General features: G+C 41.7%; 3 protein-coding genes across 6 annotated transcripts; 2 read left to right on the top strand and 1 right to left on the bottom strand.

Annotated features, from left to right (window-relative positions):
* Positions 1-31857: 31857 nt before the first annotated feature.
* On the top strand, positions 31858-85823 carry CD47 (CD47 molecule). 4 transcript variants are annotated; one of them, XM_036849991.1, is made up of 12 exons: positions 31858-31978; positions 44995-45342; positions 55489-55578; positions 70312-70419; positions 70806-70826; positions 71605-71697; positions 73169-73261; positions 74618-74710; positions 80026-80057; positions 81430-81454; positions 82081-82113; positions 84028-85823. In XM_036849991.1, exons 2-12 carry the CDS (start codon positions 45084-45086, stop codon positions 84030-84032), a joined length of 852 nt encoding a protein of 283 aa, XP_036705886.1. In that variant the 5' UTR covers positions 31858-31978; positions 44995-45083; the 3' UTR covers positions 84033-85823. The 4 variants fall into 4 exon arrangements, with proteins under 4 accessions (XP_036705886.1, XP_036705882.1, XP_036705883.1 ...); XM_036849987.1 differs by lacking the exons at positions 31858-31978; positions 70806-70826 and adding an exon at positions 32310-32604; XM_036849988.1 differs by lacking the exons at positions 31858-31978; positions 70806-70826; positions 82081-82113 and adding an exon at positions 32406-32604.
* Positions 49913-72863, top strand: LOC118894158 (10 kDa heat shock protein, mitochondrial-like). The gene is made up of 3 exons (XM_036849992.1): positions 49913-49917; positions 54851-54855; positions 72524-72863. Exon 3 carries the CDS (start codon positions 72526-72528, stop codon positions 72832-72834), a length of 309 nt encoding a protein of 102 aa, XP_036705887.1. The 5' UTR covers positions 49913-49917; positions 54851-54855; positions 72524-72525; the 3' UTR covers positions 72835-72863.
* On the bottom strand, positions 51683-52272 carry LOC118894468 (mitochondrial intermembrane space import and assembly protein 40-like). The gene has a single exon (XM_036850749.1). It carries the CDS (start codon positions 52181-52183, stop codon positions 51683-51685), a length of 501 nt encoding a protein of 166 aa, XP_036706644.1. The 5' UTR covers positions 52184-52272.
* Positions 85824-144179: the final 58356 nt, after the last annotated feature.

Consider the following 144179-nt stretch of genomic DNA (forward strand, 5'->3'; position numbering starts at 1 on the left):
CCAGAGTAATGGTGGAGGCCAGAGCCCTGGACATTTATTTCTCAGGCTTCAGAGAACCCTCTGCGGCAGGTGTTTCCATTTGATAGGTGGCTCTGCCACCACCCACCCCACCGCAAGGCAGCCTCTCGCCTGTCACTCCCAGGCTGCAGCTGAAGCTCTAACTTGGCTCCCCATGGCCATGCAGGGCACACGGCGTCCCTAACCCCAAGCGGCTCAGCGAGGTCCTCTGGGAGGAACCGTAGTTACGGCCACACTGAATTGCTCAAGTGCTTTCTTGAATGGTTTGCTGCTGTGGCTTCCCACAAAAGTGTGCCCACTCCCCTGAGGAAAGAAGGAAACAGGAAAAAGGAGAGCCTGTGTTCACTTCCTCTTTGGCCTGAGAACAAGGCAGACTGCTCTAGAATCATTCTATCAGCAGAATTTCCTGGTCCAAAATATGAATGTTTCACCAGACCCAACACTCCGAATTTTAAAAATAGACTTTCTGGGTTTTACCCTAATGTCTGTAGCCTATAGACCAAGGACTACAAAATGGTTTTTTAACCATGTTCTATGATGAGAAATGCAAACATGCAGAATAGGGCCTTGGAAGCATTCAATCCAATGACTTCATGCAGACAGGAGGGCACTGAAGCCCTGAGAGAGGATGGGACTTGCCCAAGGTCACACAGCAGGAAGGAGCAGATTGGGAACTTGAATTCTGCCCTATTCTCCAGGGGTCTTTCTACCAGGTTTCCACGGTATATCCTGCTAAGGAGCATTCTACTGTAAAATCTATACCATGAAAATTAATTTTTAAATTCATGCCTTACTACCTTTCCCTCAAATAGGCATTTAGATGTTGCAAGATCACAAGGGCCTCATAAAATTACCCAGAAGAATTCTAAAAAAAGGCAACTGAAGACAGAAGTCTTTGTTTCAAAATCTCTGTTTTTCATGAACACAACGTTTTTTTTCCTCAGATAAAATTAAATTTCTCTTTTTTCCTTCCTCGTGTTTTTCTAATTGTGCTTAGGCTTTCCTTTTAAAAATTCTCTGAAATAGTTCTTTCTTTCTATATGTTAGTCACCTTACAATGCACCCTTTTTTAGCAAACAAAATTCTAAAACTTTTTTTAACTCTTAGTCCTTTTCCCTTATCCTAATTCGTTTTTCCTACCCTGTTCAATCAATTATATAATTATTTTCTCAGCTTCCAAATAGTTTGCTATTGTATGTATTGTAGTTCTCTTCTGGATGAGAAAACTCTTATTTCACACAATAGTGTTATTGCTTTTATTATTCTTCCTGTCACTGAGGGGGGAAAAGATCAAGACCAAACAATAAGACTTTTATTTCCAGCCACTGGAGAGCTGTCTTGAAAGTTATTACAGGCCTCTCCTATTGTGTGCTTCCATCTTGGACATGCTATCCGAGATGCGTAGAATGGCAGCAGTCTTGGTCTCCTAGACCATGAAGTCTAATCCCTTCATTTCACAAAAGAAGAAACTGAGGCAACCAGGTCTTCCCAGGACCACACAGCTAGCTAGTGGCAGATACTGAACCCAACCTCAGGCCTCTGATTCTCAACACACTGTCTTTTCCACTGTCCAATATGTCTCAGGAATTCCTCCTGATCTCCTCAAGTTCATCCCAAACCAGGATTGTGATCCATTTGTGTTTCTCTCAGCAATATGGAAGAAAGAGGATGTCATGACTCCTGGCTTAACAATAAATTTAAATACTAATTTGCATAATTTGGTTGATTAGTTTCAAACTGCTCCAACTCCAACCTTCAATCTATCTTCAGAAGTTCCATCTATCAGAATCTAGAAGCTGTCATCAGGATCCTGCACATGACCTTGTGTTGTCCAGAAGATGGGCTCTGGCATCAAACCCAAGCAGGTTATTAACCTTCCTCTGCCTCAGTTTCCCCATTTGTTAGATAAGGATGCTGATAGCACCTGCTCATGCTGCTGTTTTTGAGGATTAAATGAGATAATGCATGGAAAGGGCTTAATATTCACAACAACTCAATAAATATTAACAGCTATTATTCTAGCTACCAATGAGGAAACTATTTGACAGTGTTTTAATAAAAATGTATAAACAAATGTAAAAGAAAAATTGAGTGCATCTGTAACAGTTGGGGTGCAGTAGAGATCATTGTGGGAATTGGGAAGTCACAGCACCAGATTCAGCTCTGCCTCTAACTAACTGTGTGGCCAGGGAAAAGCAGGTTCATCTCTCTGAATTTTTTAATCAACAAATCTAATTCTAATCTCTAAATGGGAGAAAAGGACTCCCTGAGAAGTATAATTTAATGGACTCAAAATCTGTCAGAGCAACACCATCTCAAGCCAGAAGAAGGTGAACCTCTGCCAACCAACATCGTCCTCTCTGCAGCAAGGAAGCTGGTTCCTTGGTCCACCTACGTGACAGAAGCAATTGCTGGGGCATTGCTCTGAAGCACCCTGTCCCCAAAGCAACCCAGAAATAATTCCATCCTTGCCTTTGCGTAAGCCACCTGCCTGAGCTCAAGCCAGAGAAGAGAGCAGATGAACAATGAATGTCACAGCAATTAGTTTTGGCAATTAGGCAGGCAATTAGTTCTGCCGCATGGAGAATGGGAAGAGAAAGTAAATCAGTGCTGAGAGGTGACAGGGAAATATGATTAGGACATCAGGTTCCAGTGACACCCAGGTGGAAAGGCGTGCAGCAGGGACCCAACCTCCCCTTTCCCATCGCTCATGACAAAGGAGGATGCTTTCCAGAGGCCGTGGAAACAGCTCTGTGTGGAAGGGGCTTCCAGCCCACAGTTCTCTTCTGTTTCTCAGGGTCACCTCACACCTCCCAGTGTTCACTCCACACCACCAGTGTTCACTCCAAGCTAAAGCTCTTGCTGGTTTCTCACCAGGAATTCTGCCCACAATGTTAAATAAATGGAGCAGTAGATTCCTGGGGGTTGTCTTCTCTTAGTTGAAAATATGTTTGATTTTTGGTTTGTTATTTTTTTGTTTCATGTTTGCTTATTTATTTTAATAGCTTTGATAGCTCTTCTCTAGAACTAATTCCACGTTTTGCTTGGAGTGGGTCAGAGGGAGATATTGCATAATTGTATCATGTGATGAAGGGAAAAAAAACAGCTTTAAAACCAAAGACTTGGGCTTGGATTCCACCTCTGCTTCTTGCCAGACTCTGAACGTTAGTTTCCTCAACTACAAAAGGGGCATAATAATTAGGTTGCCAGTAAAATGTATGACATTTTGGTAGCAGTTCTCCAAGGACAAGTTAATTTCACATTTTGGGGGAAGGGGCATACTTATATTAAAAATTACTTGCTTTTATCTGAAATTTGAATTTAACTGGGCATTCTCTAGCTTATTTACTAAATCTAATAGCCCTGGGTAATAATACCTAACTCAGAGAGTTACTGTGAAGACTAAGTCAACACTGTATTAAAACCCTTCCCAGTGAGCCTAGTAGGAAAGTTGAGGAAGAACTGAGTTACTTCCTTTTCCCTGCTCTCTGCCACTGTCATCTGAAAGGCTGGACTCGTTCTACTGAACCCATGGGAACAGAGCCATACCAGCAGCCACAGGGTTTGACACAAGGCGAGAAAAAAGCCTTAGTAGTGCGTTGCCTCTGGCACAGGCTTGAAGCTCAGGCTGGAATATGCCTTGAAGAAGAGGATGGAGCTGCAGAGCAGTGGCTGAAGTTGACCCTCAGGTAGGGCCCTTCCTACCCTGAGATTCTGAGCTGGTATCTCCAAGCTGCTTTTCCCATTAATAAGAACCGAATTCAGCTTAGGAGGAGACATAGTGGAATCAGAAGCGTGGTGCCCCAAACACAACAGCACTTTGTAAACGGTACTTAGGAAAAGTCAGGGATGGACTCTGGTGGCAGACTTCACACTTGGCGGTCCTCAGGTAACGTTCTGAGGACCCAGCTAATCAAAGGCACCTTAAGGGTTTGTGAAGCATGAAGCTTATACAATTACAAGAGCCCTCTTTAAGGAAAAAAAATGCAGATTTACAAATACAAAATTAGGCATGGAAGTGAATATTTACTTTGAATGAGAAAATAGATCATGACAATTTCAGGAGCACTGGAGAATTAAGTCCCTTTCTTCTGAGATCTCTTCAGGCAATTTACCAGAAATGCTGACATAGAAATTCTTCTGACTGTCAGGCGGCTCTTCTCTCCACCTGGAACGCTCTTCAGAGCTCAGCAACTCAGGTTCTCACTGGGCCCAGGCAAGTGAGGGGAACTGCAGCTTACACTTTACTAGGTTCATGGTGTATCTTCTCCTGCACCCAACTGAATACTTTTATAACTGTACTTATTACACAAGCGATATTGTAAGAGTGCCAATGGAGAACTAAAAAAATCTAGGGGGAACTTTCATAATCCCACCATCTTAACCAACCGTCTTTTTCCTCTGTCCATATTCCTTTTTCAGTCCATGCTCATATATGCACAACGTGTGTATTTGAAATCATGGTACAGATACAATTTCATATTCTTTTTCCCTTAACATGCCATCATTTCCCTATGGTGCTCCATTGTCTTAATCAACGTGATACTTCCAGGATGTGGAATTATCCACTGTCCACCATTGTTAGAAATTCATATTATACAAACAAGAATGATGAAGATGGGAATGGAATTTTACCCTATGAACAGGTCTAAACTCCAAAAAAAATATTTTAAAGGAAGACCCTTGCAACATTGTAATTCACAGAGGCATAAATAATCTGTCATTTTAAAGAGAAAAATCAGTCAAACCAATTATTAGGTGTGGGCAGATAAAGAAACTATCAGCAGGTTGGATTTCCACTTTTCAACTAATTTCTTCAGGTAAGCAATTGAAAAGCCAGTGCAAATGACCCTTCTCAATGTGTTATTGAATAGAATAAACAGAGATTGCCAGGTAATTGGGTGCTACAGGGGACATTTTTTTTCGTAAGGGGTATTTCCTAATGGAAAATGTTTCTACCAAAGTCACACCATGCCAATTCTAGGGAAATAATTTAATTATGCCATTTAGAATAGAAATTATTCCACGAAACACTGTGAGGACCCTCTCTCTGAGAAATTCTGAACAAAACATTTCCATAGGCTCAGTAGTTTTGCCTTCCTGGGTGGAAATTAGGAGCTGAACACAATGATTCATAACTTCATAGAACAGTTGCTGTGGGTGGACTAATGTCACTCACATCCCCCTTTACGCCCATGGCTACACCTTCTAACCTTTTACTTCTCAACTTCTCAGTGGGGTGCAGCAAACAAACCACCCTGTAGGGGTTTGACTTTTTAAAATTCCAATATAAAAAACTTGGGTAATAAAGACGTGGCAGAAGAATCAAAAGCTCCTATTCTAAATTCTCTGAGTGTCACAACAGGTGGCAAGATCAGGTTTTGAAATTGTTGTTTCTGTGGTTTGGAACTGTCTCCACAGCCCATCCGATTCATAAGTAAAGTGATTACATCTCATCACAAGTCACTTACAGCATTATACCAAAGATGGGTCTAAGCTACTAAAATTATGCCTAAGTCATTTTTAGAATGAACCTTCACATTAACTGGCATGATTCACTTTATTTGGGGGCTCCTAATGTATCCAAGTTTGTTACAAAGGTCCCATATGAGAATTTAAATCTGTTATCTCTCATGTTCTCATGTGAAGGGCAGGATAGGGGTCTGAGAGCGTCTGAGGACATCTGAGCAGAGGCCAGGTCTCCATTTCAGCTGAAGGTGTCTTGGATGTTATAACAGTGTTGAGGCTTAGACCCTTCCCAAGCCTCAACCTATAACATCCCCTCAGACTTTATGGCTTTAGTGCCTTGTGATGAAAGGCGAGATTTGGGGGGTAACTACAAAGAAGTGATTTCACAGAGTCTCCTAGTGTATTAATCTCCCTTCTGCATCAGTGACTCACCTGATGTCGCAGGGATGGCGATGATCAAAGGGTTTCTGCCTGGCAAAGACAAAAATGTGTACATTTATTATTTTTTTTAATTTTATAAAAGCCAATGTCTATGTGAACCAAAAACAGGGACTGACATTCTGACCAGCCAATTTTCTCCCTGACACTTTTGTAAAATGAAATTTTCTTTGCTTCCTATTTTTATGCGGTCTTCTAGTGTTGCTGGCACGGGTAACAATCACACTTGGCGCTTCTGTCGGGCTTTTCATCCAAAGATTTCAAAGTGCTCCACAACAGGATTTCATCCTCACTGCAGGGCAGGGAGGAAGGTCAGCTCCATTTTGCGTAGTGAGCAGATGGGATGCTGAGAGGTGACGTGACTTATATGCCTGCCCTGCAAAGTTGCAGGGGCAGAACCAAGTTAGAGCCAGGCTTCCCAATCCCTAACTCCATCTGCTGTTCACTTGTCCAAACTGATGGAGCCTCTTTTTCGAAGGGTTGAACATTAGATCCAGCAAGACACATTATGAACAGCTTGTTAAGTGTTTTCCTGTAAAGCCACCATGCCAAGGTAACCGATGTCAAGGAGAAACTAGAAGCCCAAATCCAAAGAGGTTGGATTTGTTTTGAGAACTAGGTTTCAGACTTTAAGAACTTGGACAAATAAGCCTAAAAAGTGAGTGCAAATCTCCTGAGTGAAAAATGGCTACCAGATTTCAATACTTGAAAATATCAAAGTATTGGCAAGAAAGTCAAGCAACAAGAATCTTATACTCTGCAGTTGGGAATGTAATTAGTACAACCACACAGGAAAACAATTTAGCAATAGCTTATAAAATTGAATATGAACATACACTTCAACCCAGCCATTCGATTACTGTGTATATACCTGTATGTATAGGTATACGTATAATATATATAATTCATGAAATGAAATATTATCCAGGGGTGAAGATGAATGAATCATATACTTGCATAAAAGATGGATAAATCTTATATATAGTACTTAATGGGGAAAAAAACAAGACTGAGAAGATAAGTTAAAAGATGAATCTATTTTTGTAAAGCTCAAAAATATGAAAACTAAACATATGGTTAGAGGTACAAACATATACAGGATCAAATGGTTTTTTTTAAAAAAAAACAAGGGGATGATAAAGGCAAAAGCAGGTGGTAGCTACATCTTGGGAAAGACAGGAATCTGAGATTGGGGAGCGTATTAGTCAGGGTTCTCAGAGAAACAGAACCAATCATATACGTATAGGAAGAGATTTATTATAAGGAATTGGCTCATGATATTATGGAAGCTGGGAAGTCCTGTGATCTGCCATCTGCCATCTGCCAGCTGGAGACCCAGGAAAGTCAGTGGTGTAGTTCCAGCCCAAAGGCCTGAGAACCAGGGGAGCCGATGCGGTAAATCCCAGTCCAAGGGGAGGAGAAGACCAATGTCCCAGCTCCACGGGTGGGCAGGAAGCAAAGGGGACAAATGTTTCCTTCCTCCATTTTTTTGTTTTATTCACGCCCTAAACAGATTGGATAATTCCCACCCACACAGAAGAAGGCAAGCTACTAAGTCCACCAATTCAAATGCTATCTCATCTAGAAACACCTTCACAGACATACTCGGGTATAATGCTTAACCTGGGGCACCCCATGGCACAGTCAAGTTGACACACAAAATTAGCCATCACAGGGAGGAACACTGAGTAGTTAGTATGTTTTAGTTCTTAGGTTGGGTGGTTAATTCATGTGATTTTGTTTTACCATTTTTCTTCAAAACTACATATATATTACACATATTCTTTTCAAATATTACAAAATAATTGAAGTCTGATGTGCTAAGAGTTAAAAAGAATAGACTTTTAAAGGAAAGCGTAAACCTCTCCCAAGTGTTGTATGTGTGCGCGTGCATGTGTGCAGAGTTTGATACACTGTCATTAACATCTAAGGTTTTAAGGGTATTTTTTTAAAATAAATTTATTTATTTATTTTTGGCTGCATTGGGTCTTCATTGCTGCGCCCGGGCTTTCTCTAGCTGCGGCGAGTGGGGGGCTACTCTTTGTTGCGGTGCGCGGGCTTCTCATTGCGGTGGTGTCTCTTGTTGCGGAGCACGGGCTCTAGGCACGCGGGCTTCAGTAGTTGTGACACACAGGCTTAGTTGCTCCGCGGCACATGGGATCTTCCCGGACCAGGGCTCAAACCCCTATCCCTTGCATTGGCAGGAGGATTCTTAACCACTGTGCCACCAGGGAAGTCCAGGTTTTAAGGGTATTTTAAAAATGTCTATCTAACATTTAATCAAGAAAAGTATTTGAAACAAGTATGACATAAAAAGAGTTATTATAGTTAGACTGTAAAGAGTTCATATAAACTGAGAAGCAAAATGTGAAATACAAAATCTGAGAAAGTATATGAAAAAGCAATTTACAGAAAAGTTCCAATGAGAAAGGTATGAAAGAGGTTTAAGCTTTATTAACAAACAAAGAAATGTAGATTGTTTAGGGTAACTGTTTTTAACCTGTAACATTGATGAAGATTGAAAACATCCTCAGTGCTGGCAGGAGTTGAGTGGAGCAGGTGTAAACACTGCTGATGTACAACCTTTTCTGGAAGCATTTTGGAGATAGGATTCAGTAGCATTAACTAAGTCCATAACTTTTCACCCAGTTCGGTCCTGGAAACCTTTGCAAAAGAAATCCTTAGAAACCCAAAGATGTTCAATGCAACATTATCTTTAACAGAAAAAAAATTAGCCTAAATGCTGAACAATAGGAGAATGGTTAAATAAAGTATAGCACATCCTCAGTGGAAATTATACAACCATTAGCAATGACCTTTTCAAAAAGTATTTACTGATATGGTAGAATGCTCATGCTAAGTGAAAATCAGGATACAGAATTATTTGTACTGCACAATTTAGATTTGTAAAATATATGTATACACACACACACACGCACAGACACACAGAAAAATGCATGGAACGTGCCAAAAGGTTTAAGTAGTGATCTCTGCATTATGGACTTGTGTGGTTTTTAGTTTCTCTTTTATTTCCTTCTATGGTTTCTAAATTTTCTAGTTTAATAATAAAATATAAGATTTTTGAGATAATAGAAAGTATCTGCAATAGAGAAGCAGGCATTTCCTGTAGCATAACGGTGTTGGGTCATAAAGTGTCTATTGTGGTGTGACCAACTCACATGTTTCAGCAAAGAAAATATCACATCCTGGGAACCCTCTCAGCCCAGGCAAAAGCAGGACAGTTGGTCATCCTATTTTTGGCCTGAAAAAAATCACTGGAGTGGAAAGATTTCCCAACTGTGAACTGCAAAAGTAGTCTTGATAATTCCTTAAGTCTCCCTATAGATAGAAGTGGCTATTTTGACCTTGCATTATTTATGAAGATTTTTAAATAAGTCACATCTTAAAGAGCTTGTTGAAAGCAGAGCAGATTGCATAAATGCTAAATAGGCTGGTTAAGCTACATTATACAAGCTCTGAATGCGTACCCAAATAGGTCAGGTTAACTACCTCTTGTCTCTGGGAAGAGAAGCTTATTTATCTCTCTTTTCATTTTTTTGTGCTGTGCATATTCTTTCCTTTTGCAAGAGTCGGAGTGGCAGGTGTATCATGTCACCAGAGGAAAACTGAGCTACAGGGAGTCAGCTCAGAGGGTGAAGTGTACTCCCAGTTAGTGCTAAAGCCCTCTGGAAGAACAAGGATTCTGGTTAGACTGCCTTTACCTGCCTTTCTTACATGATCAGGACAAATCCCCTCCCTTGCTAAATCTACAGGAAGTTTTTCTACATCTTTGCTTAGGAAGCATCTCGAAAATATGATAGAACTAGGATACTGTGTGTGCCAACAGCCATCTCTTGTCACAGAGGACAGCCACTTGTGGCAGATCAGGGGGTGGCAGGGCTGTCAGGTGCCTGTGTGTGAGTCATGCCTTTGTACCTTTGGGTAATCAGTTAGCCACTCTCCGTGCCTCAGTGTTCTCACATATAAAATAGGGATGCTAATAGCACCTACCTCATAGTGTTTGAGGATTACATACATTCATAGCTAATAAGAGCTTGGAGCAGTGCTTGGAGATGGGCGAGCATGGGGTTTATTAGGGAATGCTCCTAAAATCCTCAACTGGTGTAGCTAAAGGAAGGAAGCAGGATTGAGCAGAGTGAGACATTGAACTGTGATGAAATCTTGACAGAGCCTCGGTGGGGACCCTCCACATCTGTCCTGAGTTGGGGTGAGAGGGCAGTTTGCCTTGAGATCCCTGCAATCAATCAAATGAGGACCACCCCAAGAAGAGGGCATGACCCTGGTGTGGCAGCCTTGTGTCACGTCTCCGGTCTCCTCCCACAGACCCAGGGCTGGGATCTGAAATCCATCCTTGCTTTTGTGCTGTCAGGGATACTAAAGCAGGTCTCTTCCTGATCTGATGGCTGATTTTGTCTGGAGAAATCCCAATGGCTTTGCTGAAGCTTTCTTAAATTTCACAGGGTCTAGGATGCTTCCACCCAGCTTTCTGTCCCTCTCTCCTGTACTCAGGATCTGATTCCTTAAAATTTGTGGTGAATTCTGTGATATGCAACTCCAATCCCCCTTTAGGAACAAATTTTAAAGTAGCTTTAAAAAAAAATACTCTTTAATTTTATTTTTTAAATACATAAAACTATGTGATTTGAAAGCTAACACTTAAAATACTAAACAAACAAACACAAACAAGAAGCATACTTAGATAATTCAGATGTCCACCCCAAAAATGCAGAAAACAGGGTAGAGGAATTGTTCTAGACTAAAAGAGACTAAAGAAACATGGTGACCAGTTGGTTCAGGGGAAAGAAATCTAGCTATAACTAGATACAAAAAAACCAATGTGGCAAAATGCTAGCAACTAGGTAAAGAACATTGTATTAGCCTTTGAGTCTTTCTGTGGACTTTGATAGTTTTCAAAACTATAAATTCAGGGGAAAAGTAAGAAATCTCTCCGTGCTGAAGTGTCTGGCACTTGGGTTCTTATTTGTTGAGTTGGCCAAAAAGTTCGTTTCGGTTTTTCTGTAACATCTAACTTTTTGGCCAACCCAATATCTGCAAAGATGTTAAAACAGAAGATGAACAACATGGCCTGAAGGGGAACAAATAAGTCAAACACTAAAAACACACCCTAATTTCTTATAAGTCAAGCAGGAATTAATAGAGGGAGATCTCTGGGGTTTAATATAAACACCCTTTAATTCTCAATGAAATTTTAGAGGAATAAAATGCATGACATGTGAGCACTTAGAAAGGACACGACCATTAGGAGATGACATATGTTATGAAGAATAAGTCATGCAAAATACACCTTTCCCAGTGGGGAATATCAAAGATACAATTTAATTGCAACAAAGTATTTGAAAAAGTCAATCATATTGGTATCATGATTAACATGGAAAAATGTAAACTGGGTTATCAGCTGAGCTTTCCTTCCCATTCTTCATTCCTTCATCCCTTCACTCATTCATTCAGTATTAACCATGTGTTCAGCACTGTGGTAGACAACCACCCTATTAGAATGAATGAACACATTACTGTCAACTCAGGCTTAAAGAAATTTCTAAATATGTTTCTAAAGTGTAGCCTAGGACCCAAAGCATCAGAATCACATGTGGTGCTTGTTAGAAATGCACATGTGAAGTCCCATCCCACACTTACTGAATCAAAATTTCCAGAAATGAGACCTGGTAATCTGCATGTTTAACAAATGTCCCAGATAATTCTTTTGTACATTAAAATTTGAGAGCCACTCTAAAGTTCTCTGCCCTCTTTCCTGAAACCCTAAACGTATTTATCAGTAAGTTAGGTGAATTCCAACATAAATTTTGTCTATCAAATTAATAGATGACTGAAAGTGGGAGGAAAAACGGATAAACCATATTAAAGAATCAAACTTGAAAAAGACCTTGACAAAGGAGAAAGGTGGAATGGAATTAACGATATACAATTTAATAGGGTTAAATGTTAAGTTCTGCATCTAAGTTCAAAGAATCAACTACTTAAATACAAGGTAGAAAAGCTCTGGATTGACAGCAGTTCACTTGAAAAAGATTTAAAGTTCAATGAAAGTCAAAAATATGGTATTATTTTTAAAAAATGAATACAAATTTTAGGATGCATTAATAGAAACTGAAATTAATGAAGGGGGGGAGGGTTGCACCCATCATATTTTGCACTGGCAGAGCACATCAATTTCAAAATATTTAAATACTTATTTTTTAAAAAGTCATCGTCAAACTAGAGTTTGTCCAAGGGAAGGTGACTAGGTAGTAAAGTGTCTTAAACCCACATCATATGAAGACTCAATTAAGAAATAGAATATGTTTCACATAGAAAAGGGAAAATTTACTTCTTCATGATAGTTGACTTTGTAGGGTTGAAAGGTTATCAGTTGAGGAAAGAATTGATTTTTTTTTGTATGGTTCTACAGGAAAAACCTGGGAACATTGGGGCAAACTTATAGGAAAGTTATTTTTGGTATAATGTAAGAAAGAATTATCTAAGAGTTGTAGGCCTCTATATATGGTATTAGCTGTTCCCTTTAGAGATAGTGAGTTCCAGAAGTAGGTTAAAATGTCTGTCAGAGACATTGTGGAGAGGATTCCAATTAATCACTAAATCAACAAAGGGAGGCCTTGCTCGGACCAATAGTGATGGTGGGCTGGGAACTGAGTATGGTCAACTCAATGCTCTGTAACTGAGATACAAAAAAAAAAAAAAAAGTAACAAAAAGAAAAATAAATAAGAAAGAATACCTGCATTACCTAGGTGGTCCTTTCAAACAAAGTTTTTGTTCTTTAAATTTCTATATAATTTTATTCAGATTTCTGGTGTAAATGAAAGGGCTTTAGATCTTTATCTTGTTATATCAGCTGTTCCTCCTTCTAAAGGAATCCATTTCTGACATCTTTTAGAGGGGCTGTTTTGGAGAAGGCAAGAGTGAGGGTGCCCATGACACACTTCCACAGTCTACTGCAGAGGAAACCTGACCCAGGTGAATCCTTCAACTGATGTGATTTTAATCCTTAAGCTGTGGTACTCCTCTGACACAACAACAGCCAACCTCCCCAGAAGTGGGAACTGAACTCAAGGGCAAGCAACATGTAGGTTGGCTGGTGCTCTATGAGGCAGCTTGGCACAAAATCTATGTCAAAATAGGGATAATGGTGATTAAATGAAGGAATTACATTCCCTCTTTGGAGAGTTTTACGTGTAATGCGCAAATTGGTTTGAGCATTTGAAAGATGGAGCAGAAGAAAAGATACCCAGAAAGAGAGTAGGCTGGAAAGGATATGAAAGACTACTGGATATACTAAAATTATTAGAAGGCAAATGTAATATGAAAGAAGAAAGCAAAAGATATATAAAGGAATGGAGAGGGTGGTTGGCTGGTGGCAGTAAGAGCTGTCGAAGCAGTCATATAGACCCTAGACAGAGTTATCTTAAGTGCAGAGGATGAAGCATTCACCTGCTGAGGTGATATCAATATAGTTCATTTGCTAGAGCCATCCTGGATTTATTTATTTTTTTTAGCTTGCTCTGTTCTTTGAGCAACATTCCAATCTCCAACATTTTGTTGTGCAGCTCTTGCTATTGTCCTTGTTTCTATGTGAATCCTATACAATACTTCTCTGACCTTTCCACTTAACTAAAGAAAAGAAAATCCTGTGTACTACTAGCAGTCTGGGACACAGCCCAAGCAGCTTATCACAAGTTCAACATTTCTTTGCAGTCTCTTGTTATTTTTATCTTCAAAATTTCATGAGAAATTTGCATTCTCCTCAAGAGATCTGTACTGGTTTTTATACAAAAATAATGTTTAATCCATTAATTTAACTTAAGGAGATGTGCCACATTTTTTTCAGTTGCTTCCCATAAACTCCTGGCCAGTGACTCATGTAGTCCTTGGAGGTGTGGTGACCTCAGTTTGAGAAACATGGTTGTATGATAAACTAACATTACTTGTGGTTATCTGAGTGACTGTTCCCTGAAGATTCTAACAGATGCTTTTAGGGAGCTTTTTTCTTTTTTTTTTTCAGAGTTGACAGTGAAAGGTTACAATTTACTAATTGAGATGTCTTGCTAAGGACATTAGTTTGCATCTGGGTTTGGTTTGGTTTGGTTTTTGTTTTATTTATTTATTTATTTTATTGAAGTATAGTTGATTTACAAGGTTTCAGGTGTACAGCAAAGTGATTCAGTTATATATATATATTCTTTTTCAGATTCTTTTCCATTATAGGTTATTAGAAGATATTGAATATAGTTCCCTGTGCTATAAAGTAGGTCCTTGTTGGTTATCTATTTCATATATAGTTGTGTGTATCTGTTAATCAAATGCTTTTAGAGAGATATTAATGTGTGAATGTGTGTGTGTGTGTGTGTGTGTGTGTGTGTAACCCAAAACCCCAGAACCTCTTCTGAATCACAAAAGCCAGGAAAGGCAGCATTGCAGATGTTTTAAATACTTGTTAATTTATAATAAAATTAACCACAGCCTATAGAAAAATGGAATTTTAAAGTTTAAACCCAAAAATGTTTATTTGTAGACATTTTTATATCTTCTTATATATTAAAAGTAACTATATTTTGTTGTCTTTCTTTAGTCAGTGTTGTTTCCCCCACGTTACTGTAGCCCTGAAGAAAGTCCATCTTCTTTCACATAACCCTTACTGAAGAAATAATAGGAAGAAACAAGGAGAGAAAGCTGTGGAATGAGAAACACAAAGAGAATCAAAGATAAGATTAGACCTAAAACTTGGTCAAGGTGTAGAGTTGCATGCAGAGTCATTTTTCTATTACATTTTCTTTAAAAATTAATTATGTTAAAAATTAAGTGTTTTATATGCTAAAATATCATTGGCAGTTATTACATGTTATTTATTAAAACCCTAATAAGAATTACATTTTTAAATTAAATATTGACTCCCAATAAACTAAACTTAATAAGTAAGCCTAATATTAATGGTGAAGGATTACAGGAGAGAAAGACAATCGTTAAAAGTTTCATACATAAATAATGCGTTCAAAGATTATGAATTTCCAAGCCACTTTTTTTTTTCCCATTGCTAGTGTTTACATTCTCTAGAAACTGGTTTGTTCTTCCCAGGCACTATTATGTCCAGTGACATTTACTGAGAACCCACGAGGGACTGTACACACCAGTTTAGTTCAAAAGCCCTTACTGGACAGTAATATCTGCCCGACACAGTGAGGCAAGAACACTAAGACTGGCCCCGCCTCCGGAAGCTCACAGCCTGGAGAGAGGGAGGGATGTGTAAACACATCATTACAGTGAAGCGTGATGCGTGCAAGAGGGGAATGCGTACAGGGCATCAAGGCAGGAGGCTCAGAAGAATCTCCGCAGATATGAGGGTCCCTGGGTAAGATTTTGACAGAATACTAGGCAGGACTTTGACAGCTGAATATCAGAGAGGAGGATTCCGAGCAGAAGTACGCAGTGTGTGCAGAGGTGTAAAGCAGCATGGGGTGTTAGAGGGACAGCGATTATTTCAGTGTAACTGGGAGAGGTTAAAGGAAATGAATCGCAGCTTGAGTAAGAAAGGAAATGGGGTCAAGGCTAGATTTGTCATTTATTCTCTCTGTGTGACCTTAGGCAAATTACCTGACCTCTATGAGCTTGTTTCCTCATTTACAAAATTTATTCTTAGAGTCATTGTGAAAATCAAATGAGATACAAGGCAATTTAAGATTACGGGCAAGGACTGGTCCTGAGCACTCCAAGAAGACGAGTTGCTCATGGCGTTTGTGGAGTTTGATACAATTAAACACAAGAAGGGGGATGCCAGGCCCTTGACCATACAGGACCACCTCAAACTCCCTGCCATGCCAATGTCTGTAAACTGGCGGCAGCACAAAGACAGAACTCTGGTGTGTGTGTGTGTGTGCGTGCGCGTGTGTGTTGAGACAGAGAGAGAGAGAGAGAGAGAGACAAAGACAGAGACAGAGATCAACTCTGGGAAGCAGGAATTCATTCCACCTGTGTCTTCTACTTTCTGACACCTACCAGATGATTATACTTCATCCACTTTCATAATAAAATAAGTGTGTTAGTACTGCCCCTTTTCTTCTCATCCTACCACCTGGCCTGGACAACCATGGAGCTTGTAGGAATTGTACATGTTCCTCCCCCACTCCTTCAGAAATCCACTAGAATATGGCAAAAGGACACCCGTATGTGTGATGCCCATTAGAGTGAAATACAATACACTTCTTTAAAAGCCACTTGATTGAGTTTTTTTTTAAATTATTATTATAATAATCTTTTTTAAAATTTTATTTATTTTTGGCTGTGCTGGTCTTCTCTGCTGCGCACTGGCTTTCTCTAGTTGCGGTGAGCAGGGGCTACTCTTCGTTGCGGTGCGAGGGCTTCTTATTGCAGTAGCTTCTCTTGTTGCGGAGCTCGGGCTCTAGGCGTGCAGGCTTCAGTAGTTGTGGCACGCAGGCTCAGTAGTTGTGGCGTACGGGCTTAGTTGCTCCACAGCACTTGGGATCTTCCCGGACCAGGGCTCCAACCTGTGTCCCCTGCATTGACAGGCGGATTCTTAACCACCGCGCCACCAGGGAAGTCCTTGATTGAGGTTTGGTTGACATACAAAAAGCTGTAGGTAGTTTGTGTATACCACTTTATGAGTTGGAGATACGTATATATCCATGAAACCATCACCACAATCTATGCCATAGATATATTCATCACCTCTAAAAGTTTCCTCCTGCCCTCTCGCTTATTATTTTTAATTTTTTGTAATAACATGTAGCAGCTACTGTGTTAGCAAATTTTTAAGTATATAATACAGTATTGTAAACTGTAAGCATTTTGTTGTACAGTGGATCTCTAGGACTTGTTTATCTTGTATAACTCAAACTTTGTGCCCTTAGATGACACCTCCCCATTTCTGCCTTCCCTCAGCACCAGCAACCACCATTTCACTCTCTGCTTCTATCAGTTTGACCATTTTAGATTCCTCATATAAATGGTATCATGTATTATTTGTCCTTCTGTGTCTGGCTTATTTCACTTAGCATAATGTCCTCCTTGTCCATCCATATTGTCACAAATGGCAGGATTCTCTTCTTTTTAAAGGCTGAAAAATATTCCATTGTGTGTATATACCACATTTTCTTTATCTTTTCATCTGTTGATGGACATTTAGGTTGTACCCATCCCTTAGCTATTGTGAATAATGCTGCAATGACATGGGAGTGCAGGATCTCTTTGAGATCCTGATCTTAATTCCTTTGAGAATATACCCAGAAGTGGGATTGCTGGATCATATAATATTTTATTTTTAATTTTTTGAGGAACCTCCAAACCTTAATTTCCATAGTGGTTGCACAAATTTACATTCCCACCAACAGTGTACAGGGTTCTTTTTCTCCACAGTATGCTCAATAAAAGTCCTCACATCAAAGCCCAATCGGACATCTTTCTAGTTTTTGATAGGATAGGCGCTGGGAATTCATTTCTCTGAAAATCAATCTCCTTAAACATTGCCCCCAAGCTTATATGCCCTCCTCTGCTCCCAATGCTGGTCAATAATAGCATCATTATACACCTAGAGCTCATGCTAGAAGCTTGCAAGTCATTCTTCATCCTTCCTGTCCTTTACCATCCACATTCAGTCAATCACCAAGTCCCAGTAAATCTAACTGCAAATCCTCAAGCTTGTGTTCTTCCTTCCACTTCTGCTGTGGTTTCCTCAGGTCAGGTCCTTATTATTTCTATGTTCTCATGAGACTTAATTGCAAAAGCCTTCTCACTGGACTTCCTACATCCTGAAGGGCCATCCCACATGGTGGCAGAGATGTAACATTACACCTTTCTGCTTAAAATCCTTTCAGGGCACATTATTGTCTACAAAAGGAAGTCAAAAGAGGGTGGCCATGATCCTCCCTGCTCTGACCCTGCCTCCCTCTTTAAGTTATCTCCCACCATACAACCCTTTGCATTTTGTGCTCTGATTATACCAGGCTCCTGGTAAAACTCTTCCAAGACTTCATACCTTCACACCTGCAATTTCCTCTCCTTTGCTACTCAGAGTGTGGTCCATGGGCCAGCGGCATCAGCCTCACCCAGGAGCTTATTCCTGAATCAGAATCCACATTTTAGCAAAATCTCCAGGCGATTCTTATTCACATTTTAGAGTACTGCCTGGAATGCTTTTTCCACCTACTTTGCCCATCTCACTGGTTCTCACCTTAGAAACCCAATGCCCCTTTTTTATATATTTTTTACAAGTAACCTGCCTTTTACTATCTTGCAACAAATGTCATGGGTAACATATCTACACTCATAATTTTAAAAGATCCAAAATAATACTTTAACTGTAATAGGAAAAAAATGCAAGTAGTACAGAATAAAATACGTGTTTCTGTATGTAAATGCTTGGGCACAACTACACTCAAAGACATAACAAATGTTTGCCTAGAACCACTGGGGATTGAGAGATACAAATGAACCAATTCAGGTGTATTGTATCGGCAAAACAAATACCATGATCAATGAGACAGTCAGTGATGTGACTTTTCAGGATGGTGATTGACTCTTGGCAAAATTCCAAAAAGAACAGAATGCAATCTTTGACTCATAGAGAGTCGGATTCCTGGAAATGCAATTTTTATTAAAACCGTGCAAAGTGTACTTTGTGTTTATATGTGACGCAAGTTGGATTTTAGGCTCAGATAATTATAACCAAATTTTCACCCAGATAAATGTCTGGCAGGACACACTCAAACATCATGTTGGATGCAGGATTGTTCTTCGCGATATAGGACTGAGACATGCATAGCAGGACATCTAGCATCTCTGGTCTTCATCCACTAAATGCCTCCCATCAGTGACCACTAGAAACACCCCCTAAGATTCTCAAACTCCTGGAAGGAGCAATACCTGGCCTGCTGAGAACTGTTGGTCAGCTTAATCCAGTCTAGACCTTCCTTCAAGCCTCCATCAGCCTCACCACCATCCCCCTCTCCAACCCTGGTGCTCCCTGGCTCTTTCCTTCCATGGTCCCTAGCTCTCCTGAAGGTAGTTCTGGTTCAAGCCCTTGTAGTGCAGGAGGGCGGGTGTGTAGGGCAGGAATGTCTATCAGTCACCTTCGTACCTGCCCAAGGAATCACACAATCTGAAACTGAATAAACGTTCAACAACGGTTGATGAATAAATGACTTTAAAACAAACAAACAAACAAAAAATAAATAAATAAAAAGAACAACTCTAAGAGCATGTAGATTGGAGATTAGACAACAACTGAGTGTTTTCTAATTTATCGACTTTACCCTGACATGATAAAAATAATACACTTCTCAAACAGATGATTTGAAATTAATATCATGGGGTTTTTTTTCCCCACTAATGTATGGAGTATAGTACTTGGGCCCTAAGGAAATTTACCACCAAAAAATATACTCCTTTAGTTCAAACAGTAAATAGAATAGGTCTTGAATGTATTTGTACTTTTAGGGTGGGTTGTGGAGATGGTGGTAAAAAATTAAAACGAAAATACTTCTGACAGTTGTAATATTTAAGAATGACAACAACAACCTATACATCTGCCTGGCTCTCTGTCCCAGAGTATGCCACAGCTCCTGGCATGTCTAGGCAGGTAATAAGTGTTTGTCGAACGAATTAATGCACACATACATAAATGAAATGGTCTATATTTCCATTTGTTCTGAGCTTCGGAATTTTTATGAAAATTAGTAAGCTTTAGGGAAGTAAAATATGTTAAGGAAAACAACCAAGAAGGGTTTTCCTTCCCATGCTGGAGTGAATGCAGTCTTTGAGACACCGAGGACGAGCGGTCAGGGAATGCTGTGACCTCCGGAACCTAGCACAAAGGTGGCCTTTTTTGTTTTCCTCCTTCTCTTCACCGGTTTCGTGAGCTGGTGCCAGCTGAGTCTAGATGGCGCTTTACACTTGAATGAAACACTCCCTGCCCTCCGTTCTAGGAGCTCCACTCTGCTGCCTCCATCTGCTGCTCTGATAAATGCTCGTATTTTAAATCTATTACTATCAGCTCACTCCCAAAGTGGTTTGCCAGCTCCCCACACAGTAAACAACCCCGCTGGCACTGAGCCACTTCTGGGGTGGAAAGAATTTGGGCAGACAGAAGACATATCTCCCAGGGAGGAGAGATGAGAAAGAAGAGGAAGGAAATTGCCTGCAGAAGCTGATAGCAAAGACCATGTCTGTGTCCCATGGGTCCCCCCTGGGCCGTCAGGATCAGCGCCCAACTCTGGGGTATCTATGCAGAGGGTGAGTGGGTCTGAAGCGTGGCCGTTTTGAGGGTGGAGCGGAGGTGAAGTCGAAGAAGATGCTTTGCTTTTTCTCTGAAAACAAACTGAACATGCTTAGCCTGGTGGGCTGACAACCCTCCAGTATGAATAACCTCCAGGAAACTAAGATACACGGGAATTTGCCCGGGCACGTACACCATTCCTGCCACTCTTCCAAGTCCCCCCCGGTAGTTTCAGCTGGCATTTGCCTCCCTTTCAGCGCTTCTCCCTTCCAGCAACTGATCTCTAGCTTGCATAATCACCAATTGCATTCGGGAAAGATGGAGTAATGCAGCGTGGAAGGTCTCCCTGAAGAACACAATTACCGCAGAAGCCACTAGGGTAGCTGTTCATTCTCTCACAGTTGTGGAATGATAGAGTATTAGGGCTGGATGGAGAGTTAGGGAACATATGATCCAATTCCTTTATCCTAAATGCATCTTACATTTTCATTTCCCAAACTGACTCCTGATACCCTCCCCTCAATCCCACACCGAACCTCCCCACTAGGTTTTCTCCATTTATTTCCATAGTGGTGACCCCATTTCTCCAGTTGCTCAAGCCAAAAACCTTGGAGTCGCCCTTGGCTTCTCTCCTCGGTTTCCTTGGTTTCTCTCACACCCCACATCTGGTCTGACAGAAAGCCCTGCGGGCTCTACCTTCAAAATGTAGCCAGTATCTGATCCAACTTCACTGCTACAGCCCTGGCCCAAACCACCTTCATCTCTCCGGTGGGTTACTGCAGCAACTCGAGGGTCAGCACAGGCCAGCTCTGGCCTGCCCCCTGTTCTTGTTAATAAAGTTTTGCTGAAACACAGCCACACTCATTAGTCTATCTTGTGCTATGACAGCATCGTCAAGGAGTTGCAACAGAGACCTCGTGACCTACTGAGGACATTTGCCATCTCTGGCCGACCCCAGCAGTAGCCTATTAATTGAAGGTTGTATAATGACACTGCCCCCCAAAACTCTCTCACTCAAAGTTAAGTCTTATAAGGTGCTGCGTGAACTCGACTCCCCATGGTCTTCTGACCTTATCCCCAACTCTTCTCCCCTGTGCTCACTCTCGTCTGACCACACTGTCCACTGCCCTGCCCACAGATCCGCCTACCGCCCGCACCCCTGCTCTTCCTCAAACAAGTCAGCCAGACTCCTGATGCAGGACCTTGCATTTACTCTCCCCTCTGTTGGAAATGATCTCCTCGTGGACATCTGTGTGGCTTCCTTACTCCTTACTCACTTTTTACTCAAATGTCAGCTTCTAGTGAGCCTTCTCTGACCACCTTATTTAAAATGGCACTCCCTCCCCAGCCCCTCTCATTGCTTTCCTCTTCTCCAGAGCCTCTATCACATTTAACTTACCACGCTTCCCTTACGTACTGTGTCTGCTGTCACTGCCCACCCCCTGCAACCCACACTAAAAGGCAAGCTCCTTGAGGGTTGGGTTCTGTCTGTTCTGTTGTTCTGATACATCCACAGTGCCTAGGTATGTACTAGGTGTTCAATAAACATCTTTAAATAACTAAATAAATCCTTGGAAATAGTGATGCCAAAGCAAATGTGAAATTTAGCAGTGCCTCAGTAAGGGTTTCTACAAACACTCCTGCCTAGGAAAGAATCTCTAGGACCTGGCAGAAATGACCTGTGGACTCAAGGAGCCACCTTATTTCCCACTTTCCTATTTCCATCTTACGCCTTACCATGTAACTAGTGTCCTTGTGCTATTCCTTGAGCCTATGGCTATAGTTTCTGTAGTATTTCCAATCTCACTCTTTCTTTTCCACCTGTCGTTATTAAAACATATCTCTCTGGCTTCTATTACCAAAAGACTCTGGCCCGTTCTCTTCTAAGCTGATAAACTCATTAAAACCCAAATATTAATGAATAATAATGTCTCTACCACCTAGAAAATAATTTGCATTTAAACAACTTTCAGTGCCTGAATCCAAAGAGGCCAGTGATGTGGGAATTCCCAACAGGCAAAGGGCCTGGGCCAGCGGGGGTAGTCACCGAGAGGACCCTAGAGCAAAATCAAATCCCAGCCCATGGGCAGCTGTCCACTTTGCCTCTACAGGGTGAATCCAGCCATGTATATCCCCATCAGAGTGTGTGTGTGCACAGATATGCAGGGCATCAATTAGAGGCACTGAGAATATCTTAACTTGCATGGAAATGAGCCTGTCACTTGTGATATATACACACACTTACATATATTACCATTGATTCCTTCCCTTAGTGCTTTGATACCTTTTCATCTAGCTTCTAGTTCCACTGGCACAAAGCCACTTCTTGGGGAGGGAAAGGAAGCAGGATAGGCATAGACTTAGCCCCCCAAAGAGAGGAGACAGTGAAAGGGGAGGTGACTATTGGAGCACAAATCACAAGCATGTTCAATTGGCCTTCTGGGACCATATTTACCATGCTCCAAAACACAGTGAGGGTTCTGAGAGTGGAAAGGAGGAAGAGCTTGAGAAATGCAACCTTTTCACCAAAAAAGGGTAAAAAATAAAATTCCTAGTTCACAAGATTTTATTCTGTGCAAGGAAACCAGTGGACTTTCTTAGGCAATCCAGTACTGCTGACAAAATTAAGAGAATCATCTGAACAACTGAAGGAGAGGAATATATCCATTAGCAAATCTGACTGATTCGTCCATCAGGAGCCCTTCTCTCATCTCCAGAGGAAGGAGCGCTCATGCATTCCCCCTGACAATAATGCCATGTACCTCCCAGCGACAGAGCAGGTTAAGACGAGCCCTTTACCTTAGTTTACCAGAGCCAGCTCCAGGTGGTCTAGCCCCTGTGACTGTTTAAAATGAACACATCATTTTCTTTTAAATTATGATAGAGTACGACTCGTTTCTCCCCTACTTTACGTGCTGCCTCGTGGGTGCCTCTGAATTTGTCATCTGGTGAAATGGGTACTGATCTGCCCTTTCTCCAGGGGATCCCCCAGTGTCATTTAGTTCATTCTCTAGACAAAGAAGCACAATTACATAACCATATGGAAGATTTCTACATTTTATCAAAATGGCAACTTGTAAGTGGAAACTCAAGAGATTAACACAGATTTCAGGTCCTAAGTACTTTGATGGACACACAAGAAAGGCCGTTTGTAAACTACTATAAAACCAGTTCTTAAACTACTGCTAAACTCACTAAATATAGAACTGAAGAGATCCTCAAGCCTCTTTAAAGCACACATCTGTTTCTCTCAGAACGAGGCGGGATATTTGCTCCTTCACCATGAGACGTCAGAGAAGCCCTGCTCCCATGTGAGATGCTTCTCTTGTAGCCGTCATGATTCTGTCTCCAGGTCACCGCCACAGCAGCCCGGGTAGAACCTGTGACCTACAGCAAATACAAAATGCCCAGAGGGCCAGTAGATAAACGGGGTCCCAAGGGATTCTCCACTGTACTACATGTGGGTCTTTCCCAGCAAATCAAAGGGGACAGAGGAGCTGATGATATTTTTACCACAATGGATGACCTCCTAGGCAGGCCACCTGACTTCTGAGATCAAACCCTAAGCTGGTGGCTCTCAAACTTTGGTATACACCAGAATCACCTGGAAGACTCCCTAAAACACAGATTGCTAGGTCCCACTCCAGAATTTCTGGGGTAAGGTCCAAGTTCCCAGGTGCTATGGATGCTGTTGATCCAGATACCATGCTTAGAGAACCATCCCTCTAAGCACAGTGTGAAAATAACTTTTTCTTTTCCTCCTACTATTGGGGTTCATGGGACCTATGGCTGGGAGAAACTGAGTAGAAGTTGCAGCTGCAGCAGCAGTGGCAGTTGGCATGTGGGAGACTTCAAGTCCAGGCTGCCATTCAAGACAGACAGATAAGTGAGGTTAAAGGCACATGGAATCAGGCAACCCTTCTCATGATTCCAAATATGTACATGTGTCTTGTCTGGCAGTTTGATCCTAGTTTATCCACTTCACTTTTAAAGCCCATCTGATGATAGTTTGAGTCTCTGGCCCACACCCATAGCAATTAGACCAGTAAGTATTAGAGAAAAGTCAGTTGACAGATGTACCCAGGGAACTCATGTAGCATCAATAAGCAAACCTCACGAGGCACAGTGTCTTGAGTAATTTTGTGCTGTGGCCATAGTAGGGGACGGGGGGGAGGAGCACACGTAGCCCTGGTTTTGGCGGAGAACAAAGGTTCCTCAGCAGACATTCCCAGCTGCTGCAGGTGGGGAATTCTTCTGAAACTGGAGACGAGACTGTCAGCCTGAAATGTACACAGTTTCTCTGCAGTTAATTTCAAAGAACACCCATGTGCTCTAGCCTTCATTCTTTCTTTTCTAGAAAACGTGCCCATCTAAGGACACAAAAGGCTGTCTTTAAAATCCATTTCTTTCTACACCTTGGCCCCAAAGAGGAATGTTGCCAGTGGAGCTGGAGCTAAGAGGAACAGTGAGCTTGCAGAGTGGTTTTGGTTAACGCCAGTATTCAAGGGTGTTTTTGTATGTAAGGAAGGAAATGGGGAGCTGCATTAGCTGCTGGAAATATCTCTGAAGGGCTGGACTGTGGTCATTAAATACTTCAGATGCTATCCCTTCAGGAGAGATGACACACTTATTTCTATTCTTGTTGCGTTTCCCTTGTAGATCAGCTGGGGCTCCGCTTTGCTCCATCTTCACTCCGGGACCCAGGCTGAGGGAGCAACCACTCTCTGGAGCACTGCTAATTGCCATGGGGGAGGGAAAGAGACAGTAGCAAACCCCATGCCCAGAACTAACACACTTTACTGGCTACAGTGAGTTGAATAGTCTCCCCTCCAAATTCATGTCCGCTCCTGGTACCTCAGAATGTGACCTTATTTGGAAATAAGGCCTTTGCTGATGTATTTATTGATGGTTAAGGATCTGGAGATGATATCATACTAAATTTAGGTTGGACACCTAACCTAATGATTGGTGTCCTCGTAAGAAGAGAGGACATATGGACAGAGCAGAAGGTCATGTGGGGATGGAGGCAGAGCGTGAAGTGTTGCAGCTCACATCAAGGAATTCCAAGGATTGTCAGCATCTACCAGAAGCTAGGAAGAGGCAAGAAACGATTCTCCTCTAGAGCCATCAGAGGGAGCAGGGCTCTGTTGACACCTTGACTTCAGACTTCTAGAATAAACTTTTCTTGTTTTAAGCCCCCCTCATTTATGGTAATTTGTCAGGGCAGCCCTAGGAAACTAATACACTGGGCAAAGTCAGTCTTACCCAGTTTCAAGGGGTTAGGGAGGGATAGTCCTGCTGTGCTGGATATTCTCCCTCAGGTCAACTCTCCACCCTTCCATACTCTCCTGAGCCTGGAAAGCTGAACTTCAAGAACTGCCTAAGCAGAGCTTTTCCCCCCTGGCTTCTAGCTGAGAATTGGCCACAGCAGGAATTCAGAGGGTGGGAGGGAGTGAAGGCTGACTACTTTCTTTGACACCTTCCTCTCCGGCAGGCTGGTGGTGGCCGTGTTCCTCTATCAAAGGCCACAGCTCTTGCCTGGAAGCCCTCCTTCAGTTTCTCCTTTCTCTTTCTGGTGACCACTTCCTCCTCTTGCACCTCCAGACCTAGGCACCCGGGAGCAATAGCTATTGTTAGCTAACAGCTCTTGCCTTTCTTTGTCTGTTTCCTTTAACCCCACCCACATCCTTGTAAACAGTCCCTTAATCCAGGGGTCCCCAACCTTTTTGGCACCAGGGATCAGTTTTGTGGAAGACAATTTTTCCACAGATGGGGTTGGGGGGGACGGTTCAGGCCATAATGCGAGAGATGGGGGGCGATGGGGAGCGGCAGATGAAGCTTCACTCGCTCGCCCACCACTCACCTCCTGCTGTGCTGCCCCGTTCCTAACCAGCCGGACCAATACTAGTCCACAGCTAGGGAGTTGGGGACCACCACCTTAATCTATCTCTTCTGAATCACTTCATTTGAGTGTGCCACCTGTTTTCTGCTGATACCTAGTGGATACACTTATCTGGGACCTAGGAAGAGAACTGGAAATTTGGTGGACACAGTGGTGACTACCGCACTAAATTGAGAAACAGCGCTAGTGAAACAAGAGTGGGAACTGCAACGAGAGCAACAGATCATGCAATTGCTTTGCTCGCACTATTCCTTCCCTCTGGCAGAGGAAGGAGTGTGAGCTCTGAAGCAAGATGCAAACTGCAGCTCCACTATCTCTTACCTGTGATATAAGCCTCTCTGAACCTCAGTTTCTACACATGCACAATGGGTATAATGAGGCTTCCCTTACTGGGCTGTGATGAGGATTGAGGGACATAAATATAAAAGAATCTAACTGTGATAGGCAGAATAATGCCTCCCAAAGATTTCCAAGCCCCTAATCGCTGGGAGTCTGGGAATATGTTACTTTACATGGCAAAGGAGACTTTGTGGATGTGATTGAGGTTACAGACCTTAAAATAGGGAGATTATCCTGGATTACCTGAGGGGCCCAATCTAATCACTTGAGCACTTAAAGGTAGAAGAGGAAGGCGGAGGAGTCAGTCATAGAAATGTGGCAGAATAAGGGGAGACAGAAGAAATATGACAACAAAAGAAGGATTTTGTGTACCATTGCTAGTTCTGACATGTTCTGAGACTACATGCAACTATACACAATGACCCAAAAGAGACCTCTAGGTGATCAGGAGCACCCCTAGATGGCAGCCAGCAAAGAAATGTGGACCTCAGCCCTATAGCTACTGAATTCTGCCAATCACCAGAGTGATCCTGGAAACGAATTCTCCCCTAGAACCTCCAGAAGGGAAAGGAGCCCAGTCGACACCTTGATTTTGGCCTTGTGAGACCAGAAGCAGAGAAACCAGCTGAGCCCACTGGACTTCTGACCTACAGAACTGTGAGATAATAAATGGGTGTTATTTTAAGTCCCTAAATTCGTGCTAATTAGTTCTGGCAGCCATAGAAAATGACACACTAGCATGGTGAGGTCTCGGTACATAGTGTGACCTGCTATATGTATGTTACCTGCCCTCAGAGAGGAGAGTTAGGCAAGATACAAGGGGCCTTTCCAGGACCCCAAATGTTATGTGCTCTTAAAGAAATAAGCCTTCTGCCATTTTACAACCTAAAGTAGAAGCTGCCTTTCTCTAGTGCTTTCCCACGGTCTTGAGTACGGGCCCCCCACAGGGGTAGCTGCCAGCCGCAGCAGCAGGAGGGGCAGGACACGCTGTGCTTCTCCCTGACCCAGGCAACACAAGCCAGTGCGCATCTGACATCCGCAAGGAAATTCACACCAGATCAGGTGGTCACCTCTCTGGTAGGATATCTCTTACCAGAAACCTTCAGTCCTACTTACCATCCTCCTACTGGGAGGCAGTTTCTATTTCGAGTATTTGCCCTTAATTGAAGCATGGCTGAGGAAGAAGATCATTTCCTGCTGCTGGGGCCTTCCTTCCATTTCCCTAAGCCAAATGCATCTCCCCAGTCACACGTCGATATCTTCCAGCTGCCTAACCAACCAAACCCAGTCCTTGCCTGGAGAACACAGACCCTCATTGCTACACGGCTTTATTTAATGACTGGGACTCCTATGCTTTAGTAACTGGGTCAAGTTGAAATAACATCCTAGGACACTGGGCCCTGAGCCAGGCGACAGACATGTGGGTCCCTCAGCATTCAATCACGAACACAGTGTGCAGAAGGGCAAGAGGATTAAGGCCTACCCACTGGGCACAGACATGTGCCTCTAGCTTAAATCAAAACTGTAGATAGTTCACCAACCCACAGTAATTTTGCAGGGCTCCAGATCAGTAATTGGTGATCTTTCTGAAATACTCTTCACTGCCCATCTAGGAGACCCATCTCACTGTAAGAGGATTGTAATCAAAAGAGCTGATATTGATTGTGGGATTACTGTGCACCAGGCACAGCTCTATGTAACTGTAAAAGTGTTAACACTAAATTCTCAAGGCAATTTGAAGAGTTAATTTCTATTATTTTTATCATTTTATCATCTAGCTTTTAAAATGAGGAAAGGAAACTAGGGCTCAGAAAGGTTACATAACTTGTCCAAGGTTAACTGGTAGTATGTGGCTGTAACTCCAACCTAGGCTAAAGCGTTTCTGTATACGACATAGCACACTGATTTCTCTTGATTGATTTAACACACACACAGCCTTAGATCTCAACCAGGCACTGTGCCAGACCCTGGAGATACAAATATACTCAGAACCATTTCACTTTTTTTCTAGCTAACATGATAGAAGAGGAGACAGGTATGTAGAAAGAAATATATATTGACACATTTTATTAGCAGCATGAACAAAGTATAATATAACGGAAGAGGTCATTAGACCTGAAAAGTGGTGGAGAGTTACGTGAAAAAGGAAAAGTAGGGTTGAGAAAGGCTTCTTGGAGGAGGTAAAATTTTGATCTTGGCCTTGAAGGATGAGCTGGAATTCTCTGGGTTGGAGAGAGAAGAAGAAAATGTGGGGAAGGACATGTGAAGCAGAGGGAACAGCATGATTGAAGCACAGAAGTCTACAAGTAGAAAAGTCCCAGCATGGAAAAGTCCATTGTTACGAGTGTAAAGTGCCTGACCAGGGCACGGAAGTTAGCTAGTATCCCACTGGCCAGGAGTGTTAAAAATACAAGAATCTTCATTACAAAAAACAACCCCCCCCCCAAAAAATCATATTCAGAGACGATAAGAAGAGAGATAATATTCATCATGTACTGCAACAAGCTTGATGATTGATAAACCAAAAAATTGGAACTTAGTGGTGATAAAAACCTCTGGTATACCAGATAAGCACCAGGGTTAGCTCAATAGTTCAGTTCACAGAAATTCAGAATGGAACATCCCCTTATGATGGGTAATTTGCCAGACAATCATAGAAGATGGAGTTCCTGGCCTTGAGAGGTTATTTATAATTCTTTCATTCACCCTTTTAACAACCACTTGTTGATTACCTATTATATGCCAGGCAATGGGACTAGCAATGAATAGGACTCACGTGGTCTCTCCCCTCATTGGGCTTACAGTCTAGGAAGGAGTCACTATCGAACTTGAAGACAGCAACACAAACAGGTACTTTCAATATAATAAGGTAACTCATATGCACCAAACATGACTAAAAATACAGAGAAGGGGGACTTAACTTACACTGGGGTTATCCTGGGCTTTGGTCTACTGTGGGATCCTTTGACGTGGGTCCACTTATGTAGAAAGGTTCATCTGGCTCTGCACAAAGCACAGGCTAGGCAGGTACAGTTCTGAGCTAACTCTCAGGAGTATCGGGGACAATGCATGGCACTGCATGGCACACCAACATGGGGCAGAAAAAAAGGTCTAGTTGAATGAAAAATTACAGTAAGGATACAACTGTATCAATATAAATTTTTAGACAATATCATATCAATATGAGCTATGTGGTAGCATGTAGGTTTGGGGAGGAAGATAAAAGTATATGTACTGTTAAGATAGAAAGTGAAAGAAAGGGGACTTGACCATGAATTCAGAAGGGAAGCTTGTGAACATTTTCATTGGCCTTGGAGTCAGACCAACCACCATCCCCTCCCTGAGCTTGTGAGCAAGCTTCACTTTCCTCATCTGTAAGGGTGTTGATAATAGTAAAGGGTAGCAATTATTTGGGGGTTGTAAGTTATTCATCTACAAAGGGGAGAAACTATAAATCTTTGACATTACAGAGTGAAAAGAAAAAGTAGGAAAAAGAGGGCAAGGGAGTTAGATGCAAATGAGAGGTAAGTATCACACAGAACCACAGGCAATGTGCTCATCGTCCCTCTTTCCCTTTGTCATCGCTAAAGTGAAGATCATAATACCCATTCTAAGGCTGTTATGAAGATTAATTTAGGTAATATATCTAATGTGTATTACCTCTGTTCAAAACATTCTATGCACTACTCCCTTGTCTTCCATCCAAGAAAACCCGTCACATAAAGATAAGATGAGCTCAAAATCCAAATAAAAATGCTTGCAAATGTTACAAGGGAAACACAAATGTGAGGTGGTTAGATACTAGGGAAAGGAGCCCAAGGTTATCCCAGAGAGAAGATCATCAAACCTACATAGGTTGCTTTGGATTGTCTCTCCTGGAACAGGCCTCCTCCTGCCCCACCAGCAAAACCTATCCCAGCTAGATTCCTAAGAGCAGAGGTGGTCACCCAGGTGGCCTCTCCTTTACCTGACTTAAGCCTATTCCATTTGCTGCGCAAAGCTACAGTAAGCACATAGCCTCAGCAGCTCCAGAATAAAATAGAGCATCACTGATCTCTACCTCTGAAAGCTGGGGACAGTCCTTCCCAGTCACTCTTCAGCTTTAGGGGGGTTGGTTGACTCTCAGGGACAGCAGAACAACTTTATTTAGCCAACCAGCTGCTCTGTGATACACAATGTCCCGAATGCTCAAAGTCTGATGGATGATTCTTTTGTATCCACATAAGCAGCAGTGGGAGGAGAATCCATCAGTCTCTTTGGTAGCCTCAGGGTGTCAAGGCTGCCATTCAAATCATTACTACCATAATTATTAACCATTGTTTTAATAAGATATCTGCAAGGCAATTCTTTTTCTTTTTCTTTCTTTCTCTTTCTTTCTTTCTTTCTCTTTCTCTCTTTCCTTCTCTCTCTCTCTCTTTTTTTTCTTTAATCATTAAAAAACTATCAAATTTCACTGGAGCAACACTTGCCTCAAGTCACATCAACAAGTTTTATAAAACCCCTTCTGTCTGCCCAGTTCAACAGGAAGTCATGGAGAAGGGAATACTTAAAATACCCTCTTTGATTTTAAAGAATTGATAACGCTGTGGGGAAGAGGTCTACACAAAAAATAATCATAGGGAAGAGTTACACAGTATATTATACAGTACACTGCTACAGAGGGTCAGAGTGGTAATTTTATTTCCTGGATGTTATTACTATGGGGATGCAATGGAGGAAGTGCCATGGGTAGAGGATTTGGAGGAGTGGAATATTGCGGTGGGAAATTGCTTTGTTTTCCGGCGTAAGAGAAAAGGAAACAAGAGAGCGGACAGGATACGCACGCCATCAGAGTAGTCACCAGAGCGTGACTTTTTGACAAGAGTTTTCATCGTTTAGGGTAAATGTTAAAGGTAGTTCTAAAAGGGCTTTTGCTTTAGTATGAATGATGTGGCCTGTGTGATTCGGTGCGCTATTCAAAGGCCTTGTCCATATTGTGGCTTGGAGCCACACTTTGAACCCATTTTTCAAGCAAGCTAAACCCAAACTGCGCAGAGTGCACAGGGCGAGATCACTAACCAGGCCCAGTGACTCTGCAGGAAGGGACATCTTGGTTACTTCTGCTAACGTTTGCGACCATGCCTGATCGCCCCTAGGGTTCCAGAATTAACCACATCTCAAAGTGTTTACCACCGCGAGTGGAACTTGTTTGAGTAATCCCGTTCAAAGGTTGAAAACACTATAGAACAAGGCGAGAAAAAGCTGAGAACCGAGAGCCGCTAAGAAAACAAAAGCAGATGGGGACAGGTGGACCGAGGAGGGCGCCGGAGCCCACGACGGGCGAGCGGAACTTCCCTGCGGACAGGCGCCCGCCACCTGCCCGCCCTCGGCGCGGTGCCCCCGGCTCGCTGCCCGCGGGGGGAAGCGTAGGGACGCCCCCACGCGGTGTGAGCTCCTGCGGCAGGCGGCGGAGCTTCGGGGGAAACGGGCAGAAGTGAGAGGCGTGGAGGCGTCAAGGTCCAAGCGCGCAGGAGGACGTCGGACCCCGGGAGAGGCGAGTGATCATGGGCTCGAGAGGGGCCGGGGCTCCGCGGTCCGGCTGAGCAGCGCCTGGGGGCGGTAGTTCCTGAAGCGTGAGGATGGGAGTGAAAGCAGGAGAGGACGAGTGGAGGGAGGACAGTGGGGCCCACGGCGGTGCGGGAGGCGAAAAGGGAACAGCAGACAGGCACAGGGGCAATGAGGCCCCGGTGAGCGTGGGAATACGCGCTCAGCCTCCAGTGGGGGGTGGGGACACTGACGGGGGTGCTGGGGACTGGGGCGGCAGGGCGTGACCGGGAAGCCCGGCGCGCGCCACCGCCCGGGAGCTGGCGGGAGTGGGAACTCGAAGCCGCGAGTCGGGAAGGCGCCGCGTCAACAGCACTCGCGGCGGGGAGGGGGTGAGGCCGAGCGCGCGTGCGCGGCCCGCGCGGGAGGGGGAGCGGGTGTGGGGCGGCGGGAGCGCGCCTGCGCGCGGCCAAGCCGCCTGGGCACCTGGTCCTGACTGTGACGGGAGGCGGCGGTCGGTCCTCCCTGTAACGGCGGCGGCGCCTGCTCCAGACACCTGCGGCGGCGGCGACCCCGCGTCGGGGGCGGAGATGTGGCCCCTGGTGGTGTTGCTGCTGCTGGGCTCGGCGCGCTGCGGTGAGTGGTCACTCTCTCTTGGCTCTGCGGCTAGTGTCTCGCCGCCCCCGCGGGTGTGTGGGCTGCGCCCCCTCTGGCCCGGCGGCTGCCTGGAGAGGGTGGCCAGGGCGCGGGGCACGCGGGCCCTGCACGAGCGGGGTGCGGACGTAGGAGGGGCCCCGCGGGTAAATCTGCGCCCACTTCTTTGCTTCCTTTCCCTCCTCTTCCTCTTCCCCTGGGTGAGAGCGGGGCTCATCTTCCCCTGTTTTCCACCTCCAGATGCACACACTGAGGAAGACTCCAAACCGTGCACCTCGCGCAAAAATTAGCTGTAGAGAGAAAGGGCGCGATCAGAGGCGAGGGGTTGGCAGCTGTTAGGGTCCCCCCTCTTTCGCACCCTCTGTCTCCTCAGTGCTTTAAACGCATTTGGGGTTGAAGGAGGGAGAGTGGGAGGGCCCGAGCCTCATGCGATGCAAGTGCGCATTTTGGCGAAGTCTGAAAGAAGGGGTTTCTCCTGTTTGCCCTCCCACCTGAACATAGGAGTTAAGGGGACGTAAAGGACACAGTTAAGTTTCATTTCCAACCCAGCGTTTAATCAGAAGATTCTTCTGGCTCCTTTTTTTTTTTTTTTTTTTAATACCCTAGATATAAGCTTCCTGGATGGAAACTCTTTCTCGCTACTCCCACGCCCCATCATCCACTTTAATACAGTCCGAATTGCACGTTCAAGTTTTCCTACTTTTTTTAGGGGAACCGTTTTAAAAGTAATCCAGATTTCGCTTGAAGTATGAAGACAGTAACCTCTAGTCAAAGCATATTTGCGGCAGAGTGGGATTTGGTGTCTTTCGACGCCAAAGGCGTTTTGGCCCCCCAAGCTTTTGGAATCCATTTCGCTTTTTTAAAACGTGTGCTTCGTCTATAACAACTGAGGAAGGAATGGGAATTTTCGTGGCTCTACAGTGCCTGTCACACTTCACGTCTATAGAGCCTCTTGTGAACTTTTTGTAAAATTCAGAATTGAGTTGGAGTAACAGTAACAAGCAGTTGTTACATTTTATTCTAGAATGCTAAGTTAATTAGATTTTAAACGGGTTATTAGGCTCACTGTGCCATTCATAAAGGCTTGTGACTTCAAGCTATTTCCAAAATGCCCTTAAGTCCCGGCTTAGCTCTTTCCTCACTCTGAAGCCACCTGGGATGTTGGAGCTGCTAATAATCAATCTCTGTTATCTGAAGGGTTGATATTAGGTAAGGTAGTGTTTTCTGTTATCCTTAACGGCTTATTGCCCATTACTATCATTATAGCTCAAATAATACTGCTTTCAGAAACCTGTTGTATGATCAGAAAGCCTTATATTGAACCCGATTATGAATTTGTAATAAAATATTACTAATTCAGACCGTTGGTCTCAAAGCTAGTTTGAAGCGTAAAAAGTGTAAATCATGTACTGTTTTAAAAACGGGGTCCTATTTTCAAGTAGATTAGAAAGAAGCGCTAGAATGGTACTTTTGGGGATAGAAATGGTTAGGCCTCTTTTAGTAATAGGTATGATCACATATAATTAGCACTCATTTACGTACAACAGTAGTGTGCTCAAGTCCCTACAGAGTCTTGGAATTCAGAATTTATGGTATTTCATTGTACTTAGTTAATAATAACCTGAAAAAAACCAGAGGCATTATGCATTTAAGTGTTGAATGTAAAACAGGAAGGGATAGTGTTTGTCATAGATATAATGGATTTTTGTGCATGTGTGTTTAATATGTAGTTTTAAAAGAACATGTATGAAGAGATGTTAACAGTCTCAGAACACAAGTAGTTATAAACCAAAGTATTTGGGAGACTGAATTTAGATTCTATAATGAGTAAGGAAGTCATGGATTTGTATGTTTATTTGTACTCAGGTTTGATTTGCTTTCAGTTTCATTTATAAATGATTGTTAATCAAAGGCTCCTTCCTGGTAACCACTACAGTTTCTTTCCATTGATCTTTGTAGTAAAGGAAGTTGTCTAAAATGCCCATTCCTTCTAATTACAGGCAAAATACAACATCCTTTATTGGTTTACAAGATGTAGAATGAGTTACTATTCTCCTTTCCTCCCCCCTCCCCCATATGTCCAATTATACATTGTTTAAAAGCACATCAGCAGTTTCAGTGGTATTCACTAACTGGTAAATAAAACGCTACTCAAATAAGGACAGAGATATGAACTGTCTTATCAGTGGTTGAATGATTTTTCTTTGTTCAAAGTGAGTTTTTAAAATCAAAGGTACACATGATTTAAAAAACATTTTTATTGTGTAAGTCTATTAGTCATTTGGCTTGCTCATACAAAAATGTTTTCTTTTCTCCTAAAGAATATATTACTTTTAACCACAATTTGCCATTTTAAGGAAGTAAATGCCTATTTAAAAGTACTTATTTCCGGGGCTGCCCAGCAGTCTAGAGGCAGTATGCTAAAGCATTACACTAAATGCCTACCATTAGAACATTTGCTCATGCTGTCATCTGTATTTCGGCAGAAGTTTTATCTTTGCCACTGAATTGTTAATGGAGATTTGAAAGGCCAGGTTCTAAAGATGAAAAATAGGTGGTTTTCCCAAAATTGATAAACATTCTAAATCCAAAATGCATTATTAAAACTAAGTTTGCATTCCTTGATGTTAATTCAACTCTAGCTACTATAGGCATTGTTTTTTAATACATTTATGCTCTTTTTGTGGCGTAATTTTCATATAACCATTTTACCCATCTTTTAGGTTTTTGCTGTCATACCTTCTTATACAAGAGAAAAATTTCTATATTTTTATATCTTGTGCCTCAGCCTAATATAATGCACTCTTGGGTTGTGATAAAGCAACTTTCACTTTGTGTACTAGTGCTGATATTTCTTCTATGATAAAAGAACAAGAATGATAGTGTAGCATCAATTTTGCTAAACTCATTGTAGTAATAAAGTAAAAAAAATGTAGAGCACCCAGGAAATTTGATTCTGATATACCTAGACTAAGACAATAGAACCTGAATTTTCCCTCTTTGTGGTTACATGGAGTTGCAACAGGAATTAGAAGTTACACCCTGCTCTGAATATTTTATTCCATCTCCATGGAGCAGTTGTATAAGACTCAGAATCTGGTCAATCCCAGGGTTTAAGATTTAGATTAGGAGAATAAGTGCATATTTGAAAACATGTCACACTTATAGGTTAAAAAGCAAGGCAAGGGATTTGGCAAGTGCAGGGTCTATCAAAATTGCTTTTCCTGTTTCAAGCAAGTATGAGCCCATGTTATGCTCTAAGCATTTTGCAAGGCCCTCTTGGACATACAGACAAATTTCGGACTGTATGCCTCTTAATAACTTAAAGTATAGTTTATGAAGAGAAGGGATTTTTTGTTTTTATACCGCAGTAGTACTTAATATATTTTAAGTGCTTGATAATGCTGTAATTCTGGATGTTACTGACTTTAAACTGCCCCGGGCCTTATAATTCTAGGTTGACCATTTCTGTTCTCATGAGGCCACTTTAAAACCCAGTGGGAGATTAGTTTGAGTCAGAACTAAACAGGTGTGGACATCTCCATTTTACCCCAGACTTTAGTTTCTGTTGAGGAGAGATCTGACTAAATCCTCCTTTTGACCCTAATTCTAACCCAATTCAGTTTGAGACTCCAGTTCTTCATACCAGAGACCAAGCCTGATGGCAAATATTAGTAGGATTCATTTCTCGCAGGTGTCTTTACTCAACGAGCTTTGCCTCATTCACCTTAGTGACTGCTGGGGCTTCTTACCCCAATCCTGAACAGCCATTCCAAGCAAATAATTAACTTCCTACTCTACTGCCAAAAATAGTGATGTGTGGTGTGGACTCTCTCAACTTCCCGCCCACCATTACTAAACTTGTTTATAATATCTTAGGCAATGTTCATCTCATTCTCCTCCTTCACCCAGTGTCAGAAGTGTTCCTATTCACTTTCCAAGGAAAGGATCCCCTGTCTACAGCTCTTTCACTTCCACCATCTTGGAGACCTGCCTAATCACCTTAATCCTTAAGCCTTGTACCTTAGATCTTTCCTTCTTCATTGATTCCTTCATCTTAGCTAGCAGACATGCTCAAGTTTCACCCCATATTAAAAACAAACAAGAAGAACAACCAAAAAAACCTTGGCCTTGTCCCGGCCTCCACGCTCTTTCCATCACTGCCTTCTTTCTCTGCTTTCTTATACTGCCGAGTCCCTAGTCTGCTGGCATTGCTGCAGGTAAAGAAGCTAATGGTGAAATTTTAAATCTCTAGAGGCTGTTTTTACTCATCCTGCTTGACATCTGTTTTGTCCATATTAAGACCCTTCCTTGGTGTCTGCAGTGGCATTCTTTGCTGCCTCACCTACTTCTATCACTTCTTTTTCTCACATCCTTGGTTTGTTCCTCTTTAAATATTTGCTCCATAAATATTGGTATTCCCCAACACTTTATTCTCTAGTACCTGCTCTGTTTGCTTTGCAAGGACTCTCTGGGTGATCTTGTTTATGCTCACAGTTTCAATTACCGCCTATATTCTTGGTAATTCCCAAGTCTTTGTAGCTCAGACTTTTCTTCTTAAATCCAGATTGATATATCCTGGGATCTACTGGACATCTCCATTTCATTGCACCACAGGTACTTTTAATACTCAGCTTATTAAATATTGAAAGAATATTCACCCCTATATCTCTTAAATCTCTTTTCTCTATAGTTAATCCACAGTCTAACTCGTTATGCATACTATTGATATTTTAGCTAACAACTTTATTTTTATTTTATTTTATTTTTTAATTTTTTTAACAACTATATTGGAGTATAATTGCTTTACAGTGGTGTGTTAGTTTCCGCTGTATAACAAAGTGAATCAACTATACATATACATATATCCCCATATCCCCTCCCTCTTGCGTCTCCCTCCCACCCTCCCTATCCCACCCCTCTAGGTGGTCACAAAGCACGGAGCTGATCTCCCTGTGCTATGCAGCTGCTTCCCACTAGCTATCTATTTTACATTTGGTAGTGTATATATGTCCATGCCACTCTCTCACTTTGTCCCAGCTTACCCTTCCCCCTCCCCGTGTCCTCAAGTCCATTCTCTACGTCTGCGTCTTTATTCCTGTCCTGCCCCTAGGTTCTTCAGAACCATTTTTTTTTTTTTTAGAGTCCCTATATATGAGTTAGCATACAGTATTTGTTTTTCTCTTTCTGATTTACTTCACTCTGTATGACAGACTCTAGGTCCATCCAGCTCACTACAAATAACTCAATTTAGTTTCTTTTTATGGCTGAGTAATATTCCATTGTATATATGTGCCACATCTTCTTTATCCATTCATCTGTCAGTGGACACTTAGGTTGCTTCCATGTCCTGGCTATTGTAAATACAGCTGCAATGAACATTTTGGTACATGACTCTTTTTGAATTATGGTTTTCTCAGGGTATATGCCCAGTAGTGGGATTGCTGGGTTGTATGGTAGTTTTTTTAGTTTTTTAAGGAACCTCCACACTGTTCTCCATAGTGGCTGTATCAATTTACATTCCCACCAACAGTGCAAGAGGGTTCCCTTTTCTCCACACCCTCTCCAGCATTTATTGTTTGTAGATTTTTTGATGATGGCCATTCTGACTGGTGTGAGGTGATACCTCATTGTAGTTTTGATTTGCATTTCTGTAATGATTAGTGATGTTGAGCAGCTATTCATGTGTTTGTTGGCAATCTGTATATCTTCTTTGGAGAAATGTCTATTTAGGTCTTCCGCCCATTTTTGGATTGGGTTGTTTGTTTTTTAGTTAACAACTTTACAGTTCTTCTTTCTTCTTCTCCTTTACCTCCCACATCTGACTTACGTCGATTTTACTTTTTTGTTTTTTTACTGTAATTTTTGGCCTTCTCTTCAGTTGTCATTTGCCTGGATTACTGCAGTGATCTCTTAATGTATCTCCTTTCCCATCTCCTTTCCTGCCCGCAATTCACCCTTCATTACTGCTGTATTATTTTTTTAAATGTAAGTAAGTCTGAGTGGTTTGCTACTGCTTATGTTTTCAACTCCAAACTCCTCAGAATGACATTCAAAGAAGCCTTTACAGTACTTCTTAACCATCTTTTCCAGCCCCCTTTCCTAGAGCTCACCTGAATAATCATCAGCCTTCGTTTATTCTCTTTCTTCTTTCCTCTGTACTCATTATGTACTCTGCCTAGAAAGCTCTTCCTTTTCTATGACATTCCTACTTATCCTTCCAGACCCAGTTTAAACACCACCTGGTAGGAAGAGCATTCTTAGACACGACAAGTAATTTTAAAGGAACTGTTCCATCCAATCTGCAACTGACTTGATTTAGATTTTTCATTAAAATATGTAGCTTCACGATACTGTAATCAGGTCTATAGAAGTAAGAAACAGTGGAGGATTCTTTTGAAATATGGAAGAAGAGTGACTCTTCCCTGATACGATGTTTAGATTTTCCTTTCTTGGGATTCATACTTTAAATTTTTACATTCAGAAGAAATGTATTAAGTCCTACTTGCTGGACCCTGGGTTACATCCATAGGATACCAAATGAAGACATTGTCCTTGCATGACTATGTTTTGATCCTAAAGGAGAGATCAGTAAAGTAAAACAGTAGTTACAAGATTTGATAGTAAATGCAGTGACAGCACTTGAAGAGGGGGCAGTGGGAGCAATAAGGAGGGATGAATACAGTTGAGTAGTAGCAACGAAGGGGACAGGATTGAACGTCTCAACCACGCTTTCAGGAAGAGCCAAAGTTAGTGAACTGTAGCTGCCATTTATTGAACATTTGCTGTGTATGTGAAAGGCACTGAAAGAAGAACTCCATGTTCTTTATCTGATTAAATCTTAACAAAATCTCTATGAGGTGTACACTATCACCATGCACATTTTATAGATGAGGAAACTGAGATACAGAAATTAAGTAACTTGCCTAAGGTTATACACTTAGGAAGTGCTAAATCTCCATCCAAGGTCTGATTCCAAAGTTTGTGCTCTTACCTGAACACCCAGTGAAAGGTACAGGCCTCCTTAGGCTGGGGAACAGCTTGTGTGTGGGGGGAAAGGCATGGAGAAGAGAGTTCATTTGCATATCCATGGAATTGCAAGAAGGTCATTATGATTGGAGCTTAGTTTGGAAATGAAGGAGTACAGGAAGTGTAGCTGGACAGGATCTTGAAGGACCTAGTTTGTATTCCATGCTAATACCCTTAGAATTTAGCCTGAAAGTCAGGGGGCGGTGGGTGCTGTTAAAGTATATTAGGCAAAAGAGTGTATATTTGCATTTGGAACAGTTATTTTGGGAACTGTGGAAAATACATGGCTGGGATGGGGAAACATTGAGGCTGAAGGCAGGGAGCTAGTTAGGAGGGTATGGCAATAGTTCAAGGCAGAAATGATGAATGTCTAATTAATTCATACAACAGACATTGGATTTAGGAACTGTTAAATAGGCTGAGCCTAACAAGAACTCTCCATGGCTAAGGAGAGGGCAGAATCCAGCGTGATTCGTAGGTCCAGGTCTGGTTGACTGGTAGATAATACAAAATACTTTAGGGAAGTGAGGATTTGGAATGAAGGTAGGCAGAGGGTAAGTAGATTTTTGGACATGTTGACTCTGAAGTAACTGTAGTGCATCCAAGTGGAAACACATAGCAGCCAGTTGGCTTTCCAAGGTCTGCAGTTAAGGAGAAAGGTGAGGCCTAGTTAAATAAAATGTGTGGGTAGTTAAAACCTGGAGTAAGGGAGAATACTGGGACGGGGAGGGGTGGGGAGGCAGTGTTGGATACGAAGTCCTTAGGAACCTAATATTTATTGTGAGTCAAGGAATAGATTTCAATAAAGAAAAAATGCTGCAACGAGATGGAGAAGGCTCTAGGAGGAAATCCAGAGACATAGAAGCCAAGAGACAAGAGCAAGAAAGGAGCTAGCTGCCCACTGGCTCAAGAACTGTAGAGAAGTCAAGATAAAGAGTGAACCATGTGCATTCCGTTTTCACAGGGGATGATTGGTGACTTTGGCAAGAGCTGTTGTAGTGAAAAAAGGCAAGGTGCAGGCCAGGTGGCAGAGATTTAAAAAGTGAGTAAGAGGTGAAGAAATGCATGTAGATTATCTTTCTAGGATGCTAGGAAACAGAGACAAGTACAAGGGATTCTTTTTTTCAGTTGGCTAATATTCAAGCATTTAAAAAAGTTTTTTTAAACGTATTGTAAATGAACTTGAGGGATGTTGGAGGATGATAGTCAACGAGGGAAAGTCCTCGAGGAGATTGATGAGTGTGGGGCAGAAATGTAAACTAGCTCTCAGGTGACAGGGTTCATTTCTGAAGAGGAGGAAGTGAGGGGAAGAGAGGTGTGGATAGTTGGGGTAGCAAGAAAATTTATAGGTGGAAGTATTGGAAGCTTCTGGTTTCTTATCTGGAGGACTCAACTTGAAATAGGAAGAGAGGGCTCCTTCGGAGAGTATAAGATAAGCTCTTGCAAAAGGAGAGTGATTTCAGAGTTGTTACAAAGGAGAGAACTTTTATGTGGAACATGTGAAACGATAAAAGATTGAAGGCCTAAATGGTCAGGGTCCATGGCAATCTTCTGTTGTTCTCTTAGTAGCAACAAACATTTTCTTTTTTTTTTTTTTATAAATTTATTTATTTTATTTTATTTTTGGCTGCGTTGGGTCTTCGCTGCTGTGCGTGGGCTTTCTCTAGTTGCAGTGAGCGGGGGCTACTTTTTGTTGCGGTGCGCAGGCTTCTCATTGTGGTGGCTTCTCTTGTTGCGGAGCACGGGTTCTAGGCACGTGGGCTTCAGTAGTTGTGGCACGCGGGCTCAGTAGTTGTGGCTCAAGGGCCCTAGAGCTCAGGCTCAGTAGTTGTGGCGCATGGGCTTAGTTGCTCCGTGGCATGTGGGATCCTCCCCGACCAGGGCTCGAACCCGTGTCCCCTGCATTGGCAGGCAGATTGTTAATCACTGTGCCACCAGGGAAGACCCAACAAACATTTTCTTTGAAATCCGTAAGACTGATTACTTTCCTGCCCATCCATAGCACTTCATACAGGAAGGACAGCCCTTATGACCTTGGGTTATACAAAGTATGTATCAGTCCCCCAAGTGAGAATTCTAAGCTTCTTAAAGATAATTCCTACATTTTTTTCCATTATTGTATCCCCACATCCTGTCACAGTGTTTCAGATCAGGTAATTCTCAATAAACATTTGTTGCATGTTAGCATTTCTGACCTAGGCCTGTGTACTGTGAGTATCATGTATTAAGCCTTTTCTGCAAGTGTATAGCAGCTGTTTTGAGGACTGTGGTATGAGATGGTTTGAGTTGGTGGTCTGTAGTCACAGAGGTTGTAAGGTCCAATATTTTTGGCATTTGATATAAGTTAGTTTTCTCATTTCATTTGTTAATTTATCTGTAACTCTGGCATGGCTGATGGTTATACTTATCAATTTCTCTCTGATTTAGACTGCTGTAGGCATTTCTTGATTATTCAGAACTTACTTATTCATGATAATTATCTATATGATCCTTTATTTGCTCTGTATATTTTAGATCATTTCTTCACTTTGCTGTTTCATCAGAAGGCAGTAGGCAAAATAGAGAAAAACCAAAATCAGATAATTTTACTACTTACTAGCTTTTTAACAAATGTTTATAGAGGATGAAGTTGTAGTTAACAGCTGATGGAGCAACATTTTTGGACTATCTTTATTTATTAATTATTAGTGCAAGGAGTATTCAAATTATAGTTTATCCAGGTCAATTTCACTTTGAAGTTTATTGACAGCGTTTATTCTACTTAAATTGCTTCAGCTATAAAAATGTTTGCATTAATATTACAACAAATAACACAGTATAATCAGTGCTTTCTGTATTCTTTAGAAAATTCGTTTTCTAAACATAAGTTATGAAATCGTGGAGTGCTTGCTGACTGCTTCTTACTTAGAAGTGGTCTTACCACTTCTAAAAAAGATCGCTGGGATAACTTAGCTCTTCACTTGTATCTCTTTAATTAAAGGATAATTTTTAGAAGGTAAAATCTTGACTCAAACAAACATAAAATGAACATGTGTCAGAGTTTTTATTTCACATTAATAAGCAAACCAGCAAGATGGTACAACCATCTTGGTTTTAAAAGAGAATTGGAAGAATAGACACATGTACATATGGGAAATCAGGAATGGTGAAATGAATTTGTGAGTAAATGCAAAATTGGTCAGTGTCCTCAGCGCAATAAAATGTATTTTTTTTTTTTTTTTTTGGCCACGCTGCAAGGCATGCAGGATCTTAGTTCCCCAACCAGGGATCAAACCCGTGCCCCCTGCAGTGGAAGCACTGAGCCTTAAGCACTGGACCGCCAGGGAAGTCCCTAAAATGTAATTGTTTAAATTCCTCTCTTCCACCAGGTGGAAATCAATGGCAGAACAAAGCTTATTTGTATCTCTATGGATATGAATCATTCGCATTACCATCAGTTTTCTACAACTTACAAAATTGTAAAAGCAGCCCAGTTTTAGCAAAAGGCACAGGCCCTATAGAATCAGATATTCGAAAAGGATCTGTCAGACAATGCCCAGCACTCCATTGAACGGACTCCCAGTAATCTTTTTGTCCATTTCAAAATCGTTGACTATATTTTCTGACACTTTCCTTCCTTTCTAATTCCAACATCATAGCCACTTTCTTCTCTCCTTGTACACTGTAGTCTCCCCCTAATGCTTATTTCTCAGGGGAAATAATTTACAACTCCAAGGTTTTGAAGAATGCAGTCGGAAGTCCAGGTTTTGCCTGGGGCTTCCTGATATTTGGGTGGCTAGAAATATAAAGAACTAGGGAGAGGTGAGCTATGGATGCCCACAGGATTGATTCAGACTGCAGATTCCCAGCAATGTAACAATTTAGACCTGCCAGTCAGAGAAGGTCTGGAGCATTACATTAAAATGCTGTATAGTGCTTAGTTTTTATAGTATCACCCTACATATTTATAGCACAGTATTGTTTAGAGAGTACTTGCCAACATATTTTCTCCTGTCATGCTGACCACAATTCTGTGAAGCAGCCCGGTGTTCGTTTTTGATCCTCTTACTAACAGAGAGTAAACCAAGGCATAGAGAAGTTAAGTGACTTGCTTAAGGGCGCATACTGAAAAATGACAGAGATGGGATTTGTTCTCAGGCTTCTTGAACATTGTTCAGTTCATTTCCACTCTGCATCCTAGCATTCAATTCAGTGGGCATTTATTGAAGAGTAATTATGTTCCTAGAGTAATAACATCCTATGCCCCGATGAAGGAAAAAAATCTTAAAGATGAATGATTAAACTTGAGGTTTTATTTATATTTGTTAGTGCTTTTTTTGAGAGAAACACCAAGGAACTACTTAGATGAAAGAGTTGATAAATGGCTGAAGAATATGGAAGACAACTACAATTTCTCCACATTTTTGCACATTTTAGATGAAAGATGATGCATTTCTCAATCCCTCTTTTATAAGGCAACAACCAGTAGTTTATCCTGTTGAAAAGAGTTGATGGAATATATGCTACTTATTAGCAGTATCTGCTCTTGGTTTCAACTTGCGTCTTAGCTTTATTTTGGGTGGTTTATGATTTCTAGAAGGAAGAGATACCTGTGATATACCTTTGGAAGTTGTTCCTTAGTTTCAATGAAATGTGGGAGTGGGAAAATACCATTCAATTGTGTATAATCTTTTATAGTACTCGCATACAAAATGTCTGTTGCTGTCTGTATTTTGCAATGGGAAAATAACCATAGAGAATTTTTTTTCTCCTTAGCATTCTAAGACTTTCCATCCTAGTGGAAAGATGTGATGTGATTCATGTGATTTACTTTTTATATTTAAGTACAGTAGAGCCTGACACCTTTTTCGGAAATGCAACATAGGGATAGAGATAAACTTCATATCAGTTTAGCAAGTTCTATCTGGAGGAGTGTATAGAAGTTAAGACTGAATATAATATTTGGTTTTATTTTCTGTTTAAAATGTTCTCATAGTAAGGATAGTATTTTTCTACATATATCAGAAGACAGTAATGATTACGTTAAAGCTTCCAAAGCCAGATACTACACCTGCATGTTCTAACACAGTTGCTGAATTTATTCCCAAGATGTGTGAGAATGTATATTTTGTTTTACTGGAAATGAATAAGGAAGAGGTGTACAGTGTTGTCTATCAGCTGTGCATGTTAATATTAAAATAATTTGTTTCTTTTTTTAACCTTGCCCATCTTCTCTATAGCTGCTTGCTTGCTTAAGTGAACAATAGAAGCATTTCTCTTTATCTTAAGGATTTGTAACATATGTAAAATCTCATAGTATAGAATTCTGTAATGAAATGAAGCAATTTTATTTCTCTTTTCCAGGTTCAGCTCAGCTAATATTTAATACAACCAAATCTGTAGAATACACCGTTTGCAATCAAACTGTTGTCATCCCATGTTTTGTTAATAACATGGAGGCGAAGAGCATTGCTGAATTGTATGTCAAGTGGAAATTTAAAGGAAAAGACATTTTCATCTTTGATGGAGGTCAGCAAAAGTCCAAGCCCAGCGATAACTTTACTAGTGCAAAAATCTCACCATCAGAATTACTAAATGGCATTGCCTCTTTGACGATGGATAAACGTGATGCCGTCTTAGGAAACTACACTTGTGAAGTAACAGAATTAAGCAGAGAAGGCGAAACCATCGTAGAACTAAAATATCGTGTTGGTAAGACTTCTATAAAGTTTCCCTTTTATTTCTCCTGAAGCAACATGATCCTGTTAGAAAGGGGGGTAAAATGGGGCCACCGACTCGTTTGAATCAAAAAGCGGACTATTAATAATAAATGTTGATGGAATGTTTAGCAGCTTTAAGATCATGAGTTTTATCTTATATGCTCTTCTGCTTTTCACAGTAAATCTCCTTTGTTGTTTGTTAATTTGTACATTGTGTGGTTCTCAAACTTTTTGTCTGAGGAGTGTTATATTGCGGTGAGCAGTCCGGGGGTCATCTACTCTGCATTTCTGTTTGCTGCCATCAAAAGTACTTTCTTTCATGTGATTAATTTTCAAGGCTTTTTCCAATTATTTTGCCTTTTTTTTAACCTTACACTTTGATCAAGGGTTGACAAGTCCCAGCCATGCTTCCTCTGGAAAGAACAGATTAGGAGGAGGATCAGAATATTTAAAATCAGATTATCATAGATGATTCCTTGAGGTTTCCTGTGCTTAGCCTTGCTTTGTTATTTTTTCCCTTGGCCAAGATGTGGGAGAGCTAGGGATCCAATTTAATTTATTTATTCATAATTATTTAAATTATAGCACCATGATTCTGCCCTTTCTTCGCAATCTTGAGTTGGTGAGTTGCATAAAGCAGTAAAGTTACCTGAAGTAAATTTAAAGTCTCCTTTCTTTCTATTCTTTGCTGTGCCAGCTGAGTTCTTCAACCACATAGAAGTACATTTCAACCTCCTATTTTGAAAGCTCTATTTAGAATCACTAGACATATTACCGATCTCAGGATGAGACCATACTTTAAGAACCTCTGCTTTCAGTGGGATCAGATCAGTTCAATTGGATCCGCTATTTGCCTCTGTTCTTCTCGCATTTACTGTTACTAAATGTCTGTTACCACATTGGGAATGGGGTGCTTAGGTTGATAGAATATTTTGACATTGCTTAGGATTAGGAATCAACAGATCTGAGTTATATCCCCTATTCTGCAACGTAACTGTTCACCTTTATGGTATGGAGAAGTTACTTTGCCAAGTCAAGTTACCTCATCTCTAAAATAGGGATGAAAATAGATACTTGCTTTTATGTATTCTACAGTCTAATGAGCACCAAATGAGATCCGTTGTGTACAAGTGCTTTGTGAACCAAAGTGCTTTGCAGATGTAAATTGTGTTCCTGGGGTGTTTGTTTTATGAAGGAAGGTATCAGGTTGCTGAAGCTGGCCTGGGGTGTTGTGAGAGGGAGGGCAGGAGATGGCTTAGAGTAGGCTAGCAGAATCTGGAAGGCTTTTCTGCTCAGAAATCTCTCTTACACTGTAACTTTTATTAATTTGGTATTAATTTGGGCTGAAGAGCTTTTTTTCTTTATTTTAAAGTATACCTTTCATCAGGGGTCTAATCTGGAATTGGATAACCTAATATCTAGTTGAAATTTCTGAAGGAATGTACAGCTTCATTGGAATGAAGAAACAAGGCATAGGGACCAGTAATTTTTGAGCGTAGTGTAGGTCACTGGGCAGTAAATTCAAGATATGAGACTTGAAAGGCCAGAAGATGGAATGAAGATGGATGAGAAAGGAATACCAACATCTGAGATGAAGAGAAAGTTTATAATTTTGTGTGTGATTGTTTCATCTTTCTTTGTTTTCAGAGTACCCTATAAAAATATGGGCTGTGTTTACTCTGGGACCATTCAAATGAGGAGGTACTGTTTCACTGTAGAGAATGTAGAAAATTCTACCAGAGGTCTCAGACATTTGGCTTTGCATTCATTTTTATTTGTTGAAATACTTATAGATTCACAGGAAGTTGCAAAGATAGAACAGAGGGGTGCTGGGGGTGCTGGGTACTCTTCACTCAGTTACCCCAGTGGTTGGTTACCTCTTATATAACGATACTAAAATATCAAAACTTGGAAGTTGACAATGGTACAATGTATGTGTATTCTTTGTCATTTTATGATATGTATATTTATGTAACTACCACAACAATCAGCATATAAAACTATTTCATTTGCACAAAGCTGTCCCTCATGCTAACCTGCCAAGCACTAATTTGTTCTCCATGTCTATACTTTGGTCATTTCAACAGTGTAATGTAAATGGAATCATATAGTATGTAATCTTTTGAGATTGGCTTTTTACACTCAGCACAGTACCCTTGAGATCTGTCCAAGTTGTTGCCTGTATCAATAGTTTGTTCTCTTTCTCTCTCTTTTTTGGCTGAGTAGTATTCCATGGTATGGGTATATCGCAGCTTGTTTAACTGTGCACCTATTGTAGGACATTTTGGGTGTTTCCAGTTTTTGGCTGTTACAAATGGAGTTGCTGTGAACTACCATATAGAGGTTTTTAGGTGCACATAATCTTCATTCCTCTAATTAAATGCCCAGAAGTACGATTACTCAGCTGTATGCAAGTGTATGCTTAGTTGTTTGTTTTAACATCTTTATTGGAGTATAATTGCTTTACAATGGTGTGTTAGTTTCTGCTGTATAACAAAGTGAAGGAAACTGCCAAACTGTTTTCCAGAGTGGTTGTACCATTTTACATTCCCATCAGCAACATATGAGTGATCTAGTTTCTTCACATCCTTGCCAGCATCTACTGTTGTCATGTCATTATTTTGTACCCATTTTTTACTGGGAAAAAAAAAACCCAAAAAACCTTCTCTCTGCACAAAAAGTTAATTGGAGCAGGACTCTTATAGTGGAATACAAATGTATTGTGATAATGAGACTTACCCATCATGTGGACTTTGGGGATTTAGGCAATAGAAACCATTTTTACAATGTGGTACTTTTTCACAAATATAGGCATAAGTGAGGAATAGAAATTGCGTAATAGAGAATTCCACTTAGTAGAATGTGCATTAAGGGTGGCCATTCTTTGTGCCCTTTTTTTGGAGCACAGTATTTTAGAAATACTACCTATGAGATATGTATACCTCTCTGAGATTTTATATACTTCTGGTGCCTACGTATAGTATAGTACCATGGATGGAGCACAGGACTTGAATTCAGAAAGCTTTTTCTATACATTACCATTTTCTAGTTTAAGAAAATTTGGATAAAAAACTCAACCTGTCTGGCCCTCTGTTTTTTATCTGTAAGATGGGAATACCATTTCCATCACAGTCTTGTTCAAAATATCTTACTTAACAGAGATTTACTGAGCACCTACTATGTGTCAGGCACTGTGCTAGGCACTATGGATTCATTGATGATGAAGACATAATCCCTGCTTTCAAGGAAGTGATAGTACAAAAGAACAGTAAAATAATCTTACATTTATTAGGGCACAGATAGTTTATGTATATGTGCCAGATAGTTTATGTATATTGTGTCCTAAACTCAAGAACTCTAGGAGATAGGTAAAGGTCTTACCATTTAACAGATGAGGAAGCATGAGAGATTTAGGGTAGTTGTTCAAGACCAGAGTCATAGCCAGGATTTTAACCTAGATCTGTCTGTCTTTAAAACCAGTATGTTTACCACCACTGTATACAGTTTCTGTGGAAACACCTTGTAAACAACCAGATTACTAAATGTAAATAATAATAGTTATAAAATGTGTTATTAATATTTATATTTATAGTATTAATGATACAAAAACTTGGAGGCTTAAAATTTTACTTTTTTCTGAGTAAGCTATTAGGGTTTTGTTTTAAAAGGTCTGTTCAAGTTTAGCAAAGTTGCCATTTCTATTATCATCATCATGAGACGTTATGTTCATAATGTTGACATGAAGGCATTTTGAGATCCTCGTGTTAGTTTTCAAGTGCATGTACAAACAGCCACAAATGTAGCAGCTTTAAACAGCACCCATTTATTAGCTCACCACTTTGTAGATCACAGTTCTGGTCATGGTATGACTGGGTTCTCCAATCTTACGAGGCTAAAATCAAGGTGTTAGCAGGCTGTGTTCTCATCAGGAGCTCAGGGTCTTGTTCCAAGCACACATGGTTTTGGCAGAATTCAATTCCTTGTGATTGTAGGACTGAGGTCCCTGTTTCTCTGCTGGATGTCTGTTGGGGGCTTCTCTTAGCTCCTAGAGGTTGCTCCCATTCCTTGCCACACAGCCTCTTCCATATTTAAAGCCAGCTAAGGAGAAGCCTCCTCTTGTTGAATCCCTCTCACATGTTGAATTTCTTTCGCTAGAACAATCCCAAACCCTTTTAAGTTCTTATTTGGTCTGCCCCCTCTCCCTCAAGAATAATCACTCTTTCAAAGTCAACTGATTGGGGGCCTTAATTATATTTAGCAAAATCTCTTTGCCATATGAAATAATATAATCATAGGAATGAAATCCATCATATTCACAGTCCCATCCCTCCCTCCAGGGGAGGGAATTTAAAAAGGCTGCTTGCAGGGGGCAGGGTGTTTGGGGGCTACCTTAGAATTCTGGCTTTGATTAAATAACTGGGGACTATATCCTAGCCAAGTCAATACATAAAAAAAAAAATAAAAAAAAAAAAAACCATCACAGTCCTGAAGCATCAAGTAAAAATTTGGCTTGAATTTTAGTGTCAGAAATTTTATTGTGATCCTTCTCTGTGGAAACGTGTTCTCTGTGCATGGAGGTGTACCTTGTATATATTTGAAGGAGAGGCACACTTAATTGATTAGAGTGATTTCTTGGCTCTTTCAGGTCATCCCATTTTGTACACAATGATAAGAGAAATGAGGTCCTGGGTTTTTATAATGTTTAAACTTGGAAGCAGAATTTAAGCACTTATCCATAGACCACATCCTCTTAGTATCATTTCGTTGCCTTTCCACTAGTAAGTTTATTTTCCTGCGAGCCGCTCTACCTGACCAGGAATTGGAGAATAATGGGCATAGTTGTCAGACGTAGCTTGGGTAGAATAAGAGTTTGAATGACTTTGGATCATCTTTCTTAATCCTGGGGTGGAAAAATATCTAATATTGTTCTTAGTCCATTTTAAGCTTAATTTATTTTCTTAGTGCCATAGAAACTCAGAACTGAAAGGGACCTTAGAGAAGTATCTTGTCTCCCTCTCCCCTTGGGAAACAAAGAGTTAGTGGTCTGACAGTACTAATTACTCTTAACAAATCAGTAGCTTAATGGGCATATACATAGTTTTATATAAAACATTGGGTTTTTCCCTAGCATCTCATTTGATATTCGAAGATCCAATTCAGTGATCCTCAGACTTTTCCCACCTTAACAAATTAGAGAGCGGTAACATGTTCACGTCAGTGAGAGAAGACAAATTACAGCAGGGAGATGCAGCAGTGATTTTAAATTGAGAGGCTCGTGGGCCACCCCACCCCTGCCGCACACACACACACACACACACACACACACACACACACACACACACAGTTATTGGGGTGGAAGCTGAAAGGGGAGAGTATGTGACGTTTGGATAAACTCCAGGTAATTCTGATAAGCTCCAGTTAAGAATCACTTAGATAATACTATTTTTTGTTCTATAATCCCACCCTCTGTCTTTGAAATAGCTTTTATTATTATTTCTGCATAGAGGTATAGAGTCAGCTATTAGTCATCTAGTCTATCTGCCCATGTAATTCCTGAATTAATTCTATCACACCCCAGGTAGTTGGTCATTCAAAAAAATTTTTCTTTCAGTTAAAAATCATGCTTTCCTTTTAATTGACACCATTTCCTCTCTCGGGTGCTACTTTGGTAATGATTAGGTCCCCACCTCTCAAGAACATTGCATCTGAACAGGCTGAGACAGAGCCAGTGTGAACACAGACCCCAAACCAGGGCTTCCGGAATAACAAGAACAGAAAAAAACAGCCTTTCTCTTCACTTACAAAGGGAGTCAGTCACTCAGAGGGTACAAAGCTCTGTTTTCCAAATGTAGAAAACCTGGAGCTCAATGCAAACTGGAAACCAAAATATATCAGAAATGAAGCATAGTGCTTCGTCAAATACTCAAGGTCTGATCATCCCGCCTCTTCTACAAGGAATGGCCCCGCTCCAGCATTTTTAAAGGAAGATGTCTTGTTTCTATTTCGCTTTCCAACTAGGTATAAAATCTACTAAAAGGGATACAAGGAGTCAGAATAAATCAGCTCACTCACAAGAGACACTCCCAGATAATGATTTTTGGTTGCTGAGATTATTCAGCACGTTATTTCAAAGTGGCAAAATTCAGGACAATCTGAGAAGAGAATTCACAAGTGGCAGCTACATTCGCTGATAGGTTATGTGAGACACACATACATACACCCCATTTTTCAGTGTCTATGTCAAGGGGCCAAGACCCCTGATCAGCACGGTAAGTTATTTTGTACAGTACAGTGCACAGAAAACAGAGGGAGAGACACTTTCTTGGAGAGGTTCATCCTCTCTGAGGGAGGCTGGAGCCCAGCGCGCCCTGGGCCTTCATTAGCTGGACCCCCTCCTCTTTTTTGGTTGTGGTGGCCTCAGAGGCAGCCGTTTTCTCTAATCGATCCGCTGGCTCCTCCTCCTCCTCCTCCTCCTGGGGATAGAGGTGCGGGTACTTCTGCATGCACTCCTGCATGGCCCGGGACTGGTCTACACAGTCCGACCCCTTGACATCCTCTGTGCTGCAGTGGAAGCAGGAAAAGGCCACCTTGAACAGTTCCCCACACGCGCCGCTGGCCACGCCCCCAAGGCACGGGCAGTTCCAGCTGATGTCTCCGTGGGGCGGGATCAGTCCGTGCTCCTCGTACCGATCACTGGGGTCGTCGGCCACCAGCGCCGCGTTGCTTGGAGTTTCATGGTCTTCTTTGGCCACAAATACGATTCGATCCTTCCCTTCCTGCCGGCAGTAGGCCACGGTGCAGCCCGGCGCTCGGACCTCCGTCGATTGCGGCATTAGGGGGGCGGCCTCTCGCTGCGACCTCTCCACTGCGGGGCGGGCGGCTTGGAGGCCCGCGCGGACCCGCCCCCTCCCATTCAAATGTTTACGTAAGCGCATGACAGAATGAGACTGTTACTGCCCAGAGGATTTTAGTCTATTATCAGGCAGTTCCAGTTCTTCCTGAAGTCAAGCTAAAACTTGCAACCCTGCAATTTCTCACTCACTAGGAGGTATGGTATTTCTCTTCCAAGTTTATTCTTCTCTAAGGTAAAACTCCCCAGCTCCTTCAGCCATTGCTCATGGTTTCAGCACCCCTATTCTAGTCACTTTCCTTTGGGACGATTCCCTGTTATGTCTTTAAATTTGATGAGTAAAACCGAACTCAGGACTGCATTTGTGGGCCGTGTCCTCCCTTCCTGCTACTGCCGGATGGCTGCATTAACTTTCTGGTAGGTCCTGCTTCTCTATAATCCATTCCCTTCAAGGCTGCCAAAGAAGATTTTAAATAAATCAGGTCACTTTTCTTCCCTACTTGAAGGTTTCCGATCACTTTTCATTGCTTATAGAATAAAATCCAAACTTTCTTAACAAGCTGAGCAGACTTTTCCCACCTTAACAAATTAGAGAGAGGTAACAGGTAATTAGAGAGTTCTTAATCCCAGCAATCTCTTTCCATCTCATCTTGTATCATTAAATTCTAGTTACACTGGCCATCATTCAGTTGCTCCAACTTGCTGTTCCTTTGGCATATCTTCTCCCCTGTCCTCACATGGCAGGGTCTTTCCAGTCCAAGACTCAGAGCCAGTTCCTCTCCCCATGAGGCCTTACTACCCACAAGAGTCTGTTCTTCAGCCCCTCCCCCTCCTCAAGCTCATAGCCCCACCTGGCTTATTCACTGCTAGATCTCAGGTACCTAGAAGAGTACCCTACCCATGGTGGGCTTTTAATAAATGTTTGTGTAATAAGTGAAAAATGAGTGGTCAGACCAGGTCAAACACACTTCTTATTTTCACTGGTAGATTTCTATTAATGTATGCTAAGACTGTTGAAGATTGTTCTGTTGTGTAAGGAGGGAGGCCAGTGAAGAAAGAACATTTCATTGTCAGCCCATCCTGAACACGAGATCAGATTCTGGCTGTATCTTGAAGGTAGCAACCACAGGATTTAGTGTCAGGCCAGAAGTGAGGTGTGAGAGAAGTCAAGGAGTCAAGGATGACTCCAAGGTTTTTAGCTTGAGCAACTGGAGAAATGGGGTCACCACTACTGAAATGGGGAAAACTGAGAGGGTAGGTTTGCTGAAGGAGTAGGGGGAGGAGTGTCAGCAGTCAGTTTGGGACATGAAGATTTAAGATACTTAAGACCCTTAATTCTCTAGGCCTCAGTTTCCTCAATGATAAGGAGGCATGTAATAGTTGTGAGGATTTGAGGAGTTAACGTACACAACTCAAAAAAAATCATAAAGCAAGTAGAGAAAAATAGGTTAAGAATAGTCATTAGATCATTGAGCTTTTACCAAATCCCTTGGGCATTAGATATGAAAAACTAAAGATGATTCATGAAGGTTTTTCCTGGTAGGATTTTAGACTGAATTGAAATGGGTTTTCTTTGGTATAGGAAGATGCTCAGTAATTCAGTTGGAAATTAAGGTATTAATTCAGAGTATCTGAAAACATCTGGCTCTTAGTAGAGATCTGCAACCATGAGAGCATCCACCCCCCCCACCCCAAAAAACTGTCTTTCATTCACTCACTATTTTTTTTTTTAATTAACTTATTTATTTATTTTATTTTTGGCTGTGTTGGGTCTTCGTTTCTGTGCGAGGGCTTTCTCCAGTTGCGGTGAGTGGGGGCCTCTTTTCATCGCGGTGCGCGGGCCTCTCACTATCACGGCCTCTCTTGTTGCGGAGCACAGGCTCCAGACGCGCAGGCTCAGTAATTGTGGCTCACGGGCTTAGTTGCTCCGCGGCATGTGGGATCCTCCCAGACCAGGGCTCGAACCCGTGTCCCCTGCATTGGCAGGCAGATTCTTAACCACTGCGCCACCAGGGAAGCCCACTCACTATTTTTTGACTATTGGGACCTTCAGCAACAAACCAATTGAGTCTCTACTATGTGTAGCGCAAAATGCTAGATGATGGAAAGTTAATATCTGTGAGATAGAATTCATAATGTTATATTCTGTGGATTGTTGTGAACATTTACCAGAGCTTAACATTATAAGCTAACACAAGAAATGCATGGCTAGTATTACTGTGTGAAAGCCCACAAGTTTTCTTGCATGCTGATACAGAGGCAGAGAAGTGGAAGATTTGAAAATGTGCACAGCACATTCCCTCTTTACAGGCAAACTTTGAAATGCTTTCAGTGCATTTACTTGGCTTTGTTGTTAGGAAATTTCACAGGTAAAATTATCGTCTTAAGAGTTGATAAGATGCAATTAAACTTAATTTTTCAAAAGTTCTCAACAAATCTTTTTGAAGACTTAAAATCACAATTTCCTTTATATAGAACATATCATTTCATATTATCATTCTCTAGGTAACTTGTAAACCGCTTAATACCTAAAGCCCCTCATGTTACTTTAAATGTAAACAATCATCTGAAGCCTAATTATTCATAAATACATCTTCTATTCCAGAGTAAGTTTGAGAAAAGCTAGGGCTCACATCTGTCTTGGTTTTAGTCAGAGTAAGGTGAAGGTACTCAGTTGTACAACTACCTCACTTTGATACCCTAAGTCTTTACAGAAAGACTTCATTGTTGGTTTAAGGTAAATTCTTGGCATGTTACACCTACAGGTGTTCACTGTAGGAGCACATAATAATATTTGTAGTTAATGTTTACTGAGCACTTGGTAAGTGCCAAGATTTGTTTTAGGCCCTTTTCATGTATGAACTTCATTAACAATCACAACAGTCCAGTTGTCCCAGTGTAACAATGAGGACACTGAAGAACAGAGAGGTGTTAAGACTTTGTCCAAGATCACAGAGATTGTAAGTTAGGGTTGGGTTTCAAAGCCAGGCGCTGTAGCTGCAGAACCTTGTTCTCAGCTCCTGTACCATATTACCTCCTTCCAGAAGTCATAGGTTAGGGAAAATGTGGTGAAAAGCACTTAACGAACTAGTTTCTTGTTTCATAAGTAAAATTTGCTGTATAAGCTAAATTATATGTATAATTTGTTACTTATTTTAAGGCCAAAGTTTTAATTAATTGTTTTTATTTTCCATCTCCACAATAAAATATATTGTTCACTATTCATGGCCAGGAGTTACAGTGATTATAGTAAATGTTAATTGTGATTTTTGTTTTCTCTTTTCCCAGTTTCATGGTTTTCTCCAAATGAAAATATCCTCACTGTTATTTTCCCAATTTTGGCTATACTTCTATTCTGGGGACAGTTTGGTGTTGTGAGTAAGTACTTATTTCTATTTTTCATTTATGTTTTAGTGGTTAAATTGTTATTTCTGGCAGGCAATGCTGGTGAAATATTTTATTTAACCAAATTATATTAGCAAGCATGATAACGTGGTAAATAAGAATATACAGTCAATATTAATATTCTCCTTGAAGTCTATATTGTCCTTCATACTTTGCTTCATTTCACTTTTTTTTTTTTAAGGAACTCCTTTTTTTAATTTACTTATTTATTTATTTATTTTTGGCTGTGTTGGGTCTTAGTTTCTGTGCGAGGGCTTTCTCTAGTTGCGGCAAGTGGGGGCCACTCTTCATCGCGGTGCGCGGGCCTCTCACTATCGCGGCCTTTCTTGTTGCGGAGCACAGGCTCCAGACGCGCAGGCTCAGTAGTTGTGGCTCACGGGCCTAGTTGCTCCACGGCATGTGGGATCTTCCCAGACCAGGGCTCGAACCCGTGTCCCCTGCATTGTCAGGCAGATTCTCAATCACTGTGCCACCAGGGAAGCCCTCATTTCACTTTTAATTCCTAAGAAGGTTTTTTTTTCCCTTAACTTCTTAAGAATGAACATTGGGAATCCTGATAATAACAATACCTTTGACTCAACTGGTTTTAATGTTTACATAGCATTTACACGTACCGTATTTTCTTTGGTAAAGATATGGTTACAGCCTACACTGGTGTTGACAAGATAGGATGACATAGAAGGAGTGATCAAGATGGTGGAGTAGGAAGCCCCTGAGCTTACCTGCTCCCACAGTACACCAAAGTTACAACTACTTACAGAGCAACTGTCTCTGAGAATGACCTAAAGACTAACAGAGAAGGTACTCTACAATTAAAGATATAAAGAAGAAACCACAACAAGATGAGTAGGAGGGGAAGAGGTGTGGTCTTGTCAGGACCCACACTTAAGGGTCCTTAAGTAGGAGGAAAATCAACAATGGAGATCCTCCCCGAGGACTGAGGGGTCAAGCCCCACATCCAGCTCCCCATCCTGGGGGTCCTAAACCATGAATACAAGTGCCCAAAACGTCTGACTTTGAATACCTGTGGGACTTATGTTTGGGAGAGCCAGAGGGCTGTAGGGTACAAAGACTTTGCTCTTAAAGGGTGTGCACAGAAACTTACTTGCTCCAAGTCCCAGCACAGAGGCAGCAGTTTGACAGGTGTCTGAGTCAGACCCACTTGCTTATCTTGGAGAGCCTCACTGAGAGACAGGAGGCAGCTGGGATTCCCCCCAGAAGTGAGATGCTAGTGGCAGCCATTTTTGTGATCTCGTTCTACCACTCTGACACCTGCACTGGTGGGCACCATATTGGAATCCTCCCTCTAGCATATTAGCTCTGGGGGCTGGCACAGCCTACCAGCAATCATGTGACTTGTAGCAGTTGCATGCTGACAGGTTGCACAGCCAACAGTGCTGGGGAGCCTATCCTGCCCACCAGTGTGCCCACAGGAGTTGACCTCACACACAATAAAAGGGCACAAACAGCCCTTTTATCCACATAGAGGATACCCCTGGAGCATCTGGTTCTGGTAGCCATAGGGAAGCTTGCTGCTGGGCCCCATAGGACATCTACATAAGGCCACTTTTCTAAGATTGGGAGATGTAATGGACCTACCTAATACATAGAAATAAACAGAGAATTAGGCAGTATGAGGAGACAGAAGAATATGTTTCAAATGAAAGAACAAGAGAAACTCTCAGAAAAAGAGCTAAATGAAACAGAGATAAGCAATCTACCTGATAAAGAGTTTAAGGTAATGATCATAAAGATGCTTACTGAACTCTGGAGAAGAGTGGATGAACACAGTGAGAACTTCAACAAAGAGTTAGAAAATAGAAAAAAGAATCCGTCAGAACTGAAGAATACAATAACTGAAGTGAAAAATACATTAGAGAGGATCAACAGTAGATTAGATGATACAGAAGGACAGATCAGTGATCTGGAATACAGAGTACTAGAAATCACTCAAACTGAACAGAAAAAAAGAAAAAAAGAATTTTTAAAATGAGGATAGTTTGAGGGACTTTTGAGACAACATCATGCATACTACGTTCACATTATAGGGGTCCCAGAAGGAGGAGAGAGAGAGAAAGGGGCAGAAAATGTATTTGAAGAAATAATGGCTAAAACTTCCATGATCTGGGGGATGAAAGAGATATTCAGGTCCAGGAAGCATAGAGAGTCCCAAGAAAATGAACCCAAAGAGATCCACACCAAGACATATCATGATTAAAATGACAAAAGTTAAAGATAAGAGATAGTTTTAAAGGCAGCAAAAGAAAAGCAACACTAGTCACAATCGTGGGAATTCCCATAATGTTATCAGCCAATTTTTCAGCAGGAATTTTACAGGCCAGAAGGGAATGACATGCTGTATTTAAAATGCTGAAAGGAAAAATCTTACCACCAAAAATATTCTACCTGGCAAGGTTGTCATTCAGAAATGAAGGAGAGAGAAAGAATTTCCCAGACAAGCAAAAACTAAGAGTTCATCACCACCTTACAAGCTGGTTCATAAACCAGCCTTACAATAAATGTTAAAGGGTCTTCTTTAAGTGGAGAAGACAAGGTCAGAACTAGAGATAAGAAAGTATATGAAAGGAAAACTCTCACTGCTAAGGCAAATATATAGTAAAGGCAGTGGATTGTCACTTAAAAAGTGAATGTTAAATGATAAAAGTTGTAAAATCAAGTATAACTACAGTAAGTGTTATTTGTGTATACAAAATAGAAAGATGTAAATATGACATCAAAAACATAAAACATGGTTGGGGGGAGTAAAAATGTAGTTTTCAGAATGTGTTTGAACTTAAGTGACTATCAGCTTAAAGCAATCTGCTGTGTATATAGGTTCATGTATATAAACCTCATGGTAACCACAAACCAAAAACCTATAAAAGCTACACAAAAAGTAAAGGGGAAGGAACTGAAACACAAAGCTAAAGAAAATCATCAAACCACGAGGGAAGAAACTAAAAGACGAAAGGAACAGACAAGAACTACAAAAACAACCAGAAGACAATTAACAAAATGACAATAAATGTGCATACCTATCAATAACCACTTTCAATGTAAATGGACTAAATGCTCCAATCAAAAGACACAGGGTGGCTGAATGGACACAAGAACAAGACGCATCTACATGCTGCCTACAAAAGATTCACTTCAAACCTAAAGACATACATGCACTGAAAGTGAAAGGATGGAAAAGTATGTTCCTTACAAATGGAAACAAAAAGAAAGCTGAGGTAGCAGTTCTCATATCAAGGAAAATAGACTTTAAAACAAAGACTTTAAGAGAAGACAAAAAAAAAAAAAGGTGTTACGTAAGGATAAAGGGACCAATCCAAGAAGAGAATATAACATTCATAAGTATTTATGCACTCAACAAAGGAGCACCTAAATATATAAAGCAAGTAGTATAGGAAAATTGACAGTAATATAATAGCTGGGGACTTTGATACTCCACTTACATCAGTGGATAGATCATCTACACAGAAAATTAATAAGAAAATATTGGCCTTAAATGACACATCAGACTTGATGGAATTAATAGACATATATAGAACATTCCATTCAAAACGAACATAATACATACTCTTTTCAAGTGCACGTGAAATACTCTCCAAGATAGATCACATGCTAAGCCACAAGACCAGTCTCAGTAAATTTTAAAAGATTGAAATCATATCAAGCATCTTTTCCTATCACAAAAGTATTAAACTAGAAATCAGTTACAAGAAGAAAAATGGAAAAAACCCAAACAAGTGCAGGCTAAACAACATGCTACTAAACAACCATTGGGTCACTGAAGAAATCAAAGAGGAAATTAAAAAATACCTGGGACAAATGAAAATGGAAACACAATGATCCAAAATCTTTGCATTGCAGCAAAAGCAGTTCTAAGAGGGAAGTTTATGGTGATATAGGCCTACATCAAGAAATAAGAAAAATCTCAAATAAGCAATATAACCTTATACCTAAAGGAACTAGAAAAGAGGAACCATCAAAGCCCAAAAGTAGTAGAAAGAAGGAAATAGTAAAGATCAGAGCAAAAATAAATGAATAAAAGGACTTAAAAAAAAACAGTAAAAAAAGATCAGTGAAACTAAGAGCTGGCTTTTTGAAAAGATAAAATTTATGAACCTTTAAGCCAGACTCTTCAAGAAAAAAAGAGAAAGGGCCCAAATAAATAGAATAAGAAATGAAAGAGAAGTTACAATTGACACCACAAAAATACAAAGGATCATAAGAGATTATTACTAACAGTTATACACCAGCAAATTAGACAACCTTAGAAGTGATACATAAATTCTTAAAAACACTCAATCTTCCAAGATTGAATCAGGAAGAGAGAGAAAATCTGAGCAGTCCAATTACTGGAAGTGAAGTTGAATTAGTAATCAAAAAACTCTGAACAGACAAAAGTCTGGGAGCAGATAGTTTCACAGGTAAATCTACTAAACATTTAAAGAAGAGTTATTACCTATCCTTCTCAAGCTATTCCAAAAAAATAGAAGGAGGAATACCCTCAAATTTGTTCTGTGAGGCCAGATTTACCCTGATACTAAAATCAGTCAAAGACACTAGAAAAAAAAAAAAAATACAGGACAATATCCCTGATGAACATAGATGTAAAAATCCTTGACAAAATACCAGCAAAATGAATTCAGCAGTACATGAAAAGGATCATAGGCCACAATCACCTGGGATTTATCCCAGGAACACGAGGATGGTTCAATATCCACAAATTAATTTAACATGATACACGACATTAGCAAGACAAAAGAAAAATATCATTTGATTATCTCAATTGATACAGAAAGAGCAGTTGACAAAATCCAACATCCATTTATGATAAACACTCAACAAAGTGGGTGTACCCAAGATAATAAAGGCCACATATAACAAACCCACAGCTAACATCATATTCAATGGAGAAAAACTGAAGGCTTTTCCTCTAAGGTCAGAAACAAGACAGGATGCCCACTCTCACCACTTTTATTCAACATTGTATAGGAAGTCCTAGCCACAGCAATCAGACAAGAAAAGAGATAAAAGGCATTTAAATTGGAAAGGAAAAAGTAAAACTGTCATATTTACATATAACATGATGCTAAATATAGAAAAGCCTAAAGACTCCATGGAAAAAATGTTAGAACTGGTAAATGAATTCAGTAAGTGGTAGCATACAAAATCAATATACAGAAATCTGTTGTATATCTATATATTAAGAATGAACTATCAGAAAGAGAAATTAAGAAAGCAATCCCATTTACAATTGCATCAAAAAAGAATAAATTTAACCAAGGAGGTGAAAGACCTATACTCTGAAAACTATAAGGCACTGATGAAAGAAATTGAAGACAACACAGACAAATGGAAAGATATTCTGTGCTCATAGATTGAAAGAATTAATATCGTTAAAATGTCCATACTACCCAAAGCAATCTGCAGATTTAATGAATCCCTATCAAAATACCAATGGCATTTTTTAAAGAACTGGAACACATAATCCTAAAATTTTCATGGAAACACAAAAGACCCTGTATAAGCAATCTTAAGAAAGAAGAACAAAGCTGCAGGTTATCACTCTCTTTGATTTCAAACTCTACCACAAAGCTCTAGTAATCAAAACTGTATGTTACTGGCACAAAAACAGACACACAGATCAATGGAACAGAATAGAGAGCCCAGAAAGAAACCCACACACTTATGGTCAACTAATTTACAATAAAGGAGTCAAGACTATACAGTGGGGGAAAGACAGTCTCTCTTCAATAAATGGTGTTGGTAAAACTGGACAGGTATATGGAAAAGAATGAAACTGGACTACTTTCAGTAGTCTAAACTTTTAAACTTTATTTATTTGTTTGTTTGTTTGTTTGTTTATTGGCTGTGTTGGGTCTTCGTTGCTGCGTGCAGGCTTTCTCTAGTTGCAGTGAGTGGGGGCTACTCTTTGTTGCAGTGCACGGGCTTCTCATTGCGGTGGCTTCTCTTGTTGTGGAGCACGGGCTCTAGGTGCACAGGCTTCAGTAGTTGTGGCACATGGGCTCAATAGTTGTGGCTCACAGGCTCTAAAGCACAGGCTCAGTAGTTGTGGCGCACAGGCTTAGTTGCTCCTCGGCACGTGGGATCTTCCCGGACCAGGGCTCAAACCCGTGTCCCCTGCATTGGCAGGCAGATTCTTAACCACAGTGCCAGGGAAGTCCCAAAACTTTTAAACTTTTAAAATGTAAGATTTATTTCTCATCTCCCTATAGCACACTGAAATAGTCATTGAAGGCCAGTAAACATTTATATAAGGCAAGGAGTAATTAATGGCTGATTTCATTTATTTATTTTATTCACTAGTGCAACCTTTATAAAATGAAAGCTAGTGAAATATTGTAATGGATTGACCTATTATATATTTCATGAATTTTACTCAGAAGTTTAAGTCATGTGTATCTAAAGTGATACATAAAAATGGAAGGGAGATGACTGATTATGTATTCTAAGGACTCTTTTCAATGTATGGCACTCTGGAAATGCTTTGTGATTTCAAATCTGTTCTCAACTTTTGTCTAAAAGGGCAAAAAAGAGGAAGAAAGGGCTAAGGGAGACAACTGTCAAGATATTTCACAACTCTTACTTTCAAAACAGTGTCTAAAATTCTTGTGGAAATTTTCTTAGAATTTCAGTAAGTCTTTTATATCAAGAAAAAGACTGGTATAGCACCAAGACCTCATCTACTGATGTTAAGGAAAGCCTTTAACCCTATTGGCAGACTCAGGCCTTAAGGCCTATGTCGTATGATTTAAATAGGCAATAACCTTTTTCTAAGATCATGAAATCATTTCACTGAAGTGTGATTTGTTGCATTTGGATTGATTGAACTGTGCTGATCATGACCTTACCATTAGTAACATATTATTTTTAGTGGACTGACCCAAGAGTGTATTTACTATCAGCTATATTCTTACAAAATAAGCTTTACCATTGTTTTTCTGACTTAAAAAAGTAATGCATATCACTTTAGGATACCTATACAACATAGGAAGTCTAGAGAAAAAACAAAAATCATCTAGAGTCTCACAGCCTGGAAATAAACTATTGAGGTATTCTAGTGAATTTCCTGCTCCCCTTTCTGTCTTTTTTCTTGAAAAAGGAAAAACCATAAATGGACTCATATAGCTTACATACTTGTAAATGCTGATTTGCCTCCCGTATTTTCAGAAATCTTTTTGTAGTTGCCTGTGCTCTACTTTTATGGATGTACTATAATTTACTTAACTCTCATCCTGATGGATATTAAGGATATTTCCAAGTTTTCTTGATACTATGAAAGTATCTAGTGTTACATACCTTTAGTACATACTAAAGGTATGTAACACTAGAAATGGCAGAGAAGGTATTTTAAGGCTCATGATACATATTGCCAACATGTTTTCCAGCACCATTGTATCAGTTACTACTGCAGGTGAGAATACCTGTCTTTCACCTCACAAGCTTGACATCATTATAATTCTAAAATCTTTGGTAATTCGATGGTTAAAAAAACATCATCTTAATTTTCATTTTTGTGTTAGTAAGGGTAAATGTTCTCTTTTATATTTATTCTATTGGTCATATTTTTTGGGGGGCCGTGCCTTGTGGGATCTTAGTTCCCTGACCTGGGATCAAACCCGTGCCCCCTGCAGTGGAAGCACGGAGTCCTAAACACTGGACCAGCAGGGAATTCCCTTCTATTGATCATATTTTAAGGAATGTGATCATAAACCTAAAAAAATATTTTAGTGGCAATTTTTTTTTGTAAATAATTTTTTTAACCTCTTTATTGGAGTATAATTGCTTTACAATGGTGTGATAGTTTCTGCTGTATAACAAAGTGAATCAGCTATACCTAAACATATATCCCCTATCCCCTCCCTCTTGCATCTCCCTCCCATCCTCCCTATCCCACCCTTCTAGGTGGTCACAAAGCACGGAGCTGATCTCCCTGTGCTATGAGGCTGCTTCCCACTAGCCATCTATTTTACATTTGGTAGTGTATATATGTCCACATAGTGGCAATTTTTTAATTAGGCTCATCTTAGAACAAGTAAATGTAGTGTGTGTGTGTGTGTGTGTGTGTGTGTGTGTAGGAGGTACCTATATACTTGAGTAAATGTAGTGTGTGTGTGTGTGTGTGTGTGTGTGTGTGTGTGTAGGAGGTACCTATATACTTGATTCACCCAGCCTGCGCTCACATTTAAAGGTGTTTTTGATAATAGTACCTAAATATTTGTAGAGCTCTTGCTCTGTGTGATAGGCACTATGCAAAGTACTCTACATCTGAAATCACATTTACTTCTTTCAGGAACTCTATGGGGATAGATACTGTTGTTATCATTCCCATTTTATAGACAAGAAGCAGAGGCACAGATTGGTGAGGCAATTTGCCCACCATCCCCCAACTGTTTCTTGGTAGTACTGGGATTTGAAACAGTGCTATTTACCACTACATTATCGTGCCTCCCTGTCTTGAAATTATTTCGAATGTGTTTTTTTTTTCTTTTCCCAAGAAGGGTGAACCTATATCTGGATATACACACTGAGTAAAAGAAACTGTTATTTATAGAGTAGAATGTGGACCCACTTTATTTATTCAATAAATGTCTTTTGACAGGGTACCTACTGATTACTAGGCCCTGGGTGGCATGCTAGAGATGTAGAAGTGAAATGTAAATTGCCCCTGGCTTTGTAGCACTGCTCTGTGCCTTCTGTCACATCTTCAGGAGAGACATGAATCTAAATCTACTTCTCCCTTGGTATTCTTTGTAGGAGGCCTCCTGTTTATGGCCTGGGGATTCCACCAACAGGAAAGCCCCCTTTTTCCCCGCTTGCTCCTTGGTTTTGCATTTTTTAGAGTGCAGAATATTACACGCTCTAAAGTATTAATAGTAACTCAGACCCATGACTTTCTAAATTTCTAGTTCCTTTTAACTTTTTCTGTACTTGACCACAGGGGGTTTCTCTCTGGTTTTTCTAGCTCTGAGCGTCATTCTTTTTGGTGATCCAAGATAAAACCTAAACCTTCTGTCAGCTAAACATCCAGTAAAGACAGCAGATTATGCTTTCACTTTTAGGAGAAAGAGTTTCTTTATACCAGAACTGTATCTTGAACTGTATCTCAGGATGCCATCGATCCTACTGAGAAAGAAGCCTTGAGAAGACTTCTAAACTCTGGAAGCCAAGCCAAGGGCTCCCAAATGTGGTGAGCCTTAGACCACATTTTGAAGACAAAGGTCTCTCACAGGAAAATGTTCCTAAATACCTTTGCCTTTAGCTTTAACTTACAAGCTTTTAAGCAGAATCTTATGCTTAGCAAACAGCTCAGAGAATCCTAGAATCAAACACTGAGCCTTAACCAAAATAACAATTTTCTTAATAGTATTGCATTTCAAGTATTTTGTTTTTGTTCTGTAAACTGTACCAACTCAGTTTTCCACTGCACTGACAATTATGTTCCTGGCTGATTTTCAGGGTTATCCTTCCTTACTCTTTGACAATATAACAGGTATTTTCTATCATTTAGATGTTTGATGAATGATTTCAATTGCTGCCCATCAAGACCTGTAGTTTTTATAGGATTAAGTTTCAACTCCATATCAAGAACTGGATAACATCGGGGAAGGGGAAGGGTAAGCTGGGACGAAGTGAGAGAGTGGCATGGACATATATAGACTACCAAATATAAGATTGATAGCTAGTGGGAAGCAGCTGCATAGCACAGGGAGATCAGCTCGGTGCTTTGAGACCACCTAGAGGGGCGGAATAGGGAGGATGGGAGGGAGACGCAAGAGGGAGGGGATATGGGGATATATGTATACATATAACTGATTCACTTTGTTATACAGCAGAAACTAACACAACATTGTAAAGCAATTATACTCCAATAAAGATGTTAAAAAAAAAAACTGGATAACATGTTGAAATTCTTTGAGATAGGAGTATCTATTCTTATTTTTTCTTCTTTAGAACTGTTATATTATTCAGTGAATCCCCGCTTTACACAGAACTGCGGGACTATAAACATGACCATATAAGCTGAAACTCTGCAAAGCAATCTAATAATAAATGCCAAAATTTACTATAGTTCCGTGACCTTTAAATTTTTTGTCAAAACATTACAACCTCTCTTACTGTCAGTAATAAATGTATTAGGAAATGAAAAAAATAGTAAAACTATTATTTAGTACCTGATAAATTAAAACATAAAAAACATTGAGAATTGAAGAATTTTATCAAGAGTAGTTTGAAAAATGCTTGCCTCTTCTTCTCATATAACTGAATACAGAGCAAGCATCTTGTCTATGCCCTGGTGAATTGTCATACTCCTTTCTAAGATCGAATCAGCTTCCATCACTTTTAATGTCATGAACTATCCATCTCAAAGAATTCCTTTCATGTGAAGTTTTTCTGCCAGAGTCACGTCCTCTGGGACATCTTCATTCTTTGTCACAGCCGCCTCATTGTCCTCATGTATGCCAATAAGTTCACTTTTACTAAGTTCTTCTGGCTGCATATCTAGACTCCCTTTGAATGGCAGTAGTGTTGACATTCCACAGTCAGCTATTCTGTAACTCCAGTTACCTTCTATTCGAATTTCGCTTCCAGCATTATCACATCTCGTTTCTTTGCTCCCTCACCTTTATTGCCCAGTGTCCTCTTTTGATTATCCATTGTAAAATGTTGCAGTGGCTTATAACTGGGAGACAGGAGGTAACACAACATATGCTTTGCTGTCTGTGCGTGAATTGAATGACAGACGTGCAGTGACCAGTCACCAGCAGTCTTCGAAAAGGGTAACATGATTGGTCACTGATCATGATGCACATCTGTTACTTATGTAGTGATTTGTGAATTGAAGAGATATCAGAGAAGTTTACACTTTACGCAGTTACTCAGTTAATATATTGTGGTAGCTGAAATTTGAACTCTGGTTTGGGGGGACTTGTGTTATGTAACTAAATGATGGTAACTGAAACTCATGCATGTCGGAACCGAGCAAGGAGAGGACAGCTGTAATTTATTTCAAATTTGTGCATTCTAGGCATCTTTCATTTCGTTTGCTAACTTTCTAGTCCCCACTCAAGATTATTCCTTCCACAAGGATTTTGGTTACTGCTCAGGGGTCTCTATAGCAATTGGTTAGGGGTCTCTATAGAAATCATTGTTGGAAAATTCAAGGAAAAAAATTCTCCATCACAACAGCCTGAGATCCTACTAAGTCCTTGAGTGCAATCTTGAGGACTAGCTTAATATTGAAAGTGATTAGGCCACGAAAGCACATTTAAAAGAAGTAATGGAACATGATTTCTTTGTAGATTAGAAAAATCATTCTGACCGAAGTAAAGACATATATTAACTGCACCAGGAAATTTCTATCCACAAAGGTAAAATATCATCATGATAGATATTATTACAAAGAATTCTATTAAATAATCTTGGACTCCCATTGCTTTCCCTTGGTCCTGTCCACATAATTATCAAATTCTGTTATTAAATCGTGTTTTTATACACTGATTTTATTGTGGAAGGAACTGAACAAAACTATAGCTTAGCAATATACTCTTTTGTAGAAATACAGTTGCTATTTCTTTGACCCTTTCCAAATTCAAACGTCCCAACTTCCTGCATATATTCTGAAGGTGTGGCACCATCCACAAGACCAGGAATGTTTGGAACCAAGGAAAGGAAGGTAGTGTGTTAGACATCCTCTTCTTTTATCTTTTATATTCAAAGTACTTCAAAGCCCAGGCTTCATAAAGCTTGGGCTCTTTTATTTCTGGGTCCTGTAGACTGGGAATGTGATTTCTAGTCAGTCTTCATTTTGGCAAAATTGTTTCATCGAAACAAGTTGGATAGTGTATGGAGTTCATTATAAAATTATTTTACTCGCCTTCTGGCAAGTTATCAGTTTATTATTGGCATTAATATTCATTTTTATCCAGCACCAGTTTCACAAAGCCTTCATTTCATTGTTTTTTTAATGTGTGTTAAATATTTTTAAAATAGTAATTTTAATTTAATTTAATAAAAAATTTGAAATTGTAATTTTATTTTAAAACTTATGAGTTGTGCTTTATCCTGCATTGGAGGCAATATTGATGTGCAGCTCAGCAGAAACCAAAAACATTCTAAAATTACTTTCCGAGAGTTATCAGAAAATAGCCTGTAATAATAAAATCAAACGTGTCTCCCTTTATGATTTTTTCCTTACTTGATGTGCATTTTACCTCACTGTTTAACCTTCCTGTTTGCCACTAACTCACTAGTCACTTACTAAGGGATCATTTAAATGTCATGCATTATAACAGACATTGAGTTCATGGATTTTAGGGTTTTGTTAGGTGGACTTCAGCCTGTGTGGATCTATGTGGGCTTATTGAATACCATCTTTGGGTGTCATGAAAACTAAGATGATAGTTTTATTTGATCTCCAAGTTGAGCCTGGTAATTTCACTAGACTTCTTCTACCACAGCCTGCATTCTGTCTCCTATGTGCTTTATGTCAGTGACAAGGAGACAAGAAAGCCTTAATGGAGTATCTATTCATAGTATTAGCCACATTTCTTCGGGTGGCTAGAGGGACATGTCATTTCTCTGTTTGCATGAATTTGAAAGATTAAATACATAATAGGGCTTTCTTAGGCTAGGGTAGACCCACACCTTTTATTTAACTGGAGGAGAAGATCTGGGAGTAACACTTCCCATGACACATTCCCCACCAACACACACACTCATTCACATATTAGAATGTCAGGAGCACTGAGGCAGAAGTACTTGTCTTTGTTCACTGTCAGCACTTAGAATAGTGATTGTCACATAGTAGGTGCTCGATCAACTGTTATTGAATAAAGTAACCTCTACTCCTACCTCAATTTGGTTGATATGACTTGGGCTAATAAACAGGCCCAGTACATGATAGGCACACAGTAAATATTTATAGAGCAAATGAATGAACAACCTATCTCATCTCTGAGAAGTAGCTGGCTAGATTTCATTACTTTATAGACGGTATAAAAGGGAAACTTTTAGAATTCCTAATTTGTTGAAAAAACTTGACATTATCTCCCCATATATTTGGTATTCCCGTGTCAGGCAGCACTAAGTTTATAAGTATCTGTTAAAACTGTAAGTACCAACCACACCCAATGTTGGTAAGAATGTGGAGCAAGCAACAGGAACTCTCATACACTGCTGGTGGGAATGCAAAATGGTACAGCCACTTTGGAATACAGTTTGGTGGTTTCATGTAAAACTAAATGTACTCTTTCCGTATGATCCAGTAATCGTGCTCCTTGGTATTTACCCAAATGGAGTTGAAAACTTAAGCCCACACAGAAACCTACACATGGATGTTTATAGCTGCTTTCTTCATCATTGCCAAAACTTGGAAGCAACCAAGATACTCTTCAGTAGGATAATGGATACACTGTGTGGTACATGCCGACAATGGAATATTATTCATCACTGAAAACAAATGAGCTGTCAATCATGAAAAGACATGGAGGAACCTTAAATACATATTCCTAAGTAAAAGAAGCCAATCTGAAAAGGCTACATACTATATGATTCCATCTATAAAACATTATGGAAAAGGCAAAACTATGCAGACAATTAAAAGGTCAGTGGTTGCTAGGAGTGGGTGGTGGGGAGGAGAGATGCACAGGCAGAGCACAAAGGATTTTTAGGCAGTGAAGATACTCTGTATAATATATAGTATTGCATATATGGCATTATAAATTTGTCCAAACCCATAGAATGTACAGCACCAAGAGTGAACGCTAATGTAAACTACGGACTTTGGGTGATTATGATGGGTCAATGCAGGTTCATCCTTAGTAAAAAAAAAAAAACGTATCATTCTTGTGAGTGATGTTGATAATTAGGAAGGCTATGCATATGTGGGGGAAGGGAGTATATGGTAATTCTCTGTACCTCCCTCTCAATTTTGTTGTAAACCTGAAACTGCGCTTAAAAAAAAGTCTTTAAAAAATGGAAATACTGTATTTCCCCTATTTTATTTTGTGCATTGATTTCAGTACTTTTAGCTAAGGTCTGTCGTTGAAAGCATGAGGATTTTTGCCAGAAAATCATACCAGGAAGTTTGATAAGAGCCTGCAGTTAAGAACACATTAAATTATTTTAACAGAAGAAAGTTCCGTTTTTGTCGCTATTACTAATTAGCCAGTTATTTCTCATCAGCAGTGTGTATATTAGTTGTAAGCCTGAGGCAGTTCTGCTTCTCAGGGGACTTTTGACAATGTCGGGAGATATTTTTGATTGACGCAGCTTGGAGGCTGTTACTGGCATGTAGTGTGCAGAGGCCAGGGATGGTACTAAACATTCTGTAATGCACAGAACAGTCCCTAACAACAACAACTTATCTGACCCAAAATATTAATAACGTCACGATTAAGAAAGCCTGATATATATAACTTCATTCTAGGGGAATAAAGTGTCACCTATAAATTCATCATCCATGTTTATACTGCCATGACACCGTTTAGCCACTGACATATTGTGAAAAAGATTTGACATGGCTTGACATGATGTGAAGGACTTGTTCCTCAAAGGTTATTCAATTGTAGTAAGTTATCAGTTTAATCTTTGCACCTTGTAAGTTACAGAAATGGCTTTACTTCTTGTGATTGAGTTCATGTAATTCTTTGTGTGTTTTTTTTTTTTAAGCGCTTAAATATAAATCCAGTTATACGAAGGAGAAAACCATTTTTCTGTTAGTTACTGGACTAGTGCTCACTATCGTTGTGATTGTTGGAGCCATTCTTTTCATCCCAGGTAAGATATAAAGTTATTATGAGGGAAAGCAGGATTGATAAGGTTGAGGGCATTTCTGGGGAGGTGCATATTAGTTTCCTAGGACTGCTGTAACAAATTATCACAAACTGGGTATTTTAAAACAATAGAAACTCTCTCACAGTTCTGGAGGCCATAAATCTGAAATAAAGATGTTATCGGGGCCATACACCCTCGGACACTCTAGGGGAGAATCCATTCCTTGCCTCTTCTACCTTCTGGTGTATCTGGCAGTCTGTGCAGCTCCTTGGCTTATGGCAGCATAACTCCGATTTGCTCCGTGGTCACATTGTCTCCTCCTCCCCTCCATGTCTCCACTTAATTTCCCTCTGTCTCTCTGTTACAAAAATACCTGTCATTGGATTCAGGACCCACCTGGATAATCCGGGGTAAGCTCCTTCTTTCAGAGCCTTAGCTTAATCATATCTTTTACCATATAAGTTAATATTCACAGATTCGGGGGATTTGGAGGTGAACATATCTTTAGGGCCACCATTCAACGCACTCCAGAGGCACACTTCATTGGCCAAGACCTGGAAGTGGGAACAAATGTGAGAGGCAAATCTATCTGAAATTGCAGTTGCCTGTGAAGGATGGCAGTGTGAGTTGGAAATAAGGGTCTGCAGCACATGGAAAGAACAGCAGAGACAGGCTGGGACTCACAAGTGTAAACTGTAGAAAGCCTTTGTTGTTTTTTGAGCAGAATACGGTATAGGTGTAATGTTTAGGAACATAAATTTGGCAGCTCTGTTTGCAACTGGAGTTAGTAAAGACATGGGGAGGAAGGAGATGAATCAGAAGACAACTTGAAAGAACAACTGCTTTGACTTTGGGATAGGTTGAATATAGCAAATGAAGGGAATGGTAAGAGATTCCAGAGTTTCTCACTGGAATTATGTAAGGTAGGTAAGAAGGGGGTAGAGCCAATTCAAGGTTTGACGTGTTGAGACTTAGATGTTGACATTTAAATGTCTTAAGTTTGGTCTTGAATAATCAAAAAAAAGTCATTTATTTTATGTGAAGTTTTTGGGGAAATATATACTTTTAAACCTTTTGTAGTTTATAAGAGTAGTATTGAAATTAATACATTTAATAAATTAAATACTTTAACATCCCATAAGAATAGGATGTAGGAAAATATTAATTCATATTTTTAATTTTTAACAGGTGAATATTCAACAAAGAATGCTTGTGGACTTGGTTTAATTGTAATTCCTACAGCAATATTAATATTACTTCACTACTATGTGTTTATGATAAGTGAGTATTTGTTATAGCATGATTTTACCCACCTTTTTCATTTAAAAAGCAGCATTTTTGGTTAAAATATTCTTGTATGATTTTTTTTAACAACTCAATAGAAGTTGGTTTATTAAAAGACTTCCCAGGCTATTCTTAGTGATATTTTCCCATATGGATTAATTTTAAGGTTAACTTCGGTTTTCAAGGCATTCAGTTATCTTGTAAAAAATGATTTTCATATACACTTGATATCAGTGGTTTTTAAAATTATGCTACGTAATTTCTTAATGATTATCTTCATATTTTTATTTCAGTTTTTTGAAGCTATAAGTAGGTATTAAACATGCCCTTTCTCTTCTTTTGCTAAGCCTCTCTGTTTAAAATTCTACAAAACAGGATTATAAATAACAAATAATAGCTTTATTTTTTTGTTGTTGTTACTGGCAAATCTTTACATTGTAGTTTTTAAAAATGATGTAAATATCCAACTATAATTGATGTCATTTTCACTGCATTTTGGGAGTAAATCATTAACGTATTTTTGATATCATTAGAGTCTATTTTTTTCCATTTACATGTTTAACTCTCAGCCTTAGAGCCTATCTCTGGCTTGCTGTACCCTGGAGGGGTATTGATTTGTTATAAAATCACAGATCTAGGCACATGGATGGAGGTTCGGATGTTTACAGTGGCGTGTTTGTGTAATGGTTCTCTCCACCAGAGCAATTCTGTGTGCATGTGGCAAACCCAGGCATAATAGCCATTCACGTGGTAAAATGCACAAGGGTGGTAAAAGCAGCACTGTTTTAAGATTCGGGGTAAAAACTGCCAGTCCCAACCCGAGTCATGGCAAGACAGGCATTTAGAAAGTTTCTTCCCCTCTTTGACCGAGTATTAGTTGAAAGAAGTGCAACCGAAACTGTAACCAAAGGAGGCATTATGCTTCCAGAAAAATCACAAGGAAAAGTATTGCAAGCAACGGTAGTAGCTGTTGGATCAGGCTCTAAAGGAAAGGGTGGAGAGATTCAACCAGTTAGTGTGAAAGTTGGAGATAAAGTTCTTCTCCCAGAATATGGAGGCACCAAAGTAGTTCTAGATGACAAGGATTATTTCTTATTTAGAGATGGTGACATTCTTGGAAAATATGTCGACTAAAATGAGTCACTATTGAAATGGCATCACGTGAAGCTGCCCGTTGCCCCAATGGCATCACATGAAGCTGCCACTGAAGTTCTGAAATCTTTCATTCTGTAAATAATTTGCCATTCCACCTCAGCTCACTGTGAAAATTAAAGATTGCTGAATGTGTGTATCTGGAGCTGACCACTTGTATGGAAAGGCAAGGTTTAGATCACTGGAAAAGAATCTACCATCTGACAAGGAGCTCCAGAGGCAGTTTTTGGTCATAGGATATTATTCTTGATTGCACAAAATACAAGTAGGAGTGATTGCTTTTTAAACACTCTCAACCCACCTCTCCTCTCTGCAGCTATGGGGATGTCCTTCTTCACCATTGCCATATTGATCCTTCAAGTACTGGGCCATGTGCTCTCTGTGGTTGGATTCAGCCTCTGTGTCTCAGGTAAAAGTCTCATCCTTCTCTAGTCTCACTTTGTCTTACCAGGGATTTCTCTTAGAGTTCTTCTTTCTGTTTCTTTTTCTTTCTTCCTTTTTTTTTTTTAATATATAGACTTTATTTTTTAGAGCAGTTTTAGGCTCCCAGCAAAATTGAGTGGAAAGTACAGAGAATTCCCGTATACCCCACATAACAGCATCCTCCGCTATCCCCCAGCAGAGTGGTAAATGTGTTATAGTTGTTGAACCAGCATTGACACATTACCACCCAGAATCCATAGTTTACGTAAGGGTTCATTCTTAGTGTTGTACATGCTATGATTTTGATAAATGTATAATGACATGGATCATAGTCATAGATACAATATCATACAATAAAGTTTCACTGCCCTAAAAATCCTCTGTGCTCTGCCTATTCCTCCTCCCTCCCCCTAAACCCCTAGCAACCACTGATCTTTTTACTGTCTTCATAGTTTTGCGTTTTCCAGAATGTCTTATAGTTGGAATCATGCAGTATTTTGCCTTTTCAGATTGGCTTCTTTTACTTAGTAACCGTGTCTTTTTGTGGCTTGATAGCTCTTTTCCTTTTAGCACTGAATAACATTCCATTGTATGTATGTATGTACCACAGTTTGTTTATCCATTCACCTATTGAGGGACAGCTTGGTTGCTTCCGGTTTGGGGCAATTAAGAATAAGTTGCTCTAGACATCCATGTGCATTTTTTTGTGTGGACGTAAGTTTCAGCTCCATTTGGGTCAATACCAAGGAGTGCATTTGCTGGGTTGTACGTTAAGAATATATTTAGTTTTTTAACAAATTGCCGGAGTGTCTTCCAAGGTGGCTGTACCATTTTGCATTACCACCAGCAGTGGATGAAAATTCCTGTCGCTCCACATCCTTGCCAGCCATTTGGTGCTGTGAGCTTTTCTTTTAGTACTCTCATTTTCACCCCACTGAGAATAGTGCTTTCCACATTGCCATAAGAATATTGGCTGTATATGGCTTGTGGGCTGATTGTTCCAGCAGTCAAACTGCTATGCCTGTATCTGTGGGAGAGCTTTTAAAATAACCAGGCTCCATCCAGTTGGTTGGAGCCTTAGCTTTACACGCTATTTTCCATTAGTCTTGATGTGATAAGGTACATATTATACAGACAAAGGCTTTTTTCTTTTAGTAATTGGGAGTCATTTCACTGACTGACTTAATAGTGATGAACATTATGTAGCTAATTTTTGTTTCTTGATAATTAGAAAAAGAATCTCCTTAAAACTCAATATTATTACTGTTATTGCTAGTTCTTTTTTAAAAGTTCAATTATTTCATGTGAATTTCTAATATAGAATTTCATTTGTTTTTTACAGAGTGTACCCCAGTACATGGTCCTCTTCTGATTTCAGGTTTGGGTATTATAGCTCTAGCAGAATTACTTGGATTAGTTTATATGAAATGTGTTGGTAAGTCAACCTTATTTTTGTTAGCCTACGCCAGGAAAATGCTTTTGGTTAATTCTTACTGTTTGGGACCAAAGAAATGCATTGGTAACTCCAAAAATGAGAAAATACAGTGAATGCTGCTGTATTTTTTAAATAAATTTGGAATTATTTGGGGGGCAATAAAAGGGGGTAGAAATCATATGAACTAATGAAAAGTTTAGATTATTAACTAGTTTAAAAGAAAACAGCTGTATGTTTTAGAATGTATAAACTTTTTTCTACTAAACAAAAGGAAAGATTTTTGAGGATTCTTTTTTTTAAATTAATTTATTAATTGTTTGTTTTGTTTTGGTATTTTTTTGGCTGTGTTGGGTCTTCGTTGCCGTGCACGGGCTTTCTCTAGCTGCGGTGAGCAGGGGCTACTCTTCATTGCGGTGCTCGGGCTTCTCATTGTCGTGGCTTCTCTTGTTGCCGAACACGGGCTTTAGGTGCGCGGGCTTCAGTAGTTGTGGCTTGCGGGCTCTAGAGCGCAGGCTCTGTAGTTGTAGCGCATGGGCTTAGTTGCTACACGGCATGTGGGATCTTCCCGGGCCAGGGCTCGAGCCCGTGTCCCCTGCGTTGGCAGACGGATTCTTAGCCACTGCGCCACCAGGGAAGCCCTGAGGGTTCATTTTAATTAATAAAAAAGGATTTTTAATTCACCCATTGTTTCTATGATAGAGTCCTTTCACAGAGACCTATTTGTCAGTTGCTCTTCTTGCAGACTATTTACAGACCTTGACTCCCCTAGTAGACAGAATTGAAATTCAAAATCTGTCACTTTTGTTAATTAAAGAGCAGTGTCCTCTGACACTTGACTTTAAAATATTTTTAGTTAAAACCAGTATAATCAGAACATTGAGTTTTAAATTTTAAGCTTTTACTACTCTTAAAATCAGTTGTGAGTAAGTGTGGACTTAGCTTATTGTTTCTAAACTTTGTATTTAGTCTTCCAATTTTCAAATAACAGATCTCTGTGTAAATTCTTATTTTTAATATGTTTATGGAGGTAGATACCTTTAATATTAAATACCTAAAACTAGTGTGATGTCTTACTTAAGCTAAAGATATTCCCTACAATCTGGTTATATTAGTCTCCCTTAAGTAAAAGATTTCTGTCTTTTATTTATGAAGTAAAGCAAACTCTTAACCATTTGTCAAAATAATCAAAAGTTACAAATTAATGGAGTAAAAAAGTCAGTCTTTCTGCTTTGCTTTAGGTAAACTTCATACGTTTCTAAAAATTAACATAAACTTTGAATTGTTACAGTCAGATAATTCCCCACTTGACTTGTATAGTACTTTCAAAGAAATCTTACCTTTATTTATGAACTTCAGCTTTCGCTGACTAATCATTGAGTTCAATTCTTTTATATATTTTTGCCCCCCTTTAATTAATGCTTATTAGATAAACAAGTAAAATACTTAACTAAAATTTACTTATCTTTAGTTTATGTGTTCATAAGCCAGAGTTGTCTCCTCAATGAAATTTTCTTAGTTCAAGCCGTAAAGCGCTATTAAGGCTTCTAAAGCAGAATGGCATTCATTTGTAGCCATTGTGAGCATCGCATTATGAATGCTGATGCAGATTCTATTTCTGTTGAGTCTTCTAGTCACCATTTGTCTGGGTCTTGAAGATGACACTGCTGCTGCTGTAGCTCCCTAGGAATACTTGAGAACAGTACGTGACCTGCAGTATCCCTACGGCGTGATGCTGTATTAGGTGTCTTTGACTGATGGTCAGCTCTTTGTTCTTTTTTTTCCCCTCATTATCTGGATCACGCTCCCTTTTATTCCCGTGCTCCCACATGCCTTCCGTGTCTCACGAAGACCAGCAGCTCTGGAGATGCTGACTCAGTGGAAATAAGCATTGTCTAGCTGTTACCCCCTTGACCTCGCTCTCCCCCCTTCTCCACTGCTACATCCCTAAGAAGCCTGTGAAACCAGTATAATTACAAACATATTACTCTCACATCAGATTCAAAGTGAAACTGAAATCCTGGAAAGTTCCCCAGATTATTTTTTCTTTATGATAGTTTGACATATAAATGTACCATGTGTAAGTTAAGAATTTAGTCCAGTTTTATTTACATTTTGAGACTATTCTAAATTAACTTTTCAAATCAACTTGTCTGATACCAGAGTTCAGAGAAATACCTTCGGTCAGTTGAAGGGCAAGAAGAGAAAAGGTACAGGAAAGTAGCTCTTTAGATAACGTGGTAGACTAGAAAAGTTGATGTGTTTTTCATATATAATCTGAATGTGTAAATCTGAGTATATATAACAGTAAGGTTGCAAATTTGAGCATTTGTATCAGGAAGTAAAAATTGTAAATGCTTCCAGTGTAACTTTAACTTGTTGCAGAGGCTCTATTTTGGAAAAGTCTAAAGAATGTGTCTTGATTTAAAAGTAATAAAATCCTCAGATAGTTTTTTTTTTTTTTTAAATCCAAGCTATCTTGGAGTAAGTTTATGTCCCTATGAGAGATTTAACTTTTATCATTTTCATTATTTCCCAGTTTAAATTTGTAGCCTTAATTATTACTTTAAATAGTAGGATTTTAAGTTTAATTTTCTCTGTTGTTCTTTTTTAACTGTGTTAGGGTTTTTTGTTTGTTTATTTACTAAAACATTTAAATTTCATAAAATGAAATCAAGGGCTGAGAACAATAAGAATGTGAGACAATATAGAAGATTACAAAGAACTAGCTAAACTCATTGAAGTTGGGTGTGTTACCTATGTAGGATGCTTATGTCCATTCTTCATAAGGGTCAGTACTTTTTAATTTTCCTAAGCCATTGCTATTTAGTTCAGTATAAGGGAATATAGTCATGTTTTGATATGAATCAACATACTAGCAGTCAGAAACCATATTTACCACATCTCAGATATTTTAGAATGACATGAAATAGATATGTTAAACTCAGTGATATTTTCTTCCCCATTGTTGAGGAGAGGTGAATCTGGAATCAATAGAAAAAGTTGTCCCTGAAAATTCAAAACCTGGAAATATATTTATAGCATGGGTCAAGTGTTCCTGGGAGAGGAGAACAAATCCAGATGAAGCATTGCCAGTGAGCTCATATGGAATGCTTAAGGCTTGTGATTTAAAAATATATATATACATGGCTGTCAATGCCTTAGGCCCATGGTAACAGCAGATAAATCGCAGTCATTCTTTAGTCACATAGGTCATATGCCTATTGAAGAGGATTAACTCAAGCAAAATTCACTTCTACACTGTTTGGTTTTATAATATTTGAGGGATCACAGCTGACTGGTGCCCTTTGAATCCCTGTTCTTTATAGATATCTTTGTTTCAGAATGGGCTAGCCAAATGTGATGTTCCTTGGACCTGAGAATCAGAACTCAGAAACTCTTCTTTACACATTATTAGGGTTATTAAAGCAGTTGCTTGGCAGTTCTTAATACTAATTCTGATAAATAATTTATGAGCTCGAAAATATAGCTCTAAAATCTTACCTCTGACCCTTCACATTGCCAATCGGAAATTTACATAGCTGTTCAGATCTCTTTTCCTTGATAGAACATAGACACAGGACATGGTTTAGTTAAAGTAAGTTGTATATACATGTAACCATCATGATTGTCCCTAATAAAGTTCTGTAATTCTGCTTGGTTTATTTGGGAGGTTGCTAAATGTGATTTACCCATGTTCCCAACACATTTCACTCCATAGTACTTTGAAAAGAGGTTTCCTTCTTGTTTGGTTGCAAGGACCAAACCACTCCCCAGGTGCCTCCAGTAAAGGAGATTTACTTTCAAGCCACACATGACACTAACAGAGATGGGAATCTCATGAGAGCAGATCTATAACTGGGCCTCACAGCATAAGTATAGTAAGTAGTTTAGGAATTGGAAGAATCCAGTACATCTCTAAAGACTGAGTCATCATTTGCCCTCTCAGTAACAAGAGTTAGCTGATGCCCTCCTGCCAGTGTAGTTACTTAGTTCCTCTCTCTTTGGTTCTTTACCTGCTAGCCAACTAGCTCATCCTCTCCTTAATGTTTTTATATTTTGATCCTATTCATGTCTTCTCACTGGTATATTTTCTTACCTTTGGCTCTAAGCTTTGAGCTTCTCTTTGCTTACTTTCTGTCTCCTTTTCACCTTTCTTTCCCTTCACCAGCTTTCTAGTCTTCTTTCTGTGTCTCCTCTCCAGGTTCCAATGGGAGAGAGAAACTTTTCCGGCCAGTCAGTTGCCATTTCCCCCGTTGGAGTGAGCCTTACCTGCTTCTGACTCCTCTATAGATTGGCTTGGGTCAGGTGTCACCCCCATTTTCCATCAGTTTTAGAAGCTTGGTAGAGTGGACATGGAGGAGTGGTAGGACATAATTAGCACAGAAGACCAGAGCAGTGCTGGGGGCCTGCCTCAGTCTGCTCATAAGTAAATCCAGTGCCGTCATCCAATCCATAGACCAGTGGAACTGACTATCCAGTAGCATCCTTCCTACAGAGTCACTCACAGGATGTTGCCCCTTGATGCTTATCTCTGTAGGACTCTGATTCTGTATTTAGGACTGGTTTTAGCTGCTCCGGGACCTTCTCACTTGGTTTTTGTAAGGAAGTTCTCTTTTCTTCCCTGTGCAACTAGAGCGGTTCTTTTCCCTTTTGTCACTTTCTTCGTGCCCTGTATTCCTTCATCTTCATTAACCAATCCATTGAGCAGCAGTGAAGGGTAACTTGAAAAGCTAAGAAGGGATACAGAGAAGGGCTTGATCGTAGCTAAAACTAGCTGCCTAGAATAATTCTCTACACTCAGAGGGATCTGATATTTTCTTTAGTTTGTTAGCTATGTGGAGCTTTGAAAACTGGAAAGATGGAAGAAGAAAAAAAGAAGACTGGGCTACAGGGAACAAGAGCAGTGAGCTAAGGGTGGCGATGGAGTGGTCATTGCCTATTCTTTCCACATTCCAGCTGGGTCAAGTAGGGAGGGGTGGTGTAGAGCCTACAGAAGGGCTGAGTCGATGCCAAAGTTTTTCCACCACAAAGTGTAACCAAGTGGCTGCTTTGGGGGGAGATATGGCATGCACAAATGAGAGAGTGTGTGTGTTTATTATTTGATTGGGTGGATTATTTGCATCATTTTATTCTGTCAATGTATATAATTAAGAGTGTTCTGTATTTTTAATAGTCTATCAAAGCCAGAAATCTTTCAGTGGAGTTACTGGAACCTTTAGTTTTAGCCGTGAACATTTTATCTTAAAATTAAACATAATATTGCCTTAATTTCTTTCATTTATTAAATTCATTTTCTTATATTTTAATTTCATCAGCTTCCAATCACAAGACTATACAACCTCCTAGGGTAAGTTAAAATTTCTTAAATGAATTGGGTATGATCACTTGATGGTTTAGTCTGAGGAATGGTAATTGAGATATTGAACCCCATTGCTCTCTGTTTGGTGTGACATCAAATTAAGAGAACACTGAAGTCATTTCATGACCTTTGCATGGATAGATCCAATCTATTTTAAAACTTCTGTTTGGTCATTTACTAGCAATGGGATAGAATAAATGATACCTTAAGATTGTGCTGTCTTCTCACACCCAGAACTGAAAAGTTTATGTGTAAGAATAATGGTCGTTATCTGCTGAAGGAAGCCGATTCCAATATATTGCCTCACCTGTTGGATCCATTTGATGTGCATATGCAGAATGATATTTCAGGCTTAAAAATGAGGGAGAGAAGTTTATATTAAATTGATTTCATTAAAAATGATAATCTATAAAGTAAATGGAAATCTGGCTGAAAAATAGCTGTTCTGAATTGATTCATTTCCCTCCTTCCCCCATTTTATAAGCATTTTTCTTCCTGCAAACTGTACTGTAGTTTTTACTATATCTTGGCTACCTTAATAAGCTACCTGAGAAAATTCCAAGAAAAGGAGCAAATTTAGGAGATAAACCGAGAGGGATAAATGAGGGGGGGTGAAAAAAACATTTGTAGATAGAGACTCATCCTGGTGACAAGCACAAGAGCTACTTTATGGAAATAAGATCTTGAAAGGGCTGTATTGTACTCACCTTCCTATAAAGGATTAATAAAAGCTCTGTCTGGAATGCCAAAAGCAAGACTGCTGTCTGTGGCAGGAAGCGGAGATTACCTATGCCCCTAAAGCTGATAAGCCTCAACAGATGTGCTTGAGAGGCGAGGGAAGTGGGGTTGCATCTTAACCCAGGTGTTCACTCTAAAAACATTGGTGCCGTAGCTACACTGGTCACAAACAGCCAGAAGTTTTAAAAGTGCCTCTGTTAGACATAATCCAGCCATTAGACCATTAAATCATAACACTTTTTCTTTCCCTGTTACTGAGTTCAATTTGCGCGACTTGAAAATGATTGTTTTGTTCTCATCTCTGGCTTAACTGTATTATTTATTATGTTGCTATCTGTGTTTGTGCTTCTCAGTTAGGATTTCTTGAACGGAGAGAGGCAGGGTGGGGTGGGAAATTCTGCATAAAAAAAGAATATTAAGAGAATAATTCAGTTATTATAAAACTAATAGCTAGACTTGGCAAGCTTTGCTTTTCTAACTAACTTTTATTGCTTTACTTTGGTTTTTGACTATATATATTCACTGTTTGTCTATAGTTTAAATGTTAGCATATATAAATTTTAGTAGAAAAGGACATGAAATAAATTCTATTTTATGTAAATATATTTTAAATATTTTCCAGAAAGCTGTAGAGGAACCCCTTAATGGTATGTGGTTATTACAAATTTATAAATTCTTCTTGATCCATTACCAGTTCATAATAATTTGAACTGGCCCCCAAAGCAGTTAGAATGCTGTCTATGCCTTGGGAAGAATCTAGGTTTTTTTTATTGCCTTAACCTCTCTTTTCTTGATTATTCATCAAGAATTAAGAGTATTGCTTTTGTAACATTTTCACCTCTGAGAAAAATGCACTGTTCTGTGTCTCTCCAGTAGTTGCTCGTGCTAGCCAGGTGATATTTGGGTGAGGGGACTATTGCCTTTTTAATTGGCCAAGATGAAACGTAACACCCCCAGTAGAGAAGAATCTCAGTTAATTTCAATTTCTAATTATAAATTTCAGGAAGACACAGGTTGTCATCTTGGAGTGAGACCAAAACGTCTCACTTTCTTTCTCTCTAAATCTAGATCTGTATTCCCAACTTTGTGTCCCTTTGTGGAGCCTGTGGGTATGATCCGCAGAAAGGCTTTTGTAATCAAATAATAACCTTAAAATTAATTTGGCTTTATAGCTGTGGAATAGTTGGCATGATATTACTGCATATTTGTTTGTCTAGAAATGATTTCTAATTGTGGAATCTTACTAACTGCTTGGCTTGTTACTAATTCTTAGCATTTAAAGAATCAAAAGGAATGATGAATGATGGTAAGTATAAAATGCACCCACAATTATAGGTGGGTTAAAATATGGACATTGAAAAGAAATAAAATTGCTTCTTGAAAGTATGGCTTTTTTTAAATAAAAGGGACACTGTCAAATCATAAAGGCCTACATTTCTTGGTTTCTAAAACTTCAATCTACTCTGTTAAAAGTTGCAAAACTAGTAATATAAAAGCTGTAGGGTGTCACTAATCAGACTCTTCAGTCTCATTGCTCACAACAAAGAGGAATTACTTCTTTTTTAAAAAAGGTATTTTTCAGATGCAATGTCTGGTGACTGTAACTTTAAAATGCTTTTTATACGACACTTAGATAATTTGGCACAAATCTTTATCATCTTGACAGAGTTTCTTTTGTGCTTGTGTTAGTGATTTTGTTGCATTTAACCCATGGAGACTTAATATCTCTGCTTTTCCAAGCAGGAACTGGGTTCTAACCTTTTGGGAAAGGATTTAAAAAAGAGGGAGAGAAATGTTTAGTCACTTCAGCTCTTGGGAGGGGGGACTCTGGGCTAATAACTTCTAATTTTTATTGACTTTCAAAGACCTATATTTATTAGTTCTTAAAGATAAGTAAGTCTGAGATATTGAGTGCTGCAAGCATTCATTTTGATTTTACCTTAACATGTTCTGATACTTTAGTTCTGTTAACATTTTAAAAACTATGTTTTCATTTTATCAAAACTTTCTTCATACCTTTGCTATTTACAATCATTCCCTGATCATGTGAATAGTCTGCTTCGTATTTTACTGTTTAAAGTCTGTGACCTGCCTGCTAACCTCTACAGCAAAGTGCAGCATTTATCTCAAGAGGCTATATTCCCCTGAGTGTAATTAATTTTTGCGTAAGATTAAAAACACGCTGACTGTGCCTAGTGGACTAAGTTTAAAACAATGCTTAGACTGTGTTCAATAAGCAGTCACAGAATGATCCCACTTTAGTAATTTTGCGTCACAGCCTTTATTACAAAAAATGCATGCTCTACTAACCACTGCCCTCCTAAAAAAAACCATGATTAGCAGGAATACATTAAATGGCATTTAAAAAAGAACTGGTACCTGAAAGTGTGGCATGGTTTGTCCGTGTTTGCATTCTGGTGTTCTATTTTTTGATTTCGTTGTTTTTTTTTTTCCTTTTCCTACTGTGGCGACATTCCTCTGTAGTTGTATAAAAAAACTAAACACTTCTTCATTTTCAGAAAACCAGTAGAAGAACCTTGAGTGCCTCTTCCTTTGTTAATTTCCTTTAAGATGTGACTTTTTTTGCACCATTGTATCAGGAGTTAGACAGCAGTTTTTGTGTGTTCATAGTGCATGAAATCTACAATGACCTTTGAAATTCCCTTAATTTTGCTAATTTTTAGCTGTTCAGAATTTGTGGGTTTTTTCCAAATGTCTGTGGTGGGTTCTTCCTACTAACAGTGCACGATGCCCATAGTGTAACTGCCTTGTTGGTGAGTGAGGTTCCAGGTACCCTCTTGGGACCACAGTCCCATTTCCTCTTTCACTTACACCTAATCACATGTTTAATTCTCTTACCTTAAATGAATGGTGTCGATCTAAAGTGAAAGTGATAGAATATTGTTCTAGGATAAATATCTTTTGCTATGGAAGAATCAATGTCTCTCGGCTTCTCCGCCAACCCAGCAAACGGAGGTTATCAGATTTTGTTGATTTTTATTTCCATTTGGCATTGGCCTTTTACTTACTGCAACTAAAAAGGCTAATGATTTGCCCGGTTTATGTCTGTGACCTTTGCAAATCTAAGATTAAATAATTTTTCTTTATTTTTAGATACCATATATCTGAAACGATTTTCAAATTTTAAAATACATCAACTTGTTAAAGGCGTAGAAAATAGACATCATAGCAATTATATGTTCATTTTTCAATTTTCCAGAGTAACTGAAGTAAAATGATGGACTCTGATTTGGAGAGTAGTACGACATGAAAGAAATACACTTGTGTTTAAGCACCGTGGCCTTGATTCACTGTTTTGGAGAAGAAAACAAGAAAAGTAACTGGTTTCCATCTATGGGAGAAAGTAAATAATTGACCTTTCAATGATTGTTACAATTAAGTTTTTATTCAAAGCATTTTTAATTTAGTTAATAAAAGAATTATGGTCTGTGTTGTGTGCCCAATTGATATCCAGTTTTCTGTTGTTACTTTTATTCAATTAGGGGCAAAGGAGAGTGGGCAACTTCCAAGAATGATGCCTTTCAGATCCTGGGGCCTCTTGACTCTAGGTCACCAGTTTAAATTGGTCCAAGGTGAAAATTTCCTGACACTAACCTGGTTACCCAGAGCTATCTATGAAAACAGTGGCTTCCGTCAAGCCTTAGAAAACTCAGGTTCACAGCCACTGTGGCAATTAATGGTGTTAGCTGAATAATGGGTCTGCCACTTCCAGGTCAAGGGAATAACATTAAGCACAGACAGGAATTCAGTCGGGAACATCTGTCTTGTAGGCTGCCTCCGTGGGATGTGATACTGACGGAGATCATGGTCTTCATTCTTGGGGGTTGCCACTCACACATTGTTCCTTCAACGTACAGTGTACCAGACCCTTTCCGGATTGAGGGTGATTTTACTGATGGATGTTTCCTTCTTTTCTTCACACAACCCTTTACATCCTGTCTTGTCCTTCTGTTATTTGCTTCTGCCGCTGTATGAGATGTAGCACTTTTTCTCCTCTTTGAACATGGTCCAGTGACACGGTAACATCACTGCAGAAAGGAGCCAGACTTATTCTCAGAGAACCTTGTTCACACTTTTCAGCAGAAATAGCGATGGTTGTAACATACGTATTCCCTTCCTCGGATTTGAAGGCACAATCTACAGTGTTTCTTCGCTTCTTTTCTGATCTGGGGCATGAAAAACCAAGATTGAGATTTGAACTATGAGTCTTCTGCATGGCAACATAATGTGTGTCACCGTCAGGCCAATAGGCCAACCCTGAACGGGTGATTTTATTACTGTCGTATCTGTGTTGCATGATAAACACCCGTCATCTTCCTCCTGTCGTCCTGCCTCATATTCACCTTACTCTAAGATTGAAAAGTAAAACAAAACCCACGTTTCCTACCCCCATTAGAAGAAAATTAACATTCTGACAGTTGTGATCGCCTGGAGTACTTTTAGATTATTAGATTTTCTTCCCTTGTGGGTGTGTGTGTGTGTATGCGCTCATGTGTAAGATAGGCACATGTATCTTCTGTATGGACAACAGTGGGGTACCTACAGGAGAGCAAATGTTAATTTCATGCTTTTAGTGAAAACAGTTAAAAACAAAGATCTTTATTGGGTGGACTTATATTTGATGTGAATATTTGATCACTTAAAACTTTTAAAAATTCTAGGTAATTTGCCAAGCTTTTTGACTGCTCACCAATGCCCTCTAAAAATACTAGTTATTCTTCCTGTTTGTGTAATAAGACATTCATATTTGTAGTTGCATTATTAATAGTTATCTCTTAGTCCACTGAATGTTCCCGCGTGCCTCTTTTATGCCAAATTGCTTGTCATATTTTACGTTGGGACCAAGTGGTTTGCCCATGGCAAACCAAAATTTATAACCTGCTGATGCCTCAGAAAAGTGAACACACTATGAAGACAGCTCTTCTTGAAAAAAAAAAAAAGGAAAAAAAAAGTTCTTCCCTAATTGTGTTCCTGTGCAAAATATTATCATATGTAGGGCTTCCCTGGTGGCGCAGTGGTTGAGAGTCCGCCTGCCAGTGCAGGGGACACGGGTTCGGGCCCTGGTCTGGGAAGATCCCACATGCCGCGGAGCGGCTGGGCCCGTGAGCCACAACTGCTGAGCCTGCGCGTCTGGAGCCTGTGCTCCGCAACAAGAGAGGCCGCGATGATGAGAGGCCCGCGCACCGCGATGAAGAGTGGCCCCTGCTGGCCGCAACTGGAGAAAGCCCTCGCACCAGAAACGAAGACCCAACACAGGCATAAATAAATAAATAAATAAATAATTTAAAAAAAAAAAACAGTTTAAAAAAAAAAAAAAAAAAAAAAAAATATTATCATATGTAGAGGGAGCTGTATTCCTTTATACAAATTTGATGGCTCCCTCTACTGTTTTTCCTTCTGAAAATATTTATATTTCACTAGTATTGTTTGTTACTTTAGAAATCAATTTTGATGAAAGGAGGGGAAAAGCAGTTGGACTTGAAAAAGATCCAAATTCCTATTCTCTATTAAGAAAAAGTCAGGTATGAAATCTTTATAGTAAACTTTTTTATGAACCAGAGTTGTACCTTTAATATGTAGTCAGCTCTCATTTATTTGGGGTTCAGTCTTGGGACTTATCCATCCTTTGTGTTCTCTTTAACACTGCCTGTCTTTTGAGGCATTCACTGCCCTAGACAACACACAGAGGTAGCAGGAGAAACGCCAGATGAAGTCAACCCTTGCTCTTCCTCGTCAGCTTCTCTGGAAAAGGGACCACAGCAGCAGGAGCCCTCTTACTTGGGCATCATTGGGCCAGTTCATTCTCTTTAAATTAGACTTACAATGGCAGTAAGTTTTCTGTCACACCAAATTAAAGTTGCTAACAATGTTTTGAACATCGTATATCTGTTCCCCCCATAATCTGCTTTTTCACTTAGAGATCCCAATTTTTGCCATCGACTCTTCCATCCAGTTTTATTTACTGTATGTTCTCAGAGTGACACCATTTGTCATTTTGGCAACAAACCTTTCCAACCTTTTCGGCCAAATCAAATGTCTTTCTCCTTCAAAACACCCTCCCACCCTTCCTCCCTGACTGGCTCTCCTTTGCGATCTGTGCCTATCTGTCCAGCTGCCTCTTTCATCTCTTACTTACCTTTCCTAGTACTTCACGTGTCTCTGCCTGGCTTTGTTGGGTTTTTGTCTTGCCTCTTGTTCAATTTAAAAATTCCTCCGTACATAGCAAGAGGCTTTTTTTTTTTCCTTCCTTTCTCTTCCTGCAGCGTTTTACATACATTAGACGCTCATTCCGTAAGTTTGATGACTGAGAGCAGGCTGTATTTAGACTTCCCCGTGTTTGTAAGAGGGTGAGCTAGAGAGTTTTCTTTTTAGACAAATTTCACATGCTCTGAAAACCTTAAAAGGTGATGATTTTTTTCACCTGGAAACCCCAGGTCCAATCTGTTAAAATTTCTGAGAATGTCAGAATGAAAGTAATGGGGCTATCCCATAGTTGGGAGTATTGCTCTTTTCAGGATGCTGTAGTCAGTTTAGTAAGTGACCAACCAAATTGTGGTTTGAGTTATAATAAAGCTTAAAAAGTGGTGAGTTTGTTCCTCCTTCTCATGAATACGAATTAAGCTCTATATCACCTAGATTTCTCTTGTCCTAACATGGGTATTCAAAAACAGACATCTGTGGTGTATGCATGGAATGGCATACCCCTTTATTTACCCGTTGGTGGAAACTAGAGAAATGATTGTTGGGCAACCCTTTATCTTTTTATTGTGTGTCATTTGATGGAGAGTTTGTTTAAAAACATTAGTTTTACATGTGTCATGTTTTCAAAATCACTAACTGCCATCACCCACTGGGGTCCTTTGTTAGGTCATTTTCTGTGGCTAATAAGGATAATCCAGGTAACTTTTAAGAGATGAGCAGTGAACAGGAAGTTTTCCTGCCTTTGGCTTTTGACAGCTCTTACTTAACATTTAAGACCAGCTTTCCCATAAATTTAGCCTTTTGAAAAAAGAGCATTTGTAATAAACTTCTCTGTAGGGCAACATCAGTGGAATGTTAAAAGTGTTGTCAGGGTTGGTGAGAGAGGGAAGCATTTTTGTTTTTTATTAAACGGAGCATTACTTACAAAAAGCCATTGCTGAGAATTAGATCCCACACCGTATAAATATCCATTAACCATTCTAAAGAAAACTCCAGTGTTGCTATGTGCAAGATCCTCTCTTGGGGGCTTTCTTCCATAGCAATTAAAGGTGTGCTATTTGTCAGCCATTTTTTGCAGTGATTTAAAGACCAAAGTTGTTTTACAGCTGTGTTACCGTTAAAGGTTTTTTTTATATGTATTAAATCAATTTATCACTGTTTGAAGCTTTGAATATCTGCAATCTTTGCCAAGATACTTTTTTATTTAAAAAACATAACTTTGTAAATATTACCCTGTAATATTATATATACTTAATAAAGCATTTTAAGCTATTTTCGTTGGGCTTATTTCTATTGCTGCTTCAGCAGACCACAGGCGCATTACTGAGACATTTAGTTTATCAGTGTATTTTCGAGTCCATATCCTAGGTAACAATGCAAAGGATGACTTAAAATATTAATTTATAAATTCTTGTTTAAAGTATAACAATATCCAATAAGTAAACTTTTGATCAGAGCAAAGTTTTAATTAAAAGTTCTAAGCAAGTCCAATGCATTAACTCTCCCCCTGGTAGAGTGAAAACATCACTTTTCTAGTCCTGGCTGTACTGCTGACTAGCCGAGGACCTCAGCAAGGCACTTACCTGCCTCTCAGTGTGCCTCCTTACCTGTGGAATGAGATAAGCCTCTTCAAGCCTGAAATGTAAATTGAAATGGTTCTCCACTTTAATTGGTTACCAGTTAGGACTGTTTTGATTGCAAATGAAAGTAAACCTAAATCGAAGAAAAGTGAGATTTATTGGCTAATATAACGGAAAATTTAGACGTACAGCCGGCTAGTGGGTCTCCAAGCAGTGTCCTCAGGATCAGCGTCTCTCCAGCTTTCAGCTTTAGTCTCTCTCCTTCCTGTTGCCTTCCTGCAGAGATTGCGTGTGATGGCAGAACGACTGACCGCAATCCCAGACCCACCTTCTCCTGAGTTCAGGGAGGGGAGAGGGGAGAAAAAAAGAGTGCCTCCCCCTTTCTGAATAGTCCCATCCACCCCAGATTGCAGCTCGGTTCTCTGCCTGGGCCACGGGCCTCTCGCTCAGCCACTGAGGCTAAGCATCTCTGACGCCCTGACTGGGCCAGCCTGAGCCGCATGTCTGTCTGGCCTGGAATGGAGTTGTGGGCTCCATCTGGGGCGGGGTTGGGGCACAGAGTGGGAGTTAACTGAAGCAAAATCGGGGGATTGTAACCAGATCGAGATGGCATTAGATTTTAGGCACCTTCCTTGCAGGTATGTACTCGGATTCTGCACTGTATGTGTGATTGTAAACCATCTGAACGGAAAATAATATTTGGCAGCAAAGTACCGCCTCATTCCTTACCTCATAGGCAATTCAATTTTTATGCATTTATGCGGACTTTTTTTCACTCTCAGCAGGAGTAACTAATGGAGTTCAGAAAGCATTTAATATCCTATCTCCTGCACGGAAAGCTGTTCTGTGTAGCACAGAACTGCACTCAACCTGATTCGAACTCCCACGGAGGTGTAGGCTTCCAGATGCAACTGGATTTCATTTTTGTGCAGCAACCTTTCCTGCTCAAGGGCTTAAGTTTGACAGCTTTAGAAAATAATGGATTATGGTAACACCATCCACGTAGGACATGATTTCACCAGTAGCTCAGAGATTTCAGCACAGTTTATAGTGTTTGGTGTTAGAAGCGAGACTGTGCCGGAACTCTACCCCCAGTGTTTAGTTTGAGTATTTAAGCTTCATGCTCAAGTACCCATCCATCAGATCAGAGGGAAATGAAGAGTATTTAACCCTAAGTTATGGATAATTGGATTGATTATTTAATGCCGAAGACAGCACTGCAAACTGCATAGAAGTGATCATGGATTTAATCACTAGAACTCCACTTAGTCAGCAGTCATTTATTGATTTAGTCATTTGGCCGTAAGACAGCAGCTTTTCAGCTCTGTTAATAGTCACTTGTGGAAGACCAGGTATCTTTTCCCAATTTGGATGATGAGGAATGCTTGGTAAAGAGTCCAATTTGGGGCCTCCCTGGTGGTGCAGTGGTTGAGAATCTGCCTGCCAATGCAGGGGGCACAGGTTCGAGCCCTGGTCTGGGAGGATCCCACATGCCGCGGAGCAACTAGGCCCGTGAGCCACAACTACTGAGCCTGCGCGTCTGGAGCCTGTGCTCCGCAACAAGAGAGGCCGCGATAGTGAGAGGCCCGCGCACCGCGATGAAGAGTGGCCCCCGCTTGCCACAACTAGAGAAAGCCCTCGCACAGAAACGAAGACCCAACACAGCCAAAAATATAAATAAATTTAAAAAAATAAAAATTTTTTTAAAAAGTCCAATTTAGAGAGAAAATGATTTATAGTTCTGAAAACTGCCATCTGATGTCAATCTGGAGGTCAGATAGCAGGTGAGCTTGGCAGATTTACAAACCTGCAGCTGCTGTTCTCTTACAGATGTTGCAACACCATGGCATGGTACCAGGTGCTGGGATCCTCCTCTTAAAATACTCTTATTGGGACTTCCCTGGTGGTGCAGTGGTTAAGAATCTGCCTGCCAGGGCAGGGGTCAAGGGTTCGAGCCCTGGTCTGGGAAGATCCCACATGCCGTAGAGCAACTAAGCCCATGCGCCACAACTCCTGAGCCTGCACTCTAGATCCCGCGAGCCACAACTACTGAGCCCATGCACCACCACTACTGAAGCCCACACCCCCTAGAGCCTGTGCTCCGCAACAAAAGATGCCACCGGAATGAGAAGCCCACGCACTGCAACAAAGCGTAGCTCCCCTCACCACAACTAGAGAAAGCCTGCGTGCAGCAACAAAGACCCAACACAGCCAAAAATAAATAAATTTATTTAAAAGAAATGCTCTTATTTAATTATAGACCTGCCTTCCAAAAAAGACAACTATCATATGCTTCCTGATTTTCTTTGCATTGCCTGCAAAATTCCTCAAGGTTAAACTGACAACATAAAATCTGGTGGACTTGCATTCTAAACAAACGGATTGTTTGCAAAGTTTAAGCATATTTGTTTAAAACATGGATTATATCTTCCAAGGAATCGCTCTACATATTACGTTTTAAAATAAATGGTAATTAACTCTTCAGGTCAGTCCATAAGGACTTTCTGAGTCATTTTTATTAAAAGCATTGTTTGTTTGGGGGGTACTGTGGTTAGGCTGCGTTATGGGTAAAGTGAACTTTTGTGTACATACCAATCATTGTGTAAATTCTGTGGGGAAATTTTTCTCTCATGCTCTCATGTTGGGGGCAGGTGGAAAGTATTGGAACCTCTGCTTTCCCCACTGCTACGCCTCTTTCCCAGCAGTTGTAGGAATAGCTGCCGCACCGCCTCAGGCGTGAGCCCTGGGCTGGAACACCTCCAACTCCACCTCCCAGGTAGCTTATTCTAGGAATGCTGCTCGCCTTCCGGGGAGTTTCCACCCCCAGCTCAACCAGACATTTTTTTAATGTAATGTTTGTAAGTCTCCTTGTAAGTCAGAGGATGCATATATTTGGTTAGCTCAAGAAACCTTTCTTTATTGCAATGTTACCAGTTGTTCATTTCTCAGAGTTGAATTGGTAGGCATATATGTTGGATTTTTAAAACTTTAGCCTGAATTCAATAGAACCCATGTCTTTAGCTATATGCCTAGCTATAAACAGGGAGTGATTCAGGTAACAACTATTACTAAGTGGAACAGAAAATATTTCCCTGGGTCCTATGCAGGAATATATTTGAAAGCATCAACAACTATCAGTTCTCACTCCCATTCAAAGAAAGTTGTTAGAAAATTATAGAATCTTTCTTTATGCTTTAAGCTGATGGACGGATTGTGGGGCATTTAGTAATTGCCTTAAAATAATTGTGCTCGAAATTATACAAAACATTTTTTCAATTTTTTCAAAAGCTCACGTTTAGTAAAATTAAATGCTCTTTTTTTTTCCACTGTTGAATAGAAATATTTATTTATTTATTTATTTTTAACATCTTCATTGGAGTATAATTGCTTTACAATGGTGTGTTAGTTTCTGCTTTATAATAAAGTGAATCAGTTATACATATACATATGTTCCCATATCTCTTCCCTCTTGCGTCTCCCTCCCTCCCACCCTCCCTATCCCACCCCTCTAGGTGATCACAAAGCACCGAGCTGATCTCCCTGTGCTATGCAGCTGCTTCCCACTAGCTATCTATTTTACATTTGGTAGTGTATATATGTCCATGCCACTCTCTCACTTTGTCACAGCTTACCCTTCCCCCTCCCCATATCCTCAAGTCCATTCTCCAGTAGGTCTGTGTCTTTATTCCCGTCTTGCCACTAGGTTCTTCATGACCTTTTTCTTAGATTCCATATATATGTGTTAGCATACGGTATTTGTTTTTCTCTTTCTGACTTACTTCACTCTGTATGACAGTCTCTAGGTCAATCCACCTCACTACATATAACTCAATTTCATTTCTTTTTATGGCTGAGTAATATTCCATTGTATATATGTGCCACAGCTTTATCCATTCATCTGTCGATCCTTGTTGCTTTGTCCTTTTGTAAATAGAGCTATCTGTCGATGGACACTTAGGTTGCTTCCATGTTATAATACTGGGCATTATTATTGCCCAGTAGTGGGATTGCTGGGTCGTATGGTAGTTCTATTTTTAGTTTTTTAAGGAACCTCCATACTGTTTTCCATAGTGGCTGTATCAATTTACACCAACAGTGCAAGAGTGTTCCCTTTTCTCCAGACCCTCTCCAGCATTTATTGTTTCTAGATTTTTTGATGATGGCCATTCTGACCGGTGTGAGATGATGGAACAGGATAGAAAGCCCAGAGATAAACCCATGCACATATGGTCACCTTATCTTTGATAAAGGAGGCAAGCATATACAGTGGAGAAAAGACAGCCTCTTCAATAAGTGGTGCTGGGAAAACTGGACAGCTACATGTAAAAGAATGAAATTAGAACACTCCCTAACACCATACACAAAAATAAACTCAAAATGGATTAAAGACCTAAATGTAAGGCCAGACACTATCAAACTCTTAGAGGAAAACATAGGCAGGACACTCTATGACATAAATCACAGCAAGATCCTTTTTGACCCACCTCCTAGAGTAATGGAAATAAAAACAAAAATAAACAAATGGGACCTAATGAAACTTCAAAGCTTTTGCACAGCAAAGGAAACCATAAACAAGACCAAAAGACAACCCTCAGAGTGAGAGAAAATATTTGCAAATGAAGCAACTGACAAAGGATTAACCTCCAAAATTTACAAGCAGCTCATGCAGCTCAATATCAAAAAAACAAACAACCCAATCCAAAAATGGGCAGAAAATTTAAATAGACATTTCTCCAAAGAAGATATACAGATGGCCAACAAACACATGAAAGAATGCTCAACATCATTAATCATTAGAGAAATGCAAATCAAAACTAAAATTAAATGCTCTTGTATTAATTTTATATCTCTGAAAAAGGATTCAGTACAGTCTCTCTGAAAATATTTGGCTAAAATGTTTGGCTGGAATAGTTACCCAATATCATTGTGGGGCCTTCTGGCTAGAATCATTTTCTTTACTGTGTGAATAGACTAGGCTTAGTAGAGATCAGTCAGCTCTTTGCCTCCCTCCTCAAAGGAACTGGGACTCTCCAAAGAGTCATAATATAAAGTGAAAGGAAGGTCTCAGAACAGATTCTTCCTGAGCGACTGGGTCCCCTGAGAGGCCACTCAATTTCTTTAACACATGCTAATGAGGCCAGCGATCCCCACCTGAGCCAGTTACTTATTTATGTGACTCCTCTAGCTCCTCAAAGGATTTAAAATGCCCCATTTGGGTCAGGTATGCTTACACAGAGAAAAGCTGCTTTCCATGATCACAGCCACCTGAGCGCCTGTCACAAATAGGCGTGGGAGTGGAGGAGAGCAGGGCACCGGTGGGTAGACAGCAACACCTTGCCTCTAAACGTCTTGCTCAAAGCGACCTCACGCGGAGGCCAAGAGATGAACTTATTCATATAAAGCCCAGTTTTATATTTTTCCCCTGAGAAGCAAAGCCACCACCATAATTTTCACTGTATGTAGAAAACGAATTTATATTAAAAACAAAAACAAAAATACCCAAGTCAATAACATTCTAAGAGCCTGGATGCTGTCCAGATGAATCTGGCAATGACACAGGTGCTGATGGAAACAACATTTTAGGAGGCTACCTTCTCTGGTCCTCCTGGGGATCTTTAGTCTTCAAATTGGAGATGAGGAGAGAGACAGCAGCATGTAGTCTTCAAAAGACTCAAATAGATAATAGATTTTTTTTAAAGCTGTGGCTGAGTGTAACTTATAGTTTCAAAGGGCTTTTTTTAAATGAAATCTTTGCAAGCAATAGTAAAGAAATCTAGAACCCCCTGGGGTGACGGTTAGAGCTCTGTCAGGGATTTCGATCTAATTATTAGCCAGAAAGTAAAGAAGAGAAAGAACCGGCCAAGTGTCAGCCTGGAAAATAATAATAGCTGGTGGTGTTCAGCGGCCTAGTCATTAGTGCCCTAAAGGATAGTTCAGCAAATTTATTCTTACCCTGGAAAGAAGGCCACAGAGGTTTCAGTGTTTCCTGACAATAGTTCCTTTTTCTGTGGAGTAGAGATGCTGCCTATGCGTCTAGATTTCATCTCTCCTGAGCTCCTGGTGAACCTTGGAGCCGGTTCCCACTGCAGGAACTTAGAGGAGCGGCAACAGGCACAGAGTCAGAGCGCCCACGCCCTGCGCTTCACCAGCTGTGTGACCCTGTGCAAGTCACCTAACTTCTCTGGGCCTCTGTGTCTTTGTTTTACAAATGAAGATGAAGAAAGATAAGGCATGTGAAGTATTTAGCACAGTACCTGGCCCAAGGTAAGCACTCAGGAACTGTCAACTATTTCTCTTTTTCCTCTTCTTATTAAACTTTTGCCCAGAAGGAAAAAACTTAGCATGATTGATAGTCTAGAGATGAGCATAACATATACTGGAATTTGGATTTACCTATGTTGGGTTATTACCATAGAAGCAAATCAAACATAAACTGAATTGGCGTATAAACTGATACGACAGTTGCTGCTACACTGCAGACCTGATTCCTCCAAGCACAGTGTTCTGTTAGGACACCCTCTGGTTCCCTCAGTGAAACAAGAGGGCAGGAGGTGACATTAGAGAAAGGCATCGGATGAGTGGATTTGCCCTTTCCTGGAATGGAAGACAGGAGCTTGTCCTCATAGCACATGGAGGGTCTTTGGAAACCGCTTCTCCTGCCAGCAATACTCAACTCACCCATTTATTCATTCATGTCAGGGGCTGATGCTCAAGTCTCTAAAAATGTGTTAAGAGCAGACCCTCTAATCACTGTAGATAGAATTTGATGGAGAATGTAGCGCTGCCTTTAGGCTAATAACTAGCAGAGACTAAATCCAAGTACACAGGAGTGAAAGTGGATGTTGAAAATACTGAGTCCTGGTAAATATTCTTTCACCAATGCAAGTATTTCAGTCGAGAGTTTTCATAAGGCTTAGGTTATATGTAATCAGCTCACTCTCTTCTCTAAAATGATTAGAGTCTCTGCTCCACCAGTGCTCCTGGGTGTCTATAGAAAGCAAAACAGGCAGCTGGAGACATGCTGTGAATTGGAAGCGGCTTCTATTTATTCCTTCTCCACCTACTCATATGGCCACGGACGATGCCCATTTCAAGGGGGAATCAAAAGCCAAGTGGGGCTGCTTGGCTGAAGTCCTTTGAGTGGAGTGCAGAACTTGCTTCAGAGAGTGCTTGATTAAAGGCCCCCGATTCATTTGAAGGATTAGTTTTCTATTAAGCCTTGGATGCTTAGACTAATATATACTTCCACAGAGAGGGAATCTGAACTATCCTCATATGTCATGTTTCGACTCCTGACTCTTAACTTGGCCAGAGGTGTGGAGTGAATCAATGTGTCACAGTCCCGTTAAGGTATTTTGCTGTTATGTTTGTTGGGGGTTTAGAGATGCAGTAACTATGCAGGAGTCTTTTCTTAGTCTGTCATCTGTCTCCGAGGGAACAAAAGTAATGCAGAAAGCCAATCACAGAACCATAATTATATCAAAAAGGGGCACTTGTGTCCTTCATTAGGAACATTTCCATTCATGCTTCCCAATGAAGAGTCTTTTATAGACACCTCCCTCTCATTCTTCTGCTTCCAAACCAATTTCTTCCTAATTCCTTCCACCCAAAAATAACAGTATACTGTGAGTCATGGCATTATTGATGAGTGTTCAGTAGGAAGGATGTTCTGAGCAGTCGAAAAATAATAAATTAATTGGTTCTACACTGGAATTAATGGTGAACACAGAATGATAACACAGAATAATTAACTGCATCCAAGCAAGATTAACAAGAGTATTGTTCTATTGGAAAGAAAAAAAAAAAAATCAACAGCATTAATGAAAATTAAGCAGTATCTTAGTGGAACTAGTAAATAATAAAATATATCTATATGTTTAATTAAAAGCAAGACTCAATATGTCTCATTTCTTACTGAGCTGCTGATAATCAAGAAAGGTCTAATGTTAAATGAGAAAATCAACTCAAGATACCTTTTCATCTGCATTTAATTAAGACTTCTGTGCCTCAGACAAGCTTTTGAGACAGGTAGTAATAAGCGTGTACTTAGGAGTCTCATGTGAACTCCTCTCAGCTTCCAGTTTACAGATCTCTAGATTTCCAGTTTGGGTACAGAAATCTCCTAAGTATTGTGACTGTAAAGCTACTTCCTCTATAACCTTCGTTTTGTGATTCTGATGAAAAGACACCATATCAGACTAATATAAGCAAAGCTTGTACTATAGCTAAAATTATTGGTATGTTATTTTTTCTAGTAGCAAAAGCAACACAGAAATGGTCAGCAAAATATTTACTTGAGGTTTTGCTTCAATTCAACTCAATTTCCTGGAATGTTCTAGGTATCTCAGCAAGCATTAAAGATCAGATTTGGGGAGGAAGACAGATTTGGGGGGTTGTCCCCATCTGCGTTGTCTAAACACTTCTCCATATTCTTCTAAGTTGTTTTCTCTCCACCTGCTAAGAACCCAAGGTGAATTTGAGTTATTCCTCTTTGCTGAGTTTAGTGACTGTCTGCTCCTAGGTGATGGGGATGGGGTAGGGGCAGAAGGTCCTTTCCCCAGAGGTGCCTGAAGAGGGAGTGCCCTGAAGATTCCAGTGGGGCCGGTCGGCGTAACCGAGTCTGGCCCTTGGGCTGCGTGTGTGACCCTTTCTAAATCATTCTGTGCTTCGTGTCCCCTCACTTGGCAGGAATATTGCCAGGACTGGTGAAAAGCCAAGTGAGATAACTGTCAAATACCTCAAAATCCTTGTAAGAAAGATGCTGTGGTATAAATCAAAGTCATTTCTTATTTCACTATTAATTATGCAAATCTCTTCCTTTTCTTCATCTCACAAAGTCTTTTTTCATCTTTCATGAATGCCATCACTCACTGGCTTCCAACCTGGGAAATAACATTATCGACAACTATTTATCGAGCACTTGTTCCGTGCCAGGCACTGTGCAAAAGCTTAAGAAAGCAGCCGGGATTAGACAGACAGTCCCTCCAAGGTGGGGTATATGTTTAGTAAGTTTCTCACTTTCTCTGACCCTTGATCCCCTCATTTGTAACATAGGAAAAAACTTTTTAAAAATAGATATCACACCTTCCAGAAATATTTTGAGAACTACATGAGATGAGGTATGTAAATGTCTAGTGTCATATAACTAGGAGTTTAATAATGTTACTTCCCCCACCCCCATCATAAGCAGGAAAATAAAAAAAAAAAACTAAATTCACACATTTCCCCATTTCTTAACAATTTTTTTAATAGGTTGTTGTTGGAAAGAAAGTTGAAGCTCTTGATTTAAAAGAATGCATCATTTAGGATGAAATAGCAGATCACAGGTTAGAAATCACAGGACCAGCAATCTTCAAGTCACTCTTTCCCTCCCAGGATACATTCCATCAGGGGAAGCAAATCCTTCGCCCGAGTGAGAAGTGTGTGGATTTGAATCTCAAGCAAGTGGAGCCCTCTGAGCCGGGGGACGGAGCGAGAGGCCTTGGGAGGCAGAGCCCGAGTCTCCACAGAGCCCAAGCTCGCCTCCCTTGTTGGCCTGGGGGAGCAGCTCTGTGAACTAGTGAGACCAGCGGGTGAAACACCTCTGCCAGGGCTGCCTGCGGGTCGAATTTGCCTGGCAAGACCTAACAGGCTCCACAGGCATGGGTGCCCACAGACCCTGGCGACAAAATAAACAAGGATCTTTTTTTGGATGGATCTCAGGTGAATTCTGCTCACTTTCAGGAGAGAGTATTCCAAGTTTTCCCCCTCCTCAGTTTCCCTCTGGCTTTCCCCACTTTTCCCGGCCTCAGCTCTGAAGTTCACCATTTATGCAGCACCAATGCCCAATAACCTCCAGAGAAGGTCTGGAGGGGTGAGCGTACCCAGTGCGGGCGGGGGCAGTACACGACAGTAAACAGTGCTGGGTGGTGAGGCAGGAGGCCTAGGATCTCATCCCTTGGCTGTCATCCATGAGATGTGGGCCCCAGGGAGGTGGCGGGAGATTTCTGCATCTCTGCTTCTTTATGTGTAAAGTGAGGGGCTTGACCTCGATGCCCGAAGGGCTCACCCTAGCGCTACTGGTCTGTCATCTCTCCAAGAAAGTCAGTGAGGACAGCTGGACAGTGTTTCTTCTTTAATATCACCCCAGGAGAGGTCAGGAGGTGACCCACAGAAGGGGCCAGCACCTCGGGGTGATAGAAAGACCCCAGGAAAGAAATTCTGCTGAGTAAAGGAGATTGCACCTCTGTCCAGCCTGCACCAGCCGCCTGGAATCCCCTAAGGACACAAGGCCCAAGTCAAGGTCAAAGACAGAGCTCCCCTGGTCACTGAGGATTCCAAAGGCTCCCAATGTCCCAGCTTCATGAGGCAGGACACGTGGAATGTTAAATTTGGAATAATTTAGCAAGAACACGTCAAGATTCAAGTACTAGGCAGAAGGTGGGATACAAATGGGCCACAGGCAGGTAGGTTTTATTTGGTGTACACAAAGTTTTAAACAACATTTGCACTAAACAGCAAAAACAGGAGGTTCTACATTTTTTTAAAATGTGGGTTTCCAGCATTTGTTAATAAACACGGTAGAAGATCTGGCCATACTGGTCCCCATGCCCGCCCCGCAGTGAGGGGCAGGTGTTGCACAGTTTCCCGAGTCTCCACAGCTCCTTCCGCAGGTGCCACTTGAGCCTGTAGTTTAGTATTTTGCTTGGAGTTGTGAAATGATTTTTCTGTGATCGTGAATCCACGAAAAATGAGAAAACAAAACACATACCCGGAGGACCACTTGTTTCACAAGCCAGTAGAGAAAGCATCACTGTGGAAGTGAGGGATGTGGTTAATGTTTACTATGCAAACCCCCAGCATGCTCCATCCATTTACAATACCTGCCTGACTCTCAAAGCCATTCGATTTCCTGTCCTCTCCCTGGAAAACTTGGAGGATAGAAATCTGCAGATAGTCTGCAGTCAGTCAAAAAAGAATCCTTTTTTGGATGGATCTCAGGTGAATTCTGCTCACTTTCAGGAGAGAGTATTCCAAATTCTCCCCCTCCTCAGTTTCCCTCTGGCCTTCCCCACTTTTCCCAGCCTCAGCTCTGAAGTTCGCCATTTATGCAGCGCCAATGCCCAACTTTGGTCCAGCCCTTCCTCCTCCAGAGGTATGCAAGGTCAAGGTGGGGTGGGCTGGGCACCTAACCTTGGCAGGAGTCCTGTTATCTTTAGCCCTTGCTTCATCATCTGCAGCAAACAACAGATCTCATCCATCAGGCTTTGGGCAGGTAGGAATTTGGGAAATTAACTTTTATTTCATTTGCTTGGTATTGACAACCTGGCTTTCTATTACGATTTTCTCTGTCTTTGACCCAGATGAGGAAATTCAGGCTCAGGCAGGTAAGTTACATACCCCAAGGACAGAATCCCAGTGACAGCTGGTCTAGAGAGGGGGTTGAGAAGGGAACCTTTCCTTGCTCTTTCCCTGGGGACAGCGAGGTGCCCTTCCAACACAACCCTTCCTTGTTCTCCCAGCTCAAATTCAACATGGGCGCACACATATTGTTAGGTTGTGAGCCGGCCAGCTCCTCCCGGCCTCTCCTGGTGTCACCCTCGTCTAGCAGATGGGGCGGTGCCGGGAGAGGAGCCAGCTGGTGCCTGCACGCTGTGGACCTGCTGCCCGTGGGATGGTCCCTGCCAGCCAGCGCCGCCTGAGGCTGACGGCGAAGAGCCAGGTGCTGGAGACTTCTGCAGGCATGGACCAGGACGGGCCACGGGCTCTCTCAGTTTCTACATAGGGCTGCTCAGTGCTTCCTGGATCCCAGCCAGGAGAGCACTGGGAAGGGGGTAAACACTCTTCCCAGCTCTGAGATGGAACTGAGACCAGAAGCAAGATCAGTACCGTCCTGACGCATGGAGGGTATATAAACATCCTAGCAAAAGAGCAACCCGGCAGCACTGGTGTTGACGGGGCAAAATTACAGCCCCGGCTGTGGATTCCCGGGTGGCATCACTTCAGTTACAATCACCCACTCAATCCCCGTCTGGTGAGCGCCTACTCCGTGCTAGGTACCCAGACAATAGACAGTTTCCCCAGCAGCCCTGGATAAGGCCGCACGAGCCCCAGAGGAGCTTGTTTGCTGACCGTGGATCGGATCTGGAGAAAGTGCTGAAGCGTCTGTGTCTGAAGTTCCGAGTCAGTGTGGAAGCAGCCGATTCACCGCCTCTGGCCTGAACGTGTCTCCCCAAACTTTGTATGTTGAAGCCTTGATCCTACTGTAACGGCATATGGAGGTGGGACCTTTGGGAGGTGACTAGGGTTAGATCAGGTAATGAGGGTGGGGTCCTCATGATGGGATTAATGCCCTCATAAAAAGAGGAAGGTGAGGGCCTTGGCAAACCAGGAAACGGGCTCTGACCAGGCATCAAATCTAGGGAATCTGGCGGCACCCTGATCTTGGACTTCCCAGGGTATCCAGAACTGTGAGAAATAGATGTTTGTTATTTAAGCCACCCAGTCTGTGGTATTTTGTTATGGCAGCCCGAGCTGACTAAAATATCCCCCAAATTCAATTCTTTGGCAGTGAATCCACCAAATGATCGCTTTGCAGAATGACCAGTTAACTGTGGATACCAGTCAGAAGGTTGGGCTAAAATCTTCCATCCAGAGTATGTAGGAGCCTGTCCTGAGCTCCAGGACAATGGTAAGAACTTGAGTTTCTATGTTCTAATACTGCAATAGGTGCTTTTCTGTGTGTTGTTATTCTATGGAAATCGCAGAACACTCAACAGTAGTTTCTTCAGACATATTTTGTTCCTGAGGCATGTGAGGCTCAGAGAGGGTAAGAAACACATCCAAGGTCACTCAGCTGGTAACTGATACAGCCAGGATTCAACCCAGTTCCTTCTGGCTCAAAGCCCCGGTTCTGTTCTCTGCACTGTGCCCGGGAAGGCGGTGCTGCAGAAACATTTTTGGTCTCAGACTGCTGAATTCACCTTGAATCCTTGGAAGAGTTTTAAACCAGCTGCAAACACACGTTTTTAAAGAGTATACCCATAGTTACTTCTTGTGTCAATATCTTCTTCCAGATGACTGAGACATGTCTGATAAGACCAGATTAATCTATTTCAACTTGCTGGCTGGATTCTGACACACTGGGGAAAAAAAAGTAAATAAAGGACCAAAACCACAGTTACACCGAACACAATGATATTTTCTCCTAGGAAACCTTCAGGTTGTACAACCAAATATTGACTATAGAACCAAAAGAAAATAAGAATCCCCATCCTTCCTTGATTCTAAGATATGTCATTTGGATAGTCTGAAATCAGGGCATCTCAAAATCAATGTGTAATTTAATGTGGCCGTCATTTCTCCTCCCCCACCCCAAGTAGGTTTTGACCTTAAGTCAGGAGACATCAAAAGGTGCAATGAAAACAACTGTGTGTCTTAAAACCAATGTCATGGGCTTCCCTGGTGGCGCAGTAGTTGAGAATCTGCCTGCCAATGCAGGGGACACGGGTTCGAGCCCTGGTCTGGGAAGATCCCACATGCCGCGGAGCAACTAGGCCCGTGAGCCACAACTACTGAGCCTGCACGTCTGGAGCCTGTGCTCCGCAACAAGAGAGGCTGCGACAGTGAAAGGCCCGTGCACGGCGATGAAGAGTGGCCCCCGCTCGCCGCAACTGGAGAAAGCCCTCGCACAGAAACGAAGACCCAACACAGCCAAAAATAGATAAATAAATAAAAATTTTTAAAAAACCAATGTCATCTTAGAAACAGGAAATGTGAAGTGATGTAAGAAGTCTAGCCCGGAGAACATTAATTTGTTTCTATATCCCCAATACGTAATGAGCAGTATGATTTCAATATGTTTGTTAAAAGGACAAATACCTCAATAAAATAGGCACTGATTTTTTTTTTTTTTAGAAAAAATTTCAGACATATACCAAAGTATAGAGTGTATTGTAGTGAACTCTCATCACCCAGTATCAGTATTTTCAACTCAGGTCGATCTTGTTTCCTCCTCCACTCCCTCCCTGCCCCAGATCATTATGAAGCGAATCTCAGATGCCAGGGTATTTCATCAGTAAATGTGTCTGTATATATTTGTAAACGACCAAGACTATCCTTTTAAAAAACAATGATGACAGCATCATCACACTTCCTTAAAATCAGTACTAAAAATTCCTGAGTATCATCTAATATCCATTTAGTGTCTACTTTTCCCTGATTAGCCTATAAATAGCGTCTCTCTCCCTTTCTCTTTTGTGGTAGTTTATTTGCCTTCGGATCCAGACAAGGTACATACTTCTTTTTCTGTTGGTTGTGTTGTTGAAGCATCCAGGTCTTTTGTCTGGTTGAGTTCCCTGCGCTTTGGCTCTGTGGATGGTATCCCCGTGACGTTTAATATGCTTCCTTTTCTCCACTATTTCCTATAAAGTGGTACTCAGAGTTGGAGGTTTGTGCAGACTTAGTTTGTGGTATAGGGCACTTCCATCACGAAGTTCATCATGTCTGGGTGTCTCTGTCTTTGGATGCCATGAGCTATATCATGATGATTGCTTAGGCCATAACCAGCACTTTTGCAATGACTGTCCCATTTACTAAAACTATCCCCAAAAATATACATTAAAACATCAGGAATCTGAGACATTGGATATGCTACTGACCAGTCATGGGTCCTGTTGGTTACTAGGCAGAGAGATTCCGATTCCCTTGGCTTGGCCCAAATAACAGGAGGCTCCAGGACAGCCATCTACAGGGATATGAGAGTTGCACACCAGGGCAACCTCACCTTGACAAAAACAGCATCATACAAACTTGTGTTTTCATTTTAAAAAGAGAGAGGAAATGGGGACTGTAGGAATTGCTGTAAAATAATCATTACTATAGATTTACGTGTACTTCTGGAACACTTAAATGTACACATTAAAATGCAGCATGAGATTCCCTCTAGCTCTTGCTCAAAGATCACGTGTTAGGCCCTCACAGGTGCAGAATTTCTTATGCGTTTCCATTACCTTGAGCAGCACAAATGGTTGTGACCTCAAGCAGCAAGTCTTTCCCTCTGCCCGAGCAAGCTACTTCTATATTGGTCATAAGAGTCCGCACGTGGCCCCTAGTTAATCAATCATATTATGTCCCATTTGCCATGTGAAAAACTCACTCTGTGTACACACAGAGCAATACGGGAAATGGAGATCTCACAGGCACTCTGGGAAACAGCCTGGTGGACGAGCAGAACTTCTGGAGACCTTGACAGGGTCCAAAGCAGCTGCAGGGACCAGAGTAGCCACTATCAACGTGCCTCTGTGTCATCAGTCCTTTTTGGCTCTGTCCACTTCTCTTCTCCAGTATAGACTAGCTTCATTATGCTTTACCCTGCAGATGTCTGTGGGTAAAACAGGCATTCGAATGCCCAACACATCCAGCAAACACTTTCAAACATTTTTGGTCACAGTCTAATAAATTTTCATCATAACCAAGTACACACAAACATTCAGATGGGGAGGTGAATGTATATGCTGTAATATAGATATATAGATACACACACACGTAATCATTCAAACTAAACTTTCACCCACTGGCATCCTTACTTTGTGTGATATATTCTGATATTTTCTTTTCTATTTTATTCTTTTATTTTTAAAAATGCTGGTTATAACCCACTAAATGTATTTCAAAACCCGCTGATGGGTCATAACTTTCATCTTAAAAACCATCCCTGGGACTTCCCTGGTGGCGCAGTGGTTAAGAATCCGCCTGCCAATGCAGGGGACACAGGTTCAAGCCCTGGTCTGGGAAGATCCCACATGCCACAGAGCAACTAAGCCCATGAGCCACAACTACTGAAGCCCACACACCTAGAGCCTGTGCTCCGCAACAAGAGAAGCCACTGCAATGAGAAGCCCGCACACCACAACTAGAGAAGGCCCACGCACAGCAACGAAGACTCAACACAGCCAAAAATAAATAAATAAATAATAAAATTAAAATTAAAAAAAAATCCCCTACAGTAAAGGTAGAGATCAAAGACATCAGAGTAAAGTTCTTGGAAGGTGGACAGATTCCAAATGCATGAATTAAGACTCTTCAGAGACAGGAGTATCATCACCCTGTGAATTAGCTCCGAAATTGGAGCCTGTTTATATTTTCACATAATAGGACATTACGAGTTCCACCTTAGGTGACCAGACAGCCCTTTGGCTGTAATTTGTGATCAGGTTAATCTGGGGAGTAAATCTGTCAGGAAGAGCAAAGTCCAGCAGCCCTGAGAGCCGCCTGGAAGCCCTGCGTCTCTAATTGTTGCTGTGATGGATCTGCACTTCCAAACAGTAGTCATCCATCACATGAACCCACCTCTATTCTTCTAGCTCAACAGGGCTCACTGTGCCCTCTGAAGCCAAAAAAGGAGAAAATATTCCCTCCAATCTTTCTGCATGATGAATTCTTCCACCTCTACATAAAGCCCTGCGTACAGGCCTTGTCTTTTTGGCTTTTTGAATGTCCCAGCTATGACAAAAGAACTGGGGTGAAGAACAGGAATGCTGTTGCTGCAGCCAACACGTGTTGCCTTACATTTTTCCTCTTTCCTTGTAAGAGCTCCCAGTGCTAAGGGGAAAAAAAGGATAAGAGGAAAGGAAAACCCACAAGTATCAATAAATTTACCCTTGAGATTAAGTCACTTTCTCAGTTAGTGTTTTCACAACATAAATGTCTTATGCATTTCTGCTTAGATTTTAAGATATTTGGGCAGAAATCAAATTTCCCTCCAGATTTTATTCAGCACCACCTCCTGACACACAAACGTGAGCGCACACACGCACACACACGCGTGTGGAAAGTGATTTCTATGTCAGCGTTCATTTCCCATTTACCAGGAGCATGGAGCTGTTTTTTCAGAATATGATCAACTTAGAGGTGTTGGTGTATGAGTTTAATAATATTTTTGGTAACTGAAAGGAGGAAATAACCCATGAGTCATGAAAAACCAGAAAAGATTACTCTGAGGTTTGTTTATCTTGAACTAAATTTGCAGGGAAATAAAATCACTCTGGCAGCTAAAACTGCACACTCACATTCTTTGGTATGAACTAATTATACTTAACTGCTCTGTAATGTCCTGATTAATTATTTCCTGTTCCAGCCTGTTGACTGTGCATTTTTGATACGAAACTAACATCATGATGAGAATCTTGGACCTATTTCTCATCTTGCTTGGGGCTCCCGTAGAGCTGATCTAAACAACTAGCTTCAGAGGAAGGTGTCATCTTCATCAGCGCCCTAGGAGGGCTGTGTCACAGCACAGACAGTGACAGTGCAACTGTATTTTGGGCCCAGGGCATGGAATCAACACTTATGCGTGGGCAGCAAAGAGCTGGAGCTTTGAACGCAGCACTATTTTTGAGAAGCGTAACCCTTGCCCTGCACCGGCACTGGGTGACTTGTCTCCCACCAGCAGGCTCTCCGGAGTGATGGGGCTCTAGACAGGAGGGCGGATGTGATCAGGAAGGTCCTGGAGAAGCTGGGTGTTTCAGTTTCTTATCACGGCTATGACAAATTACTACAAACCCAGTGGTGTAATAGCACACAGACTTATTATCGAAGAGTTCTATATTTCAGAAATCCTAAAATCAAGATGTCAGCAGGGCTGTGTTTCTTCTACGTGCTCTAGGGCGCAAGCCGTTGCCTGGCCTTCTCCGGCTTCTAGAGGCTGCCACATGCCTTGGCTTGTGTCTACTTCATCCCTTCTAAGCCAACAGAGTAGTAGCATCTTCCAATCTCTCTCCTTCTCTGACCTCTTGCTTCTGTCATTGCAGCTCTTTCTCTCACTTTCCTACTTCCCTGTTTTTCTTGTAAGAACCCTTGTGACTATATTGGGTTCAGATGATCCACAACGATCTCCCCGTCTCAAGATTCTTAACCACGTCAGTCCCTTGGTACATATTCACAGGTTCCAGAGATTAGGATGTGGGCATCTTTGGGGGGGGCCATTATTCTGCCTTTCACACGAAGGATCCAGACTGAGAAAAAGCCAGTGTAGGCCAGGCCCAGGCTGCCCCAGTGGCAGGGCAGTGTTTAGCTAGGACTGCACCAGGCACCAGGGAGAGGGTAGAGCAGAAGTCAGGAGGTGTGAGTTCTAATCTCGGCTTAAATTATCTCCCAAGGCCAATCTTGCTTTTTACCTGGTTAAAGGTCGATTTGATTCAGCTTGCCTTAAAACCGTTCATGTAGCTATGACTACAAGGACCCAAGGTACCAAATTAGCTTGTACACATGGACTAAGGACAGCAGAAAAGTGACGCTGAGGACATGAACGCTGCACGTGCTCCTGGAGTGAATGACTAACATCAACAGCACGGTTGATTGTATAAAGGGCTGCAGTAAGCGGGGTAATCCCAAGCTACAGTTAGCATTCACACATTTAAAGGAAGACTGAGACTCGGGAAGGTTAACAAGCTTTGGAGCAGAGAGACGCAAAGAGGTCAGGATGGACCAAGCACTCACCTCTCCTCTTTCCCCTGACAAACCCACTGAGCCTGTCCCCGACAAGAGATGGACACATCAGATATGGAGCCCAAGGTCCTGAAGTCCTCAGGTCGTGTAACTAACTGCTCTTTCCTCTGATTCCAGGCTTGCCATGAAACCCTGGGGTAATCGGGCTTCCCAGGGGGCCTCCACGCAGGGAGAGGATGAACTGTCAATCTCGACAGATTCACTCTGCTTCTCATAGAAAATGAACACACCGGCGTGCGGGCTTGCATATATTAATGCCTTGGGAATTTAGTTAGCGTGAGTCAACACCTCAAAGCTGTCAATCTCTGGTCTGCGTGACAGATGTATACTCTAATTTCTCATGAAAATTAGCAAACGGCTCTGCTGGTTTATATTTATTAATGCCTCATGAGTTTCTTTAGGATGAGTCAGTATCTAAACGCTGACCAGATCAGGGGTCCCTCCCCGCCCCCTGCTCCACCTCCCCGACCATATGCCCTGACCCTCACTCTGGGCCACGTCCTTGCGCATCTCCATGCACTCGGAGCACACCGTGCAAGGTGCCCTTGGAGCTGGGCAACCCTGCAGCGCTGCCCTGAGTCGCTCGCCAGCGTCCTTCAGGGCTTCACTTAAATGCTGCTTCTTCTAAAGCCTTCTGGAACCCCTCAGGGTTCTTCAGGCCCCCCTGTTCTATGTTCTTAGAATCCTGCACTTTCCTTTCTTGCACTCTTCACCCTTGTTCGGCATCTTTTCCACCACGAAGGGAACCAGGGGTGTTTCACTCACACTTAGACGCCCAGTGCCTAGCACAGGCCCTGGCACAAAGTAGGTACTCAATAAATATTTATTTTTAAATTTACTTATTTATTTATTGGCTGTGTTGGGTCTTCGTTTCTGTGCTAGGGCTTTCTCTAGTTGCGGCAAGCAGGGGCCCCTCTTCATCGCAGTGCGCGGGCCTCTCACTGTCGCGGCCTCTCTTGTTGCGGAGCACAGGCTCCAGACGCGCAGGCTCAGTAGTTGTGGCGCACGGGCTTAGTTGCTCCGCGGCATGTGGGATCCTCCCAGACCAGGGCTCGAACCCGAGTTCCCTGCATTGGCAGGCAGATTCTCAACCACTGCGCCACCAGGGAAGCCCCCTCAATAAATATTTATTGAAAAATAAATAAATAGATGATGTCCTGATGACCCCTCATGCCTCTTTTTGAACCACTAAAGAGTGGAAAATGGATGCTAACACACCAAAAGGTTCAAGAGAAGATATTATAAATTAAGGGAAAAGTCACATTCAAGATAAGGCAGAGAATGCCTTGGTCGAGCTAACAGGAGGCTGTCTTCCCAGGAGCAATGGAGAGACAGCCCATTAGGACGGAATGTGACAGAACAATGCTGCCGCAGTGACAGGGCAGCAATGAGGCGTCTCTAACAAACAGCCAGACGTTTCTATTTGAATGTCCTGACATTACCACAGCTCAACGGGTCCCAGAGCAAGCTCACAGTCTTTTTTTTTTTTTTTTTTTTTTTTTTAAATAGGTATGTTTTATAGTGGGTAATGTGAAGACTTCAGATGAAATAGATTGAGAAACTGATTGGAAATTGAATGTAAACTAAGACCACTTGACTGTTACTGAAATGAATAGCCCAGTTTGCTTTTTTTTTTTTTAAAGAAATTCACGTTCTTTTATTTATTTATTTATGACTGTGTTGAGTCTTCGTTTCTGTGCGAGGGCTTTCTCTAGTTGCGGCAAGTGGGGACCACTCTTCATCGCGGTGCGCGGGCCTCTCACCATCGCGGCCTCTCTTGTTGCGGAGCACAGGCTCCAGACGCGCAGGCTCAGTAATTGTGGCTCACGGGCCCAGTTGCTCCGTGGCATGTGGGATCTTCCCAGACCAGGGCTCGAACCCGTGTCCCCTGCATTGCCAGGCAGATTCTCAACCACTGCGCCACCAGGGAAGCCCTCACAGTCTTTCTAATCTCAACGACTTCCAAGTATTCTTATTTCTGGGTGTTCCCCAGAATCTTAACTTTGGAGTTAAGATTTCTCTCTCTTTAAAGTTCACACCCATTGATAAAGCAACAACTTACATGGGTTTCTCATAATACTGCTGCCTGAATTCCAAGTCCCATTGTGTCCCCCACCTGGGCAACTGCAAAAGCATCTTGAGCTGCCTTCCAGTTTCTGGTCTCTCACCTTTTCATACCCATACTGTGTTTCAAACACTTTTCTTCAAAACAAATGCCACTTTTTTGTTTTGGACGCGCCAACACGGCACACGGGATCCTAGTTCCCCGACCAGGGATCGAACCTGTGACCCCTGCAGTGGAAGCTCGGAGTCTTAACCACTGGCCGCCAGGGAAGTCCCAATACCACTTTTATAATCTCAACTCTTCCCTTTTCTGAAACTCCTCCAAAGGCTCTATGACTCCACACTGTCAGCGGACAGGTCTTGGAGGCCTCACACCTCTGCCCTGTTTTATCCACCCTTATCTCCTGCTGCTTCATGTCTGATCTGTGACCCTCTTCATTATTCCCAAGCCATTTCTCCTCCTCCTACAGAACAAGCAAATCCTACCCCTCTCCCTCTACATGCCCAGGGCCCTCCTGCCTCCTGTTCAGGCTGGACTGTCTCCCCTTCTCTTTCTCCCGTTTGACCCTGTCTATCCTTCGCAGCCCAGCTTAAGTCCCAAGGCTTTCATAAAAAAATCCCTTAATTATTTCACCCCACGTAAGGAGACTCACCGAAGCAGACCGAGTGTTGAAAGGACTTGGACTTCAGAGTGCAGCCCCACTTTGCAGCTCAGGAAATTGAGGCGGACAGAGCCTGACCGGGCTCCCTTTCTGAAACTGTCACTTTTCCTTACAGTTCACCGTGGTGCTTAGTCATCGGCCTGCCTGTGTTCTCACTGCTTCCCGTCTTCCTGACCAGGCAGGCTGGCTCCAGGAGGACAAGGGAAGCTATTAGGCTTCTTCTGTCGCAGCCTCAGCATCTCACTCCCTGACGGGTTTAAACGGTTCTCAATAAATACTCGTGTTGACAGAAACCCAGGGAAAGTGGGTCGTAGGGGGTATAAGGAAATGAAAGGACAGGGGAAAGAACTTCGCTGTGGGTATTTTCCAATCGTTGCCATGTGACAAGGTGGCCTAACTCCAGCGAGCCATCCTAACTTTCATCTGTCAGGTAGCCTGGCCTAACATGGCTCTCCTACAAGCTGACCCTCCAGCCCCTGGAGGAGCTGGAGGCTGGGGGCTGTTTGCTGAGCGCACCCCTCACAGCTGGACAGCACAATGGGCTGAATAATGGCCCCGCAAAGAAAGGACGTCCACCTCCTAAACCCATGGCTATGACCTTTTTCGGAAGAAAGGGCCTTTGCAGATGTAATTACGTTGAGGATCATGATATGAAATCATTCTAGATTCTGCAGGTAGGCCCTAAATCCAATGACAAGTGTCCACATAAGGCACAGAAGAGCAGACAAGCCAGAGATGAGGAGGCCATGTGAAGACAGAAGCACAGATTTGTGAGTTACGCAGACAAAAGCCTGGAGCCACCAGCAGCTGGAAGAGGCATGGACGGATTCCCCCTAGAGCCTTCAGAGAGAGAACCTTGATTTCGGACTTCTGGCCCGCAGAACTGTGAGAGAGTACATTTCTATTGTTTTAAGCCAACCAGTTCCTGGGAATTTGTTTCAGCAGCTTTAGGACGCTAACACAGACAGCAAGTTCTTCCTTGAAGAAGGACCTGGGAAGCACATCTGTCTCTTCCGCACTGTCTACAGAAACGTTTGTGGAACAGTCAAGCATTAACAGGTCCGGGTAACTTGATAGGATGGATGTTGGGAGAGTATTCCTGGGGTGCAGGGTGCACCCAGAGGAGAAGCTCTTGTACAGTCGGTGCTGGAATGGGGGTGGAGGCAAGAGGCAAACAGAAACAAGGTAAAGGAAGGTATTCAAGGAAGCCTTCTGGACGGAGGAGACCCTGAAGTGAGCCTTGAAGAATGAGAAGTTAGCCTAGTGAGGAGTCGGAAGAGCTGTCACGCAGGTGGCAGAGCACAACAGTCACTGGTAACAGAGAACCACGTGTGCAGTAAGGTGGCCGGAAGTCTAGGTAGGGGTCAGGTCTCCGAGGGCTTTGCAGACCATAGTAAGAAGTATGGACTTTTCTCTTAGAGGTGATTGGCAGCTGGGACTGCACCAGTGCATGTCTGAGAATGTGTGTGTACATTTCTTGGTTGTCACTGTAGGGGAGGAAAACTCTTCCTTTCTAGGTTCTCTGGCTGGCCTGATAATTAAATTGATGTAAGACAGATTAACAGGAGGAAAAACAAATTTAATTGCATGTGTATGTACAGGAGCTCATAAAAATATGAGACTCAACGAAGTGACCAAAGCAGGCAGCTTTTATATCTTTTAGATAAAGAAACAATAAATTTGTGAAGAATTGATCAGACAAAGGGGTTTGGGTTTGGGGTAGTTAATTAGTAAAGAATTAACAAGTTTTGTTTATATAGCCGTCTCTGCCCTATATTTCCTATCTCTGGTGATAAAGATGACTTTCTTCCTCCTGGTCCAGGAAGAGTACCTTTCACATGGAAGATTTATTTCCTGCTTTCAGGCGGACAAAAGAGGGTCAGAGTGTCTCTCCTACACTGGCTGTTTCCTAAGTAAATTTAATTCAGTTAATCAATACTCCAAAATGGCGTATTTTGTGGTGGTGTATTCTGCTCCCCCTGAAATGGAGCAGGACCCTGTGGGGCCCTCCCGGGTACAGATCCTCTCTGTGTCCCCCATCTCTTGGTTGTAAGAAATAGGCTTCATTCAGCCTCCTTGACCTTCCCTGAGCTCCAAAGGGCAGATGCAAACAGTTGCTTATCAGAGAAGAGAGAGAATGTAGACACTAAGGAGGAACAGTCAAGAAACAATAGTGCAGCTCTGGGATAGGGTCCTGGTTCCTCCTCAAGGAATATATATAAAACAGAATATCTTTGAGTTCTTCTGAAGGAACTAAGACCTCCCCACCCAGATGGAGGATGGTAACTCCAGGCTGGGCACAAGATTCCTGGAACACCACCCTGTTACCTCACCACCAACCAATCAGAAGGAAGTCTGCACACAGTGGAAGATAATGAAGACTCTGACCACTTCCCCAAATGATCCTCCCTTTAAAAACTCGTGGACGAGCAGAATCTTCAGAGTTGCTTTCTGGACGCAGGTCCACAATGCAGGTTGCAGGAATAAAGCACCTTTCCATTCCTACCAGCACTTGTCTCTCAAGTACTGGTTTTCAAGACTCAAGCAGCTGAACCTGAGTTCGGTAATACTCCTCATAACAACGAGATTTTCTACTAGCATTTAGTAGCCTGCATACAGGGATGCTTAATGTCTTGCAGTGTGAATGGATAGTCCAGCACAATGAAGACCTTCTTGCCCCTCCCGAACTTGCAAAAGAGCCCCACCATCTTGAGAAAAACTGCTGGTGATAGTAGGATACCACTGAAGGGGTTTAAACAAGGAAGTGACAAAATTGGGAATTGCAGACAGATGGTTGTGGTGCAATGGGAGTGTAAGATTCAGAAAGAGAGAAGTGAAGTCCTGAGAAAAATTAGGAGGCCACAGTTCAAGTACCGTGAAGATGTAAAAAAGATGAAGACCTGAGCCAGCAGGGGAGGGAGGGATGGCAGGAGGAGAAAGAGTTGGGGAGGGGATTGGGAGGCAAATTCAGGAGACATTTAGGTAAGAAATGCAGGAGTTTGTATTTGAATAAGAGACTGCATCTCAGATTTCTAGTACAGAGGTGTCACTCACAGATGTTAAGAATGGAAAAGGAGTTACCAGATCATAATTCAATTTGGGACTTGTTGATATTGAGTTGCCTACGAGATAGCTAAACAGAAATGCACATTAGGCAATTGAAATCTACTAGCAGTCAAAGGGTGGTGTGAACGTTGTAATCTCTAAGGAGAGTATTTTCAAACAGACTAACAGAAGGTGTTTTCCATAAATGGACAATTTGAAGCCTGGAAAATTACTAGTCTCACCCTAAATGGATTGGGTGCTTATAATTTAGTGCCATTTCACAAGAATGTGGTTTCTTTAAATAAAGGGCAAAAGAAACTCTTGACCTTCAAATGAAGTGCTTTGTTTGCACTCAGATTAGTTTACAAAGGAAGATAACTGCTCAGGTGCTCAGAGTTCTGCCTCTTGGATAACAAGGAACTAGATTGTTCTTGTGAAACAAACAGTCAGAAAAACACAAAGCATTAGAGTGTTTGGACATCTAAGACCAGAGTCAGTTGACTCTTCGCCTTTAAGAGAAGAATCTAGCCCATAGAAGGTGGTATCTCATTTTCAAAATAGTCTTCTTCATTGTGCTACCTGGAGTACTTGAGATATTTCTCTTATCTTATGTTTGATTGTAAAAATAACTTCAGAATTTTGCTTCAGTTTAGTGGGGCTAAAATTTCCAGTATTGTTGATTTTCTTTAACTATTTCTCATCCATGAGAGCTCCCAAAAGTTCTAAGAACTCGTTCTGACATCTCAATTTGATAACTTTATGTAAAACCCATGAAGGCAGTGATCAAATCTGCCTGATTCACCACTGAATCCCCAATAACCAGCACACTACCATGCACATAGTAGGCATGAAACTGAGCAGGACCCTGTGGGACCCTCCCGGGTGCAAAAGTCTTTCTGTGTCCCCCATTTCTTGTTTGTAGGAAAAAGGCTTCAGTCTCCCAGACCTCCCCTGAATTAAACAGTTACTAATTAGTGAAGTGACGGAATGCTGAAACAAAGGAAAAGCAGTCAAGAAACAATAGGACAGCAAGAAAAACTCCTAGTTCCTCCTCAAGGGATATACATAACAATCTGATACATATCTCTGAGTTCTACAGGAACTGAGGTCCCTACCCAGGTGGGGGATGGTAACTTCGGGCTGAGCACAATCACATAGACCCCAGACTGGTTGGAACCAGAAGGCTGATGGTTGAGATTCCTGGAATTCCACCCTGTTAACTCATCACTAACCAATCAGAAGAAAGTCACACACTCTGCAGCCCTCCCCCCAAATTTTGCCTTTAAAAACTCTTCCCTGAAGATTATGAGGGAATATGGGTCCTTGGGGCACAAGCCACCCATTCTCCTTGCTTGGCCTTCACAATAAATCTTTCTCTCTCCAAACTCCTATGTTTTGGTTTGTTTGGCCTCTGCGTTGGGCACTGGAACTTGAGTTTGACAACAGGCACCCAGTAAGTAATTGATTTCTAAAAAACACTTTCATTCCAGTAAGTGAGGGAGATGGGTGTTAAACAGCTAACTACAGCAGTAAATCCTGACTTGCTTTTTGATGAAGTCTTCCAAGGGAAAGAACAGGTTGCTATCAGAAGGGACAGCCTGTAGGATTTATCTATTCTGGAGAGAGGAAGGCTGAGGAAGAATCCTTTGAACTAAGATCTAAAGGCTAAAGTGAGTACCTGTTAAGACAAGAAGCAGGAGGGACAGAGGCAGTGGATGGTTAAGAGCTATGATGGTTGGTACAGATGAGTGATGTAAATAGGAGATTAGGAAAGAGAAAGAGGCCAGGCTCTGTCAGCCTCAATTTCCTGAGCTGTAAAGAGGAGCTGCACTCTGAGGTTTAAGCCCTTTCCCTATGTGGGTTTAAATAATCAAGAAAAGTTGCATGAAGGCCTTTGGACTGAATCTGGGTTGTGAAGATAGGTCAGGCTTAAAAAGGGGGGCGAATGGGGAGAGAAGGGAAGACACACTTACATGGTGGAAACACTCTAAGCAAAAGCACAGGAGCAGGAAGGGGCATGGACCTTCTGGATAGAGAGGAATATGATTTGCCTGTCCAAGAAAGGGAGGAGGAGAAATTTACGAAAAAAGGAAGAGAAAGATATATGGTAGAAACTATTAGGCCAAATCATTTACTGAGGCAGGAATAAATGATCTCTTATAATCTCACAGAACTCTCTGAGATCAGGACTGTACTCTTATTGTCCTAATTTTACAACTGAGAACATTGAGGCACAGAGAAGTAAAAGAGCATGTCCAAAGACATATGACAATTGCGTGGTGAGACCAGGAATGCCACATGGGCAATCCCACTCCCCAGTGACCCCTGGGAGGACAGGGGCAGGGGCACAGATAACCTGTGCAGTGCATTTCTTATCACAGTTCTGAAAGGTGCCTCCTAGCATGACTTAGCTTTTTGTCTCATTTCTCCCCAGTAAGTGTATAAGCCCTGTGAGCACAAGAAGAAAGACTCTATCAAGTTTTTTATAGCTTGTTATAGTTCTAGAGCCTGAACAAGGACTCAACCCTACATTTTTGACTGGAGAGAAATCTATAATACACTTGTGCCTTCCCTACGAAGTGAAACGGAGCAGGACCCTGTGGGGCTCCTGGACACAGAGGCCCTTCTGTGCCCCCCCTCCCCTCTTTAAGGTTCATAGGGAATAGCCTTCAGCCTCCATGACCTCCCCTGAGTTCTAAAGGGCAGGTTCAAACAATTGTTACTCAGGGAAGGGAGGGGATGCAGAGACAAGGGAGGAGCAGTCAAGAAACAATAATGCAGCCTTGGGACAGGATCCTGGTTCCGCCTCAAGGGATACATATACATAACAATATCTTTGAGCCCTTCTGCAGAACGAAAACCCCCAACAAATGGATGATGTTAATTGCTTAATGGAGCATTCTTCATTCCAGAGAGAAGGTCACGGTTTGATGACCTCGGAAACCAGAGAAGCTCATCAGGAGACCTGCCTGAGGCCAGATTAAAGGAATGCAGGTCTTGCACACACCCTGATCCTTATAAGGACCCTGATCCTTATCGGCAACCCTGCGTTTGAACCATTGTGATAAAACTCCTTACCAAATCCCCCTGGGTTGGGGATACACAGTTTTGAGGGCATGAGCCTGCTATGTCCCCCTTTGCGTGGCAAAGCAATAAGACTGTTCTTTTCTACTTCACCCAAAACTCTGTGTCTGAGATGCGATTAGGCATGGGTGCACAGAGGCCACATCAGAAGGACCCCCTTCTGTCCATGTGCACCTGCCAGCCTGGCCAGGAGTGGACACCTGAGTCAAGGTCAGCCTATGACCTTGAGATTAATTATTGATGGGGCTCTTCCCAACAAAAAATGATCTCTGCTAGAGATCTGTGTAGTATCCATTTCGACCTATCAGACTCTGTCTTGTGTAGGGTCTGAAAATGAGATATTCAGAGAAAATCATCAGTCAGCAGCAAGGCAGAGGCCAAATGCCATACAGTAAGCAGAAACTATAAATCAGAAAAAGCAGAGTAGAGTCAATAAAAAGTCAAAGAAAGAGACATTGAAACAGGGAGTAGCTGAGTTGCCTGGTAGAACATACTAGGATAGAGAGGGTGTGGCTTCTGGCAGGGCAGGCTTGGGGGGGTGTGACCTGTGCAGTCTCTCAGTCCCATGCTCAGAAAACCCCCCACAGACTATCATCATCTTAAACTTCTTGATAACTTAAAAAAAAAAAAAAGAGGGGCTCCACACTTTTATTTTGTACTGGGCCCTGCAAATCATGATAATGAAGGTGATTACAATGACAACAATGATTACTATTAAAAAAAAAAGAAAAAGAAACAGAGCTGGGGACTTGGGCAGACTTGAAATTGAGGGGTACTAGTATCGTCGCCTCCACCCCCTCTCAGTTCTCCAGACCCACCAATCATGGCTCGCTTAGGATTCCATCCACTGCCTCCAGGGTAGTCTGCTTAGAACACAAGCCACACCCCTCCATTTAAAACCCTCCAGTGACTCCCAACGTCCTTAGGTCAATGCCGCCTGCGATCATGAACTTGACACTCTCCAATTCACATGTCTTTGTCTCAGAGACAAGTTAAGGACAAGCTTGGAGCAGTTCCATTGGAGCAATCTCTGTGAGAGACACCAAAATATAACCAGGCACCAAAGTGTTACCAGAGAAGTATCTCTGCTTAGGGATTACTGCATGTTTGGGGGAAGCTTAAGACCTTTGGGAGTGGGGGCAGGGGAATCATGACCCTCAAGAATGGTTGATGGGGAGAGGATGAGACCCCCAAAGGGTATGCTGGAGGAAAAAGGGCTGATGGCTAGAGTGAGATCTGAGGTCGGTTGAGAGGCACAATACGAAGTAGGAAGATCCTAGCTACCATAGAACCTCTGCTTGGCTGAGTTGTCTGTGATGGCTGAGGTCAGAGCTATATTAGGATGGTGAAATAAATGAGCACAGATTCCTCTTCTGCCCTTTTCCCAGGCAACGCTCAGCCCCTCATGTAAGCAAATGTTGAGTAAATATTTAAAGAAAAAAGCTTTAAAGGGTGCCAAGTTATTGGACTGCAAGACTGGACATGATTCAGCCCAGCTGTGCACACCCCTTGCTCCACTTTCTCTGTCAGCTGGAGCTCTCTCTCTTTCTCTCCATACCACCCTTTTCTCAGTTCCTGGAAAAAGTTACCTCAGGGACTTCTCAGAGACTGTTTTTTCTGCCTAGAAAGTGCTTTCCTTGGGCATTTGTGGTCCAGTCAGCTGTGGGCACGATGGCAGGTTTAGATGGACAGAGAGGGTTATAGAGATGGCAGGTATAAGACAAAATAAACTTCTCTCCAATTCCAAAAGGAAGCCTCCAAAACCACAAAGAAGTATAAGAAATATGATGGAATCTGGGTTCTTGCTCTGAGGCATCTATATGGACCCTGAGCTTCTCAGTGATGGAGACTGTATCTCCAGGTTCTATCTCTGCCCTTCCGTTCCCAGCAGTGGCTAAGCACAAAGACTGAAGAAGTAGATCCCAGCGTTGGACTCCTGGCCTCACCACTTGATGTTTATGTGTCCCTGGGCATGGTTTTGTTTTGTTTTTGTTTCTTTTTTTTTTCTTTATTTTCTTTATTTTTTTAGGCTGCTCCATGTGACATGTGGAATAGTTTCCCAACCAGGGATTGAACCCGTACCCCCTGCATTGGGAGCATGGAATCTTAACCACTGGACCGGCAGGGGAGTCTCTCTTTTCTTTTTTAAAAATTCATCTCTGTGCCTGGTTCCTCATCTGTAAAGTTAAGATAATAGTGGTACCATATTAACTTAAGATTCAATAGTATTAAATCAGATAATTCATCACCCGGCACCATACTTGCATAAAACATTTCAGTTATTAACACAGTGTCTAACACCTGGTATTCTTTTGAACCACTCAACTCAATAAGTACTTCATAGCTGTTCCTTGCATTGAATTGAATGCTGTCCCAATAGCTCCTATCACTGTATCCTCACCTCTCTGTAACCTCATTCCCTCCCTTGTCAGAACTATCTGAAGTCAAGATAAGAATGAAAGGAATAATCCAGCTTCTCCATTCTTAGATCCCATAAAATATTTTGAATTGCCAACAGAAGCAGAATGTTTTCTGATGGAATATTCTATTTTCCTGAAAGCCTCTAAAAATATTCATCCACTATACTTAGTAAAAGAAGTCCAGTTTGCAAAGCAGGTGAAAGATGTTATGAAGCTCTCTGTTGAGCAGAAGAGTGTCAGTTCATGGGAATTTATTGTGTGCAGTTCACGAGGCCCCAGAGTCGTGATGTTGGCGTTCAAACGTTCACAAGAATAGCGCTGAGAGCAAAGTTGACATCTGTGAGAATGAGTGGGCCCCGGTGCTGCCTTTTTGTTCTTCCAGAAAGATCATAACATATTAATCAGAGCTACTCCTAATTCTTCCTCAGCTGTTGCCCCATCAGTCTGAACATACCATCCTTCAGTGCTCTAGATGGTCTATATGGTGATAATGGAGTGAATTTTAACAGGGTCCTCCCTCCCTCCCTCCCTCCCTGCCTCCCGTCCTTCCCTCCTCCCTTTTCCCCTCCCTTCCTTCCTTTCCCCTTTCCTTTATTAATTCATTCTAGAATATGTAAGTCCATTGACCAAGGGCCAGGCTGTAAACCATATTGATCTGATACTTACCCTCATGGATCTTACAGTCTAACAAGGAATGTAGACATTGAATGTTAGTAAACTAGAAGTGGCTGTGACAGTGAGAATATATTGGATCCAACCTGGTCTGGAAGCCGAGAGAAAGCCTCCTGGAAGAAATAATTGTCCTCTGAGATCTGAAAGATGACCAGTCAAGAGAAGCAACTAGGAAGAGAAGGGTGTGGGGTTCGGTAGGGCGGTGGGAGAGGGCCATGAGGCCCTGCTGAGCTAGAGAGCACGAGGTCCCCACGGCCTAAACTGTAGCTGCTCCGGGAACGTTCACAGACCCTCACTCTTATGTGTCTGTACTGGGAAAGATTTTGCTTTCAGGTGAAATCAGAGGCCACTTCCTGGTATGATGTGAGGGGATGATACGCTCCTCTCTGGCTTGGAAAGGATCAGTGATCACCTCCAGCTTGCACACATGGAGGTCTTGTCTCCAAGAAGTGGAGAAGCTTGTCCCAGACTCAATGCTCCAAGAGGCCGAGCTGGAGTTGAAGACCAGGACTTGGTGTCTCTAAAATATGTGCCCATCCCACAACAGTAAGGTAACTCCCAGAGGCCTTTTTGGTCAATCTTCCCCCCCTCTCACCCCCCAAAAAATACTATCTTCATATTGATACCTGAAATTCCTCCAGCAGGGAGAGGTTAATACCTTAGAACATGGTGTAGTTCTTTCTTCATGGCCCTCTTTCACAAAAAAACACTGAGCAAACTTTGGAATGTTGAAAAATGCTCATGATAAAGAAAAGGGGACCAGACACCTCTTAAAGTTTTGTCCTTACTATCTAAATCATGAATAATTCCATATCTTGAGTTCTTTTATACCTTAAACAAATATATAATAAAAATTTTTTAAAATTTTTAAAAAAGCAAATACTCCTTGGGAGAGGTAACCTATTAAGTCAGTAACACTTAAGAGTGTATATGTTTATCGGGAAACTTTCATCCTAACAAGAGAAATGAGGGCAGCACATAAATTATGGGCTCCCACCAAAGTTTGAGACACAGAGGCAGATGTTATGGTGCTAAATATAACTGTCATGTTCTTCAGGATTTTACCTTGTGCCAACTCTTCTAAGTTATTATAAAATATTCTGCACTCCCCAAGCCTAGCTCACATTTCCACTGGACATTAGCTCCAAGTCTTCTCTCTGGGTGGAATATCTTCTAACCCCTTGATATAGATTTCACCTTCTCCAGGAAACCTTTGCAGATCTCCTTAGTCCGAAATCATCTGTGCCCCTTGTTTTTCCCATACCGTGTAGTGATATATCTGCTATTAAGCCCTTACTGCATTAGTACTTACCCTAAAGTTAATTAGGCATTCACCTGTTTCCCCTTCTAAGTTGGGAATACTCAGGAATCACAGTTCATTAATCTGTACATCTCCCACAGGGTCCAGTTAAATGCTGTGTACATAGTAGGGGCTTAATACATGTTTAAAGACTTGAAAGGAAAATATGTTCTTTCTAGCTTGAGTAAATCTTTAGCAGGAATTTCTCCATAATTGTCCATAATGAAGAGTTTTTCAGCTTAAGCCATTTGCAGGATTGCTTTGGTCTGATGAATTTTGTTTGATAGAAAAAAAAGAGTAACCCAAATGCTCTTTCCTGTGATAAGAGTCATAATTTCAAGAGACACAGCTGCTCATGGGCAAACACTTTGAATTCTGTACTATGTTCTGAGCCAATTAGAAGCAACTGGATTTATGAATTTTTTATTTTCCTGATTGATTTTCTATTTAGTTTCCCCTGAATAAGTACTTAAAAATCTTTCCATAACATTCACCCTTTTCGTTGATTTCTAGCCTTAGAGAACTCACCTTTCAGCAGTTATACAGGCCCTTGGCATTTCTTTTGTTTTTTTTTGCATTCCACTTCTCTTAAAGTAGTTTATTGAAATCCTCTCCAGATAAAAACCTTGAAATCATTAAGCAGATCCCTGTTCAGAGTCACATTAATTCTTCTATTTTTCTCCTTAAAGTAGATGACTGGTGGACAGCTCAGAATAGCAATGAGGTATGGTATTTATCTCTAATACCCCTTCCATGATGAATAACTAATTTATTCAAAATCCCATTACTTGGAACATTTCAATCACTGTAGAATGAGGTCTCTTATTTGGGTCCTGGTTAGTTTAGCAATGGCCTCCTTCCCTGGGGACACTGAGAGCTGCTAAGGCCAGCTGGTGATGGGACCTGAATGTGAACACTGCATGCTGGGAATGTAGGCAAGAGCTTCTTATTTCCTGGCTCAAAATAGCCTGCAAGGTCTGTGCCCACCTCCATTTTCTCCAGGGATTTCAGCCCTTGTCCCAAGGATCCTCTCCCTGCCCTAAACACTGCCACAGCTGTCCTGATGGCTTTGGTATCTACACGGAATTGGACTTCATCAGCACTCAGAGCTATTTAAGTATGAAGCTCTCAGTCTCTAGGAAACCCCTCCTGGACCACTACCTTGAAGCTCCAAGGAGCCGTGTTCTTAAACCTCATCCCAGTGTCCCCCGTTGCTTCCTAACTCATAGAGGAAGAGCTGTGGGTCCTAGTGCTGGCTGGGCCCTTGGAGAGCTCTGTGCTCAGGGATTTTAGCCCAGGAATCCTTTCCTCAAATGAAATCATACATGGATGCCCCATGAGAAAGAACAGAAGGAACAGAGCTGCTCAGACCGAAACAGGTGTATAGACCCCCACCACTCGTCACGTCTTGTGCCATGGTTTTATAGATCGCAGAATGGACGTCTAAATTAGGTTTGTAGCCCCAGGCTTTAATTCTTATCTGTGACACAGAGCCTCAGCGCGCAGCAAACTCCTCCTTCACAGGCACCTCTTTCCTGAATATTCTTGGAAGGTTCCAGAGAGTTTCTCTGAGTTGCTCATGAATGAAATCATTCAGCTCCCCACATGGGTCTGCTGTGCTGTCTCCACTCTGTTCCCCTCTCTCCCTGCCCTTGCTGCCCTCCTGGGCTCCAGGCAGGATGCTCCTGAATCCCACAGCCACTGCTGCCGCCTTTGCTGGGCGCTGCGGCCACCCTCCGCAGGCACCGCTCAGCTAGTGCAGTGGACGTGGGGAGACCCTGAGGCTGACCGGCCTCCTTTATGTATCCCTTCTGCTAAAAGGGTACCAACGCAAGCTCATTTCTTAGAGAATCATTCATGAAAATAGCCTTCTCATGTTTGCTCACGGACTTCTTTCTCCAGGACCTGAATATTGAGTCAGTAGAAGGCTGGGATGAAGACACATCTGTGTTACTGAGAACTAAAGCTTTGGTCTCGGATCTGGTGAATTGGCTGGGTTCTGCCCTCTATGATGAGTTCCCATCTGCAGGCTCTTCAATTTCTCAGTCAAATCATTTCTTCCGGCAATCCACTGGGTGTGTAGACTCCCAGCAGTGGCTAAGGCTTAGACATAAGCAGGGCCATCTCCTCTGACCCCCTGTCTGGACTCCTCTCCGGTCACCCTTGCCTTTAAACACACAGTAGAAAAAAAGTTGTAAGTAACTCAATTTAAACTGATTGATTTTTACCGAAATGAGAGATCAGGGTATTTTGAGAGAAGACGAGTTTCTATAGGTAAAAATTTGAAAATTGTATTCATGGTTATGCATCAATGAGAACATTTAAAATTTTGATCAAGCAAACGAATAATCATGCAGGATCTGAAGACAGCACAAGGATAAAGCTAGTCACTAGGAAATGTGGGGAGAAACCACACACACACACACACACACACACACACACACGCTTCCCTAAACGAGAGAGAAAAGGAGGGACCTTTCTTATTCCCATTTGCTCACTTTAGGATTGCTTTAAGGCTTTGCAACTTGTGAAATAATAAGAAATATATATATTGGTCTCCCCTGTCCCCCACCCCCATTCCTGACACAGAGCTCCTGAAACTCTTATAAATGCTTAAGTATAAGAGAATTAGGAACATCTTTTTTTCCAGTGAGGAGACTGGGTGCGCTCCCAGATGGACACTGGTCACCAGAAAGACGCAGCCGTGATTAGAAGCTTAGAATCTTCAGCCCCACCCCCCAATCTCCAGAGAGGGGAGAGGAGCTGGAAATGGAGCTAATAACTGATTATGCCAATGTGATGAAGCCTCCATAAGAAGCCCCAAAATATGGGGTTCAGGCAGCTTCTAGGCTGGTGAACACATCCACATACCAGGAGGGTGATGTACCCAACTCCATGGGGACAGAAGGTCCTATGCTCTGCACCCTCCCATGTATCTTGTCCTATGTATCTCTGCATCTGGCTGTTCATCCATATCCTTTAGTAAACTGATAAGCATAGTAAGTGTTTCCCTGAGTTCTGTGAGCTATTTGTGAAAATATTGAATCCAAGGGGGAGGAGGTCATGGGAACCTCCAAATTGTAGCCAAGTTGGACAGAAGTTGTGGGTAACCTGGAGACCTACTACTTGTGATCTGACTCTGAAGTTGGGGCTGGAGAGTAGCCTTATGGAGCCGGGCTCTTAACCAGGGGGATCTGATGCTATCTCCAGGTAGACAGTATCAGAATTGAGTTAAATTGTAGGACACCCAGCTGGCGTCGCAGAATTGCTTGGTGTGGGGCAAACCCACACATCTGGTGTCAGAAGTGTTGTGAATGTGGTAGTAGTGTGAGGGTCAAGGAGAAACACAGGAGGAGGACTGGAGGTATTTTCAACCCACGGTTCAAAATGTGGTCCACAGACCAGCCACACCAGCATCACCTGGGAGCTTATTAGAAATGCAGAGTCTCAGCCCTCACTCCGAGGCTGCTGAACCACAATCTGCATGTTAGCACTGCTGGAGATGCATAACACTTGAAAGCTGTGAAGCACTGTTCTAGATACTAACAACCACTTATACACACAGAAAATATGTCTCAGATCCTTCCAGACCTCACATGTGGCTGCAGTACAGGAAGAAAGAAGTCTTGGGGAACTCAAAGAGGACTAAAGAGAAAAGTGTTTAAGAGGAATACTGGGAACGTTCGAGAGGGAAAATAAAGCTTCATACTTCTCTGTTTTGCCAAAGATTGGCTCTGGGCACCAGCCTTTATAGTCAAAGCCAAGAGAAACATCATCCAAGTGTATAATTTCGAATAGGAACTGCGGGGTTTTCTCCAACTCCAGGGCTAGGCTGAGATCAGGAGCAGCTCGGGACCCCAGTTTTCCCATTCCTGACAGATTTCAGTCCCAGAAGAATTGCTTAAGAAATAGATAACTGGCTTGGCAAGAATAAGACATATTCACTGTTGCTTTCCCCTTGAATGGAATCAGTGAATGCTCTGCCTCAAGATTAATTTCCAACCCCTGACAGCAATGTTCAAGACATGAAGGTGGGGAGAGAAAATCCTCACTTTAGTAGGTAACAGTGATACAACGCAAGCTTCTTTCTGTTTAAAGCTCCTCATGCTAAGGCACTTGGAGAGCTGCAGAATAGGAGGCAAGTGCATGGCTTCCAAAACAATGATTTCGTATTTGCAGAGGATGGATGAAGGTCAGCAGAACGTCTGAAAGTGAGACACGTCTTTCTTCTCGGCGCTTCCATTCCTAGGCGTGTTGTCCTGATGATGAATTTCTCCCTGGGAAAGCACCAGATAACAGCATTGCAGGAAGGGGGGTGATACTTGCACAGGTGGGTCTTTGCTCGCCTGTCTGGCTCACACTGTCCCGTCAGAGAGAGAAGTGCAGTCATGCACGCGCCCTGTGATCACACCCTGCTCTGGATATGTACCACTGCCCTGGATGCTTTTCTTTTCCACTCAGAGAATCAGTTTTCGTGACCCAGGAGATCCAGGGCTTGCAGCCAGACGCTGTGCTGTGGACACAGGGCCTCCGCTTGGCCAAACTATCGTGTGTGACAACAGAGAATTAGAAGTGGAGTCGGGGCAATGTGTCACTTGCCATTCTCAGAGCTCTGGAGACAGGCTGTTATTAATCAAGCCGGCCACATCCATCAGGCTCTTCCCATTTGGCCACGGCTCATAGTCACAGAGGCACAGTCAGGGGTCTCCTGATAAATCAAATGCAACAGTTCTATGATGAGGATGACACAGGTGAATGGAGGACAAAAGTGTACAGTCTTAGCCATGTGTCCACAAAATTAAAAAAGTGGAGGAAGGAAATGTCTGCTTACTGCCAACCAAGTGCCAGAGACTTTCTTTCTTTCTTTCCTTCTTCCCTCCTTTCTTCCTTCCTTCCTTCTTTCTTTCCTTCCTTCCTCTCTCTCTTTCTCTCTCTCTCATCTCTTTCTCTCCCTCTCTCTCTCTCTGTGTAAATAATCTTACTAAACCTCCACCATAGCCCTGTGTGGAAGGAAGTCAGTATTATCGCTGTGCTCAGCCGAGGAGACTGAAGCTCTGAGTAAGAAATGTGCCCAAAGTCACACAGTTTGTAGTAGTGAAGCTAGTATAGAAATTCAGGTCTAGGATAGTGGCAGAAATAATTAGAATAGAGAGGAAGATAAACAGTAAGGAACTGAGTCAGGGACATAGAGAAGAGGAAAAGAGAAAGAAGAAAAAAGATAGGGAAAAAAGAATAAGAGGAAACAAGGCCAGGAGCAGAAAGCAATCTGCCTTCACAGCCAAGTTCCTGCGCTGGGCTCCCAGCTTTGCCACTTGCAGGCTGGTGACTTAGGACAAGTCCTATCACCACAGACTCTTCATCTGTGCAATGAGGTCAGGGCCAGGCAGCCAGCTGTGTCACTGGTTTGTTTTCAGGATCGAATAAGACTCTGCGGGAAGTTCTGCCTAACTGGACGTTTTGTACGAACGGAAGCTCTTCAGATGGCATTTAGAGGATGGATGAGGCTTGGAAGGCCAGGCGCCCAGGATAAAGGGAATGAGAACCTCCACCAATGGTGAACAGAGCTGTGGGGAACACCGGCCTCAGATGTGGAGTCAACTTGGACGACAAGCTGCACGTCTTGCTCTGCCCCGAATCAACACCAGCGGTGGAGGTGGGTCTGCTGACCCGGGCATCTGCCCCAGGGGGAGACAGCCGCTCACCTTCCCACTGAGGTTTCAGACAGTGGAAACCCCTTCTCCCAAATCTGTGTGGGAATCGAGGGTAATTACCCCCTTTCTTCCTGGGCCAGGAGCACGTCATTGAGTTGTCATCGTTAATGGCAGCCTGGGAAGACAGTGAGAAGTGAAAATGCAGTGAATTGGGGGAGGAGGGGTGGGGGGAGGATGGGTGGAGATTTGGGGGGAAGGAAACAGGAAGTTTGAATGCCATTCCCCATGCAAAGGATTCACATGACTCAATTCAGAAATCGAGGAGAGGGTACTGAAGAGGCTTTTTTGTGAAATAAGATCCAGAAAGAAGAAACCAGAGGGCAATAAGTTAGTTGGCAAACCTTCTCTTGCTTTTTTTGTTGAGAGCAGAAGCCCAGAAGGGAGAAAGGCTAATTTGAGCAGTTGCTTTGAGGTGAGGACCGTAAAGGAGGAGGCCAGGGAGCTCCGGGGAGTGTTACCTGGCCTGTCTATTAACGGTGCTCAACTAAAGCTGACCACAAGGCTGTATTTGTGAGTATCCACCTGTTTGACATGTGCCTCAAGGTTTCTGACTTTTTTCTGTAGCGCTGCCAGAAAGGCACTAGAGGAAGTTACTGCAGAATGAAGGAGATGAGGCCCGGATCCCAGGATGTGCTCCTGAGAGGTGGAAGCAGAAAGCTCCTCTTTGCTTTGTCCCTCCTCCCCTGGGAGGGAGGCGAAGTGGGCTGAACGGTGCCCCCAAAGATATGACCGCATCCTAATCCATGGAACCTGTCAGTATCACCTTGTGCAGGAAATGGTCCTTGTGGAGAGGGTTAAGTTAAGGGCCTTGAGATGAGGAGATCATCCTGGATCATCTGGGTGGGCCCTAAATGCCATCACAAGTCGCCTTAAGAGAATGAGGCGGAGGGAGAGTAAATGGATGCACAGAAGAGAGGTCAGTGTGAAGACAGAGGTAGAGGTTAGAGTCGCGTGGCCTTATGAGAAGGAAGGTCTGGAGCCACCAAAACCCGCAAGAGGTGAGGATGGATTCACCCCTAGGGCCTCTGGAGGGAGCTCAGCCCTGCTGATGCCTTGATTTCAGACTTCTGGCCTCCAGACCTGTGAGAGAATACACTTCCATTGTTTTAAGTCACCAAGTTTGTGGCAATTTATTGCAGCAACCATTGGAAACTAATGCAGGCTGTAATGGGAAAAATTACCCAGCAACAGAAATACCTCCTAGTCTTCTGACTTCCTTCTTTAGGGAAAGTCCAAGACTGGGTCCATTTGCCAGAACAAAACAGCAGTGGAACCATATGCTAACACATATATATGGAATCTAAAAAAAACGAAAAAAAAAAATGGTCATGAAGAAGCTAGGGGCAGGATGGGAATAAAGACGCAGACCTACTAGAGAATGGACTTGAGGACACGGGGAGGGGGAAGGGTAAGCTGGGACGAAGTGAGAGAGTGGCATGGACTTATATACACTACCAAACGTAAAACCAGTAGCTAGTGGGAAGCAGCTGCATAGCACAGGGAGATCAGCTCTGTGCTTTGTGACCACCTAGAGGGGTGGGATAGGGAGGATGGGAGGGAGGCTCAAGAGGGAGGGGATATGGGGATATATGTATATGTATAGCTGATTCACTTTGCTATAAAGCAGAAACTAACACACCATTGTAAAGCAATTATACTCCAATAAAGATGTTAAAAAAAATTAAAAAAAAAAACAGCCATGGAATTGACCAGCACCCACTCTGTGCAGACCACCGTGCAGAGTTTCAGAGGGAGGGCGACCCCACAGCCACGCTCACCACAGGGGTGTTGGCTGAGAACAGGGGCCAGTGGCCAGAGGTGAGTGCCACCCTTCTGGGGATGAGGGATGAAACATAAAACCAGAGGTGTGTGTCCAGGATCTCATCAAATCCCCAGCAGGCCTGTGAGTTGGAAATGGAAGCTCGGAGCTCAGCCCGAGAGAAAAGTCACTCAGACCTGGGTTTGAAACCCAGCCCCCCCATTCAGTGACCATGTGACCTGTCCCCCTGACTCTAATTTTTTTATCTGTAAGACAGAACTTATGACACCTACCTACAGGCTTGTTGGTGTGAGGTCTAAAGCCCTGTACAGAGCCCTCTGCTTCCTGAACGGCCTGGTAAATGGTTCTTGATATTATCGCTCACGATCCCAGAGCTGCAAGACAGGCCTGTCTGACATGCGAGCCCGAGGATGTCTCATCCTGCAGGGATCAGCCTGTCGATGCGGAGGTGCTCATTTCAACTCCCCCCACAATACCGGTCTGCGTGACACGCTGCCTGCTATGCTCAGCACCTGCCTCTCTGTGCTCCCCAAACCACAAGGGCGAGAAGCCTGTAAACTATATTTCTCAGACCCCCCTGCCAGCAGAGTTCCAATTTAGATGCTGCCCTTGGGAGGCTTTTGCATGAGAGCAGGAGGTAGAGAGGGAGATTCTTTTTCTGGCTCCAGCCTGGGAGGCAGCTGTCAGTCTAATACCTCCTGCAGGGCAGAGAGGCTGGTTCCTGCTGGCTTGAGGAGTGCAGCAAGACTGTGAGTCCCGCGGGCTCAGAGGCAAGCATGTTCCTACAGGGCTACAGGGACCGACTGCAGTGCGGGATCTCTGGGTGCCACCACTTTCCCGCCCCCAGTTTTGTTCCTTCCCTTCCGACAACTTGGAAATGTCACACCCTATATTAAATCTCTCTCTGTTTGAAATACCTACAGTCACTTTCTTTTTCCTGACTGAATCCTTAACCAGTACATCAGTCCTCTGCAGAGGCACATGGGCCGAGGTATAGAGATTTTCGGGGGCCCAGAAGGCCATCCGCACCAGGAAATGCAACCTTATATTTTCCATTAGAGATAATCCTTAAAATGAAAATGTACCCGGGAAAGCTATAATATTGGCTCAAACACCTACAGGGGATCATTGATTATATCAGAGTCTGTCTTTAGAGAAAGTTTTGTAAATGGGGAAGAGTGCAAAATGCAGTAGGGCAGAGAGAGGAAGCAGGGATGAAAGATGCAGAAAAGAGAGAGAATCCCTCAAAGTGAGGAAAAAGTATCAGTGGAGAAAAATACAGGTTTGCCCAGACAGCAACTTATAGCTTGATTTTTTTTTTTTTCATTTTTAAAGTTGTGGTAAAATATACATAGCACAGAATTTACCATTTTAATTATTTTCAAGCATACAGTTGAGTGGCACCAAGTACATTCACATTGTTATACAGCTACCACCACCATCCACCTCCAGAACTGTTACATCTTTCCAAACTGCAACTCCATATCATTTCACAGCAACTCTCCATTCCCCCTACCCCAGCCCCTAGCTACCAGCATTTTACCTTCTGTGTCTATGAATTTGACTCCTCTAGGTACCTTAGGTAAAGTGGAATCACACAATATTTGTTCTTTTGTGTCTGGCTTATGCCACTTATCATAGTGTCTTCAAGCTTCATCCATGTTGTAGCACGTGTGTCAGAATGCTGTTCCTTTTTAAGGCTGACTAATATTCCATTGTATGTAAATACGTACCACATTTTGTTTATTTATCTGTCACTGGACACTTGGGTTGCTGCTACCTTGTGGCTATTGCAAATAATGCTGCTATGAACATTGGTGTACAAATATCTGTTCAACCCCTGCTTTCAACTCTATTGGGTACAAAAATTCTACCTAGAAGTAGAATTGTCAGATGACATAGTGATTCTAGATTTAATTTTTTGAAGAACCACCATATTGTTTTCCACAGTGCCTATATCATTTTACATTCCCACCAGCAATGAACAAATTTTCCAGTTTCTCTACATCCTCTCTAATACCTGTTATTTACTTTTTTTTTCAATAATAGCCATCCTATTGGGTGTGAAGTGGCATCTCATTTTGATTTGCATTTCCCTAATGATTAGGGATGAACATCTGTTAATGTGCTTATTAGACATTTGTGTATCTTCTTTGGAGAATGGAACTTGACTTTTTACAGGAATTTTAAAAAGGATAAAGAGACTTAAGTCTGTAGGAAGAAAAAAGATGAGACCCCTACCCTTCCTCATATGAGCTTCAGAGACTATGAAAAAAATTTTTTAAATTTTTTTGGTGGGAAAGTAAATTGATACAGCCACTATGGAGAACAGTTTGGAGGTTCCTTAAAAAACTAAAAATAGAATTACCATATGACCCAGCAATCCCCCTACTGGGCATATACCCTGAGAAAACCATAATTCAAAAAGACACATGCACCCCAATGTTCATTGCAGCACTATTTACAATAGCCAAGACATGGAAACAGCTTAAGTGCCCATAGACAGATGAATAGATAAAGAAGATGTGGTACATATATGTAATGGAATATTACTCAGCCATAAAAAGGAACGAAATTGGGTCATTTGTAGAGACGTGGATGGATCTAGAGACTGTCATACAGAGTGAAGTAAGTCAGAAAGAGAAAAACAAATATCATATATTAACGCATATATGTGGAATCTAGAAAAATGGTACAGATGAACTGCTTTGCAGGGCAGAAATAGAGACACAGATGTAGAGAACAAACATATGGACACCAAGGGGGGAAAGTGGTGGTGGTGTGATGAACTGGGAGATTGGGATTGACATTTATACACTAATATGTATAAAATGGATAACTAATAAGAACCTGCTGTATAAAAAATAAATAAAATTCAAAGAAGAAAATGTGTCAGATCACATTCCTTACGTGTATTGGGTGCAAATGAATGCAGAATGAGACTTTTCTGTCTAGTCAAATAAAATTAATCAGAAAGCAGATTCCAGTATAAATTCAAACAAGTTGTGAAATCAAATGCATTAAAGCACGTCAATTTCTATTGAAGGATGCATAAAAAAATAAAACTCCCCTTGTCATTCAAATGACGATTTATATGTGTCTGGGCTTCAGGAGATGGGAAGCTGCATTTTAGGTTCATGGGGTAGGGAGGAGGGGCAAATTTGAAGGGAACAGCAACTCAGTGAAAAGAATAAAAAGAACTGCTTCCTGGCTTCTCTCTTTCACACCACACTTGAGGCCCACACAAGTGATACTCAGAACTGTGCAGGAGAGAGGGTTCTCTGCAGACAGAGGGAGGAAGATTTCCTGCTCACATTTGCTAAGGGTATTTGAAACGAGTGTGTGGGAGGGAGTCTGTCTTCAAACCTAGACACAAGAGAGATCTTATTTGCTTTCATAATTCCTTTTCCCCTCCCTCCTATTTTTACTCTAAAGTGTGTGCAGATTTTTCAAGCATCTAGGACCTGATTCACCATCACTCTCTATAGCTTTAAGCATTGTACCACTCACAAAAGACTAGCAATGAAGTTAATTAATGGCCAAATTAATTGAAATCTATATTGCATCAGATTTCTATCTTAACGTTTTTGGCCAAAAAAAAAAAAAAATTGCACCAATGCTAACAGCTAATGAGTGGCTGATACATAACAAGATGCTCAGTACGTGTGAATGAATGAACATTTGAAAACCTGAACCCCCCATCACTTCTTCCCTGAATTGTTATAATTGCTTCCTAATCGCTCTCTCTTCTTGCATTCCACCTCGTTGCCATCCACCAGATGATGTAACTGGGAGTCACTTTTAACTCTCCCTTTCTCACTCTCCACTAGCCATCCACAATCAGAGGCTGTTGTATTGCCTTCTAACTAAATCTGCACCATTTCTGCTCCTCTCCAAGCTCCCTGACACAGTTTAGTTGGGACCGTAATCAACTATCACCTGGGTATTTTAATAGTCTTCTGTCCTCTTTTCCAAGAAAACTCTCTACATTCTAATACTTCCAGTAGAATTCCAACACAATGATCTTCCTTTCCAAATTGAATGACATCAGGAATACCATTTCTAGATGCTTACATCACAGAAACTGGAAGCCTATGTAACAAAAACAATAGGCATGAATACATGAAGAATATATGTACAATGATGCTCATTGCATCATAATTTGTAATACCAAAATTTGGAAACAAACCAAGTATCAATCTACACAGGAATGGTTAAATAAATTGTTTGTCTATAAATGGAAGACCATGTAACTATGACAAAGAAGTAAGTAGACCTGCATGAATCGGCACGGAAAGATGTTCACGATAGTATTATCTTCAAAAGAAAAGTTGCATACAGACAACAGCAGAATATATAGAAACAGAGCATTTTGTACAAAATGTATATGTGAATTGTGTAGGAAAGTTATCTTAGCAGGCCTGACTGTAATCCTTTGAATGTCCTGCTTATGAGGTTGGCTGTCGGTGAGCATCTAGGAACTTGGACTTCAGGAGAGTTCACACTATTCCCAACAGATAAGAGGGGTCACTATGCCTAAACTCTTTGCTCAAACAAAGTGGTGTGTGCTCTAAGCACTTGCTTTCCTTCTGGGAGTCTGAAATTTTAGGATGTACTAGTTAAAGGCTGCCTATGTGACCAGCCCCCATTAAAAACCCTGGACGACGCATCTCTAAAGAGCTCCCCTGGTGGACAACATTTCACAACTCATTTCTGGGGAATTAAACAGGGCCTTTGTGACTGCACCAGGAGAGGACCCCAAGAAGCTTGTGCCTGCTTTCTCTCCGACTTTGTACCATGAACCTTCTGCCTTTGTTGATCTTGCTTTACACCTTTTCACCGTAATAAATCTTAGCCATGAGTACGACTATCTGCTGAGTCCTGTGAGTTCTCCTAACAAATCATAGAAGTTGGGGGCAGTCTTGGTGTTCCCCCAACTCATGAATACATAGCTTTATTTACATATACACAGGAAAAAGTGTGGAATCACTGAGAATTTTTAATTCTTAGTAGTGGGTTGAAATAGTCATTTTACCTCTGACTATAGAATATTTTCAAAGCGATGGGAATACAGCTGAGTTTTAACGTTGCGCGTCTTCAGTGACTTACTATGTTGTAATGACTGCTTAAATGTACACCCACACATAACTATGAGTCCCCTGGGGGAGGGGTCCTGTCTCATTTTTTCAAACATCTACAGTGATTAATGTAGACCTGGGACACGGTAGGTGACAGAAATGACGATGCTAATTGAATTTGAAAGAAAACTAAGCAGAAGGACCTAGAGATGATTTAGAAATAACCTGAAAGGTAATATTTACATGCCGGATATCCTTTTCTTTCATAGATTTTCAGTACCTTTGACTTCCCAGCTTACTTCAAGCCGCCCCCATTTTCACCCCTCTTTGGAAGAGATAGGGAGAAGCCAAAAATATAGAACAACAACCACAAAAAGAGGTGAGATAGAGTTAGATGAGGTTAGAAAAATAACTACAATGTAAACATCCTTTCTCTTCAGCTCAGCCAGAGGCAAGCAGGTGGTCCTTTCATTTAACATAGTTTATCTTCAAGAGGACAGTATGTGTTCTTTCTCAAAGAAATCTCTGTTGGCAGCTATATCAAAGGACATCGGATATATAGTAGGAAGGGTATAAAACAAATGCAGAAGCCTTTTAAATTTTCTTTCTTTTTAATGTGCAGCTTTGTAAGACTGATTAAATACCTGAATAACTACAGGGTACCACCATGTGAAGAAAAGCTAAATCAAGTGTTTATTCACTGCTTTAGGCTATACTAATACAGAACGGTTGAGTTTTTTCATTTCACCTGATACATAAAAGTAAACCATCATAAATTCAAATTTTGGCACCAAATTCTGAAGACTTGTCAGAGTACAGATTTTGAGGGGATATAAGTAGTTAAAGAAACATATACAAACACTCAACTACTAAGTAAAAAGTGGGTTTGGTCCAAGACACTTTGTTTTGAGTTTTAAACTCTGACTTAACTTGGAGTCTATAATTCAAGCTGGCACTGAGTCAGTGTTTTCTAAATTTCTTCTTGTTTAATCATAGATGTACCGTGTATTATACAGACAGCCACAAATTGAGATGGCACAGAAATGCATACTTTACATATGTGTATGAATTTTTTTATCTCCATATAGCAGCCAACCTGCAAAATATTCCCACTTGAAAATGAATATATTCGAGCAGTCAGGCTAGCCCTACCCAGGTTCTGAGACTAATTTAGAAGCATCCAAAACCATAATTTAAAAACCATTAAATTCCTCTCTGAGCTACTGCTACCAGGGGCTTCCAGACATAGTCTTGAATAAGTTTTTATCCTGGTGAAAGATCAGAACCTTGTTTTACATGCTGAAGCTTTGTGAAAAGGTGAATCCATCTAGTCTGGTTACAGAAAGTCAGAGTTCGCTTGACATTTTCATTACTAACAGTCATTATTTTTCAAAGTAAATTCACACTTCGGTTGGGTCTCAGTGGTCATAAATGGTTGTCAGAACTTGCCCAGGGTTCATCTAGATATTCCCTTGGGATAGACTTATTAGTGAGTGGATAGATTTCTTCCATAGGCCATAATATATAGCCCACATGTGGCCAAATACAAAATTGTGTGTGTGTGTGTGTATGTGTGTGTGTGTGTGTGTGTGTGTATTACCGTGTCATATCTCAATGAACAGATAGCTTCTTTTTCTTAAAAAAAAGATGGGGGGTGGGGAGTTGCCTGTGCAGATTTGGTCCAATTTCCCCCTTTTACATATAGGTTTAACTGATTAATGAGAAACAAGGGCCTAAAGTCAATTACCTGGATTTAGGATTCAATGCAATGCAAAGCAATTGAACAATTAACTATTTGAGTAAAGCCCAAAGGCAGTGAGCCAGGCCTGTATTTGGAAGAAGAGTGTTCCAGGCAAAGGAAGTAACAAGTGCAAAGGCCCTGTGGCTGGAGTGGAATGAGTCACAGGAGAGGAGCGGACGAGTTGTTCAGAGAAATCCCAGGGCACCCACCGCATCTCATAGGCCCTTGCAGCCACTGTAAAGACTGGCTTTCCTTCAGGGGAGGTTGTATAACCACAGAACCAGCCCCAAACTGGCCTTATCCTGTTTCTAGCAAGACACGGAGTTGTTTTTCAGAGACAACTGATCAAAACCACAAGTCATGCATGAGAAACATGCGCAGAGGAGAAAATTTTGACCTCCACACCCAGAACCAAAGTCTCTCCCCTCCACAGAACCAAAGGACTGGGACATGACTGGAACCTGAACACGGGAACCCTTTCAAAAGTGAAGGGTCTGTTGTCCAAGAAGATCCGGTGCTGATGCCCCTTTACCATCCTCATCTCCAATGGCCAGGTTCCAAAGCCCTCCAACCTACACCTGCCCCACCGGCGCTTCAGAATCCCAGCCCTCCTCCCCTAACTCATAAAGGTGTGACTGAACCCCTGATCAGGGAGACAGATTTGAGTCCTGCCTCCCGTCTCCTTGCTCATCGACCTCGCAATGAAGCTTTTTCTTTTCTCAAAAGCCGGCGCCATAGCATTGGTTTCTAAGCACGTCACATTCAGCAGAGAGCGAGCCCTTTGCTAGGTAACAGTGGAAAGCTGTTGGAGGGAAAGTTCTAAGCAAAGGAGTGACACAACCTGATTTAACTTTGGCAGCATCACTTTGCTGTGCTGATTAAACCACAGAGCAGCAAAGGTGGAAGAAGGGAGGTGTCAGGAGCTTTGAAAGAGATGATAGTGTCTTGGAGCAGGGTGGAAGCAGTAGGGATGGGAAGAAATGGTCAGCTCTGGATGTGTTTTGAAGGTAGAACCTTCAGGATTTGCAGGCTGGTGGAATAAGGGATGAGGAGGCAGAGGCAACGTCAAGGTTTCGGTCATGAGCAGCTGGAAGAATGAAGCTGGCATTACTAGGTCTTCTCCATCTAATTTCTTCATTTTCCTGGGGTGATGAAGATACAGCCTCAGTGGACAGATGGGCTGACAGCCTTTCTCAGCCGCAGGCAATTCCTGGGGTGTGTCTGGGGACTGAGCTGGGCATGCCCAAGCTGCAGTCAATCTGAGCCCAGGCCTGCATTGCAGGGAGGCACCGAACTGGGGGAGGGGGCCAGGAGTCTTTTTATTTGAGGGACTGAGGCGTTCCCCAGAAGAGAACTTTCCCCAGGGAAAAGAAAGTAAGAGTCATCAGACCAATGACAAACAGTCTTCAGTAACAGAAGGGGACGGGAAGTTCCAGAATCAACAGGTACCGCTGATGCCAAGATTCTTCCCCAGACCAGGGCTCCACTGACTTCTGTCTGGGTCCCAGAGAGAGCGAGAGCGAGAGTGAGAGATGAGAATAACATCTGAGAGAGCAGCTTCCACTGAAATCTCTGTAGGGTCCCGGGGCTGAGCTGCACCCAGTTGGGGCCCTAGGTCAGAGGGTCTCCCTGGCCTGTGCCTCCTCTTCCTCACCACCCCACAGGGCTGGCCCAAGGCCACCCAGTAGAAGAAAAATAAGTCAGACTGGGACCATTGTAAGTGAATGCAGGGCACCCCTGGGCACTCATTCGGGCTTAAGAATTATACCAATGAAGCACAGACTGTGTGAGTCTTCAATGAAGCGGTGATTTCTTAGGCAACGAAAGGTCAGCGCGCCCTACAGAGGTTGCTGGAGAGCCTGCCCCTCCCACTCAGACCTTGGAAGACGCTTGGCAGCCTACCCTCAGCTGGGATAGCCCCAGGTATGGCCAGGGTGGCCATTACTAGGGGCGAAATTTTAGGACCACAAGGATAGTGGAGATCCATACCAAAAGCAGGGACCTTCAAAAGGCTAAAACCCGGAGATCAAAAGGTTTCTACCTTTTTTTTAATTTATTGGAATAAAAAGGTCTTTTACCCCTCGAGTGAGGATTAAGTTGCACAGTGAGAGCAGCTATGATGTGGGAATGGGTTGAGGGGGTAATGGCTCAGGAGCACCTACTGCCATGGGCCCGGGGCCCACTTAGTCTCTGCTCTGGTCCCAGCTGCCAGGACACCCATCCCTTAGGATTCATGACCTTGGCTTTACGCATAAATGCAGGCAGGAGAGTTAGGCAGGGCTCCCATTCCCTCTAACCTCCGAAATGCTTCTACCTGCCTCCAGGGTCCTAAGATGCTTCTTGTGGAATATGCTGATTTTCCTTCTACAAATAGGTAAAAGGAGGCTTCAACTGCTCTCAGAACTCATCCATCTGGAGGTGTCAATAAGGAATGGCTCCAACTGGGTGTTGGAATGGTCAGAGAATGGTGAGTGGAAAGAGGAGTTGTAACACTCAGGAGTAAACTGGGTGCAGCCATTTCAAGTCCCAGCCTCACTCCCCAACTTCCGTGGATCTTGGGCAAAGTATTCAATCCAGTGCCATGGATCTCAACCTTGACTATACAATAAACTCACCTGGGGAAACTCAAAAATCCCAGTGCCCTAGGCATCATGCCAAACCAACCAAATCAGAATCTGTAGGGGTGGGACAAAGAATCAGTATATATTTAAATCTCTCCAGGTGATTTCAATGCTCCGCCCCCATTAAGAGCCACTAGTTGCCAGGCTCCACTTCTAGGCAACGAAAACGATCTCCATGGGGCCATGTTTTTAAAAAAACTGCTGAGTGTTTATCATACACAGTTAGGGCTGACAACCACAGACCCTCTGGTTAGTAAGGAGGTGATCACGCTTAACTCATTAGGTTGTCACCCGGATTAAGCAAGATAATATATGTAACGCACTAAACACAGTTCTTGGTTCTTAATAAGCATTTAATAAATGGTAGGGTTTTTAAAATTATTATTATTGTTGCTATTATTAATAAGTACCACAAGGGGACAAAAGGATGCAAGGAGAGAGACCAGAGGTCACAGACACAAACCTAGAGCCATTCTAGGGAGGCCAAATCTATCTCCACCGACCTTCGTGTTGGGTTTAGTGAGGCCCAGTGAGACCCAGAACTCTGACTTGGCAGTTTGTCCCGAAACATCTCAATCTCCAGGGCCAACTCCTGATCTCTGACCACAGCCTCCACCCCCGTTCTGCACCCTGTGTGGCCTGGCTCCAGAAGAGGAGATCAGGGGAAGGAACGGTACCCTGGGTCTGGCCCAGAACAGGAAAGGGAAGTTCGAAAAGAGGCGCCAGCCAGACTGATCACTCCAGCTTTGCAAAGATACATCCCACTCGCCTCTGGGTGCTGCGTGGGACTGAATTAGAGGAGACAGCTCATTTGTAAAAGACTAAGGTGACAGCAGCCTGTGACAGCAGGCTCTGTCTAGTGCTGAAAGTGTCCCCTGAATGAGATGCATGAAAGGACAAGAGGTCGGAGGTCACTCAGGACCTCCTTCCAGCACCCGGGAAGGACCGAAGCATCGTTCTGGATTTCACCTTTCTGTCCCTCTCATCAGTACGCCCTTTTTCTAAAAGTCTCCTTGAAATGGGACAGAGCTACCTCCTCCCAGCTGTTGTTTGCTTGGCACAGAGACACACCCTCTCTGAATCTCAGGTACTTCATATAAAGAGTAGGCCCTAAATACATACTTTGAAGTTGGCTTTATGAATGACGGACTCCGTCGATGACTGAATTAAATTCAGTGAAATGAGGCAAGGCAGCACCCAGCATATGGTAAGAACTCCCAAAGCACTGAGCTCCTCTGAGGCTGGATTTTCTTCAACAGACCAGCCTCGTTGTTTCGATGCTAGAAGGGGTCTTCAGAGGAGAGTGACGAAGTGCAGTTGGCTTTATTAGAAGAAATGATTAAGGAAAGAACTGATTTGTTTTGCTCTCTGTGGTGTTTCCCTACAAATACAGCCTTTCTACCGTGAAGACAACAGCTTGGACACAAGGCCTCCATTTCTTGACTTCATGGGCTCCAGTTGCAGCAAGGGAGAGAAAAGCTACTACTCTTTGAAAGGCCCATCCCACCCCAGTCCCATCCCAGCAGCCCCAGCCCTGCACTCATGGGAAGGGTTCCCTTTAATGAGCGCCCACTAGGTGATTACTAGGAATTAACCCAGTAGAGAAGAGAGTCAATAGCGGTCCACTGAGAGTGGTCCATTAAGGCAGAACTGCTCTTCTCTTCAGGTGTGATAAATAGTGCCTTTAAAGTATTCAATACCATAATAAAGGTTGTAATTAAGTGAGGCATCTTAGCATCTTAATAATTGCATGCTTGAAAAGATTTAAACTTCAGACTGAGACACAGAGCAACATTCATAATCCCTTGAATGGGTTTCCTTTCTAGAAGCGAGAAAATAATGTCTGCCGCTTCTCCCGAGAAGCTGACAGGGCAGATCTGTCCCCAGATCTTTACGGAGTTGAAAGTAAGAGGTGACTTTGAGCTCCTGCCTCTGCATCTTTTGTTCTCCCTTGGTGTTTCCCTGCTAGCTTAATTATTACCATCCTCCTAGTGGGAAAGAGGCAGGAGAAGAAAGGGCTAGGAGAACGCAGTGCAGGGACCTGGTAGCCCCGGCAAATATGCAAATCGCTTAGTAATATACAAGTGGCTTTGCAGAAGTACAGTAAGTCTTCCTGGATCAAATCATCTCCATTTCTGCTGCTTATTATTAAAAGAGAGGCACTTTCTGTCATCACTTGTCCTTTTGCCCTCCCCTGTCCTTTCCAGAGTTTTCATACACACGCGCACACACGCACACACACACACACACACACACGTGCATTTAAAATCCAATTTTCCCTTTCCCTGTGGGTTCTCAGTAAAAAATACTTTAAATGCAAATTTCAGATACAAGTTCTGTTCAGCAGTTTGCAAAACAGATGCATTTTGTTCACTTTCATCCCATCCAGGAGATGTGTATCAAGTATGAACTGCTGGACATTTGAAAATGGCTGCTGACAACATCAAATATCCCCCAAGGCTTAGGCTTGTGAGTCTGAGAAGAGATTCAGCAAAGGAAAGAAAGAAAATGCTTTCACTCTCACAGTTCTTTATTTAAGCACACACTGCCTTTGATCATAATCTACGGACAGTGTTTATGGAAAAATCACATATTAATCAGATAGTTTCATCCCGGGAAATATTTAAGCCTTATGGACAGAGAATGAGCCTGTCAAAGTACAGCCAAGCTCTTTCTCTGCCATCCGTCTCCACTCAATCCCATTGTGCCCCCAGTCGCTATTATTCCAAATTCTGAATGTTATGTTTAGGAATCGCTAGTAGAGATCACAGCTTTCAAGAGTGAAACAAAATGCTTGGGAAGACCATCAGGGAAGCTTTTAAACTTAAAACTGTTATTAAAGTTTAACTTGATGTTAGATGAAAATATCTTGCTTTGTGCTCTGGTAAGAGGACGTTTATATTTGTAGGGGGCACAGCTCTCCTCTGTCCATTGGGCAAACAGTGCTGTCCCAAGATGCCGAGGGGAGAGGAGGTTTCTCAGGCCTTCTCTTGGCTTCCCCCCCTCCTCTGAGATGAGCCTGGAGGAAGAAAGTTCAAGCATGCCTACCAACTGCCCACCCAATTGCAGACGTAAGCAGAGCAAGTCCTGCACTTTACGTGAAGCCCAAATCCTGCACTTTTATAGAACATGTAGTGAATTGACAGTGTATACAGGACATTTATCTCTTTAGAGTTAAAAGAAAACAGAAAGGGTGCTTCTGTCAGGGCTGCCTCTGTGCAAAGTATTAAAAGATTACTCCTCTGGGTCATGGCTTGGTAACCACACCCCTCAAGGTTGCCCTTTCCTCCTGGTGGACAAAACCCCACGCCAGGCAGGGCTCACTGCTGGTGAGGGCAACTTGGGCATGGTTCAGACCTCACTGTCCCCCGGGCCTGGTGCCCTTGTGATGGCTCTGACTTGCTCAGTTGCATTGGGATTGGATTGAGAGTACCCAGTGCTAAGGAGATGAGGGTGAGCACAGTGGATGGAGTCACAATTGGTCTGGCAGGTCTGGGCCAGGGCAGAGAGGTGAGAGGCAGGCTTCGGAATCCCGGGCCCACCCAGAATTTCTGCAGGTGGAGCCCAGGCTAACATAGAGCTGCACAACCGATGTATTGGTCTATCCATCTCAGAGTGTGAAATCATAGCTAGGAAGGTTTTAGGGATGGAGTATTGCAAATCCTTCAGCCTCAGCTGTCAGAAGAGGTTCCAGACAATGATCACAGGTGCCCAAAGGGTTCTTCTGCCTTTGAGGTAAGAGCAGCTAGGGAAGCTTGCCCAATCCCACCCTCAGCAGGTTTCCTCATTGCCACTGTCTAGCAGATAAGAACCCAAGTCCCTGGTGCCTTTATTCATTTGTCCAGCAAATACTTACTGAGTGCTTAGAATGTGCCAGGCACTGTGTTAGGTGCTGGAGAGGTAGTGCTGAGTAAGAAAGAAGTCTACCCTGTCCTTCTGGAGTTTAATGTCTAGCAAGGGAGACAGAGGCCAAATAAATAATTATAATAGTTCATTATAATTGGGAAATTAGCTTAAGTGCAATGCTGTGGTCCTCCAAGGGCTTGGCCAGGCACAGAGCTCTTGATAAGCTCTTTTTTTTTTTTAACATCTTTATTGAAGTATAATTGCTTTACAGTGTTGTGTTAGTTTCTGCTTTATAACAAACTGAATCAGCTATACATATACATATATCCCCATATCTCCTCTTACGTCTCCCTCCCACCCCTCTAGGTGGTCACAAAGCATTGAGCTGATCTCCCTGTGCTATGTGGCGTCTTCCCACTAGCTATATGTTTTACATTTGGTAGTGTATATATGTCAATGCCACTCTGTCACTTTGTCCCAGCTTACCCTTCCCCCTCCCCGTGTCCTCAAGTCCATTCTCTGCGTTTGCGTCTTTATTCCTGTCCTGCCCCTAGGTTCTTCAGAACCATGTTTTTTTTTTTTTAGATTCCATATATATGTGTTAGCATATGGTATTTGTTTTTCTCTTTCTGACTTACTTCACTCTGCATGACAGACCCTAGGTCCATCCACCTCACTACAAATAACTCAATTTCATTTCTTTTTATGGCTGAGCAATATTCTTGATAAGCTTTTTAAGGAACTCAAACTTAGTCTGGAGAATTTCAAAAGTACCTATAGAGTTGGAAGGACTTGAAAGGCCATCTGGTCACCCTGCCCCTCATGCACAAATGAGTGATTCACATACAGAGTCAAGAGGAAATTTGCCCATGGTCACGTGGCTTATTGAGCCCACAAATTAGGTTTGAGAATGTGTACATATGAGAGGACACAAGTGTGGACCCCAACATAGCCTTCAGATTTATATTCGTAGATAGCAAGGAGCAGAGGGGTGGAAAGTCCCACATCACAGTGACTGCGGTTTTGATTTTAGAATGCATTTCTGCGTAACATAAGCATATGAGTGCAGCTGAAGTCCTGTGTGTTCCCTCCAAACAAAATGATGAAACTGCATGATAATGACCTGACTCACATGTTACCAGGAAGCTGTCCAGTATCTCCACCCAGGGCCTTGCTCAACTCCTCTGTGAAACCCACATCTTCTGGGAGAGCAGATTTCTTGGTGTCAGAATGGTAGAAAACCTCTTCTTTGCCCTTTTTTTCTAGGAGACACAGAACTCCCACTCCGGTAAAGTAAACAGGAAAGAGTGTCTTGTTTCAGTCAAGCTAGAATCTAACTAATTTAGAGGAAAGTACTACTAGTGAGTATCCAGGGTGTCTCCAAAACAAATAGTCACTTTTTGAGGACTTTGTCCAAGAGGTCTGGCATCACCGGGCGGTCTGGGAAGTCCCCTTGCAGGCTGGTGTGCTGCTGTTGACAGGAAATTTTGCAAGGCTTCCCGCCTTGATGGTCTCCAGAGACCACTCATTAGGCTGAGTAGTTCTGTGAGCACAAGATTTTCAAGAGAGGACTTAAACTGAGCATTGGTAGGACTGTTTGAAAATACTTTTAATGTAGTGGTTAAAATTAGATGATGTTACAGTCCCAGTGAAGCTTATGCTGGCAGGAATGACTTAAATATTTTAAGTATTTAAATTGTTTAGGCTGTAAAAATTATGTATTGAAGTGGTGTGAATTTGGTCCATTTCGCCCTACAGTCACCCTCTGGCTCAGTCTCGTAGGTGACCCTGATGTCACAGTTTCATTCTAGCAAAGGAGATCCTAACCCAGGGCTGTTGAAAGAAGAGGATCTGAAGGAACACGGTTCACATTTCTGTCTCCTGTGTTCTCCGGGGCCCAGCTGACCACTCAGATACTTTGCTGCCACTAAGAGAACTCACCCAAAGAGCCAACCTCTTCTTCTTTCTTCTCCCCAGTCACCCATGGAGCAGTTGATGGTCTAGGGGGTATGGCAATAAACTTTTGCATGAGGACAGCTTCCCCACAGGGTATTGCATACTCCTTTCCCACATGGGCTTGCTTAATGCCACAGCTAGAAATCGTTCATGTTTCTAATTGCAGCCATGTCAGGGGCACACAGACTCCAATTAGAAACGTGAACGATTTTGAAATAGGCAAAAAAGATTACTGGGTGTCCGGTCTAGGGCTCATCTCCATCTTTCATGATCTTTGAGCTATTTTATAATTCTGTAAGTTGTAGGAAACTGATAGTAATGCAAATGATTATCCATAGAACTGCAGGCAAATTGTGTCTAGTTGAATGCAATTGATTATTGCCTTCTGGATCATCATCAGTTTTTCAACTATTCACTTCAGTATTTCTGATTGCATACCTATATATCTACATCTGCTGTGGATTCTCCATTGAACCAATTGTATCATCTTATTGACTTTCTCATTAATTAGTGAGTTAAATAAAATCTTTGTCATGTGTTCATTTTATATTTGTATGAGTGTCATGATTAAACTAAAAGCATTAGCCTTTAAAATAAAGGTAAGCTCTATCTCATACAGTATAGCTGTGGAAATATTTCTTAGTATGGATCATAATGATTATAAAGTAGGAAATTAGAACAAGTTCACCTCTATAAACTGCCTAAGATTGATGCCGAAAACTCAGCCTCTGTGCAGTGGTGCCTAATCGAGGCGCAGAGTTTTGGATAAAGTAGAAAAGAATAGCTTTATTGCTTTGCCAGGCAAAGGGGGACACTGTGGGCTCGTGACCTCAAAAACTGTGTGTCCCAACCCCGGGGTGAGGGGTGGAATTTGGTGAGGAGTTTTATAGCAATGGTTCAAAGGCAGGGTTGCTGATAAGGGTCAGGGTGTGTGCAGGGCCTGCATTCCTGTAATCTGACCTCAGGTGGTTTCCTGATGCTCTTCTGTGGTTTTTTTTTTTTTTTAACATCTTTATTGGAGTATAATTGCTTTTCAATGGTGTGTTAGTTTCTGCTTTGTAACAAAGTGAATCAGTTATACATACACATATGTTCCCATATCTC

Source organism: Balaenoptera musculus, chromosome 4 (assembly GCF_009873245.2).
Source record: "Balaenoptera musculus isolate JJ_BM4_2016_0621 chromosome 4, mBalMus1.pri.v3, whole genome shotgun sequence".
NCBI classification, from domain to species: Eukaryota; Metazoa; Chordata; class Mammalia; order Artiodactyla; family Balaenopteridae; genus Balaenoptera; species Balaenoptera musculus.

Excerpts from the sequence above, each read along its gene's own strand:
- CD47 (XM_036849987.1), top strand. The coding sequence starts at position 32,559 with ATGTGGCCCCTGGTGGTGTTGCTGCTGCTGGGCTCGGCGCGCTGCG. Across the intron at positions 71,698-73,168 it reads CTACTATGTGTTTATGATAA|CTATGGGGATGTCCTTCTTC; the intron begins GTGAGTATTTGT and ends TCCTCTCTGCAG. Across the intron at positions 80,058-81,429 it reads AGACTATACAACCTCCTAGG|AAAGCTGTAGAGGAACCCCT; the intron begins GTAAGTTAAAAT and ends AATATTTTCCAG.
- LOC118894468 (XM_036850749.1), bottom strand. The coding sequence starts at position 52,183 with ATGCCGCAATCGACGGAGGTCCGAGCGCCGGGCTGCACCGTGGCCTAC.
- LOC118894158 (XM_036849992.1), top strand. The coding sequence starts at position 72,526 with ATGGCAAGACAGGCATTTAGAAAGTTTCTTCCCCTCTTTGACCGAGTA.